This window comes from Periplaneta americana, chromosome 6, assembly GCF_040183065.1.
Source record: "Periplaneta americana isolate PAMFEO1 chromosome 6, P.americana_PAMFEO1_priV1, whole genome shotgun sequence".
NCBI lineage: Eukaryota > Metazoa > Arthropoda > Insecta > Blattodea > Blattidae > Periplaneta > Periplaneta americana.
The window spans coordinates 161,802,333-161,946,511 of record NC_091122.1 but is presented as its reverse complement, the minus strand read 5'-3'; the positions used below and the strand labels follow the sequence as shown (position 1 = coordinate 161,946,511).

General features: G+C 34.4%; 2 protein-coding genes and 1 non-coding gene across 4 annotated transcripts in view; all 3 read right to left on the bottom strand.

Moving 5' to 3' along the window:
* Positions 1–66,015: 66,015 nt before the first annotated feature.
* Positions 66,016–131,675, bottom strand: LOC138702003 (uncharacterized). The gene is made up of 13 exons (XM_069829470.1): positions 131,484–131,675; positions 129,115–131,310; positions 128,765–129,025; positions 97,165–97,351; positions 88,417–88,700; positions 85,243–85,497; positions 79,338–79,479; positions 73,892–74,060; positions 71,480–71,657; positions 71,008–71,253; positions 68,353–68,476; positions 68,165–68,269; positions 66,016–67,011 (listed from the first exon to the last, which is right to left on the bottom strand). Exons 2-13 carry the CDS (start codon positions 131,089–131,091, stop codon positions 66,977–66,979), a joined length of 3,963 nt encoding a protein of 1,320 aa, XP_069685571.1. The 5' UTR covers positions 131,092–131,310; positions 131,484–131,675; the 3' UTR covers positions 66,016–66,976.
* On the bottom strand, positions 123,575–123,646 carry TRNAY-GUA (transfer RNA tyrosine (anticodon GUA)). The gene has a single exon. It is a non-coding gene; the product is annotated as a tRNA-Tyr (tRNA).
* Positions 131,676–143,526: 11,851 nt separating the features above from the next.
* dsb (debris buster) overlaps positions 143,527–144,179 on the bottom strand; it is a 353,068-nt gene continuing 352,415 nt past the window's right edge. For both annotated transcript variants that reach the window (XM_069829468.1, XM_069829469.1), the window contains exon 10: positions 143,527–144,179. This exon is cut by the window's right edge and continues 1,220 nt beyond it. The gene's annotated coding sequence lies outside the window, so the exon portion shown is untranslated.

The following is a 144,179-nucleotide window of genomic DNA, read 5'->3' as shown; positions in this document are numbered from 1 at the left end:
TTGATTCGTCTGCCTGCTCAGTTTCGTTGTTCATATCTGCTTATTCGTATAGGGCAGTATAGGCACTGAACTATGAGAATGCTACTCACATATAAAATATACTGTCATGTGTATTCAATAACAAACAAAATATTTTTATGCTCGACCATGCTGAAATGTAGTAATTATACACCTGGTAGCAGACCTTTAATGCATGTCATTAAAGTACACCTACTCATTAAAGGTCAGGTCTTTCAGCCAATGAAGACTCAGGTTACAACTGTTCAGCCAATGACAGGTCAGCTTTCTACCATTATAAAACCGCAAGTATCGATTATTCTCGGATATGCAATCGAAAGAGAAATAGCGAAAAGTCACGGAGGCTGGAAATCCAATACTGTCGCAGAAGGTTATGTTCTGTTACTATAATAATTAGCGTTAATTGTAAATAATATTCAAATAAATTCAATTTGTCATCTCGTTTTTCAATGTCTAATTTAATTTCAATGTTATCTCTGTAGGTTCTTATGGCCTAGCAAGGTCAATGTGAACATCTGTTCCTCGGAAAAATCAATACTTTCGCGTCTGCCAACATCTCACAACATACGGGACATTGGTCAAGGTCAGATACAAAGAAAATTAATAATATCAAGTTAGAAATATGGTCGAGCATAAAAAGTCGTATGAAACTCGTCTATAATGGTAATTAAGAAGCTCGTATGAAAATTATGAAACTCGCTTGCGCTCGTTTCATAAATATCCATACTCGCTTCTTAATTACCTTCATTATAGGCTCGTTGCATAATGTACTAATTTAAAACCATCTTACGGACAGCAGAAGAAAATACTCGTTGTTAACACTTCGTAACATGTTGGTGAAATCGGCCCTAATCCACAATTAACTAATTGTAATTTAACTTAAATACGGAAGTTAAATCATATTTAATTCGTTAGCATTTCACCAACTAATATGTTTTTTTTTAAATAAGTAAATTAATTTAATCTCCAATTAAGTCATTAAGGCCTTCGGAATCATAGTAAAACAGTAATTCCGAAGGCCATGTTCCTTGTTAATGTAAGCAGTAATCTATATAGTGAGTTCATTTGTTATATTACGCTAATAAAATGACGTCATAAACAGAGGTAACCTCAAAACATATTATTAAAATCATCGAATACAAAAAAGACAGATGGACAGAATTTAGAAGAAAAGAAGAAAGGTTGGAAATAAGTACAAATAGATTTGAATGCAAAAAAGAAAAATCTCATTCCAATGTTTTCAGCAATGTTGAAGACAAAACGGGATCTATCACCTTCTGTACTATTGAAAATATGCAATGCTTATGTTTTGCTTAGCTTAAACCGCATTTGCAAATCCTTTTTTCTCCATTGTATTAAAATAATCATCTCTTTCGGAAATTATCCTCGCCCGTCTTGATTTTCAAATATCAAGTCCGTCATTGTCCTCACCATGATGAAAATTATTGTCGTATCGTTAATGCAGAATTATTTGTTTAAATGATCAAATATTGACCAATTAACTTAAATGTAGTTTAATGAGAGCTTAAAGTCAAATTTGTGTTGCTGAAATGCATTGTCGCTTTAAGTTTCAATTTAAAACAACAATTAAAGTTAAATAAGCTTGGTGAAATTGGCCTTTAATGTTTTTTATCCAATGCCACAGGGTTGTCATTTGACATTTCTGGTCTCTCCTGGCAATGGCTTCTTTGTAACCCACTTCTGAGGTTGGGGAGCCTGAAAGTCGGAGGTACGCTGCCCCGATGATGTTATGATAGGATGTTTATGAAGTGCCAAGAGAGGTCTTAAACCTAAGCCTAACCTAACCTGACCTAAGCTCTGACCACTAGCCGATGAGGCTGGTCTCGGCCTTTAATGTATTTTATGCTCGACCATGCCGAAATGTAGTAATTATACACCTGGTAGCAGCCCTTTAATGGACCTCATTAAAGTACACCTATTCATTAAAGTTCAGGTGTTCCACCAATCAGAAAATACCACTGTAGCAATATGAAAGCGCAAGTATCGATTATTCTCGGATATGCAATCGAAAGACAACAATAAATCAATAAATCACCTATATTTGAAATAAAGTCAGTTTTGGTACTATAATAATTAGCGTTAATTGTAAATAATATTCAAATAAATTCAATTTGTCATCTCGTTTTTCAATGTCAAGGTCAAGGTCAAGCATGTCTGATGCGCATGTTCCCGGTGGGGAGCAGAGTTGAACGCTCTGTACTAAGTCACGTTGAAAATATCTGCAGTCAGCAATATTTTTTATTGTAGAAATGATTTTTATATCGTCAGCAATCGGCTCGTTTCATAAACATACTCGCGTCTTAATTACTACCATTATAGGCTCGTTGCATAATGTACTATTATGTTATTCACAAACAAAAAGTGATTAAACAAAGATTGTGAGTCAATGAAGGATTCAAAATTTGAACACTGTATTTAATTTCTGCTTACAGCAGGCCTGGGCATCGGGAGCGGATCTAGACTCTAAACGGGGACGCTTAATATTCATCCGTCACTGAATCAACGCTGCGCGGTGTTCGGCGGGGAAGAAAGGGGATGAAGAGAAATCATATGGCTCCCCGTGAGAGAGTAGAATCCGCTCTTGCTGCCCAGCTCTGGCTTACAGTATCCACATGTGCAATGAGAATTAAACAAGATGTACAGTAGTGGCAAAAAAAACCGGACCGACCCTTGTAGCTGATTTCAGAGCCTTGTTCACTCCAGAGCGTCGATAGACTGGTAACTAAGACTTTTGTGGTTCGAATCCTGCCTGGGAAGGAAACTTTTTTTTGTTCCTTATTCAAATTTATTCCTAATACTTTTCGATTGCAGCGATATTTTACTACTTAATTAACTTATTATTCCCAGAACATGAATTTTACCAGCTTATTTTCTAATGGCTTTCGAAATGGGCTACGTCAGCAGTCGAAACTACAACAATTTGAATAGATTACTGTCTATCTTGTGAATGCGGGCGTGGCATGCACAGTGACTCATTTCGGGGACTTTGATTATTCCGTCGGTCCGGTTTTTTTTGCCACTACTGTTAAATAAAGAGTTGAATGATTTTTATTAAAAAAAACTTATGTCTCGCCCTAAACCGAACTGCTACAACGAATACATATGTCCAAACTTTTGTCCCTCTAATTTTTTGAGCAGTGTATATCCCCTTCCGGGAATCGAACCCTGTTACTCTGGATTTGTCAGTCAGAATCGCTGCCACGTGAGTCACACACAGCTAAGGACGCGCTTGGTGCTCGATTTGAATTTATAAAGCGGTATGAATAAATAATTAACAAACGTCTGCGGTTAGCTACATTAAAACCACAATTGAATCTAAACGTGGAGGTTGAAATGGTTGCCGCACCTTCAAGGCGCTCATGTATGTAATGACGTCACTACAGAGGGCCGAACTCCTGGGATAGCTCAAAAGTAACAGGATTGTATACGTTATGTTATGTCACATTTAATGGGTAGGTAGATATTGTATACGAACTTCAACAATAGAGATTTGCATACCATACAGCACATATTATTCAGTTACCATAATAATTTCAAAGCGCAGACACGTCTAGCCAAATGCAAGTACCAGTTGCAGTGTGTTGTTTGTTAGGTTCTGAAAAAGAAAAGATAAACTTCAATAAGATAATCGAACGTGTATGTAGACTACTGTCAGTTTCCATTCCCAACAACTTACCGTCCATGATGATCTAGGGTTACAACTCAAACCATTACTACTGAGTGATGGATTTTTCATAGGTAAATGTTCAAAAATACGTTCTCATAATCGGCCGATTGCTGACGATATAAAAATCATTTGTACAATAAAAAATATTGCTGACTGCAGATATTTTCAACGTGACTTAGTACAGAGCGTTCAACTCTGCTCCCCACCGGGAACATGCGCATCAGACATGCTTGCATGGTCGGCGAGAGTTGAGTCATTACCGATCCGTTTATTTTTATTCACATGACTTTAATTATACTGCAAATCTAGTCTTTCAGGTAAAGCTTCCTGTAAAGCAGATTTGAATAATTTCAAGGGCAAAATTGTTCCGGGGCCGGGTATCGATCCCGGGACCTCTGGTTGAACGTACCAGCGCTCTGCCAACTGAGCTACCCGGGAACTCCACCCGACACCGTCTCAACTTTTCCCTTTATATCCACATAACTCGCGTGGGCTGACGAAACGCCAGAGACCCACATCGAGTGCACACAAACTCTGTGTGACTTGGAATTGTGGTTTTCTGTTAACGTACACAGTGACGTATATATTATGCAAATCTAGTCTTTCAGGTAAAGCTTCCTGTAAAGCAGATTTGAATAATCAGCCCACGCGAGTTGTGTGGATATAAAGGGAAAAGTTGAGACGGTGTCGGGTGGAGTTCCCGGGTAGCTCAGTTGGGAGAGCGCTGGTACGTTCAACCAAAGGTCCCGGGATCGATACCCGGCCCCGGAACAATTTTTCCCTTGAAATTGTTTTAATTATGCTGTTTTTAATACTGAGGGAAGCTTCTCGCTGAAATTTCTGAACAGTCTGACCAACTCCACTTCGAGGTGGGACTACTGAATGACGTTCCAGAACTAAGTTGGCAAAAACAAATTCAACTAAAGGAATAATATATGAACGCAAAATACAAAACTACGTTAAAAATAATGTCATCTCAAAAATATTATAGCTCTTTGTAAATCCCTCATCTTCCTCATTGTTCTTAAAAATCGTCGTGACGGGCAAAAATGTAGTCACATTCCATTACACATTTCTTATTGTTCTCGTTTTTGCTGTACAGAATCCAATAACTTTTAGTATTTTCCGCAATGAGGAACGTATTTTGCGAGAATGAAGTTCATAATGTTGTATGATTTGTAACAATTATGGTGAAAAGTGCGTTTATGTAATTCTAAGTTAAAAATTGAAAAACAAAATCTGTACAAAGCAATCCACAACACAGCCCTTCCTCGATTAGAAATTGGTGGTATAAATTCACCTATTCCACCATTTTTAAGTCTTTAGCGGACATTTTTAAAAGCAAATTCTTGCGATACTATTCTTATCTGAATTAAGTGAACATTTCTGAGAATGTTTTGATAATAATTAATATAAGAATCAAAGTTTACTCTGGTTTTTTATATCCATCGAGTTTTATTATACATTTTGATAGCGGAATTACAATAACAATGCAAGTAATCCCAACATTTCTCCATCAGCGTCATTTATTACGAGTGCAATCTAGACCCATCGATCGTGGTGCATTTTGGACAATTTCTGACGAACTAAGCGGTTTACGCTTCTCGACACTAGCGACATCTTTGAGCCGTTTATAGTTTTGGGGCAAATAACGATAAGTTAAGGACCCCTTCGCTGGACAAAAGATCAAAATGAAAGTTCATAAATTTGTTAACAGTAAAATATACAAACGGTGCTAAAACCCAGAGTATTTTTTTACGTGGGATATATTTCTGCTAAATTTAAACTCAATGAGACGCAAGAACTTTCTATAACAATTGACAATTAAAAGGTTTATTACACTGGACAACAAATTTAAACTTTGTTTCTGTCCTTTAGATGAAACTATGTAATTTTAACTAAATGAAAGGTGCTGAGTTCGTTTCTGAAAACCAAAATTTTCTAACACATACCATTTTTATGGTAGGCTTACACGCACTTAACTTATTTACACAAATTTATTATACTAGCACATAAAGCAACCTTTGGCCAAAATTCGCAAATTGAAATGTCTTTTTTATCTTTCACGTTTGTAGACAGCTTCTGCAGTCTCTCTAATGAGCGACCAGCAATATTCATCCAGCATACTTGCATTCCATCTTCCACTGAAGCGCTTTTCGAAAGGTAGATATTTCTTGATGAAACCTCTCCCCGTGTTCATCGCTTACAGCACCAAGGCTTATTGGAAAGAAGTCCAGGTGGCTGTCAGGAAAGTGTACTTTCAGTGACATGTTGCATCCCATTAGGTGAAAGTAGTGCAACATTTACTAACATTAAATATTTTTTTATTTTGGAGAAACAGTACGTGTTGGACAAAAACTAACTGTAGATTCGTTTTTGCGACCACAAAATACATCGAATACACATATTTTTATAAAAAGACACATCAAGTTGTACAGTGTTATAATAATAATAATAATAATAATAATAATAATAATAATAATAATAATAATTATTATTATTATTATTATTATTACTATTACTATTATTATTATCATCATCATCATCATCATCACAACGATTATCTTGTGCTAACCTATTAATGGCAATTCCCTAGAATGTTAATAAATAAATAAATAAATAAATAAATAAATAAACGGGAAATTATTCTGGCAGAAAGAACACAGATCTCCTCACAGTATCATGACCTTAGAAAAGGCTATACATTACAATAGCTGTTATTGCTACCAAGGATGACATTTGATAAATGTGGAGGATTAGAGGAAGAGAAAGTTGAAGCCTTCTGGACATTATTTGGCAGGATTGACAGCATCGCTCCTTGCGTGATGTCATCGTACTGTTCCAGTAATTAACAACTCAAATGAATTATGGAGCGGCAAGGGAAAGTCATGTCCATGTATTGTGGTTAATACACGTTATTATGTTTAACCCTCGGAAACGTTTGATGTAAGACGACGGAAACAAAAGCGGAATATGTTAATTCATCGCTATAGTATTGTAATATACAGAAGGTTTCCTAACTGCAGGAGGCATTCCTCTGGCAATGAGGGCTTTTAGAGTGCATGTTTGAAGGAAATATTTTTAATCTCACACTAAATTTTGCATGCATTGTGATTTTTAACATCTCGACAAGGCTGTGAATTGTCCCCAGCCCTATTCACCATCTATAAAAACAGAATATTTAGAGAATGGAGACAGATTTTATATAGGCTAATGAAATTCAGTTAAATAGACACTAAACATCTAAACAATAAATCCTGACGATGAAATATTTTTTTTGTAAAACCTGAAAATGATCTACAAATTACAGTATAACACTCACAAAAAAAAAAGTGACAGGGGATTTGAGGAAGTCCTATGATTGTTTGTAACGTCTATAGAGGAATAAAGAAATGGAATTAGGGTAAGTAAATGCAATTTGCTTCAAGATTTTAAAATGTGTCTGATGAACGGAATAAAATAAGATATAAAATAACAGTCAATTCTTTAATAATAATAATTTATTTTTTATTTTATTGGGTTATTTTACGACGCTGTATCAACATCTAGGTTATTTAGCGTCTGAATGATATGAAGGTGATAATGCCGGTGAAATGAGTCCGGGGTCCAGCACCGAAAGTTACCCAGCATTTGCTCGTATTGGGTTGAGGGAAAACCCCGGGAAAAACCTCAACCAGGTAACTTGCCCCGACCGGGATTCGAACCCGGACCACCTGGTTTCGCAGCTAGACGCGCTGACCGTTACTCCACAGGTGTGGACTTAATAATAATAATAATAATAATAATAATAATAATAATAATAATAATAATAATAATAATAATAAAGCATTAAAACAGAAAGTACTATTAAGACGATGAGCTACTGAAATTTATAAAATCCACAATTCTTTAGCTAGAGAGTTGAAATTTTTACTGAATATGCATATAAATGTCATAATCACACATTGTAAATTTCAATATTTTCTAATAAACACTCTTTTAAAAAATGAAACATATTATAATGTTTTTAATTTTCTTAGTGAAAATCCTATTTCTGAAAAAAAAATATATATATATATATATATATATATATATATATATATATATAATTTTTAAGTCTAATTTGTTTCTTAAAGGTAACACTGCATATTGTGCAATGGAGCATTAGTAATGCCCTATTACAATTTGTTCATCTGCAAAAAAAATTATATATATATATATATATATATATAATTTGTTCAATATTCAAACATTAATAAAAAATAATACTTCTTTACGTATAATTCTCCAGCAATAAAACTATGTTGAATACAGCCAATCAAATGCTGCATTTCACAATAAAAATATTAATGAATAAGCAAGCCAAGTTTCATCACTGTACCTTTAATCACTGAGAAATAAAAGGAATACTTGTCGTTGAAAACGTGGAAAATTTATTTTTTCAGATAATTAAATTTAGAGTTTTGGTTACATATAACTCGAGCATTAATACAACTTCTACCAATTATACAAAAATATTTTTATAATCAAGATATTGAGAGAAAATTTTCATGAAACCGTACATTTTTAGCGCGATAATAAAAAAAAATATATGTAATATTTGTCAAAGTTCGACTATTTTCAGTAGAGCATCGCCTTAAGAGAAAAAGTAAAAAACTTTTTCCGAGCCATAGGCAACCGGTGCATTGTACTGTATATAAATCCATGAGAATAACCCGTAAATATTGATATTATATCCACGGTAATTTTTTTGCAAGATTGTCTTCTGATACTTTCAATCAGTTCAATATATATCTGTAAATTGATGTGTGCGTCGTTTGTGTATTTCTGGCTTCATGTTATTTTAAGAACAGTATTGATGGCAAACATAAAATTGTGCAAGAAGTATGTGATGTTCCTTTGACATGAGCTACGTGGTTCACGTGGAAGATTGGTACTTAATAGAAGAGTGAGATAACATCTATTGCTAAATCGTCTTCAAAAGTCATTACCAAGGCATGTTATTTTGCTAGTACTTTACCTCAAAATGGAATTATTCTTAGCACGGAAATAAAAAAAATAACTAGTACTCTTTCCATACATAACACACTATTTAGCATCCTCCTAACCTTGGCTTTTAAGAGTTTACTGGTGTTTACTCACGCCATTAATATTATGGCTACCATATAACGAGGGTATATAAGACAACTTTTTATAGTATTATTTCTTAACAAATAATGATTGTAGTTGGCATACACTCTGAGGTATTTATATTATAAAGGAAATGTTACCGGTAATTAAGGAAACAAACAAAATGCATTACACATTATTTATTAGTAGTATAATTGTTTCTTCTTTAAACTAAATAAATAATTATGCAATAATTTATTACACAGCAATTCTCGAAAGTTAATATTTTAACGTTAGGCAAGCCTGTTAAAACTTGACTATTATATAGTAGCGTGTGAAAAGTACTTTTAACGCTAGTGTCTTGGGGCCTCTTTTATTCCTGGCTTTTGTAAATGATCTACCAGTTAATATCTTGTCTAGGGATCGCTTATTCGCGGATGATTGTATGGTATACAGGGAAATAAAAAGTTATGAAGATACTACTCTTTTCAGAATGACCTCAATAGAATAAACGATTGGGCTATAGCCAACAAAATGAAAATAAATTCTCTAAAGAGCAAAGCCATCAGCTTTACAAGGAAAAGAAATAAAATAATCGCATCGTATACGTTAGGGGGTGAAACCATTCCGGAAGTTAACAAATGTAAATACCTCGGAATAACATTTAGCAGCGATCTCGGCTGGGAGGAACACGTTACAGACACAGCGGGAAAAGCATGGAGAGCGTTACACTTTGTGATGAGGGTACTAAGAAAAGGCTCTGATAAATCCAAAGAGATTGCATATAAATCACTAGTACGTCCAGTAATGGAATATGGTGCTGCATGTTGGGATCCTTACAGAGTAGAACATATTAAGACACTGGAAAAGATTCAAAAACGGGCTCTCAAGTGTTGTCGGAAAAATTCACCATTAAAATGGGACACACTCATGGACAGGAGAACGCGAATTCGATTATGCGCAATGTTCAAAACATACAGAGGTGAGCCTGCCTGGAGAGAAATAAAAAATAGGTTGCAGCCGCCAAATTACTCTTCAAGGAACGACCACTCTTATAAATTGAGGGAAAGAAGACAGAGGACGGACACTGGAAAGTTTTCTTTTCTCAATCGTACTATCAGGGACTGGAATGCTTTACCTGCAGACTTACTAAAGGCTTTACCAACAACCAAAAATGTATTTAAAAATAGGCTTAAGGACTTTACTAATAAACGATAATTATACACAGTATTTAAAGGGTGTAATTGATATTTTGTTATTGAAGTGTTCTATCAGTGAAGAATTATGTTGTGTCAGTGAAGTGTGTTGAGTAAGTGAAACGTGTTCCTGTCAGTGAAGCTTTATAGTTTATAGTGGCAGTTCAAAGTATTTGAACAGTGAAATGTCTTTGAAGTGTTAGTGAAATCAGGATAGAATCAGTGAAATGTGTCGTAGTTCCAGTGCAGTGAGTGAGTTGTCAGCGAAATGAGTGTAGTAGTGAAAGGTACTTGTGCAGATATGAACATATTATACTCGTGGGTTTTAGTTCGAACATATGTTTAAGGTACAAATTATATTTACTTTAAATGTTATTTTAACTGATCGTGCTTCATTTAATTTAGGATGTTCCCTGTTATTATTATTATTATTATTATAAATTATTGTTAGTATTAATTATTAGTATTATTATTAATTGTATTTTTTATTAATTGTGTTTATTATTGTCTTTATTGAGTGTAATTAGTTACCACTGCAACCGGTATATACCCATTGCAGTGTGAATAAATACATACATACATACATACATACATACATACATACATACATACATACATACATACATACATACATACATACATACATACATACATACATACAAAAGTATTTGTTTGCACGATCCTGTTTTTTGCTGTATTTATAGCTATTGATGTTAGACCTTGAAAGTTAGAATTCCCACACAGAAACTTGTTGCTAGAGAAACCATTCTTCATAACATAAACCTACACTGAAATATACCCATTACAGTGGACTTTTTGTTACTTAGTTACCATTACAGTGCAGTTTTGCGAAGGCTTTGGAATAATATTGTTCTAAATTTTCAGTGCAAAATATATTTCTTCGGAATATAATAATATTATATGTCTTTCTCGTGTTAAATTCTATTGTACCTGGTTAACATGTTTCGGTCTATTGTCGACCTTCTTCAGGTCGAAAATATATTGTATTTGAAATTTTAAAAATATGATTGTACAAAAAATGTTGTACAATACACGTTTCTGAAGTGCACTGCAAAATCTCGGAAATTGTAAATCTCAAACTTTCCCTCGGTTCAATTCCTAGTAGGTTTGTAATTACTATTAATTTCAGCGACCTGTTCTGTTGCATTTTTTGGTGTGTTCTTTGACATGTTTCTTGTAATTCTCCATTTTTCTCTATTGTCGTGCACATTTAATGGTTAGCACTGGTTTAAAAAGAACTATCTTTCCATTATTCTAACTGTGGGATTGCTTAGTCATGGAAAAGGTTGAAAGTGTTGTGAAGGATTGAATGAAATATTGCGCAGTGAATGGTGTATTGTAATACGATTTTCTGAAGAATAACAATCTTTTAGTGAGTCATCATTCTCAGCATGATATAATATGCCGGAGATTCATAAATAGCTTCCCATTCAAAATATCCTTGAAATAGTAAGTTCAAACATACCCAAATGCACACAGTGCCTTGACTGCATTATGGGACAAGGTCCCTATCAGAGTCAAGATTTTTTATTGCTTTAAAATAGAGAATTCTGTTAGGTTTTCTCAAATTATTGGGAGAGATTCTGAATCGCTGATTGGAAGAGGAAATAATTTCCATGTCCTCTGTTATAAGTAGGGAACGGAATTTGGAGTAGTAAAAGCTAGTATTGGCATCTACACAGTCATTTGTTTACAACCCTTTATACCAAGTCCTCCCCTCCATGACATACTCGCAGATCTCTGCACGTCAACAACAGGTGAACGGGACAGTTGTCGCATAAGAACTTCAACGTGCAGGTTTGCAGTTCAGCGTAGTGAAGTGCAGGTACAATGCCGAAAGTGAAACCAACTAACAATACAGTATTGAAAGACTATATTTGTAAAACCTCCAGATCAAGTATCAAAATTCAGGAAACAATTCCCTAAATTGTCGCTTCCCCCATGTCCAGTTCCTACGAGATGGGGGTCGTGGTTAGAAGCTTGCAATTATTACGCACGTCACCTCCAATCTGTGAAGAAAGTGGTCCAGTCTTTCGATACCGATGACGCGGCTGCGATTCAAATACTCCAGGAACTGCTAAATAATGAAACAATCGAGAAAGAAGTCACGGATATTAAGTCAAATTTTTTTATATTTACCGGATGCCATTATTCAATTAGGAAAGTCAGGAGTAGAACTAGTTGAGCAAATAAATACTATGAGGACTATTGTAAATAATCTGAGTGCAGTAGAAGGTGAAATAGGAAAACGTGTTGGTGAAAAAATGAACAAAGTTTTGGTTAAAAATGATGGATACGATATTCTTAGTCGGATTTCAGATGTACTAACAAAGACGTTTCCCAATGACGTCATTCAACATGTGAATTTACTTAACGTATCTTGTTTCATGTACTCTCTAATTGTCTCTGCAGATGGAGAGCGGAGTTTTTCCATGTTACAAAATTTCCTTCCTTGCAACAGAGCAAAGTTGTATTTTGAAAATTTGAAAATAGTATTTACAATTTATTACAACAAGGCATAGCATTAATTGAAAATGCCATTTCGTTTGGATCTACATATTCAGAGGCGAGTTCCATACAGAAGACAACAACATCAACATCAATATGTCCACTGACACGCGAAGATGCAGAGGTTCATATTTAATTATGTATATTTGTAATGTTGTTTATTGGTGTCTTGTGCGCTGCGAAGAAAAGCACATGTAGTTCAAAAAGAAATGCAGATTATGTATGTAGGTCACTATATGTCATTAAACTATTCCATTTGTTTATTCTGAAATATATTTACAGACGTTGCGTGTAAGTTTGTATGAAGTGGACTGTACTCTTCCATGCGCCGTGACGCAGCTCGCTTGACAGTCACTGAGCTACGAATATCTATACTACGTTTCACCATTCTTTATAATACTCCAAATCCCTTTCCCTGGTTATAAGATAAGATGGAAAAATCACTCTAACCAAGAACTGCTGCTCTTACAGTCTTGCATTGCATTGCAAAGTTTTAGAACTCTTCACTGCAAATAGTATAATTAGAGCCAGTCGGACTGAATTTGAAAGATGTTGGAAGAAAACGTGGGATGTCCATTTTAGCGATTTTATGGTATACACTGGAGCCTCAATTTTAGGCAGGGAAAATGTCTTGTTTATCTTTTCTTATAAGGGTAGTAGGGGTTGGGAGTGAGTGAACGAAGGTGAGGTATTCGTGTACAGTTGTCTATTGGTAGTAGTCGGGTGTTTCACATTGAGCGCAACCATGGTTAAAAGAGAAAGAAATTCGTACTCTATGAAAACTAAGTTCGCTGTGATAGACTAAAGAAAGGTGAAAGTATGGCAAGTTTAGCTATAGAACTGTCCATATCAGAGAGTGCATTAGCGAAGTGGAAGAGAAGAATTACTACCAACAGTGATTTTGATACTATTTCCAGTTCGATTCTTGAAAACAGAAAAACAGTAAAGAGACAAACTATAAACAATGGACAGATTATGCTCTTTCTTTGCTCTCTCAAAAGGATCAGTATATACTGTGATATATAAAGGAAGTATATTCTATGCGGAAAAATGGGAGTATAAGGGTACAGTGCATCAGTTATTCATAGATTTCAAAAAGGTTAAGAGAGAAGTTTTATATGATATTCTTATTGAATTTGGTATTCCCAAGAAACTAGTTCGATTAATTAAAATATGTCTCAGTGAAACGTACAGCAGAGTTCGTATAGGCCAGTTTCTGTCAGATGCATTTCCAATTCACTGTGGGCTAAAGCAAGGAGACGCACTATCACCTTTAATTTTTAACTTTGCTCTAGAGTATGCCATTAGGAAAGTCCAGGATAACAGAGAGGGTTTGGAATTGAACGGGTTACATCAGCTGCTTGTCTATTCGGATGACGTGAATATGTTAGGAGAATATCCACAAACGATTAGGGAAAACACGGGAATTTTACTGGAAGCAAGTAAAGAGACAGGTTTGGAAGTAAATCCCGAAAAGACAAAGTATATGATTATGTCTCGTGACGAGAATATTGTACGAAATGGAAATATAAAAAATGGAAATTTATCTTTCGAAGAGGTGGAGAAGTTCAAATATCTTGGAGCAACAGTAACAAATATAAATGACACTCGGGAGGAAATTAAACACAGAATAAACATGGGAAATACCTGTTATTATTCGGTTGAGAAGCTTTTATCATCCAGTCTGCTGTCAAAAAATCTGAAAGTTAGAATTTATAAAACAGTTATATTACTGGTTGTTCTTTATGGTTGTGAAACTTGGACTCTCACTTTGAGAGAGGAACATAGGTTAAGGGTTTTTGAGAATAAGGTTGTCAGGAAAATATTTGGGGCTAAGGGATGAAGTTACAGGAGAATGGAGAAAGTTACACAACACAGAACTGCACGCATTTTATTCTTCACCTGACATATTAGGAACATTAAATCCAGACGTTTGAGATGGGCAGGGCATGTAGCATGTATGGGCGAATCCAGAAATGCATATAGAGTGTTAGTTGAGAGGCTGGAGGGAAAAAGACCTTAGGAGAGGCCGAGACGTAGATGGGAAGATAATATTAAAATGGATTTGAGGGAGGTGGGATATGATGATAGAGAATGGATTAATCTTGCTGAGGATAGGGACCGATGGCGGGCTTATGTGAGGGCAATGAACCTCCGGGTTCCTTAAAAGCCAGTAAGTATAGTATAGAACATTCTATGCGGTGGCACAAGCAATAATTAACTTTATTTTATTTATGAGTATTTTTTAATTCTCTAGCGTGCAGAGTTTTCATGAAAAACATGTCACACAAGTTTAAAATTTTTCCTTGTTTTAATAATCGTCCATTTATTTATCAGCTGTTTAAATAATTCAACCGCAATAAATTCATATCTTTTAAAATATACATATTTGTTACATTCTTGCGATCTAATTTACGAAATTATCTCGATTCTCTGTTGGTAAAATTACGATATACAATGAGAACCTGAAATAGTGAACATTGTTCTTGAGGACCCTCTAAGGTGGCTGAACTCTGAGTCGATGAGGTCCATCCTAGAATCGAACTGCCTATAATTGAGGCTCCACTGTATAAAGCATTGTATAGGTGGCAATTGGGTCTACAGTATTGTTCAATCACAAAAAATTCAAAAGCGGAAATGCCTATGCAAAGTAACGTGAAACACTGGTTAAAAACCCGAAGTATTTAGGTATCAATACAAATACTTGCACTTCCACATGTGCAGTCATAGTTGGGAACAGAAGGCGGACAGCAGATGATTAAACTGCATGCGGGATACGAGGGCCAGTAAAGAAAACGACTTACGAAGCTATGTGGGGAGCTTCTGAAATAGGACAGTTCCAGTAAAAAAAAATTCCAACTACATAACTGCTTATAGGCCTACGTCATGTAAAAGTCAAGAGAATGCTTCTGCCCGAATTCAATCGTACACATTACAAAACTACTCGTACGACTAAAACAAATGTACAACCGTGAGTTAGTTTGTGTGTGGATGTACAGATACGGAAATACAATTTAGAGCTCCCTAGCGCGCACGGACGGTTTTTCGTCCGCTTATCCGTCGCGGTTAGAAAACCGCTTTGATAGAACACATTGCTTTAAATTGATGTGAACTCACGAGTGGATATTTTACAGCAGCGGTTTTAAAAACGCAACATGTTCTATTTTCCGAGCGGAGCGCCAACCGCGCAAAATTATGAAACACGTGTCAGAATATGTTAGTGTGCACGCGAGCTGCAAAACAACCGCTTAATGATGCAGTTGTGATATATTATCCGTACGCAATGGAAAGTCTTCGACAAGTAAGGAAATAAAGAGACAAAAGAAATTAATGTCCAGGAAGCCTAATTTCAAAGAATCCCACCTACAAATTATGAAGGATAGTAGAACTGAAGAAATTGATTAAGATAAATCTTTCTTCCTTTCATTATTGCCGACTTTTCGAGAACTTTCACCACAACAAATATTGACAGTAAAAGTGGAATTTTTTCAAGTATTACAGAAATTCATTTTTCAACGAAATAGCTAATCCAGGTCAGGCAGTCATGCAGGTAATCAAAACACATTTATGCATATCAATTCTCACTTCCCCTATCTTTCAAATGTGTTTACTTCATCTGCAATGTCACCACTCAACTTGGGCAGATGGTTCCACTTCAACAGATTCAGACTCCTCACACAGAACAGACTTCGTCTACAGCAATGAATTTATCAACATATGTACCCAATTCTGAACCAACGCCGTCCTACAGTAGGCTACACCCAGTGGTTTTTCATTGTCGCCTAGTGACAGTACAGCTCTCTCATCAAGTTAATCTGACTTAAGGTACGGTCACACGTCGCTACTTTTGCAGCGCTGCAGTACAAAAAACTGCGCAACTCTTGTACTGCGACGTGTGAACAACGGTGCAACCCTTAAAGTAGCGGCTGCCGAACCTGCTGCCCGCTACTTTTCCATGCTGCGCGCAGCTTAAAAGTAGCGACGTGTGAACAAGGTTCTCAGGGTTGCAGCCGCAGCATTTTTGATATCGGTTTTGTTGAAACTTTTGCTGCGGTTGCGACCAGTGTTGCCACCCAAATGTGCCAATGATACTTTTATTGTTTGGATATATTTTAATGTTAAATGTGATGAAAATAAATTATTTGTAACAGTTATTAAATACACAACACAGTCTGAGTATAATTGCTGACGATATAATTCATTTTTTAAATTTTCCGTAGCGTAGTTCCAAACAGGAGGGTTGCCAACATTGATTACGTGAATATATTGTTGGTTGTCATTTAAGTATATAGGCGTTTTTAAAAGCTTTATAGTAAAAATAACGTCAATTTCTGAAAACTAGATACTACAGAAAAGCAAATAATAGATAAGGAAGCTTACGCATGAGTTTCTTAATAATGCGAACATAACCACAAAATGTATATTGAGAAGTCAACACGGAGATGGAAACCTGCAGCATGACTGCGGCTGCAAAAGTAGTGCCTTGTGTGTGAACAGACTCGCAACCTCCAGTTGCGCAGCACGAAAAGTAGCGTGCAGAGCGCTACTTTTGGCTTACGTGCGAACACGACACGCAACTTTTGCAGCTGCAGTACAAAAGTTGCGCTGCAAAAGTAGCGATGTGTGACCGTACCTTTATTCGAACTGCATTAACATAAACACATTAAATAACTTGCTTTATATACTCGTATGTAATATCTTATGTAAATTGTAACGATTACAACCAAATATAAATATTGTTAACCTTACGATGACTGGTGGTCTTTCTTCTGGTGCTACTACCGTTCTCATAATTGTTTGTATCCTGATAAGCTATGTGTGGTTGTATGACGTTTAATAATAGGCCTACGTCTAAAATATCCAGAAAGTTTTTTTAGGGTATGATACGGAAATAAAATATGGAGCTCCCTTATTGTTTAAATGTCGCATGCTGTGCAGTAAACAAGAGTCCCTTTATACATGGTACTTGTGAACAGTCGTGCGAAATTGCTGCCTAGGCCTACATACAGGTGGACTCCCATCAAGACTCGCTCCAAATTTTAATTCCATATCTGTTTAATGAATCTGTCCCTTAAGTAGTCTTTGGCTTAAGAGGGGGATGGATGTGGAGTAACGGTCAGCGCGCCTAGCCGCGAAACCAGGTGGTCCGGGTTCGAATCCCGGTGGGGGCAAGTTATCTGGTTGAGGTTTTTTCCGGGGTTTTCCCTCAACCCAATACGAGCAAATGCTGGGTAACTTTAGGTGTTGGACCCGGGACTCATTTCACCGTCATTATCACCTTCATCTCATTCAGACGCTAAATAACCTGAGATGTTGATACAGCGTCGTAAAATAACCTACTAAAAAAAAAGAGGGGATGGACCCTCATTCTCTTTCTTCGCTGTTTTCGAAGACTTAATATAAATATTGCAGATTTTCCACAAGATTCATGTTTTCTTCTTGAGTGTTATCAGCTAGAGCTACAATAGACTGAGAGAACAACGGTTTTTTCACCGTTCGTGCGCCCACTCAAATCAAAAGAGCTGTTTTCTTACCTCTGCGGCTAAATATCCGCACGGTCGGTTTTTCGTCCGCTTATCCGCTGCGGTTAGAAAACTTTAAATTGATGTGAACTCACGAGCGGATATTTTACAGCGGCGGTTTTAAAAACGCAACATGTTCTATTTTCCGAGCGGAGCGCCAACCGCGCAAAATTATGAAACACGTGTCAGAATATGTTAGTGTGCACACGAGCTGCAAAACAACCGCTTAATGATGCAGTTGTGATATATTATCCCTACGCAATGGAAAGTCTTCGACAAGTAAGGAAATAAAGAGACAAAAGAAATTAATGTCTAGGAAGCCTAATTTCAAAGAATCCCACCTACAAATTCTGAAGGATAGTAGAACTGAAGAAATTGATTAAGATAAATCTTTCTTCCTCTCATTATTGCCGACTTTTCGAAAACTTTCACCACAACAAATATTGACAGTAAAAGTGGAAATTTTTCAAGTATTACAGAAATTCATTTTTCAACGAAATAGCTAATCCAGGTCAGGCAGTCATGCAGGATATCAAAACACATTACTGCCCGTGCCTCACGTCCTGAGCTGTTTCTTTGCGGGGCGAGATGCAGAGGGGGAACGTGGGCTGTCCTAGGTACCGCATGTGCCTACTACCCTATGTTCAACACATCGGCCTTCTCAGGATTGCTTTCGTCAGCTATGGAGCAAGATCAGCCATGGACAAGCGAATGTATAGGCTGTCCCCTCACAAAACAAATTATGTCCTTCTCATCAATTCCTGTAACTAAACACTAATACCAGTGGTAGACTACAGTCTCTGCTTGAGATTATCGACCTAATCGCGATTACGGTTATCACGTGTACACATCAGTAAACTCTTTCCTCTATGGCAGTGTTTCTCAAACTTTTCCCACCGCGAAACTCCTTTTAATCTAAAATGTAACTGCGGAATCCTTGTAATATTTTATTAGTAATTAATAATTAACAGACAAGTGAAAGCTAGTATCTCAATAATTGTTCAGTGGGACGAATGTATTTGCTTTTTAAGCCTACAATCTGGTTTTATGGCGGAAAGTTGTAGTCTCATTTCTACTGTACTTCTGCATTTTGTCTTTTCGGTATTTTGTTTTAGTCAAGAGGGCTTAGATCTAGTGAACACATATGCAGAGAATCCAGTGATGAAAGTGGTATTATGGGTATTTTCCGTTTTAGATGTTCATCAAACATATTGTCATTAGGCATATTATTGGAATATTATTATTATTATTATTATTATTATTATTATTATTATTATTATTATTATCATTATCGGTGGTTTTATGATATTATGGATTCATATTTTCGTAATATTTATATATTTTTATGGTAACCACTAACGGTAAGTATAAAATAGCCACCGGAGCAGCTCAGTTGGCTAAGGCGCTTGCTTATCGATCCAGGGTTGCGCTTGGGCACGGGTTCGATTCCCACTAGGCTGATTACCTGGTTGGATTTTTCCCGAGGTTTTCCCCAACCGTAAGGCGAATGTCAGGTAATCTTTGGCGAATCCCTGACTTCATCTCGCCAAATACCATTTCGCTATCGTCAATCCCATCGATGCAAAATAACGTAGTAGTTGATACAATGTTGTTAAATAACCAAGTAAAAAAACGTATGGAATAAAATTTAAAATCATATGGGGATCACGGAACCCCGGAACATACTTTGAGAAATGCTGCTCTATGGTAATTCAGCAGTTGTCCAGACTGAACGAAGAGTGGCCTATTGTGTACATACATTTTCGGAAATCGCCATCAGATATAATAGCAATAGTGGTAACCACGATTAGAGTATCCAGTATTATAAAGAGTAAAAACCCCTGCACTGGCATAGGATAATGTTTTCAGCACATGTAATATGCTGCCGTGCCGCACGCTGTAGCTGACGTGCCGGTCCGAGCAGACCTAAGAGGCGTGGTTATAAGCACTAGGGAGCTCTCGGTTCAGGACGTGAGACACGGGCAGTATGCATATCAATTCTCATTTCCCCTATCCTTCAAATGTGTTTAGTTCATCTGGAATGCCACCACATAATCAGTCTACACATTTGACTCAACCTGTGCAGATGGTTCCACTTCAACAGATTCACACTCCTCAGACAAAACAGACTTCGTCTAAATTCTACAGCAATATATTTTTCAACCTATATATGTACCCAATTCCGAACCAACGCCGTCCTGCAGTAGGCTACACCCAGTGGTCTTTCATTGTCGCCTAGTGACAGTACAGTGCTCTCATCAAGTTAATCTGACTTATTCGAACTGCATTAACATAAACATATTAAATAACTTGCTTTATATACTCGTATGTAATGTCTTATGTAAATTGTAAAGATTGAAACCAAATATAAATATTGTTAACCTTACGGTGACTGCTAGTCTTTCTTCTGATGCTACTGCCTTTCTCGTCATTGTTTGTATCCTGATAAGCTATGTGTGGCTGTATGAAGTTTAATAATACGAGTACGTTGCATGAATTTTTACTCATCTAAAATACCCAGAAAATTTTTCAGGATATGATATGGAAATAAAATTTGGAGCTCCCTTATTGTTTAACTTTCGCTTACAATACACTGCGCATACTGTACAGTAAACAAGAGTCCCTGTATACATGGTACTTGTGAATAGTCGTGCGAAATTGCTGCCTAGGCCTACATACAGGTGGACTCCCATCAAGACTCGCTCCAAATTTTAATTCCGTATCTATACAATGAATGTCCCTTAAGTAGTCTTTGGCTTAAGAGGGGATGGACCCACATTCTCTTTCTTCGCTGTTTTCGAAGACGTAATATAAATATTACAGAGTTTCCACAAAATTCATGTTTTCTTCTTGAGTGTTATCAGCTAGAGCTTCAGTAGAGTCCACACCTGTGGAGTAACGGTTAGCGAGTCTAGCAGCGAGACCAGGTGGCCCGGGTTCGATTCCCGGTCGGGGCAAGTTAATATGGTTGAGGTTTTTTCCGGGGTTTTCCCTCAACCCAATATGAGCAAATGCTGGGTAACTTTCGGTGTTGGACCCCAGATTCATTTCACCGGCATTATCACCTTCATCTCATTCAGACGCTAAATAGCCTAAGCTGTTGATAAAGTGTCGTAAAATAACCTACTCGAAAAAAAAAGCTACAGTAGACTGAGAGAACAGCTTACAACACACTGCGCATGTGCAGTAAACAAGAGTCCCTGTATATATGCTATACGTGTGTAGTTTTTCGAAATTGTTGCCTACATAAGATGGACTCTCATCAAAACTCGCCTCAAATTTTAATTTCGTATCTGTACCAGTAGCGGCCGGTGATCGAAATCCTCTGTGAGGCCAGATGCAACTAGTTTAAGTGCCTCCGACAGGAAATATTTGTTTATGATATTAATTATTATTGTTATTATATTATTAATATGATTATTACTGTATTATTATTATTATTATTATTATTATTATTATTATTATTATTAGTCTATTCTTATTACTATCAATGAAAAAATAATAATTTCACTCACCAAATAAGCTGTTATGCTGTGAGTTTCAGTGATTGTTTCAGTGTGATGAAGCAACCCACATTATGTGTTGAAAATCCCCTTTCTTTCTTTTCTTTTTATTTTTTTCCTTTGACAGCAACAAACAAGGCCAACAGAGAAGTTTATTTTGAATCACATTACCACTTAACCATTTACGTTGCCCATACCAGGATGCAATAGAAACTCGCGTTTTAAGATTATCTGTCAGAAAAATTATCAGCGATGTCGTAGGTATTTCGGTAGTCTCTCTCTTTATTTAAAACTTCCTTTCTTTCAGTATTATTTCTTCTCGAAAAAGGACACTCTAACAATGAATTAACTGCACCAGCATTATTTCTCTCACTTGTCTCTGTTTATATTTTCCCAAAATACATAACAACATTGGCCCAGATTCACTACTGTACTACGAAGTACAATAGTAGAACACCCTCGCTTATGTCATAAACTGAGACATAAGGGGAGAGAATCGAGTGGGTCTCTGCCTGCCAAAGAGCTGGAATTTTGTTATTTATGGCCTATTTAGAAAGACAAGTCACCATTGCTAATCCCACCTCACTCTACCCTTGAGGTCGGCCCATGGATGGGACGAGTGAAACCTGACCAGGCCAGCCGAATTGTGCCTCAGCTACAACGTTTTAAGCGTAAACTCAAAGCCAGCGAAAGGACATGAAATGCATTAAGCCAGACCCGGCACGAACGATTCTGGCCTCAGGAACAAATTTTACTGCAAAACAGGTCTATATACATCACAAGCCAGACCCGGCACGAGCGATCCCGGTCTCAGGAACAAATTTTACTGCAAAACAGATCTATATACATCAAAGTATTCAAATGCTTCTACAGCGATATATGCTTCATTAAAATAACTAATACATTATATAAAAACACAAAATTTGATTTAAGTTAAGCCAAGTGACTGACGCCCGGCCTCACTTGCCTCAGTCAATCAGCCGCCACTGATCTGTACAGTATGTATGTATGTATGTATGTATGTATGTATGTATGTATGTATGTAATGTGTACATATATATGTATATACCTATATATGTTAAATGTTATCTTTTATTTAACGACGCTCGCAACTGCAGAGGTTATATCAGCGTCGCCGGATGTGCCGGAATTTTGTCCCGCAGGAGTTCTTTTACATGCCAGTAAATCTACTGACATGAGCCTGTCGCATTTAAGCACACTTAAATGCCATCGACCTGGCCCGGGATCGAACCCGCAACCTTGGGCATAGAAGGCCAGCGCTATACCAACTCGCCAACCAGGTCGACTATACCTATATATATATATACGTACAGTACATATTATGTTACACTTCCAGACATATAAAATGACCGATCCTGATGCATTTAATATGTGTTGTTAAGTATTTACAAGCAAAGGTGTTTGTGAGAACATTTTTGAAACTTTTAAAGTAGATTACTGCCATGTCCCTCTAAATTCCAACGTGTTCCTGTCTCATAACTAGACAGTGGATGCGGGATGACTTATCGTTGAATGTAAGTGCACATTTACTATTATGTTACATTTTTTCATTCAGACCATTGTCTGAACAGGTTTTAAACGTAAACAGAGGACGTGAACATGCTACTGTATCTCCGTACAGTCAGAAGGAAAAGAAAAATAACGTACTGTAGTACATACCTTGCAAGTTCAGTCCTCGTCATCATTGATGCAATTACCAGCGTTGCAGTAAACGACGATATATTCTCGTAAGTTTTCGATGCTGAATCGTCTTCGCCTATCGCTTAAACAGTTTTTGTATCGAGAGAATTTCTGAAGAAAACCTCTAAAATGGGAATCACTCAATTTCTTTAGAGGAATATTTGTACTGAGCATCATGTTGCACGTGTCGTTAGACCCGCACAACTAAATGATGATGATGATGATGATGATGATGATGATGTAGACGGTTCCTCAGATTTCATTTCAACGCATTTCCTGTGCGATGTACTGTTGCAATGTTTCTCTATAGCCTGAGTTGTTCTGATTTTTATTTCAATTTTACATACATTACACACGATATTGTCTTCGTTCATACATAAAATGTTACTCTCATACTTCTTAATTGCATTCCATATCTCTGAGCGAATTTAACGTTTTGCCATTATGAATGGATCAGCACAACATATTCAACGCGTACTAAATACTTGAGCAGGATAACACAACTGCACACATTGCGTTGCAATGTTACTATGAACAGATCGGGGTTCATTCGTTTTGTACGCTGCTGTACTCGCCAGGTACACAAAAGACGGACGGCGCGGCACGTGCCATATACTCTGATACGAAATAACTTCACTTTTCCTTAAGTCATCACGCATCCACTGTCTACTCATAACATTATATAGTGAATAATTTGAAATTAAATCATGAAAGTAAGTTAAAATTTTTCATTTTAACTTCAATGAACTGTTAGTTGTCTCATCAAGTATTTTTCAACATTTCCAATGTCAGTGTTTTCATTTAGTACACATTTTCCCGAGTTTATTTTTTATTTGTGTACTTCGTCGTATCCACGGAATGCGGCAAAATGACAAAGTCTACGAAGCAGAGAAATAATTCCTTCAAAGATTTGTAACATGGAAATGTGGAAACTAGAAAGAATATATATATATATATATATATATATATATATATATATATATATAATATACAGTATATACATAGAAAAATTGGCGTATTTTGCTACTTCGTTCATAATGTAGGTAATGTCTTGTTATTACGACCAGCTGGGAAAGACTAAATTAGAGGAACATAGTTGGTACAATAATTTACCAAACGAGAAGCTAGAATGTTCCATCAATGATGAGCGTCCGCCCGAAGCGAAGACAATACATACAAAAGACAAGCATTGTTATTAGTTGCTGGGGAACAGACCCTCATTTACGATATTATATTTCGCATGTCTGCTTTGATACAAATTAAATGAGCGCATTCACGATGTGTTGAAGGCTTAGTTTCATACTGCGATTTGTCTTCGCGGTATTCAATTCAACAAACAAGATCACCTTCGGTAAGTAACATTAAAATTATCTGCTATAAACCAATGCGGATCACCTTTTTTGAATCATGGATCAATCTTCGTCATGTGATGGGAGCTTAGTGCTGACAAGCAAATTTACAAAATGAATCAACACTAGAATTTAGTAAACATACCGGTACCAAATACAGAACCTCGCATTAATATTCGGGTACGTTCAATTTCATCAAATTATTGCTATATTTATGTAACACATCAAAATATTTACTTACGAGAATTAGACTAAATTTTGTTAACTAATACCGTATAAAACTATTATGTATACAGGGTACTTTCAATTTCATAAAATTATTGCTATATTTATGTAACACATCAAAATATTTACTTACGAGAATTAGACTAAATTTTGTTAACTAATATAGTATAAAACTATTATACATATACAGGTTGTAAGGGGTTTTATTTTATTTTATTTTTATTTTATTGGGTTATTTTACGACGCTGTATCAACATCTAGGTTATTTAGCGTCTGAATGATATGAAGGTGATAATGCCGGTGAAATGAGTCCGGGATCCAACACCGAAAGTTACACAGCATTTGCTCGTATTGGGTTGAGGGAAAACCCCGAAAAATCCTCAACCAGGTAACTTGTCCCGACCGGGATTCGAACCCGGGCCACCTGTTTTCGCGGCCAAACGCGCTGACCGTTACTCCACAGGTGTGGACCTTGTAAGGGGTATAAGTGCCATTATTTTAACTGATGATTGTTCATGTCATAAGGAAGAAAAAAATATCCTCAATTTTTTTCTAATTGCTTGCAATATTTAACTAATTATTAAAAATGTTTACAATATTAGACGTTTGGCAACGTAGCCTGGATGGGGAGATGGGAGTTTACAAGCACACGGGACAGCTCAAGCAGATACAGACATACCGGTACAAAACAGATGCTCTGTTCCTGCTCCGAGATATCAATTACTTTCGGACAGTTTTAAAGCAGCGATTCCCTCACAATACGAGCCTTGTGTTGTGGATCATTTTCGTAATAGAACTTAAAGGCTCCCCTAATATTGATTTATTAATTATGTAGAAGTAGATTAACTACCTCGGTTTATATCGAGTAAAAATTGGTTATATGTACAGGGACATCATTTTATTTTTACTTAAATTTTTATTGTACCTGAGTTTTTGAATGTACTTCACTCCCACCCCTTCAACAGTCTTCCACACAGATCCAAGACCGCATATACAGTCATAGTAGCCACAGTACGTTCCAAAAATATGCTCGCATTTTCCAGTGACGAAAGAGCTTTCAATATTGAATCATTTTCGCACAGGTACTGTCGTCCATTTGCCTACGTCGTATCCCGGTTTCCCCAACCACCTTTTATTCGCCAACTAGTGGCTGGGCTGTCTTAGCTCTTTTCTGAGAACATTAATTTCTGTTAGGAATTGGACGTCTACGTAATATTACACAACTGTTTAAAATAACTTAAATAAAAGGGCCTTGTTAAGTAATTAACTATCACGTGATTTCCCTCCTTTCTACGACATAACCACTTGGACGGACAGTAGATAGTATGTCTGAGTAATTTGATCTTTTCGGGCAGAAGTGAAGATTGAATTTACAGTACGTAAGGTACTCTTTTATAGAGTAGGTACAGAATTATTTCAACTTGAGTTACTAGTACGAAGAACTGGTAATTGGAATTAAGTACAATAGTCTATAGTGCGATAATATGCACATTAGAACTGAAGCCTGTATCGAAATGTGTTTAATATCCATATTATGATTATTTTTCAATTTAACTTCATTCTCTATATTGTACGCTAATGTGCTGTAGACAGTATAATATACACTGCATAATGAATACGTCCACATGGACAGCTCAGTTCGTGAGTGTAAAAACACTAATTGTTAAATACTGTACTGTATTTTGATTAAACAAAAACCTAATGAAAATGATGAAACTCAAAAGCGCAATATTTCCTAGTTTACATAAATGGATGAACTACCTTTCTTCCCTCCTATACCTAGTAAAGTGATTTGTTTGTATATTACGTCAGTATCATCGAACTCCAGTCGTGGAAGGGGATAGCAAACGGCGTTGATCCAGAGGTATAGACAAGTTAATATTAAAAATGTTAGTAAAAATAAAATGTCCCTGTACTAATTTCTGTGTTGAACAGATTTGTTATGTCTTCGCATTTGTGTTAATATACTGTATATTTGAGTTATAAGGAAAGGTAATTTATTTAGGTGAATATTAGGCCTACTTATGTCCCAGCCACTATAGGAACGTGATGAAATGCCTTGGATTTATACTCGTAGTATCGATTAGTAGAGATTTATGTGATCATTGGGAGAGCTGTATGCCCACCCAACCCGCCCTAAATACATACTTTACTTAGGCCTATATACGAAAATCGTCGTGCGTGAACGAAGAATACGGCCATATTTCGTTAATGTAACAGTGGATTTCAGTATCGTCAATATAGTAATAATACTATACACCTAATCAAACCTAATCTAACCTCTTATAATACTACACCCTTAATCAAACCTAATCTAATCTTTCACATAATACTACACACCTGTAATAACATTCCTCACATTTAATATAATTTCGTTTTCATGTATTACCGGCCCTGCCACTCGTGTCGGTTACCATCTAGTGGAAGTGGATCGTACTAATTCCAGGAAGAAAATATGGCGACTTTCACAATAATTACATTTTACATGTTTTGTGATTTGTGTTAATGTACATAGTAATAATTATATATAGTACAATAGGAATTGAAGCGTGCTATGGTTGTGATAAAAGTATTGGAATTTGGTTTAGCCTATAGAGCCACAATGGCAGTGATAGTGTGCAATATTCGTTCAGTGGCTGGTGGATTCTCTATTTATTTAAATTAATGTCTTTTTTCCTAAGTTGTATTAAACTACATGGGTTTGAAAGAGCCGTTAGGGTAGGTTAGCATAGTTTTGCTTATTTTCTGTGTTTTTTTTTTTATTATTTTATGTAGAGTGGCATAATTTGGAATTTGTATACAGAAATTATAATTATTTCAACAAAGAATTGTGTCTGAATATTGTATACTTGAAATTGGGTCGAGAATAAAAATACACATTTGCGGGCAAAAAGTGTAAATTTGTTTTAAAATTCGGGCGAAAATTTGACTTTTATTTTTCGAATTTTTCAACCATAAATAGGGGAGGTAGTTAATGTAAATAATTACCTCAAATTTTGCATTGTTTGCATGACGAATCCCCGGGAAATGTTTACACTAGTACATCCTTCGTCATTCTTTCGTAAATAAACACTAAATTCCTCGATGCCTGATGTGCCGTACACACAGAAAGCATTACATTCCTTCCTCTATATTTGACAGTAGGCTGAAAGTTCAGATTTCAAGTTCTGTCTGTATATTTTCTCTTACACCAATACATTACTTTCTCATTTAACTCGTAGGCTATATAGGGAGCCTACAGTATTGAATTTAGATTCAACTATAAATAAGACGTCTTCTTGTATTTATTAATTATTTTTCTTTCCTAGCTATTACTGTATATTCTTTTCTCAGCATTCAACTACGTAATAGTTTCAGAATCTTACCTGTTTCTATTCGAAGTGGAGCAGCCTGTCTTGAAGTGCGTATTCTTGAATTTTTTCACTGAAAGTTTATCGCGTTCACTCATCTTTTCTGGTTTGCCTTTTTAAGGTACTGATTCGATACTATCTTCTCAAACTATGTACGATATTAAAAACCGTGTTTTTACTTTTATTTAGTAACTTAAAACAAATATCTGTAGGAAAGAGGGTCGTTATGGTGAAAAATCGCCAAATGTCTGAGTTCGTAGGTTATATCTGGCCGTTTACTCCCCGCTTCTTTACTACTGCTGTCAGCAGTCCTTTTCAAACCACAGCACTGCTACGTGTATCAACCCTCTATCGGCAGAGATGTGACTCAGGTGATCGTGGTCTCCCTCTGTCAATGAAAAAATAGTAGCTAAACGCTCTAAAATTCTGAATTTTAAAGTGACGAGAAAATCATGGGCAATCATATAAGCTACATAGCGAAGACGCTGTTCATTGATATTCTGTTTTCTTTCAAAGTATTGGAGCTTTCTTTTGTAATTGCATCTGTTAAGTAGGTAAAGACGAACATGTTCAAATTCGACAGGTTTATAGATTTATTATGGTACATACGAACTTTAGCCCTACGTTGAACTACGTGAGAGTGCAATCACCTGTCGACAAGTACATACAGTAGTTTTATAATGTTGTACGTCTTTACGTAGAATGATATGTGAATCGTGCCAGAAATGAAACAAGGTCAATACAAGGAGAATGAGGGGAATATGAGAACAAGAACACAAGAAGTATAAGGCAGACACAAGGGGAAGAGTCCACACCTGTGGAGTAACGGTTAGCGCGTTTCGCCGCGAAACCAGGTGGCCCGGGTTCGATTTCCGGTCGGGGCAAGTTATCTGGTTGAGGTTTTTTTCCGGGGTTTTTCCTCAAACCAATTTGAGCAAATGCTGGGTAACTTTCGGTGCTGGACCCCGGACTCATTTCACCGGCATTATCACCTTCATCTCATTCAGACGCTAAATAACGTAAGATGATAAAGCGTCGTAATATAACCTACTAGAAAATAAAAAAAGGGGAAGACAATGAGAACAAAGGGAACACGAGGAGAATAAGGGAAAGACAGAGAGAACAAGGGTAAGGCAAGATATGTTTTATTTAGTAGCCTTACAGGTACTAAAACAATGTTTTCGTAAATCTAATATATCGTAAATACGTATTACTGAAGATAGAGCACCGGTATTAAAATGTTTGAAAATATTCGCATGGAAAATGTTTGTAAGGAAATGAATTAACAAAGCAAATACTGTTACATCACAAACAAAAGATATATGCCTATATGTTGATACGTCAGCTCCATAGCTTCAGCAGATTTGGAAATAATGTAATATTCTGATAACAGAAAGTTGCGCACCAATATCACCTAAAAGCATAATGCGATAAGAGTTTTATTATGTAATATTAGTTACAGTTAAAACATATACCTAGATAACTTTGCTTTGTACTATAATATTGTTTTGATTACTTTTATAAAGCTAAAGATATCATCAATATCAATTTCAACTTATCATGTCATATTCAGTGTGTTTCTTTGGGATTACACTTTATGTTTAATTCACTTAGTACAGTATAGTTGTAGTTATTATGGAATTTGTGTAAATATTCCTTCTTTACTCTTTATTATGTTATTAACGTTTGAAACATAACTGCTATATTAGGCTAAGAAATAGGTGTTAGTACTTTTGTTTTACAGACAATATAGAAAATAACAAATAGAAAGAAGCCATATAAAAATAACGACATAAAATTTCACGTTCCGTTTGAAGTTTTTGCACCACTGTTTTCTTAATCCAACAGGCTCCTTATTCCTCCTAGCATACCTAGCGCTTAATGCCCGCGCACGACGTCAAGGTCAGAAAAATGCGCTTGCTTTGACATCACTGAGTTAATTAATGGGATTTAAAAAGGGCGCGTCAGCTACTATGGCTATTTGCGCCCTTACCTATTTTTTTTTTTTCAAAAACAAAAACACGAACAATAACATACACTGAATACTAACACGAACTAAAAAACGTTGTCACATTAAAAACGAGATAGAGAAGAATAAGGGGAAGACAAGGAGAATAAGGGGTAGACAAGGAGAATAAGGGGAGACAAGGAGAACAAGGGTAACGCAAGGAGAATAAGGTGAACAAAAGAAGAATAAGGGTAAGGCAAGGAGAATAAGGCGGAGACGACCAGAACAAGGGGAAGAGAAGGGGAATGATGGGAAGACAAGGAGAATAAATTGAACACAAGGAGAATAAGGGGAAGACAGACAGAACGAGGGTAAGACAAGGAGAATAAAGGGTGGCAAGGAGAATAAGGGGAAGACAAAGAGAACAAGGGTAAGACAAGGGAAAGACACGGATAACAAGAGGAATACAGCAATAACAAGGGGAATACAAAAGAAAACAAGAGGAAAGAGGAGAACAAGGGTAAGACAAGGAGAGCAAGGGAATCACACGGAGAACAAGCGGAAACAAGGTGAAGACAAAGAGAAACAAGGGAAAGACAAGAAAAACCAGGGGAAGGCAACGAGAACAAGGTGAAGACAGGAACAAAAGAAATACAAGGAAAAGTGGAAACAAGGGAAAGACAAGGAGAATAAGGGAAGAGGTTGCATATTTATGTGAGTCAATTCCCAAGTAACCCCGCCATAGGTACCTACTGAGGAATAAGACAGTTCTATATGAAAAATTTTCAGTTTCCAAATAGGCTACTGACGACAGCTTACACAAAGCTTCATCATAATTCCTTGTTCACAAAATATGTGAGTTCGAACCTGCTCAAATTTATTATAAAGTTATAATAACTATATAAAACAGGAAAGACAGGAGAATGCTGGGTTTGCAGTGAAAGACCTGTCCTTAGGCAGATAAATATGAATGAATGAATCACAATATACGTAATATTTCTACAATGTCAGAAAACAAATAGTACGACACTTTCACTACAGCGGTGGTCAACACTACTTTTGTTTTAAACAACTTCTTTAAGTCAATTTTCAATTATTATAGAAAGCGATATGCATGATTCCAAAGTCGACTTGTGAAAGTTTCTTCCCGACTTGGATTTGATTAATTTCAAAGCCGAAGAAATACTTCGACTCAAATACTGCAGTTGTATGTATGTATGTATGTATGTATAGTAGTAGTAGTTTAAGGTTGATTTAAACTGCAGAGTTCTTGCAGCGTCGAAACACAACTTGGACGAGAAATGAGTGGAAAATTTTGTCTGGAGCTCTCTACCAGGGACAGGGATTTTTTTTACGTGTTGTAAATCTATAAAACGGGACTCACAGTTTTACTTTCCTTCAGGAGGAAACCACGATAAGAATTTTTCGCCCTTTCGGCAGTAACAACAATTTTCATTGTTACTTTACAAAGATATATACTGTAAAATATACACTGCATGTTGAGTAATTATCCTTCTCAAATTTCTGCGTGCATCTTCTTTCGCAGTTATGCAACAGTTTTTAATTTGACTGTAACGAGGACATGTACAACACAAATTATTGCACAAAAACAAAAGACAAGCAATTAACTATTTGTGTTGGTTACGCAGAATACATTGTTCTACTGCAGATCTTCCATTAATGAACTTGTTCTCCTAGTTATGTTGGCTTTGGTAACAGCTACGTCGTTCATTTTCTGCGTGGCCATGACTCTTCAACCAAGAAATATATAATCACATTACAATAACTTTTATTCGTCTGGCTTCGTATCTGATAAGCGCTTCTTCTTCATTCTATTCTAACGTCTACATTTCCTTCATAGCTTCTCAACGGAGAAAGAGCAAGACAGCTCTTTGTTAATCTGTCTGTTCATCTATGTCTGTAAATAAACATTGCAGAACAATATACATGCCGGCTGCATTTTTGTTGACTGTTATTTAATACTAAGGAAAATGCTTCTTACATGATTCATTACTGACTTTACATCCCGGCAATATAAGTAGAAAAAGTGGTAGAAAATACAGTTTATGGTGTCTTCCGCTCTATTGTGATCACCTCATACATAGGCGGAGTTATTGGGGGGCATGGGGGGTGGGCACTGCTCCCTCCCAAACTTGGCCGAACTTTTTTTTTTTCTATTAACGTTATAAAATATTGAATTCAAAAGATTGTTCTTGCTTTTGTTTATGATTAAGTTTCTATGCTTAAATTGACGAATTGTCTCCAGATCATGTGTCTGGACTATAATATTTATTTTAAACTAGCCGTACCCGTGCGCTCCGCTGCACCCGTTAGAAATAAATATAAAGTAATCACATAATTAAAATAGGACGTTTGATCCTGGGAACATTCGTGTTCGATAGAAGAATAAATCGTTTATGTTACTTAATTTAAATTATATTTAAATAATTTAAATGGAATCATTTTGGTCCAGAGAGCACTCATTTGGTGCAATGACAATTCCTTTAACATGTTTCTTAATTTTTATTACATGCATCCATAGTTCAATGAACATTGACATCATTTACATTTAATGTGTATATTTTATTTTACTTGTTATATGTTTCCATTGAATTATGGTAATAACTTAATTTTAACTCTTGTTTTCTACGTATTCAGTAAATGGCGCTTGGCCCACTATGGTTCTGAACCCTTCAAATAACTTAAATTATATTATATTATATAAAAAGTGTGTTGATAACGGATGTACCCCGATAAGTAAGTTTTCAATTTGTTATGGGGGCTCTTGAATCTCAGGAGGAACAAATTTTATTTTACAACAGGGCAACATAATCTGCTTGGCTTATTACCCAAATTTTTTGCATTGCATTTAATGCATATGTATTTTATGTATTTTAACTCGATTCAATTGAGCATAGTTAAAATTTGGATTATAAAATAATGAAATGCTAAGCTAACATATTATTACTGCATACTAAATCAATACACTCTCGTTGTTCGTTAATTCTCTGAGATAAACATTATTTTAAGAAATACAGGAAACGAATACACAGAATAGCCTATCAAGTTTTCTGTGCATAAGAAGCTATTTTAATCTTACCTGTCCTCAATTCACTCAGAGGTTACTGTAATAACATTATAGCATTATGTCCATATAGAGAAACTACACTTTCCAATGGTGAAAGAATAATTAATTATACAAATCGGTTAATTTAGCTTCCGATATTACTTCATACAAACACAGAAACATTCTCTGTAGGCTATGATTCATAGCTTTCGATTGTTGTTGACCAAGGCCCCTTATAGACGAAGTCATTTGTTTATTTCATTACACGGCCTTAGATGGCAGTTATTTTAATTTTAAAACTCATTTATCTCATTAAATATCAGTCCTATCAAACTTTTTCAAAGAATAAAACTTATCGGAAATGATTTTTAAAGAAATTTTTGTTATGTAGCATTTTTCATAAAAATCAATAATAAGCGAGATATTTCGATTTATTTAATTCAGGCCCCCTTATAAATAATATATTTTGAATGCCATATAGCCTATAATCTAAGTTACAACGAACTTAATTTATATTCCAATTTTCATCGAAATCCGTTCAGCCATTATCGCGTGAAAAGGTAACAAACATACAGACAGACAGACATACAAACAAAAATAAAAAAAAAAGATTTTCGGTTTCAGGGTGGTTAATTATATAATAATAATAATAATAATAATAATAATAATAATAATAATAATAATAATAATATTTATTAATACTATACACTTGAGCTACATTAGGCATTGCAGCCCAATTATATTTGGAAAATCGAAAATTACCAGAAAAATTTCGGCTACAGATTTATTATCAGTATGGATTTCTGAATGTATAAGAATTTCTGTACTTCATTTAAGGAATGGAAGCACTGTAATGTTTTTTTTTTTTGTGCTGATGTGTTAGAACTCTGCAGATGTTCAAGCAGCCACTTGGAGAAATATTAATAACATACTGCACAACAATACAGAAAAAAGAAAAGTGATCCCGGTATAATGTGTAAACTTAAAGACGAGATTAAATAAAATAATTGGAATTTACATTTGAAATGACATCTTGCTTTTTTGAATAGACAGATAGAGTAAATGTAAAATTGGTCCACATGCTGTGGAGTGATGGTTAGCATGTCTGGCCATGAAACGAGCAGGCTCAGGTTCAAATCCTGGTTGGGGCAAGTTACTTGGTTGGGGATTTTCCGAGGTTTTTATTCAACCAATTTAAGCAGAATTGCTGGGTAATTTTCAATTTGGACCTCGGACTCATTTCGCCATCAATAATTCACATATAATCATCCATTCAATAGCCCGGGTTAAGTTCACGGTGCGGCGTGCTGTACTTGTACAAGAGCGCGGCCGTTGGGCTACCCAATCATTCACAGAATAGGAGTGGTAAGCACAATAAGCCTCAGGCTGCAGTGCAAGCCTTCGGGTCCCTCCTCTGTACAAGAGGGGGAAAAAGTAAAATTGTCTGTATATTTTGTTACAGTTTTGCTTTATTTTACAATACCTTTATTAAATGATCATATTCCGACATACTGTACCAACGTCAAGCTATAACGGGGAGGAGATAAATGATGTCCCCCATAATCTCGTTATATCGGGGTTCTATGGTTTTGATTTGCCATCCCAAGGAAACGGTTCTCTCTCCACCTATGACCTCGTAGTTTCTTTACAACTTAAGATCACTTTATGACCAGTGCGGATAGATTATTCGAAAGTTATAAATATTATAATAATTGGGGTAGAACACAGTAGCAACCGGTGATCGAAATTCTCGGTGAGGCCAGAAGCAACTACATAAGTGCCCCCGATAGGAAATGTTCATTCATGACATTAATTATTATTGTTATATTATCAATAGCATTATTGCTTTATTATTATTATTATTATTATTATTATTATTATTATTATTATTAATGAAAAATAATAATGTCACTCACCAAATAAGTTATGCTGTGAGTTTGTTTCAGTGATTGTTTGAGTGTGATGAAGCAACAAATATTATGCTCAGCTGAAGAAGTATGTGTTGAAATTCCCTTTCTTCTTTTTTTATTATTATTTTTTTTCCTTTGACAGCAACAAACAAGGCCAACAGAAAAGTTTATTTTGCACCACATTGCCACTTAACCATTTATGTTGCAATAGAAACTCGCGTTTAAGATTATCTGTCAGAAAAATTGTCAGTCATGTTGTAGGTATCTCAGTAGGCTCTCTCTTTATTTAAAACTTCCTTTCTTTCAATATTATTTCTTCTCGAAAGAGGACCTCTAACAATGAATTAACTGCACCAGCATTATTTCTCGCATCTATTTCTGTTTATATTTTCCCGAAACACATAACAACATTGAACCACACTCACTACTGTACTACGAAGTACAATAGTACAACACCCTCGCTTATGTCATAAACTAAGACATAAGGAGAGAGAACAGTGTGGATCTCTGCCTGCCAAAGAGTGGGAATTTTTGTTATTTATGGCCTATTTAGGAAGACAAGTCACAACCGCTATTCCCACCCTTTTACCCAAGACCGGTTCATGGATGGGAGGAGTGAAAGCTGACCAGGCCACGAGGCCAGACGAATTGTGCCTCAGCTACAGCTTTTCAAGCCCAACCTCAAAACCCGTGAAAGCATACGAAATTCAGAAGCCAGACCCGGCACGAGCGATCTTGGCCTCAGGAACAAATTTTACTGCAAAACAGATCTATATACACTACAAAGTTTTCAAATACTTTTACAGCGATATGTGCTTCATTCAAATAACTAATGTATTGCATAAAAACACAAAATTTGATTTCAGTTAAGCCAAGTGACTGAGGCTCGGCCTCACTTGCCTCAATCAGCCGCCACTGGTAGAACAAACAAAAACATCACTGTGTTGGAAAAGCAGTGGTGTTGGTTTTTACAAAACACTGGAAATACGTTCGCAGTGTTCTTGTTCAAGAAACATCATTCTTTCTGTCCACACCTGTGGAGTAACGGTCAGCGCGTCTGGCTGCGAAACCAGGTGGCCCGGGCTCAATTCCCGGTTGGGGCAAGTTACCTGGTTGAGGTTTTTCCGGGGTTTTCCCTCAACCCAACATGAGCAAATGCTGGTTAACTTTCGGTGCTGGACCCCGGACTCATTTCACCGGCATTATCATCTTCATCTCATTCAGACGCTAAATAACCTAAGATGTTGAGAAAGCGTCGTAAAATAACCTACTAAAATAAAAATAAATCATTCTTTCTACAACATTTTGCAATGTCTCGGAATATTTCCGATTTCTTGCGAAATACATCTTTGAGTTGCTATCGGGTTGTTGGGTGTACAAAATAATGAATGAATCAATAAACAAATAACTAAATAAAATAGATAAATAAACAAACAAAAAAGTAAATAAATCAAAATTGTTGCCATAACTTATGTCCCAACTCTCGTGTGAAGTAATCAACGAGAAGGTCCTTCCTTGTTAAATTAAAATGAGGGGAGTATAAAGACAGAAATCCGAGACATCCTTACATTCCCGATCATGCTCACAATAACAATCACGAACAGCATAAACGATTCACCTTTTACTTATTTATTTTTGTAATTCTGTAAATCCTTCGTCCGGATATTTAGCCGTACAAGAAAAACACGAATAAAGTAGAGTGATGTTATTTTGCGATCGTCATTTTGTGTAATTTGTTTTTGCTAAAATTATTATATTTCGTGTGCACCATTTCGGGATAAAATTATTAGTAAATACTGAAACATTAATATAATCTGCCCAACAGTGCTATTAGATCTATGCAAAAGATAGTAAATATCAATACCTTAAAAACAATATACTTTGCATACTTACACTCAGCAATGAGTTTTGGAATAATATTCTGGGGAAATTCCACAGATAGTAACAATATATTTCTATTACAAAAAAGAGTAATTAGAATAATAGTAGGTGCCAAATCTAGGGAATCGTGTAGGACTATTTTCAAAAAACTACAAATAATGTCCACGGCTTGTCAGTATATCTTTTCATTAATAATCTTCCTCGTATGTAATCGTGAAAACTTTGTAACTAATTCAACAGTTCATAGCATAAATACAGTAAAAAAAAAATGACTTTCATACTCCATCGGCAAGTCTATCGTGCTATCATAAAGGAGTGCGTTATATGGCAGTAAAAAATTTTAATAGCCTCTCTATCGATATAAAAAATGAAACTCAAAACATAAAATTATTTAGGGCCAAATTAAAGAAGTACCTAATTTCTCACGCCTTCTATTCTGTAGGTGAATACATGGCATTCAATAACACTTCATGAAATTGATACTAAAACTATGTGTTGTACTAGTAGACAATATTGTAAATCTCGTCTGTATATATTTCATCTAGACTATGACTATAAATTAAGATTTTATAATAGTATTAAGTTTTTTGACTTGTTCCATATTCTAGCTGTAAGCATGTATGAATACCATGGAATGTTAATAAATACAATACAATACAAAACAAATCGCTGTACACAGACAGATGATGACTAAAATCACTTTTTCTGTATCGAGGATGTTAAAAAGATGTATTTCGGCGAAAATTCTGAAAACTGATTCCTTTGCAGCATTATAAAACTTCTCTCCATACTTTTTATAGTCAGAAATTAATAACACAGGATTTAGATTAGGTAATTTAGAGAATCAATCATCAGTCCCCTTCAAGAAACTGTCGTCCCTGCAAACAATAAAGAGATTATGTATACTGAAGCGACACTGATACAACAGGTAAAAGATAAAGTAAAACAACGTGACACCATAAATGATTTTATGTCCACAAAACGTGACAAAAATAATAAAAATGTCGTGTTTTTGAAAGTAAGGTAATTCCTGCAATCATGAAATTATCCGGCGATTTTACTGGTAATTATTGTACTGCAGTGATCAATGTATATGATTTATGACAGTGGCCTTAACCCTGGAAGACTGTGTCAATGTCAGACATGATTTCTTTGAAAAGAGGAGATTAACAAATAGAAAGCATGGGTCTTTCCACACAAATGAAAGGAGTGTTTCAACACAAACAAAAACTTAATTTTCACGTGTGTTTCCTTGGTTACTATTCGTCCACTCTTCAACACAGAATAATCTTTGTGCGAGATCGTGCGTATTTGCTTGGTTTCCGCACAAAACCAATCCGCGGAAAGTCTAAAATTCCACATTCAGTATTCCCAACCTAACACACATAACAATTTCCCTATTCTTACCGCTTACGTGACATATTGATTTTACTGCTTTAGGCTTTTAACATATTATTTTTAGAGACGTTCAACATAGTAATAATTATAAATTGGAAACTTACCACTGCAATTTCGCCTAAATTACACTGTTAATTATTGTTTTTAAAATTTGCAAAAATTAAGTAAACTCTACAACTCCACTAAAGTTACTGCATTCGTGATGCAAGTAACATTAAGGAAGCCGTGAAAAAATCAACAAACTTGCCGATGTTATTACTGCAATATGTTATATAAATAATATTGTTAAAATATTAAAATGAAAAATAAATCATTACATAACCTTACCGTTTGTATCAAGTTCGCATTTGTAGACTGGGGGGAAAAAAAAGACAGACGTATATTACGGCCTGCTGGAGTATAGTAAACACAGAAAACATTTTAAAGTAACAATGTTGAAGATAGATATTTTTGTTTTGCAAATTTGCCGTCATTGAACAGAAACCAAGATGGAGATTTCATTGCAACTAATTAGAAATTCCTCTTTCAGGTATGTAATAAACGATCTTCGCACTACTACGTTTCGCTTTTTCAAACTTTTCCTCGAACATGAAAACTTCAACATACCACTCTTGTAACGCATATTACTATTTCAGTAATGTTGTCAACGAATGTGTTTTGTTTGACGATTTTGTTGTTTAGTCAGCAGTCCGAAGACAGGTCTGAACCTCACAAGTGACACCAACAAGGCACACTCATAAGGCAACTAAGTCAGGAGTTAATGGGGTAAGGTGGCCAGTTCCTTTCTCCCTCCATTGCATATATCGCTTACTAGTAACATAACATATTCCACTAATCAGACTTCAGATGTATACAAACAAAGTAGCGAAGCTCTTAAGAGGCTTTCGAGGCTTAGCCTACCCAAAAAATTTGCGTTATTATACCTAGTAACAGCAGGCGTATAAGTTTATAATAACACAGCCATTCCAGGATGCAGAGTTCAGTGTGAGGCTTGTGGCAGAAGCCTCTAAAGACATGGCTACGACCTTGACTCACAAGCTTGAGGGAGGACCGGGGAAAGAGTATCTATTCACTACATCTCCGTATGAAACAAGGCTAGCCTTCCATCACAATAATACGTCACGCTATATAGGTTCTCTGAAAGCCCTGTGTTGTTGAATGTTAGTTTAATCAAAAGTACATTACCAGCACTGAAATAGTCCAATCCACACATATTCCGAACATGTTTTGTTCACATAATTATCACAAAAAAAAAAAAAAAAAAAAAAAAAAAAGCAAATTAAAGCTGGCCAGTTATCAGAACTTCATGGGATGAAGTCTGTGTCAGACATCCATTATATTTCACATAGAATATTATGTATTTGTGTCTGGGGTGAAATAAAAAGACAACAATAATATTCAAAATATTTTATATATAAATAAACAGAATACATGTTATATATACAATAAAATGATTATATCACTATTTATGTGTTTTATCACTGCAAATCTGCCCTTCAACCTTGATAACACTTGTGAAACAAACACCTGATTATTCCCTATAACCTTCTCAAACACACTTTCAGTGCTTCAACTAGACAGTTCTTTGTGTTGGAACCTTCAGCTTCTTCTGACTAGAGATGTCAATTTTTTATTCATCTCTCAAATTAAAATATGATTTAATGAAGCTATGACTAAAAACTTCATACTTATCCATCAGTATCTGATGCACACAGTTTTATTTTGTCAAAATGCTTTACAAAACAATCACTCTTCAGTAATTACTTGTTAAAGATTTAAAAATGACTAAATCTGTACACTACTTAAAGCTTTTTATATAAACTACTGGTGATATATAAGTAAATATATGATTAAACAAATGATAGTTGAAGATTTTCCAACAAAATAGAGCTATAATGAAATAAAGAATAGGGAAACAGAAAATGACAAGTCACACTTGAGATATTACTCATGAATATGGTAAGGAAAGAGAAAACAAAAGAAAATCTATGTGTGGTTGTACTAACAAAACATAAAAGGAAAACATAAGAAACAATATGCAGTTGAAATTTTATAATGTGATAAAGCATGGGGCAGTAAAAAGGGTGTTCAGAGAGAAAATACAGGGTGTCAACATGAAACCTTTACAACTTCAGATGTAAATAAACTAATGAGATAAGATATCTGGATACGGTTTTCTGCATGTTAACCAGAAACTGTCAAAGTTTTTAAGACAAAATCAATAGACCTCTACATGTACACCGTTAGTTGCATGTAGCACTTCAAGCCGATACTCGATTTCCTGCCATGTTCGCTAGAGAATCTGGACATCAACGGTTGCCTCGCTCCTGAAGACAACACGCTGAAGGAATCCTTCCTCGTCGCCAATTCTAGCCAGCACGTCGACAGCAAATGCTGAGCAGCATGGATGATCATCTGGCTGAAAAGCTTGCACTAGCTGTATTTGTATGCGTGCAGCCTCAGATGCGTGTGAAGAACTTTGTGAACACTCGACCGTGGCAAGTTCAATTCCCTGGCGGCAATGCGAATGTGCTTACAAGAGCTTCGGAAAAATGCACCTTGCACACGTTCAATGTCCTCCATACTTGTACTTTGCCACCCACTGTTCTTTTGCTGGAGCACACTCCCAATCTCCATAAATTTTCGATGCCACTCCTGGATTGTTGGTTATGATGGCGGTTCTCTTCAATATTGGGTCTGTACATGACGTTACATCTGTGTATCTGATCATGTATCGATAAACTAGGTGCATATTGTGCCATTTCCTGAGGTGTTCATATCTTCTTCAATGTCAAATTTCACCAAAATTCACTTGCGGCCAAAAAACAACAATCCAAGATAATTCCCATAAAAACTTTGACAGTTTTTGATTAACATACAGAAAACTGCATCCAGATATCTTGTCTGAATAATTCGTTATTTACGTCTGAAGTTGTAAAGGTTTTGTGTGGACACCCTGTATAAACAAGATCCAATTAGTCAAAAAGAGTTTATGAAGCCAGTTAAAGGCCGCAAAGGACAAGATCGAATTAAGAACGAAATATCAGAAGAGAACTGGAAATAAATTAAAATATATCGAAAGATAAAATTTAAAAATAGAAAGAAAACTGAGGAAAGAAGTCCCATACAAGATGGCTGGAATCCTAAAGCATCAAACAGGCTTTTACTAGCCTAACCCGAAGTAATGGTAGTAGAAGAAGAATGTGGAGGAGAAAGGAAGCAGCAGAATTAGGACGGGTAGGAAGAGAAGACGATGTTGAGAATGAGAAGAGGAGCAGAAGAAGAAGAAGAAGAAGAAGAAGAAGAAGAAATAGTATTTTATCAAAGATTTAAATATTAAACTCTTTGGTAGCAGAGCTATAAACGCTAATTTCTAAGCTTAGATTATTATTTAATAGCAAGTTCAAAATATTATGTATCTAAGTATGATAAATAATTGAATCGCACTTTTTAGAAAGGAACTAAGTCAAAATTTGTCATTTTTATTTCTACTGATGAAATGATTAATACTTCCATGACGCAAAAATAAACAAAGAAAGGAACTTGATCAAACCTTTCCCTGTATCTCTAACATCGAGTTGATGTTTATATTATCTCACTGATACACTGGTATTTATTCATGAAAGTAAGTTCTTTTGCTCTCCTGAAAAATAGAACATTTTGACTTAGTTCCTTTCTAAAAAGTGCGATTCAATTTTATTCAGTTTCGCTTCTATAATATGAAGGAAAGAATAAAAACCTAACTCTCAAATTATAGAAATTATGTAGGATCTGTTTGATGTGAGGAAGTCAGTACTATAACGTTCCAAAGTCACACGACATCCTATTGCAAATGCTCAACACACCTGCCCTTGCAATAAATGTCAAGGTTTGATTTCTCATCCACAGAAAGCATATGCATTTACACAGTTCTAAAGCTTTCTCTGTGACATCATTGCTTCCAAGTGTGTAGGCCTAGCTATCCTTTTCTACACAATGAGTCAGTCATCAGCCAGCAATAAATTATCATACTTCCAGTAGTAAATTGAATTTAAAGTCATAAACGGTTTTTCTTTAGGTAGATGATAGTAGATGTATTAGAATCAGGTACATAGTTAAAAGTTAAAAATAATAGTAAAATCACGTTACCTAACATTTCATACAAATACTGACAGAAAGCAATTATTTTGTGTGCATTTATTTCAATTTTATGTTTTTCAAAATAGCTAAATGTGATCTGAAAATGAATGTTTCGAAATTAACATCAAGGATTTTTGTGATAAATAATTGACATCCCTTGTCTCACATTCGAAGAAGTTGATCCCTTCAATAAACACTTTACAGAGTGTGCTTAATTTAACACCAAAATTAGTAGCAACAAAATCAAATTATATGCCTACTGCCTCAATTTGAGTATTAAAATTTTTGTTTTACATTAATTTTACACTTTTTATAAAATATTTTGGTGAGAAGGATTAAATAATCCTCATCTGCTTGAATTTCAATCTCTCTTATAATTGCATTTGCATATATTTTGAGTTATAATCTCACGGGAACTGGCTAAGTAATGTATTGCTAACAGAACATCGAAATGAAATGATACAGTGTCACCAACAAATTTTACAACCTTATTAGACTGCTGGTATGCCTTTATTGTATTCCATATCAATTAAAGAAAGCCAATCAATAAATTGTCAATGTAGCAGAATATGAGGAAGATAATAATTTTTAAGACTTCTTATAAGTGCAGGATAATCATAAATACGAAATTCTACAGTATATTGTACAAAACGAGCCAAGGGGGAGGGGGGGAGAAAAGAAAAAAAAGCTGTATTGTTAGAATCGTAATCACAATTTTTTTTCCCCTTTAACGATGTGCTATAGTTGGATTATAATTACTTTATGATTGACACCAGAAGTACGTTCACAAGAAGTTACCACCGTTGCTATGGCAACAATAAATCACAGCTCATTCTGAATTGTGACACAGGAGCCTCATTGTCCATCCATCTTATAAAAACCCATGCTTGTTTGCGCATTTGTATTCTTTCTGTTGTGTGGCTTGGGCATACCAGTTCTTAGCTAGCGTAAACGAATATGTTCCATTTTGTTACTCGTACATAATAGTTATTGTAGGTACTGCTGTTTAATTCACTGTTAAATCTATTCGTTTCGATGTTGTTATTGTTTTATTATTTTACTAACCGTACCCGTGCACTTCGCTACACTTGTTAGAAATAAATATAAAGTAATTACATAATTAAAATAGGACGTTTGATCCAGGGAACATTCGTGTTTGATAGAAGGATAAATCGTTTAGTATGTTACTTAATTTAAATTGTATTTAAAAAAATTAAAATGCGATCATTTTGATCCAGAGATCATTCATTTGGTGCAATGACAATTCCTTTAACATGTTTTTTAATTGTTATTACATGCAACCATAGTTTAATGAAGATTGACATATCATTTAGTTTTAATGTGTATACTTTATATTACTTGCTATATGTTTCCATTGAATTATGGTAATAACTTAATTTTAACCATTGTTTTCTACGTCTTCAGTAAATGGCGCTTGGCCCACTATGGTTCTGAACCCATAGCATATATTATAGTGATATATAATTATATTTCTTTCTTTCGAAAATGTAAGAATTCATGATCTCCTATGTACCATTGCCATGGAATGAATAAATATGTTTTTTCTTCCTACTCAAAAATTTTATATTTTGCACATAGGAGTTATTGCAGGAACAACAATGCTATAATCTGAGGTGGCGGTGAAAATGTAGTGTATTGTTATTTTAAAAGTCTTGTATATAATTAGCTTTCGATATTACTTCATACAAACACAGAAACATTCTCTGTAGGCTATGTTTAATAGCTTTCGATTGTTGTTGTCCAAGGCCCCTTATAGATGAAGTCATTTGTTTCCATTTCATTACAGGCCAAATAGGTGGCATCGTTATTTTAATTTTAGAACTCATTTATCTCATTAAATATCAGTCCTATCAAAATTTTTCAAAGAATAAAACTTATCGCAAATTATTTTTAAAGAAACTTTTGTTATGTAACATTTTTCACAAAAATCAATAATAAGCGAGATATTTCGATTTATTTAATTCAGACCCCCTTATAACCCCCCTTTTAAATAATGTATTTTGAGTGCCATATAGCCTAAAATCTAAGTTACAACGAACTTAATTTATATTCCAATTTTAATCGAAATCCGTTCAGCCATTATCCCGTGAAAAGGTAACAGACAGACAGACAGACAGACAGACATGCAAACAAAAATTTCAAAAAAGCGATTTTCGGTTTCAGGGTGGTTAATTATATATGTTAGGACCAATTATTTTTGGAAAATCGAAAATTACCAGAAAAATTTCGGCTACAGATTTATTATTAGTATAGATAGGAGGGAAGCATTTAAAAAATTTCTATCAACTGGTACACTTGTTGATGAAATGACAAATCTAAAGTGATGGCTTTTTTTAGGAAAGGAACCAGTCCGTAGCAAAATATGCATCAATAATAAGATCATCGAACAAGTCAAAAATTTTAGTTATCTCGGTTACCAAATTTCATATGAAGAAGAAAAGGATTTGAATGAGAAAATTATTAAATTCAACAGAGCAATGGGGATAATTAATCAGATATTCAAACCAACCTTAGTACAAAAACACACGCACACCAGAATTTATAAAACATTGGCCAGACCTATACTCTGTTTTGGTAGTGAAACTTGGACGATTCGTAATATTGATTCACAAAGATTAACGGCGGCAGAAATGAGATTTATGCACCGTACAACGGGATACACGAGAATGGATCTTTTGACATTATGAAAGAACTGCAGATTGAACCGATTACGAAATACCTACAGAAATACAGACAAAACTGGAGATCACATGTCATCAGAATGCCTCGTTCTAGAATTCCACGCCAAATTTTAAATTACCATCCTGTGGGCAACAGATCCTTGGGCAGACCGTTCAAGCGTTGGCAAGAGACCGTAACGGGCCACTAGGCCCAATACATGCAAGGATGATGATGATGATGAAATCTATTCGTTTTGTTGTTATTGTTTTATTATTTTATTACACCATATTCTTTTTTCGTAGCATGAAGTTTCTGTAGTTTCGAGACACACTGACAGATCGCGCACGTATCAAGCACTGGTACCGCAAGAGTAGCAACATTGTTTTCTGGACACATCAGATGGTAACCAGCGAATAGGGATTATAAAGAATGGACACTTCACGTCGGTACCTTTGATGTAGCCGGACTGATTTCAATGACCTTCAAGCCAGCTAAAGCGTGAGATTCTGCTTTCTCCCTAGAGTTGGCACTGACATCACACCAGCTAGCAGTCGACACAGCGGAAATATAACACATATAATTAATACATCTAGGTACATTATGTACTCAAATAAAATAAATTGGATCCATAAAATAATAAATCCGTCATTAACTGTAATGTCTAGACTCTAGAGTTCCTTTATAATGAGAGTTGAGACGTTGACCCCAACAACAATTAAAATATGTAATGATGTGATAGCGCTGAAAATGGAAAAACAAAACTCTTACGAGAAGTAAAACCATATAGCTATATTATATTATATACAAATATTAAACGAATTCGATACTTAATTTTATAATATAATTTATTATATCTGAAATATAACAATTATAATTACAACTAGTTTGTCACTGAGAAATAAGGAAAAGCTGTTAACTTGAATTTATTTGAAGCAAAGCGTTACTGGATTATGCAATAAGGTAGGCGATGTTTGGATCCTGTGTCTTAATCTATTCTAAATTATTATCTTAGCGTATGCTCGATTACACTAACCTCTAGCGCTTGAAAGTGGAACTATACGCTGGCGCACAGAGAAACAAAACACAGGAAATTTCGCTCAGTGTCCATTCTTTATAATCCCTATTCGCTGTGGTAACCATGAAGTATTTTTAATCCAATTATAAATGACATTCCCCTTCTAAGATATAGAAGTGGTGTACTAGAACTAAGATAAACTGTACAACACAGCTAAACACTTTAGCAACATAATAATAATAAAAGTATAGGGAACTTAGTAATTTAAAATGAACTAATAACTCTAATTTTGAATTTGGTGTATAAGAAATATTATGCATGGTCATACTTAGTTTAAAGCTAGCATATTCAAAATAACAGTTCCTCAAAACAGAACTGCATTTAGATACGGTACATATTTAATAAACTTGTACAAAATTAGCATTTAATATAAGAGATATTGAAGTTTGCCTACAAACTCTTAAAATGTTGATACGAGTACGAGGGGGATCCAGGAAATAACGACAGTTCGCGCATACCCGCCGTGCAGCTGACTCCCCTTCCTTGTTTGAAGGTCAACTGGCTTCCTTAACATGTATTCTCATAATGTTGTGAGTACTGGTTGCAACAAGTCGCAATTGTGCATTTTGTGTTACTTCAAAATGAACGACGTGATTGATAATCCCGCCGACTGTGAGGTGAGGAGTGTGATTCGATTTTTGAATGCCCGACATTTGAAACCTGCAGAAATTTACCGGCAATTGAAAGAAGAGGAGAGGAGTTGCTTTTGAGAGGAGTTGTGCTTCTTCACGACAACACCCGCCCGCACACTGCTCTTCAACTCGAGAATTGCTGGATCAATTCGGTTGGGAAATCTTTGATCATCCGCCCTATAGTCCAGACCTTGCTCCTAGCGATTTTCACCTTTTCACTAAGCTGAAAGACTTTCTGGGTGGTACGCGTTTTGGAAGTGATGAAGAGTTGAAGAAGACAGTGAACACCTGGCTTAATGAACTGGCGGCAGAGGAGTATAACACGGGAATTCTAAAGCTAGTGAACAGATACGACAAATGTTTAAATGTAGGTGGTGATTATGTAGAGAAGTAAAGGAAGCTTCAGTTATGTAACAGATTTTGTTTTTTCAAATAAATATATATTTTTTAATTATTACAACAAAACGGTCGTTATTTCCTGGATCCCCCTCGTATTTAAATTTTAATCTCAATTTTCGTTATAAAATTAGTTTAATTATATTCGCCAATGTATAACTCTTAGGTAGCTGTATAAAGAGTATAATAGACTGTCTAAAAGAGAAAGAGTATGCAGTCTATATCCTACCAAACGTAGGTTCTATGTAAATAAAAACAAGTTATTATAAAGAGTCAATTTAAGGCACTAAATCTTTAGATATAAAAGAGCTGCCCTGAATGTTTGCCAGGTTACTATTAAAGAAAGCAATGCGAATTAATTATCTGAAAACAATTTTTGCACTTATCACTAATCAGAATTATTCAGCAGAGAGGATTATATCAGTTTAGAATTCGGAATTAACAAGAGAGAATCACTTCTAAGCATCACTAAAACTAAACATCTACATAAACACAGGTACAATATATATGAAAACTCAGTCATCAACGAAGTAACACAAACATTTCCCACACCATTTTATTGAAACGGATAAAACATATGATGCAACGGTAGTGGGTACCCCACTGATCTGTTTCTGATTAATAGGGATAAGCGTATATTGCTGTGAAATATGAACTCAACTGTATATTATCTATGGACATAACAGAATGTTGTAAGTAGTGAAAGAGATCTTGGATGGTATACTTCCAAATTTAAATTCTCACACTAATATAAAAATATACAACGTGATGCTTTAGAACACAGTACAATTTCAATAGTCGAAGTAGCAATCTGCCTGTTTCATCCCAGTACCCTTGGCTAATCATGGGAAGAAAAATGTGTCACAATAGAACTCTACCTGCTTCAAAGGCGCTAAACCAAGGCGAGAAGGTTGTCTGTTTTGGTCTCAATGCAACTATCCAAAAGCCTTGAGAGGTCTTTCTAGTCTTGCTTTTGGTAGATAATTTTGGATTTGGTTTGTGTTCTTTCATTAACAGAATTAAGGATTACTTTTAAGTGTTTTTACACTCAGTGTTAAATTTTGAATAGGAGTTTTCAGCACTTGTTTCTATATATTCATGAGCGAGTTGAGACAAATGATGTAGGCCATGACTGTTGTTGATATTGAATACTATTCTTTTGTCAACAAATGAATGCAGCAGTGTACTAAAAACAAGAAATAAATGTCATCTATGTTATTATTAAAACCAAACTTAAATAATTAAGGGCAAAATAAAAATAATCATAATTTATTAATTATTCTTGAAATTTACTTCTGCACAGGAGTTTTAGTTGGAAAGCAGCAGTAGCGGCTGGTAGTCAAAATAATGAGTGTGCTACAATCTCTATATCGGCCTACTGTATACACTTATATGTATTTATCTTGATTTGAGACTCACCTAGTGATGAAATATGAAGTCCATACGACGTTCCTTCCTACTGCAGAACTTGTCAATTACCCTGGAGTTAAACCCCTCCATCTTGGACATCATACTCTTTTCTAGTGACAGTATTGCAAGAGCAGTGAGGCGATCCTGGGACATAGTGTTCATTAAAAACGTTTTTATGCGTTTAAAGAAAGAAAAACATCTTTCTGGCTCAGCAGTGGTCATTGGTGTTGTAACCAAAATATTTAACAACTTCTTTAACAACTTCGTTACTTCACAGAATGGATCCTGTGAATTCTTGGAGGCTATTTTATGTATTGTAACAATTGAAGTCGAGTCTTCCGTATATAACTCCAAGTTGTGTCTTTAACACTCTTTTGTTCAGTACAGTATAGCTGTTGACAGCAACTTCAAGTTCGTGTTCAGGAAAATTATGCGAAAAATTGTAAAAAAATTTGCTGTTTAACAATTTTGTTGCGTCTAGGTAGGTTAAAGACTGAAACGATAAGTAGTTTCCTGAATTATATACTGTCACATAATTCCTTGGCTTCAATTTTCTGGACTGACTGATTCAGGAGGAACCTCAAAAACCAGGTAGATGGCAGCAGCGGTTGGACACTTGAATTACCAAACACATTGTACATAGTTCCGAGTTCTTCCACAAACAAGCATTCTTTCGTTACGCTTTACTTTTGTAAATCGTTATGCTTTACTTTTGTAATCTCCCAGCTGTGTTGTGCTGAAGCTGACTACAGCACTTCCCCGCGTAAAAATAGCCAATCAGAGCAGTGATTTCAGCTTCGCACATGCACATTAGTTGTCTACATTCTCATGTACAGTTTTGAGTAGCACAACGAACCCCCTGAGGCACCAAAGAGCGAAGAGCGAATACTAAACACTCTATAACGCGTCATGAACATAACCACGGGAAATTGTCAAATGGCAGATCAAATACTTTGGTACTGCAAATACATTATTTGAGCAAAAATTATCATTGTGCTGTAGCACTGTAGCACTGTAGCACATAAGGACAGGCCGCCCCTGGAAAGCAGTATCGTTATGATGTTGATCATTGCATGAATGAATTCCTGACTAATTGGCCACAATTCTAGAACTTCCTTGACGAAATCTTCCTTATGGTTAGGCTTGGCAAACAAAGCTATGACAATATGAACATAAGAACATGTGCCGGAAGCTCCCGTTCAAAATAGAACACGAGATGGAAAGGGTATGAGCAGAGTATTTTGTACTTTTACTAATGTGAAAATAAGCAATTTGGAAAGCTACACCACAATTTCAATCACTACTTAACAATCACACTGCAGTAACATGTTAAGATATACCTGGCACTAGAGTGAACGTCAATGGCAACTGCACTACATTTATGAATTTAACCGTCTCTAACAGTGAAAGTTACTTTTATGAAATCGAATATCTTAAGCTGTCGACTGTTTTTAATTATGGCGACTTATATATAATTTTCACTATTTCAAATATGTACAACCTTAACCTCAGAGATGAATTCCATTACACGGTAAAAACAGAGGGAAATTACCTTTAAAGCTACACGTGATTGTTTTGGTTTATAGGAAAGTAAATTTCTTTATAATATACATTTTATATCTGGTAAACTTATGTTACATTTGAATAACCAAATGCATATTACAAATACGTAAGTATATGTTTGACGTTATCACTTTTATGTATGTGTGACAAATGCACTTTGCTCAAAAATATATACGAAGCAAATTTTTTAGAACTTACTTCATATCTACACATATCAGGTCTTTCTGAGAACATATCCCAAAGTCAATGTTGTACAATGTAATCTATGTTGTTACTGGATAATTGATTATGTTTTTTAACTATTTAGGAATAAATAAATTATACTGAAAAGTAATAAGAACAGAGAAATATGAAAGACTTACGTCTGCTCTTCACATCTTGCAACTAAGGCAAAGATGCATTTAAGTCAGAAACCATGAGAAATAATTCTGAAATATCTTCTCCGCAGTTTCTGCAATGGAATTTTATAGCATCATAATCATTCTCGAAAGTGTCACATGATTACCATTGTCCTGAAAGATACAAACTGGTGAGGTGGTTTAGTTTCAGAAATTTTTTTTGAAAAAAAAAAAAAAAAAAAAAAAAAAAAAAAATTTCCAACGAGAGATGCACAGACAGATAAACTGCAAGCAATTAAATTAGGTGAATTGTGACTGAACTTCAAATTTTGTACAGATCTATTCGCAGCTGATGAATAATGTGACTGAACTTCAAATTTTGTACATATCTATTCACAGCTGATGAAATCTTACCATTTCACAACATGCCTGTCCTTTTTATCGTACCAGAAATTTAAAAAATGGTCTGTTGAAAAGTCACAAATAACATTAAAACATTAATAAAAGTAATGGCACAGACATTGTACTTGTTTTGTGCCCAAAACATTGCAATTGCATATACTAAACCATATAAATCCACCAGGATTTTTCACTTTATCTTTCCTTACACTAAGAACTATTAATGTTTTGTATCTTCAACATTGTCTTTTATATCTCTGTACTTCACTTCATTTATCTAAAATACACAAGTCATAGATTACTTTCTGTTTTGTGAAATTTCCTGTTTGTTAGGTCACAACATACATAGTCTGATTATTTCTTGTCAATGAACCCTGTATAATATAACAAATCCAAAAACACATCATAGCAAGAAATAAGAGACCTTTCAGTCATTCTAACAATTTATGAGGCCAGTTTCATTTCATTAATATTTTTGTGTAATATCATATACAAATTACGTCCCATAATGCAAATACTTGTTGTATAAAATTGAATACCAGAGTATGCATAATAAAATTCGCTATGTCAACTTCTGAGTGTATACTATAGCTCCTTTAATTTCACCGGGGAAATATGGCATCAAAAGTACCATTCTTGAAACCTCTATAACAATATACCTGTTTTATTCTAACATATGACCATCTGGATTTGCTTTCTTATAAACAGTTTATAACATTCTTCCTTTTACATAAAGATTAATTCTTTTGGTTCTACAGAATTATCTGTTATGGTTGCCATTGGTTACTAATGGAGAAAAATTCATTCCGGCGATGGGGATCGAACCTGGGACCCCCAGCTCTAAAGGGAAATACCAAAGGAGAAAGATTCGATCCGGTGCTGTGGATTGAGCCTCAGCGTAGCTCAGTAGTTAGAATGCCCAATGCATAGAACTGGGGGTCCTGGATTCGAACCCCAGCGCTGGAGTGAAGTTTTCTCTATTAATAACCAATTTATTTTTTTTCTTTAGATATTGGTTTATTTCTTTGTATGTTTCTTCTCTTATTAACCACTTTTAATCACTTAATTTTCTGTCTTCTTCTTGGCTCATTTCCTTCTGTGTTTCAGCCTTACTGAGAGATACAAACATTTCCCTTTATAACTGAGTAAACCTTGTGAACAGAAATATTCAACAGAAGCAAACTAAATAATAAGAATTTTTTTTTCCAACAAGTTTTGGGATAAATGTACCATTTTAGGTATATAATTTCTGTAAATGTATTCTTCTTTGGTGATGGTTTAAGGGGAGAGGATGGTATTTTTTAAAACTTTTTTCCTATTTGGTGTAAAATATTATTTTTTTGTATGTAGAGAGCTCATAGCTGTGGGAACTCAACCAAATAAAAATATTTTGAAAAAAAAAAAAAATTATTTGGGGGCCCAATTTTGAAAAAAATATACCCAATGCAGGATTGTACTAAAACTGATATATCTAAAGTGTTTTTAAAGATAGATTCAAACAGATTTTTGCAATGTATTTGCAAAAGCATGTTCTACAAACTGGCTGTAACAGAATTTTGATATTAGTCCCTACGTTTGTAAAATAAACAATTAAAATTTAATAACAATTTTCTGATTTCCTTTCTTACAAACAAACAGACGTATTTTTTAAATGAAATCAATTAACAAAATTCTGTTACAGAGAAAAGTTTCTTAATAGTCTAAAGAATGTGTGTTCTAAATTTCATGCATGTATCTTTAATAGTTCAGAAATTATATCTATTTTTATCTGGCAATGTAGCAAAAAAAAATGAAGTTACTGGAAACCGATAAAAGCGGGTGTATTATTTAAAAATCCATAGCGCAGGAAGTTTAAAAATGACGTCTCAACATCCGATAAGGGCACAAATACCCACAAAATGTTATGCAATGCATTCCACACATATCAAAGGGTATTTTAAAGAAAAAAAAATTTGAAAATTTAATTTACCGGAAACAACAATAAAAGTGGGCGAGTGATTTAAAAATCCATAATGCAGGAAGTTTAAAAATGGCGACTCAACATCCGATAAGGGCACAAATACCCACAAAATGTTATGCTATGCATTCCACACATATCACAGAGTATTTTAGAGAATTTTTTTTTTTAATTTACTTATTTTTCACCAAAAAAATACCATCCTCTCCCCTTAAATTATTTACTAAAGATGTTTTTTTTACCCAATTACTTACGTTACAAATTTGATCTTACAGTAAGGAAACTTGTAATGCTGGAACAGATTACTTCACGAGATGGTTTACATACCTTTACAACTCAATAAGCATGAAGGAAATGTTCACAATGCCACAGGATTACTTAACTTATGAAAAATTTGTCGTGCATAAATTTGGTTTCTAGTGTGAAATCTAAATGTATGTAAAAATTAATTATGCATATCTCTTCGTGTAACTTACAGTATCCTACAATATACAATTTCAACACTTCTTTCTTACAAAACTCCCTAAAAAGTATAAGTAAATATTATGGTAATAATATCTATATGTACGAAATTCTACCTCTTTCAACACTGTTAATATCCTGCTCAGAGCCCAATACTTTCCATGTATTCCAATACTGTAAAACTTCAGTTATCATCACTGTCCTCGATTATCATATTTTCTAACAGACATTTGCTATTTACTATTATTAAATTTAGTCATCAGTGAAATTCTACTAACTGTTGTTTTTGTTGGATCAAACAGGTGCTGATACAATCCTGCTGGATGACTTAACAGTTGTATGAACTCAAGCATTGCGAGTCACATTTTCATATAGGGGAGTAGTGGGTACAGTGAGACACAAAATATTAAGACATATGTATGCAAGTGAAATTTCAAGTATTTTTAAAATCAAGTGCAACAGAAATATACATTAAAACATGGAGTACAATAATACATAAACAGAAATGTTAATAGATAAAGGACATAATATACAATGCATGTTTGTCAAAAAAATGCAAATGTCTCACTGTTCCCATTCAGGAGGGTACAGTGAGACACCAGTGTCTATTAACGGACATTGAAATGATTTACATTTATTTCAAAAGAAAAGAAAGCTTGCTGTCTCTTTATCTTGCCATGTTCTGTAGACTTATTTAGAATTATTTTTATGTCTGACTTCGAAACCATTGAAACATCTGGAACATTTGGAAAAGTGAATTTTCCATGACTTTTCAAACTTCTGCTAAAAAATACAATGAATTTTTGGTGACAACAGCTTATAATTATAAGAATTTAATTTAATTCTTTATTATTTTTTAATATTTTTTTTTAAATTTTGTGAATAATTTTTTATTTAAGAAACCATTAAAATATAATGTATCCATTATTTTAAGCTATAGTTCCTAAATTGGTTACTAGTATGTTCATTTTTAATGTTAGTTTATTTTTGCAAATCATTGGTAAATGGAAACAGTGAATCATCTCAGTATACCCTTCAATGGCATGTCTCACTGTTCCCTTTACGCATAGTTCGTTTAAAAATGGCACAATCACTTCAAAATCAAAACAAGAAAGACGAAACTTTGCCAAACTCAATCTCAAATACCATAGTATTAGGTAACAAAACATTCATATTTCTATTTAATTTGTATATCCAATATAACCTTCATTAAACACAAGCCAAAATTTTACTTCTAGAGTGAAAAATTACGAATTATTTTTTCATCACTCACCTTTATGATTAGGATCAAATTGAGTAAGAAAATACTGTTACTTTACTCATGCAACATACAACTCCATTGTTACAAACATTTCAACATCAAAATTTACCATCTAATAAAAAATGTCTCACTGTTCTCCCTGTCTCACTGTACCCACTTCTCCCCTACTATCTAATGTTCTGAATCACATGACTGAGGTTTGAATTGAGAAAAATCTCAATTGATATAATTAACAGTAACTGTTTTCAGTATTATAGTGTTTGTTCAATTCGATGACTTAAGAATTTTCAGACACGAATTGGTGATGATAATCGAAACTCTACTATAATACAGATTTTCGTTCCTCAATTCTGCATTTACAACACAAATTAAAAATTTACTACACTATTCTAAAAGTTTTACAAGACAGTTTTAGATTTATTCATGGTTATAAATGAAAATTTACTATTCTTTGATATGGTATATGAATAATCTAAAAAATCTCACTATGAGATATGAAGTATTTATCGTCCTACTTGGTAGTCAATCTTAAAGATCGTTCAAATAAAGCTACACAAACAAATACCAAAATGTTAGTATTTAGTTCTATTGCTACAGATAAAACCCTGGATGACAGTACATGTGGGTTTGAGTTGTGTGTCTTCTATTAGTCGTGAGATTGATAGCTAGTGGTGTTCAAGAAGATGGCTAGTTTTCATTTACAACAATCAGCCAACAGTCACAAAGAAAATACATCGCAATTATCAACTACTTTGAATTTTAAATGCAATGTGACTCTTAAATACTCCTAGTCATGGGCTCTTAGACATTTAGACAATTTTTCTTATTATAAAAATTCTTTCTAAATTTAATGGTATAAAAATTAGTCTTATGAACAGAAGTGATAGAATCACAAAGTCATAAAGTGTTATTAAATCTATCTCACTATGAATAAAATTTTTCTGAAATGCAACTATTGGTATTACTGTAAAAAAATGCACTGTAGCTCTTTCCTTTTTTGCTAACAAGCAGCATAACAGGTCTAACAGAGCAGGCAAACCTTCAAATCTTAAGCAGCATTTCCACTTATGCAACAACTAAGCATGCAAAAAAGACTTGCGTTGGTTGCTTGTATAGAGGCAATAGTATGCAAGGGAAGAGTCTTGCGTAAAATGGGTGTGCAAGGGACAGACACAAGGTTATGTAAGGCTCCTGTTCTCAGACCGGGAGACAAATGCGTCCATGTGCAACTCTTTGATTGGTGGTACATGTTTTCAAGTGTGATTGTGACTAGTAGCTGTGGACAAATGAGAAAACAATTGAATTTATTGAAGACGTATGTCTTTGGAGGTTATCTGACCAATATTATAAGCAGACCATGGAACTTCATGTAATTGTATCCATGTAATTGTATCTTTTTACTGATTTGTCATATTCAGAAAGTAAAAATGGGTCTTTGCTGATCATGGTTTTTACGTTTGAATGAAGCTAACTTTATTTTGCATAAAGACATATTTCGAGAGGTTTTCCCTTTAAGAATTTTCAGTGGAAGATGATGTGAGGAACAAATATTTTAATGTTTTATTTTAAATTAGTTGGTTTCAGAATGGAGGGGAGGAGGAATATATTTTATGAACATACAGTAAAACCCTGATAAGACATTGTTCAAGGGACCAGGTATAAACCGCGTATTAGGCGGGTATACTAATTTTGATTTATATACAGTATCTATTAGCATTTTTCTTTATTGAAATACATGATCCATGAAAGGTAATATAGTATTACTTCATTATGCAATTACTGTACTGTACGTCAAAGACATTTACAATATGTACTGTACTTAATTCTTTCGGAAAAAAAGTCATTTATACAGTAGTTGTTTGCCGTGTGCGTGTTCTCCAAGTCCTCATGTTTACCACACTTCAGTTTCCTGCGATTATATCTTCCCAACGACATCGCAACTGTAGTGATTGAGTCGCGACTTTTTATTATCGTTCTTAATGTTGATGATGGGATTCCTAATGAATCAGACAGTTGTTTCTGAGTAAGAGTACTGTTCTCATTGTACTTTCGTAAGATTTCCAATTTTTCCGACACAGAAAGAGCTTTTCGTTTAACACTCATTGTAATGACATTCACACGCACTTCAATACATTAAAGGACAACAAACTGCCCAGCAAAAATTTCCAGAATTTTATTACGGTCGAGTGAGGAATGCTGTTTGAGAGAAAGGGTTAGCAAGAGAGTGAGGTATTGTAACTGTATGTAGGCTTTAAGCGCACAGGTAAGGAGTCGAATAAGAGAGCGTAACAAGAGGGTGGGGTATACTAAGGTATGAAGTATGAACGTTAAATGTGCAGGTAAAGGGTCGAATATCAATACTTTTGAGGTTAATGGCACCAGTGAGTTCAGTGACCAAGATGTTTCATTGCTGTTACAGTACATTGCTGAAAATTACATCGAAAATATTCCACAAAAACTGAGTATTATGTGGGACTTTACCGCAACAAACGGGGTATTTTATAAAGGCGTTACATATGAAATGTGCAGGGACCGGACAAAAAAAAAGCATATTACACGGGATAGTGTAATAAGCGGGCGCGTCTTACCGAGGTTTTACTGTAGTTAAACTTTTCGCCACCTGGTGTGCTGCTGGATACATGGAGTAAATAGTTAATCTTTCTGCCACTTGATGTGCTGCTAGATGCATGAAGTAATTGATTGTCCTTAGAAAAACAGGTGGCAGCAAGATCAATTTCTACTTAGCATCTCTAGGTTTGAAATGACAAAGTCAATAAGTTTTTCATCCTATTATTCATCCATGCTGTGTAGTTACAAGTGGAAACACTGCTTCACTATACTGCCTGAAGATGGAACCTGCATGCAGTTCTGAAATGTTCCAGCACATGGTGGAATACCTAAAAGTATTCTAAACATTAATTTGTTAATATATGATTTTGAATATCACTTTAAGTTATATTAAAATTTTTATGCTCGACCATGCCGAAACTTAGTAATTATACACCTGGTAGCAGACCTTTAATGCATGTCATTAAAGTATACCTACTCATTAAAGGTCAGGTCTTTCAGCCAATGACGACTCAGGTTACAACTGTTCAGCCAATGACAGGTCAGCTTTCTACCATTATAAAACAGCAAGTATCGATTATTCTCGGATATGCAATCGAAAGAGAATGAGCGAAAAGTCACGGAGGCTGGAAATCCAATACTGTCGCAGAAGGTTATGTTCTGTTACTATAATAATTAGCGTTAATTGTAAATAATATTGAAATAAATTCAATTTGTCATCTCGTTTTTCAATGTCTAATTTAATTTCAATGTTATCTCTGTAGGTTCTTATGGCCTAGCAAGGTCAATGTGGACATCTGTTCCTCGGAAAAAATCAATACTTTCGCGTCTGCGCACATCTCACAACATACGGAACATTGCTGAAGGTCAGATACAATTAAAATTAATAATATCAAGTTAGAAATATGGTCGAGCATAAAAAGTCGTATGAAACTCGCCTATAATGGTAATTAAGAAGCTCGTATGAAAATTATGACACTCGCTTGCGCTCGTTTCATAAATATCCATACTCACTTCTTAATTATCTTCATTATAGGCTCGTTGCATAATGTACTAATAGCTTATCCTGTTTCTTAAATGAGCATTCACTTCAGAGAATAAAATTACTAGTACAATGCTGATGAAATTTATCACAAGACGTTCAGTACTAAGAATATTTCACTTCTGTATAATTAGTACCTCAGACAAATGAACGGGAATTGCAAATAAAATTTATCCAAGTCTATGATACTGTTCAGGAAATATAACAAGACAGTTGCCTTTACAGTGGCAGTAGCAATGTGCGTGACAATATTTAATGTGCATAGGCCTATATTATGAGTTGTTAGGGAACTATATCATCTGTACCATTATATAAAAAAAGAAGATATTGAAATACCACTCATAAACATACAAAAGTCATAAATAACATTATGATTACATAGGGCAGATTTAATGCATTAAAACAGTATTACATAGTAACCACAACGTAGCTCATTTATAACAAAAATGTAGTACTTACAGCATTCAATTTTGTACGCATTCAAAGCTTTATTTAGATTTTACAACATAAAGCAAATTTTTGTTATTAATAGATTGTTCATAATATAAAGGATACAAAAGGAAATACGTAAATGAATAACGTGGTTCTTTGAGTCCTTCAATTTAATTCATTCGAGCTCTACATATACAGGGTGGAAGTTAATGTCTGCACCAAAATTTAAGAAGTGATTCTACATGTTAAATGTAACAAAACTTTTATTACACTTTTCCTTCGATGAAGCACTGTTAAGCAGGAAAAAAAATGGTCTTTGCCCAATGTTTGCAGCACTCTATTGTGTTAATGGTTCGAGAGAAATGGCTGATTTCTATACAAGCAGACAGGTAAAAATAATCTGTACAGTTAGGGTAAGCGTTCACTACATCGTATTGCACTCATCGGACGAATCACACAGATCAGAAAAAGACTATCTTTGCTGTAATTGTTATGTAACCGCGTTCACTACATTGTATCACACTCATCGGACGAATCGCACGGATCAGAAAAACTCTATCTTTGCTGTAATTGTTATGTAACCGTGTTCACTACATCGTATCGCACTCATCGGACGAATCGGAAAAAAGACTATCTTTGCTATAATTGTTATGTAACCTCGTTCACTACATCGTATCGCACGCATCGCCTCTCAGCAAATCTGTCCACGTTTCTCGGATGAGCAACTTTTCCGATGCGTGCGATCATGCCCTCCTTTAATAAATCAATTTTAATTGGTCAACTGTTACTATTATGTTGTGCCATGTTCAGTGTCGCGCCAAAATAGCAGACGGAAAACTTATTCCGCTTGTAGAAAATTGCGAAGAATTATATAATTTGAGGCGTTCCCATTACAGTAATCAAGTCATTTCTTACATATATATTATGTAACCAATATTTCTTTCGTTTCTTCCTCTTCAATTAAGACGCATGAAGCAATTACAAATTCTTATTCGCTAACAATCATAAGTAATAGACCTAACCTCAAACTCCTCCGTTTTCAGCAATGTCAATATTGTATGACGTCATGTTTTAAACAGCTGATAGGGGAATCCGATGAGGCGATGAGGTGGAGCTGTTACAGTGAACGCACTGCACTTAAAATATCCGTTGCGTGCGATTCGTATGAGGAGTGCGATACAATGTAGTGAATGCTTACCTTTTATGTCTTGAATTTTTTTTTTTAATTAAACTGTTTAGCCATGAAATGAAATTGAATAATAGCGAAAATCGTTTAAATACATCTTGCAACGCAGAGCACATCAAGTGGTACCGACTGAGAACAGCAGAGGGGGAGGAGAAGGTAAGGAGTGCAGGCCACGCTTGTTTAGAGTTATTGCTGCAGCCGTGTTGGTGCAGAGGTTACCATCCACCTTGTATATTCACGCATTATCAAATGGTGCAGCCACATAATGCCAAGAGTTGTATTTCTGCATAAAACTGTATCAGAAAAATCGCCATCAATCAACAATTTCTGAATGGTGACATCCAAAGTATGTATTTCTGCAGCCGGTCGACAAAAAGAATATTAAATTTAGATGAAGACTGCTATATGCTAATGTCAATGTTTGACTAGAAGCACTCTGTATCTGTCATATTCAGCCTGTAATGGTTAAAGCTAATTAGGAAAAAAGGACAGAAAGAGATGAAATAGAAAAGGCAGAAAAGTTAAAAAAAAAAAAAAAAAAAAAAAAAAGAAAAACAAGCAGAACGAAAAGGAAAAGAAAGGACAGATGCGTATATTTTTCTGCTATATCAGAAGTTTAACTTGTATACTTGTAAGCAACTGTTTTATATATAGTCTACTCCCGATAATTCGCGGTAATTAATGCACGAACTTCCGCGAAATATCGAAAATCGCGAATTATTCGCAATATTTATTATTATTATTATTATTATTATTATTGTTATTATTATTTAAAGTCCAGTAAAAGTTACTCTGACAGGTTTAATTACTCAAATATACTTCAAAATCAAGTGCAAAATGTGAAACATTTAGAAACATAACATTTACAAAATATCATAATACACTAGTTTAACAAAAATAAACTGTCATCTTTTTTGTTTCTTTCTTAGAGGATGGTTTGTTCACTTTTTCTGATTTTAGATCCCAAATTTCTCAAGAGGGTAAAAAAAAAAAAAAAAAGGTAAAGGTATCCCCGTAACATGCCATGAAGGCACTTGGGGGACATGGAGGTAGAGCCCCATGCTTTCCATGACCTCAGCACTAGAATGAGGTGGTGTGGTCGGCACCATGCTCTGACCACCTTTTACCCCAGGGAAAGACCCGGTACTCAATTTTATAGGAGGCTGAGTGAACCTCGGGGCCGTTCTAAAAGTTTGGCAACGAGAAAAAATCCTGTCACCACCTGGGATCGAACCCCGGACCTTGCAGTCCATAGCCAGCTGCTCTACCAACTGAGCTACCCGGCCCCTCAAGAGAGAGGGAGAGAGTTTAAATTGAATAAAAACGGAAATGACATTACTTCTCTCTCCACCCGCCCCAAAAAGATCGCGAAATATCCGCAAAGTGAATTATCTGCACGTGAATTATCGGAGTCAGCTATATACAGGACGATTCACGAAGTTTTCCTGAGGTTATTTCGAACAAAAAATGTTGTTGTTGATGTTTTCTAATGCCAAGCGTTTGACAATAAAGTCATTTGACCTCTTGCACTCCAATATTTTTCAAAGATATGAACAAAAAATGTAAATAAATTAATGGAATCATTTATAATTAAGGAATTACCACATATTTTAGAAATGTGTCATAGTGAATGGAGTGCTACGCATGTTTGTTAGATGACTGCATCTGGGGGTGTATGAAAGACATTGTGTATTAAGTTAAGATACAAACATGCGAAGAGTTGCTTCAATGCATTCTGGATTCCGTGGCGACAATAAAGAACTAACGTGTGAAGCTGCAAAATGCTACATGTGCGGTTCACACCCATGCTGACTGTTGCCTTGAGATTCAGAGAAGCATTTTCAAAATGTGATTTAAATCCACTCCAAATGAAAGAGACTGATACATAAACAATTTTTTTTAGCATTTTTGTTAGTGAAATCCTGAAAAAAAAGTTTTTTCTGACATTTTCAAATTACTGTAACTTCGTAATTATAAATGTGATCCCATTAATTAATTTACATTTTTTGTTCCAAATAACCTCACGAATCACCTCCATAAACCGAGGGAGAATTTCGTGAATCACCCTGTATAGGGGGAAAACAACCTTGCGGAAGGTAAGACGGATGTAAAACAAATTGAACAAATTAATTCATCCCGAATGCTTAATATTATTATCACATGTTACTAACTCTGAAAGCATGTAGGGAACATTAGGTAGGTGGGCATGTACAAAATTTCTTCATGCCTAGCGTACCACATATCCTGCCATTTACGAGATAAATTAAACTCTGTCGGTATTTCAGCATTTCTCTTCCCAAATTAAAATAGAAGAGTATTTGAATTTTATTCAATACTATACTATTACAACACACTGAAGTGCTGTGCTCATATTTTCATAGTATTTATATTAACATGCATGATTATTAAATTTTAATTGAAATTATATTACAAGGTATTTGTAGTTGGCAATAATATAAATGATGATAAAGATGGGGAAAGAGTAGGAAGAAAAACCTGAATGATACTTCAAATCTCGCAACTTCGCAAGAGATTTGAGTGTTAAACGAATGACATTTCTGAAAGTAGAAGAGATTGTTTTACATGATCAACAGTCGTAAGCGAGGAGGGGGGGGGGAATAATAATGATAATAAACAGCCAGAAAAGAATAATTTCAGAAACGTAATTAATATCAGTCTTAACACTGTCATAGACAATCCACATTTTAACAACACAACAAAATTAACAAACAATATTACAGAATTTTATAAATAAGCTACATTGTGATTTTTTATAAATATTTTAAGACACTGAACACGTGTGTAACACAGGAACAAAAATACTACAAACCACAGAAGTGGATGTCAAATACAAAAAACTGGATCATCACAACTACAATGATCTACATTTGGTGATAATGTGTCATTTAAAAAATCTCGTTGGAATGCTTCAAAAACAATATTTCAATTAAGAAAATTAATATATATACACACACAAAAAACTAATACCCTGAATATCTCTATGCTTAACTTCAATTGACCTGAATTTCGTTGATAAAGTCTCTATAAAGATGAAAGATATTTATTTCTATTATGGAAGTTTGCTACTTTTTAATGGCATTGGGTTTGCACGGAAGAAATTAACACAATATTAAAATCAAGGCCGTCCATTCAATAGATTCGATATGTTTACATTTAATAGTTTGTGAAGTTTGGAGCAGTGACATTACAATAAACTATCTCAAAATACATGCCTATAAAAATGATATGTAACGATCTTAAAGTACACATTTTATGTTGCTCAAATGCATGCTATAGCAGTAACATTCTGAGAAAACATTTCACGAAGGAAAATAGTGATACGATGAGAGCTTCACAATTATTTTTCCTCTGTTTTTAGTACAGTGTTCAGAGAGCAAACTATACATTCTCTCCATGGATGCAGAATGCTTATTTTAGACTCTTAACAAAACTAACAATTTCAAATTCTTGGATAAGGAACAACTTAAGTAAAACTAAATTGTAAAGCTGATGATAGTGACAAAATATATGACATTCGGCAAAATTAAATGGTTAATATACATTCACTTTAAGTGCAAATATGTAATTTCAAAGAAAAATAAATATGTTGAAAGATTATTAACTGTATAGAAATAAAATAAAAAACTAAAAACTATTATTGTGTAATGGCCAGTTTCATCAAGCTTCTTTAAATCAACACAAACCGACTTGTCAACAAATGGGTCATTTAATTTTAACGAGATCTTTAAAATTTGGCCGTTTCACCAAGTCTCATTTCTTTAATATTAACATTCGTTTACTAACATGTGGATTTTGTACTTGTATCTTATACGTTATTTTTCTCATACAAAATTACTTTTAAAATTGCGAATTTGATTGGTTACATATAATCACAGCCAACTTTGTTTTGTTTGACATGAGGAAATGATGATAAACAAACGGGTAAGAGACAGTAATTTTAAAAACATTAAAATGTTCTCATTTCTTGATATTCTTCCTAACTATGTTGTCATACCGTAATTAAAAACAAAAAGACTGATGAAATAACGTTAAAAAAGAACAGACTTGGGTAACATCTGAAAACGAATTCAATAGTTTTCCAAATGTAAATAGAAAAAATGTGAAGCAGTTAAATGGTAACTTCAAAAGAAAATATAACAAGAATCTTGTGGATGATAAGGTGGACAGCTTCAGAACTGATGCCACAATTATACAGGGTGGAAGAGGACCAAAGCATCAAAATTTAAGAGGTAATTCTACATGTTAAATATAACAAAACTTTTACGACACTTTTCTTTTGATAAAGCACCGTTAAGTATGAAAAAAATAGTATTTGCAGCACTCTATTATGGTTATGGCTCAAGAGAAATAACTGATTGCTATACAAGAAGATAAGTAAAAATAATCTGAACAGTTAATGTCTTGAATCTTTGTTTAAAAATCAAATCGCTTAGCCATGAATTTAAATTCAATAACTGCAAAAATCGTTAAAATAAATCTTACAATGCAGCACATTGTCATGTGTTTTGCTCTGCTTTTGTAGTAGGATTCAAGAGAGATGTCATTAAATAGGATTTTAAGAGGTATCCATTGTCTCTTGAAAGTAAACCTCTTGGTGCCCTTCCCATTTCAAAAGATATCCTCCTCACATCTTTGGCATGTTGTGCTATCGTGTACTGATACTGGCCATCTATTTACAATTTCTTTTATGTGGAGCTTTGCATATGAAATTATTTGAACACTGAATGAAAAATAGGATATTCTATTGCAGAATCTTTTGGCCATATTACTACACAATCTATCGTGTCAATGACACCAGTAAATTTAGTTACATTATAAAATTACTGAATGAATGTATTTTGATCGTAATGTTGATAGTATGTTGTTTAGTTAACTCTCCAAAGACAGGTCTGAACCTCACAAGTGATACCAACATGGCAATACTTATAAGGCAACTAGACCAGGAGAAAATGGGATAGGCAGCAAGTTCCTTTCTCCTTCCATTGCATGCATCGCCGATTAGCTACATATTACACTAATCAGACTTCAGATGCATACAAACAATTATTTTTTCTCTGACACATATCGTCAAGTGAGATGTACTGCGTGATAATAGATATACATATCAACCTCAATCAGAGGTAGTTGATAGTATGTCTGATACTTTATTCACATATCTAGACAATATAGCTTTTGACACCCGTTCATATAAAAAAAATTACTATTTCAAAACTTACCATAATATAAAATCTTATAGTGAAAAGAATTTGTTGATAAGGCGTAAAGTGGGTGATTCCTATCTGTCATATTCTAATCTATCTTCAATTTCTTCTAGAGTCATTCTTACTACTTCTTTCTGTAATTGCAGCTTTTGTGAAATTTTTTTATCATTTAAATCTTGAAAATCATTATTCCGAGTGTTATTACCACAAACAAGTTCGCCATTATGTTGCAGTTATATATAAAGAATTTCAGCATCAAATACATCCGCCATATTTTTTACTTCTTAATGCATCGTCACTGTTTTAACACAACGAATAGGTCCTAATAAATTAACAATGTTTAAATATGCGTTAGGAATAACGATGCTTGGTGAAAAACAAAAACTGACTAACATATATTATTAAATTATTTAACGAGACATTACAATGATAACGAAGGTTGGTGAAACCAGCCATACATTACGTAAATGCAGAAAAAAAGAAATGTATGCTCATATATATTAAAAATAATGTCTAGAATAACAAGGAAAATCTTTACGATATAGTCCGAAACAATTTATAAACTAAACGAAATAGTCATATTACAGTTGATTAGACATATATGAATTATTTACTGTTGGTTTTCTCTCTAATGTGAAAGAATATTTTATCAGAAATGCTGCTAATAAATGCAAATCGTAGAAACGAAACAACACTCTACACAACTATGCTATCACTGTCAAATGATCAGTAGAACAATCTTGAAACTTCTACAACATTTGCATAATCAGAAGCGGGACTGAAAATTTCCAGTTGAAGATCAAATTTCTAGGATATTCTCAGAGTGGCAGTCAAAATGAAGGCAGTATTGTTTAGTGTTGATGAAGTGCATGTAAGTATGTCAAAGGGTGTTGTATGGTTATGCACTTATGTGACATTATGTGGTGATAGAAAAATTTGATACATAGTGTGACAGTAAACAAAATTTTTATATGTTGTGGCACAACTTCCAGCAGCACAAATGGGGAAAGGGGGGAATTCGAGAGTGTTTTCTTAAAAAATGTTCTGTTCTGAAATATTATTGCTTGTTCAGCAGTGGTGCCATAGTTGTCACATTACCTTTCTTATACATATTAGGGTAAAAAGTGAGTGATATACTTTTATTCTAACAACAATGAAGATAAAACTAAAGCTGAAAATATGTTCATTTCTAAATATGTAAGGAAACAAAACTGAGAAATAACGCAGATAAACAAAAGTTCTGCTTTAAATATAAAATGTGACTATAACATCTCTAAAAAAATCGAAATAACATAACTGCACTTGTAGGAACTAAAATTTTTTTATAATTTTAAAGTCTTCAAGTCATGGTGTTTCTCATAGAAAATTAAATTCTCCAGGAAAGAAAATAAGTCATTATCCTCTTTTGAATTACTAAGTCTGAATAAGCTGTGAATTATATGATGTTAGAAGACAGCAAATTACGTTACTAGCATAAATGCCAATGAAAATACGTACTTTCTTCCCATAGTGATATGTACAGCATAATGTTACTTAAAATTCTTTATCTAAAAATACTATACTTGCCTTTTAAAATAAAAAATTGAAAGTACTTTGTTTAAATTACAATTCTATGGAAGCTCAAATACATATATGGCTTAAGTCATTTCGTACAATTTCACGTATTTATATATACTTATAAAAACTTCTATATGAATGTCACTAATCCATACTTCAAAAAGTGTTGTTAAAACATGAGACTTACACATTGGTTTCTAAGTTTTCTACAGTTTCGTGAAAAATATTAATGGCACTTAGCTTATTAACTCCAATGGCATCTAAGATGAAAGTTAATGGCAGCAATGTGCTTCGTGAACAGCCTATGAGAATGGTGTCCAGTCTTTCAAACGGTCTCCTGAATTAAAAGAAAACATGATTGTTATGAATATTAGGCTTTTCCAAATTTAACAAAAATTATTATTACAGTTCCGAGTAATAATAATAATAATAATAATAATAATAATAATAATAATAATAATAATAATAATAATAATAATAATAACTTACTTACTTACAAATGGCTTTTAAGGAACCCGAAGGTTCATTGCCGCCCTTACATAAGCCCGCCATCGGTCCCTATCCTGTGCAAGATTAATCCAGTCTCTATCATCATACCCCACCTACCTCAAATCCATTTTAATATTATCCTCCCATCTACGTCTCGGCCTCCCTAAAGGTCTTTTTCCCTCCGGTCTTCCAACTAACACTCTATATGCATTTCTGGATTCGCCCATACGTGCTACATGCCCTGCCCATCTCAAACGTCTGGATTTTAAGTTCCTAATTATGCCATGCCGTGGTGATAGGGACCCACCATACATGGAATAATAATAATAATAATAATAATAATAATAATAATAATAATAATGATAATAATAATAATAATGATGATGATGATGATGATAACATGCTAAGTCACTTTTCTTAAATTTATTTTTTTTTAACCCAGGGTAAAATTTCTATATATTCATATGTAAAATTCGGAATGCAGTGGAACCCCGGTTATCCAAAATAAAGGGGGCAGAGCCATTTCGGATAATGTGATTTTTGGGATAATCGATGAGAAATATTTTCGGTAAAAGTGGAAAGGAAAAGAGATTGTTAAGCATGTAAATTATAAACAAAAATTCAATGACTTTAATATTATAATTGAGGACCGTTTTCGCAAAACTTGCTAACTACAAAATTGAGAGTTTGATGGATTCATTAAATAAGGCAGGCCTCTACATGATGTTCAAAGTGTCTTAGTAAAATTGGGTTATTTCTCTTCATTGTAGTGTGTCAAAGTGTGATCGTTTTTTCAAAACTTGCTTTCTGGTATAAGTGAGACATACAGCAAAACTTGCTTACTATAGTGTTTTGTCTCTCCTGTAAAATTTAGTTTTTTCAGTTAGCAAGTTTTGCAAAAACGGACCTCAAGTGCACATCAATTTTACATCCAATAATCATTGCACTAGACATCGCACTCGCATAACTAAAAAATAAGAAAAGAAAACGTAACTTCTTACCGAATGTTTTAACTTTTTTGTTCAGAACTTTGTAATTCCTTAAAAACAACTTCGTGTTGTTTTCCATTTCCTCTGAATGTTCCATGCAACGCTGATCAAACATACCTAAAAAAAATTAACAAAGTGTTAAAACACATATAAACTGTAATGCAGAAAAGTGTTTAAGAAGTAAAATTACTGGTTCATACCCCGAATATCAGATTCACTTTCCAAACGAGATTCAATAAAAGCAGAAAACATAGCTGTCTCAGTGAACCATTCTAAGAATAGCCTAGTGCTCTGTGATGACACGGCTTTAATGAATGACTCCCTCTGTAACACAAAACAAATGAAAATAAGTTTAACAATAAGAAACTAAACATGGCATTATGTATACAATAGACTCCACTCATAGTGAATACTTCTATATGCATCTTAATTGTCAATGTTAACTGAATGGCTGCAATATTTACATTAAGGGGAGTTGGTCATTATCGCGTGCAAAATAATGGTAAAAATAGCCTATCTTCAAACAGTCATAAATATAATACTATTTATCAGAGGTCTTTCATTTTGTTAACTATGTGTGTATACATATTAAGCTTTAAAGTGAAAAAGAATGCTTACTCTAGAGTAAATCTTTATCCTTAAATTAATTTTTTTAATTAAGCACAATTTTTTTTTATAAATTCACTACATGTCTGTGATTAGGTACACTCTATTCACTTATTATAGCACATATTGAATTGAAAATTTGACCACTTATTGCTAATAGATACTAAAACATACCCTACTAAAATTATTCATGTTTCTGTAATATTATGACTATAGGGCTTATAGCAATCATCACCGTCAATAAATTAAAAAAAAAATTGACAAAGATTAGTATAAGCCCTATGCCCATAGGCCTAATATTACAGATATTTTAATAATTTTAGTAGGGTATGTTTTAGTATCTGTTAGCAGTAAGTGGCCAAAATTTTAATTCAATGTGTGCTAGGATAAGTGAATAGAGTGTACCTAATCACAGGTATGTAGTGAATTTATATAAAAAATATGTTTAAATTAAAAAATTAATTTAAGGGTAAGATTTACACTAGATTAACCATTCTTCTTTTATTTTAAAGCTTAATGTATATACATATATCACTAAAAAATGAAAGAGCTGTGATATATAGTATTACATTTATGACTGCTTGAAGATAGGCTATTCTTACCATTACTTTGCATACGATAACGTCCAATTCCCCTTAACAGACAGAAAACATTAAAAATCAAGCAGTATAGAAAAGTTCAAGCGAACTTTCCAATGTTTTCTCTGAGAACCGTGAAATTATTACACATCAATATCATCAGTGAAATTTATACACAACTACAATAATGCGAAATGAGCTACTTTGATTTTTTTTTATTTTAGTAGGTTATTTTACGACGCTTTATCAAAACCTTAGGTTATTTAGTGTCTGAATGAGATGAAGGTGATAATGCCGGTGAAATGAGTCTGGGGTCCAGCACCGAAAGTTACCTAGCATTTGCTCATATTGGGTTGAGGGAAAACCCCGTAAAAAACCTCAACCAGGTAACTTTCCCCGACCGGGAATCGAACCCGGGCCACCTGGTTTTGCGGCTAGACGTGCTAACCGTTACTCCACAGGTGTGGACAGCTACTTTGATATAATCCATGATGAAAACCATTAACAACACAAACAGAAAATATGGTAGGTGGCAAAACAGATGACACTGAAATTATTGCTTATCTGTTGTTGACGTTTCCCCTCACTATGGCCCTGCCTGATCTTTAATTTCAAGAAGTGAAGTGTTTGTCAACATTATTTAATAAAAACTGCGTAATTTGAAAAATAGAGACATGTTTATTTTGAAAATAAATATAGTTCACAGACTCTCGAAACTGTCAAACTGCGCAACTCTCGTACTGCGACGTGTGAACAACGGTGCAACCCGAAAAGTAGCGGCTGCCGAACCTGCTGCCTGCTACTTTTTCATGCTGCGCGCAGCTTAAAAGTAGCGACGTGTGAACAGGGTTCTCAGGGTTGCAGCCGCAGCATTTTTGATATCGGTTTTGTTGAAACTTTGGCTGCGGTTGCGACCAGTGTTGCCACCCAAATATGCCAATGATATTTTTATTGTTTGGATATATTTCAATGTTTGATGTGATGAAAATAAATTATTTGTAACAGTTACTAAATGCATAACACAGTCTGAGCATATTTGCTGACGATATAATTAATTTTTTTTTTAATTTTTCGTAGAGTAGTTTCAAGCAGGAGGGTTGTCAACATTGATTACGTGAATATGCTGTTGGTTATCATTTAAGTATATAGGCGTTTTCAAAAGCTTTACAGTAAAAATAATGCCAATTTCTGGATACTAGTTAGGACAGAAAAGCAAATAATAGATAAGGAAGCTTTCGCATGAGTTTCTTAATAATGCGAACATAACCACAAAATGTATATTGAGAAGTCAACACGGAGATGGAAACCTGCAGCAAGACTGCGGCTGCAAAAGTAGCGCCTTGTGTGTGAACAGACTCGCAACCTCCAGTTGCAACTTTTGCAGCACTCAGGTTGCGCAGCACGAAATGTAGAATGCAGCAAATTACTTTCGGCTTACGTGTGAACACGACACGCAACTTTTGCAGCTGCAGTACAAAAGTTGCACTGCAAAAGTAGCGACATGTGACCATACCTTTAGTTAGCCAGGTTCAACTCTCTTCCTCTTTTGAAGGGGGAGGGGGTACTTAGCTCCATTAGGTTTTCCAACCTTCATTTCGCAATGTACAGAATATGGACGAATGTATACAAGTCACAGTCTGTTATTTCCAGAAAACTAAATATTTCACACACCTCAAACACCTTCAGACCATCCTGCTGAGTGACAATGTGATTACGGTAATGTCCGCACACCTCCACGAACATTCTAACAAAAGCCTCAGACACTAGAACATTGCGTGATGCATCCCAGGGCTGAGTAGTATTGGTAACAAGCTGAAGAGCCACTTTCAGGCAACGTCGCAGCCTAGATGGCAAAATGCTTGCTTCATCTCCAACTCCTTGTACTATTCGTGATTCATCCAGATCTACCATCATACTCTGCAACACAATACACGCGACAATTACAAGATTTGCAATGTAGAAGGTCTTGGTTTCTTTGTGGCTAGGTTTTGATATTTATTAATTTCAGAATTGCTTGTTTTCCAACATTATCATTTCCAAGGTTTCTATAGTAACCACTCATTGTATGGTATGATCAAATTACATGGCATGTCAACAATGGTAAGTACAAAACAATGCACCATCATGCAAAAAATTAGAATACCTCATCAATTGAGCCAGGTACTGTATTAGCATCTCTTCCCCTGAGAATACCAACAATATAGGGTGTTGGTGACAAGCAGATATCCAACAGAGAGGTTGGTAAGACTGGTATTAGTGTATGCTGCCATGAAAATGGATATAATATTGACTGTAGTGCCTCTACACAGGATGACAGCCGGCTACATAAAGAAAAAAAAAAAAAGAATTACATCACAGAAGAAAAGAAGAAATCTCAGCAAAAAGACACAATACCAAAGGAAAAATGATCTTATTTTATAATTACTATTATTAATATTATCTTATATTAATGTTGATAATACACTGCCTTCCAAAAAGGCGCAACATTTCAAATTTTCCATGTAACTTTGAAATTAATCTTACAGGAAAATAAAACTGCATTTTTTATTTACCAGTATTACATAAGAACATTAAAATAATGTTTTTTTAACACTAAACAAACAAACAATTAATCACTATTTGATGTTAAAAGAATTTACAATAATTTAATACCCAAAATTATGCACATTTTACAAGTTTTTTGAATAATGTTTCACTGTGTAGTTAGTGGAAAATATAGTGAATACATGAGTTAACAAATCATTTACAGTAAACAAATGTAAGAACAATTCAATCTGAGTATTACCACATCTAAACGACATTTCATACAAGTTGAGAAGATGCGAAGGCATTTCTTTCCCCTTCTGCTTTCCCTGAGTCCGTCAGTAACAGACCGGTGGTTGTTACTTTTTATACCTGCACCCCCCCAAGTTATACACACAAGAAAATAAAAATATTAAATAAAGTACATAAGTGGATATAAAATACAGTGACACAGATGTTTGACAATTACATGTTTGAGTATATTTTAGTGTCGTTCTTACAATATTTTCGACTGATAATGAATTAAATTAAGGAATGTCAGTTTGTATTATGAAGTCGGGGGGGGGGGGGGAGGGGGAGTGACACAGTGCAGATTGTCACGTTGTGTATGCTTAGAGTAGCAACTAGCGGTGGAGAAAACATTTATCTTCTGCTGTCAGTAGGCTTTTAATGTGCCAGTTGATATAAACAACAATAAAATGAAATACAAACGCTTAGTATAGATTTTCGAAATATAGATTAACAGTAAACATTTTCAATAATAAGAATTTTCACTATGTTCAAAGTCAATTAGTCGAACGTTAGTAAGATAGACAGTAGCATCTTCCCCTTCACGGATGGTAAAGAGTGTGAGTAGAGGGGAAAGCCTATCAACCAAACTGAAATGGGGATTAGCAGTAATCACTGCTTGCATTCTTTCCAGCATGCTGTCGATTTTGGTTCGTATCTGGTCTTGCATATGGTTGCTGTTCCTTTCATTAACTAATGCTACCCTCATGCCAGCCAAGTTGTCTAATTTTGTTGCCTACATGACAACCGAGTATACCCACACATGCTCCATTGGGTTAAGGTCTGGACTTCGAGCTAGCCAGTATAGGGTTGTTAACCTGACTAAGGACGACATTAGTGAAGTGCTTTATGTGGAGTGTGGCATTGTATGAAGCAGAAACATGGATATTACGACGAAGTGAAGAGACAGAATAAGAAATAAAGTTGTGTTGGAAAGAATGGGTGAAGAAAGAATGATGCCGAAACTGATCAGGAAGAGGAAAAGAAATTGGTTGGGTTACTAGCTGAAAAGAAATTGCTTACTGAAGGATACACTGGAAAGAGTGGTGAATGGGAGAAGAGTTGGGACAGAAGAAGATATTATATGACAGACATTAAGATATGAAGAGTTCACGGGAAAAACAATGAATGCCACATTTCTGTTAAGGATTAGATAATGATCTAATTGAGTCTATAACTGCAAGATGTAGTACTATTTCTATAGAAAATAAAGGAAAAGATTACTGTATTCGTGGTGATAATTCTCCTTTTTACCATTTTTCATAAGAACAACATTAAATTTCGTAGTGATCCATTGAATTAGATAATGACATCAACCTTAACAAAACTGTGACATTCATCGTTTTTCCCGTGAACTCTTCATATATATGAATCATATGCTGAGACAAAGAGGAAGGTACGGTTTGGTTTGCAGTGCAAGGTAAAACACTATGAATGAATAAATTTTTATTAATATGAATTACCTATCACATTAGGTACAACATAAAAAGGTGAAGAAAGAGGGAGAGGTGGAGAGAGGGGAGAAAAGGTAGAGAGAGAAAAGAGTGAGACAAAAATGAATAAAGTGCTTAACTGCTGAGAATAATCAGCTCTTATGGAAGTTGTCAACAGTCATCATTTAAAAATAAATCATGGTATATTGCACATATAAATACTGTATGTATTAACGAAAATGTGTTACACCAAATATTACAGACTAATATTCCTCTGAATTTCTTACATAACAATGTCTCTTTTACATTACCTGAGAGAGTTGCTGATAAGAATAACCTTTCTTTCTAAAAGTAAAGATCCAAAGAGCTGTAATAAAGCAGGAACAGGTAAGGCTGAGAACAGCTGTGTCAGATCACGTTCTTCGAGTCTGGAGTCTAGAGGCCTTCGAACAACTGTAGTGACCATATTGCAAATAGGTCCTGCAACAAAATCACAAGTAAAAAATATGAGGATAAAAACTAAATAAAGACCAACAGAAATGGAAATTCGGCAGATGAAATGGGGATGGCTGGGAATAAACTTCAATGACCTCCAAACGATATAGCCAGGAGAGCACTTGACTGGAACCCACAAGGAAGTCGAGAAATTGGTAGACTAAGATAACATGGAAACGTACAATAGCAACAGAAGTCAAAGAGGCAAAACATGAGGAGAGATTAAGGCACTCGCCAAAAATAGAGTCAGATGGAGGAGCTTTGTGAGAGCCCTATGTTCCACATAGAAATGATAGAAATTTAGATTGACTGATTGTTTACAATTGGTATTATGAATAATGACAGTAATTGTGAATAAAAATTTGTGTATCTAATGCCTACCCACTTCACTTGCGTGATTCGGGTTCCGCACATTGCAGACAAATGGCAGGACTGTGACCCATTTTCAAGTTGTACACCACTTCGGCAGGCCACGCTATGCATGATGAGTATCTGTGGAGACAATGTCGTGTACTAGGGTGAGTGCATGTATAAGTGTTCGTGTAAGAATAGTGTAGGGAGTGGGTAAGGATGATGATGATGAAGATGAGAAAGGGAGAAGGGGGAAATCTGATGCCAGAACTTAGCCACTCCTGTCGAATAGCGTCAAGGAGGGTGCCAGGGTTAATGTCCTTGTCCTACAGATGAATCACAACCAACAGTGAATATACCTTCTCTTCATATATCGTGAGGGTCACATAAGAACAGTTCCTAAACAGCAAATATTGCCGTCTTGTCAGAGTTGCCAACTGTTACCAGATATTAAACGATCCTTCGTACTAAATGACTTATTTACTTACCATACTTTATGCTGGAAGGTTATTCTAAATAATTCAATAATTTGTAACATATTTTCGTAGGCAAACTATACGAGAAAGGGATCAACATGTCAAGTATTTTGTCTGGCAATACGAAATTCATTGGTTTGACTAAACAATTGACTCACGAGACCTAACCTGAAAATGTATTTTGTTTGACCACACGAAATTATCAGTACTAACTCCGAAAACTTACTAGACTGAATTATAACCACAACACAACACATAAAATAACTATTATGTATGAATATTAATACTGATATTAATTAATTATTAATATGTTCAAATTTCACTAATTTTCAATAACAGGCTCAGATATCTAGTACAATTTCAATTTCATGGAACTCGAGCACCGAAAAATATTATCGATATTTGTCTCAGCTGCCAACATACTAGTTACAAAATCACTACCATTTGTAGTGTTTGTCAGTATCGAAATTCGAAACGAAGTTGGCAAAAGAAAATTCAACCTGCAAACTAGAAAATCACCACAATCCACTAGCATATGTAGTAATGGGGTATGAAGTAAGCTGATCCAGACTATACACTGCGGAGAGATTTGGGATTTAACCCAGGCATTTTGGTGCATAATCTAGTGATTAGAAGTTGTGCACCATCACCTCTCCTAGTTCTGAGGTAGAAATTTTACACAACAATTTTTGATTCCGTTGGGAATCAAACCCGGGCCGGCTAGTCTGGAGGCAGATGCGGTAACACAGAGCTAACTCAGCAGCAGTCTCTGAATAAAAATATAGATATTATAAGATTATTATGAAAATGTTGATACTTCAAAAATGAATATTATATTCCTATTAGCACCACTGAATTAATCAGGAAAGAAAAAAGTAGGTCCAATTTTGTACAGCAGCTAATTAATGTTTGGATGTAGATAAATTTTGAGACACATTTCAAATACAGAAAGTGGCAATCTGTGGACAAGATACTTTCAACAATAATATACTAAAATTGTTCAAATCTAGCATTTACTTACAAATGCTTTTAAGGAACCCGAAGGTTCATTTCCGCCCTCACATAAGCCCGCCATCGGTCCCTATCCTGTGCAAGATTAATCCAGTCCCTATCATCATATCCCACCTCCCTCAAATCCATTTCAATTATCCTCCCATCTACGTCTCGGCCTCCCTAAAGGTCTCCCAACTAACACTCTATATGCATTTCTGGATTCGCCCATACATGCTACATGCCCTGCCCATCTCAAACGTCTGGATTTAATGTTCCTAATTATGTCAGGTGAAGAATACAATGCGTGCAGTTCTGCGTTGTGTAACTTTCTCCATTCTCCTGTAACTTCATCCCTCTTAGCCCCAAATATTTTCCTAAGCACCTTATTCTCAAACACCCTTAATCTCTGTTCCTCTCTCAGAGTGAGAGTCCAAGTTTCACAACCATACAGAACAACCGGTAATATAACTGTTTTATAAATTCTAACTTTCAGATTTTTGGACAGCAGACTGGATGATAAGAGCTTCTCAACCGAATAATAACACGCATTTCCCATATTTATTCTGCGTTTAATTTCCTCCCGAGTGTCATTTATATTTGTTACTGTTGCTCCAAGATATTTGAATTTTTCCACCTCTTCGAAGGATAAATCTCCAATTTTTATATTTCCATTTCGTACAATATTCTGGTCACGAGACATAATCATATACTTTGTCTTTTCGGGATTTACTTCCAAACCGATCGCTTTACTTGCTTCAAGTAAAATTTCCGTGTTTTCCCTAATCGTTTGTGGATTTTCTACGTCATCCGCATAGACAAGAAGCTGATGTAACCCGTTCAATTCCAAACCCTGCCTGTTATCCTGAACTTTCCTAATGGCATATTCTAAAGCGAAGTTAAAAAGTAAAGGTGATAGTGCATCTCCCTGCTTTAGCCTGCAGTGAATTGGAAAAACATCAGATAGAAACTGACTTATACGGTCTCTGCTGTATGTTTCACTGAGACACATTTTAATTAATCGAACTAGTTTCTTGGGAATACCAAATTCAATAAGAATATCATATAATACTTCCCTCTTAACCGAGTCATATGCCTTTTTGAAATCTAGCAGTAGAAATAATACTTACTTACTTACTGGCTTTCAAGGAACCTGGGAGGTTCATTGCTGCCCTCACATAAGCCCGCCATTGGTCCCTATCCTGAGCAAGATTAATCCATTCTCTATCATCATATCCCACCTCCCTCAAATCCATTTTAATATTATCTTCCCATCTACGTCTCGGCCTCCCTAAAGGTCTTTTTCCCTCCGGCCTCCTAACTAACACTCTATATGCATTTCTGGATTCGCCCATACGTGCTACATACTGTACCCTGCCCATCTCAAACGTCTGGATTTAATGTTCGTAATTATGTCAGGTGAAGAATACAATGCGTGCAGTTCTGTGTTGTGTAACTTTCTCCATTCTCCTGTAACTTCATCCCTCTTAGCCCCAAATATTTTCCTAAGCACCTTATTCTCAAATGCCCTTAATCTCTGTTCCTCTCTCAAAGTGAGAGTCCAAGTTTCACAACCATACAGAACAACCGGTAATATAACTGTTTTATAAATTCTAACTTTCAGATTTTTCGACAGCAGACTAGATGATAAAAGTTTCTCAACCGAATAATAACAGGCAATTCCCATATTTATTCTGTGTTTAATTTCCTCCCGATTATCATTTATATTTGTTACTGTTGCTCCCAGATATTTGAACTTTTCCACCTCTTCAAAAGATAAATTTCCAATTTTTATATTTCCATTTCGTACAATATTCTGGTCACGAGACATAATCATATACTTTGTCTTTTCGGGATTTACTTCCAAACCTATCTCTTTACTTGCTTCCAGTAAAATTCCAGTGTTTTCCCTAATCGTTTGTGGATTTTCTCCTAATATACTCACGACATCCGCATAGACAAGCAGCTGATGTAACCCGTTCAATTCCAAACCCTCTCTGTTATCCCGGACATTCCTAATGTCATACTCTAGAGCAAAGTTAAAAAGTAAAGGTGATAGTGCATCTCCTTGCTTTAGCCCGCAGTGAATTGGAAACGCATCTGACAGAAACTGACCTATACTAACTCTGCTGTATGTTTCACTGAGACACATTTTAATTAATCGAACTAGTTTCTTGGGAATACCAAATTCAATAAGAATATCATATAAAACTTCTCTCTTAAGTGAATCATATGCCTTTTTGAAATCTATGAATAACTGATGTACTGTACCCTTATACTCCCATTTTTTCTCCATTATCTGTCGAATACAAAATATCTACTACCTAAACATATTGTGACAGCTGCACCGGGGTTCGAATGTGTGTCCGACAGGGCGCACGGCAGATGAAACGTTGGTACAGGGAGCATCTGCATGCTGAGGGCAGAGGGGGTGTATTACAGCAATGCGGTGAGGGGAGGTTGCGCGCATCTGCTACTTGCCAAGTGAGGAAGGAAGCAAACTGCTATGTGCGGAGTGAAAGGGGCGGACGGACCCTCCCGAATCGTCCAGAAGTCCGTCGAAGTGGAGATATCCAGATAATTCGAGAGAGCTATCTCTGGACACCCGTAGAAATTTCTCGTAACTATGGTTTAGTTATAAAAGAAGAAACGCGAGTGAACTTGAGCAGTTTTTATTCAGCCCGTCAGTAAGCCAGTGTTGTTACAGGCAGATTTGGACAGTAAGCGAGTTGTGTAGCAGTGAAGCCAGCTTCGAGACCAGAGCGCGACTTGAGTTGTGTCCGTAACTGTGGAGCCTGAAGCCCAGAGTTCGAGTGCAGTGGACCGCAGTTGGGGGACCTGAGTTCGAAGTTCAGCGGATCGTCTCTGAAGGTCTGGGTTCGAGATTCTGTGAACGCGAGTGACTGAGCTAGAAGAACTAGCCAAGACAAACGAGCTGTGAACTGAGAACTGACAGTTCTGTGTTGTAAATAGTGCTTTGTGAATATTAGTTAAGATTAACAGTTCATTGTTGTTCGTAATAGTCCAAGTAAATTGTCATTGTCGTTTGTGGAGTGCAATAACGAACGCTGTGTTGCTGTGCAGAGAGCAAATCCCATTGTTGACGGGAGTGAAATTAAATTGTAGAGAGTGATAATTATTGTTGAGATAATAAAATTACATTGTTGAGTTGGAATAAATTTACAATATTCAGAATTCGATAAGAACATGTAATTTGTAAGACTTGACTGTAGAACTTGAAGCAGCTTAAGTTCCCTTGCTTTGTGGACAGACATTCCCCTGGTTCACTGCTTCAATTTAGACTGCAGATACCGTACGTCTGCAGAACAATTTCTTGTGAAACTACAAAGTCCTCTGATATACAAAGCAAGACTAAAGAGTGGAAGAAAAAGGACACAGTCGTCATTATCATCTCAAAACACATAAAGCAATAATAATTCTTTACCTGCAACATTGTAATTGGTGTTAGCTGTACTAAGCCTGAGACCCTGACCAGGAGCTGGAAACTGACAGGAATACAACTCCTTGATGAAGGCTGTTTGCAGCCACTCGGGCTGCCCATGTCGAGACTCCAATTCTGCTAGAATCTGCATAAACAACCAATGTTTAAGAAGAGAGAATTCATGTACACAGTAATCATAGCCAACTCAGCGTATATTGCAATGAAAAAATCGACTTCATATGGGTTGTTCCATATGAAATCGATCAGTAAAAAACCTCGCATTTTTTATACTCTAATTTTTTCCCTACTTATACAAGGTGTTGAGGGGAGTGCATTTTCAAAAATATACTATCGAAAGTCAGGCGGATTTCGTATTATTGAGCGACAAATTTAGCGTATTTTATAAAAACAAACCTCTTTCAGCGCTCAGAACTCTGGAACCATTTACTGCAGAACACTGAACGAGAGCTTATTTTGAAGCTGACATTTGGTAGGTTATGTTAAGATGTAATCCTTATTTTTAATGTACACAGAGAGACAGATAATCTGATTTTACTTGCTTTTAGGTTTTTTGGCCATTTGTAAAAATGTAAAAAAATATTGAGAAAAAACCTTGCATTATTAAGAGGGATTCGACATTGTTTGCTTAGTGGTTCGGCAATAAGTTTCGAGGGTATTAAATAGATTATTTTCACACGCCTAGACTTGAATGGCGCAGTACCCCACGCACTGGCCGAGAGCTGAAGAAAAGCGAGCGTTAGGCGTCATTTTACTCCTGTGTTTATGAAAACCTGTGATAAAGCTAGCACAGCCTTGACTGCTAGACGACACATCACGTGTTTGTCTCCTGGCCTTGCTTGTCTCGGCTAAGCTCCCATCTCACAGTCAACTGGTTAGTTCACGCGCGTACTATTTATTTTCTATATTTGATATTTTCAATACTTTCTTATCAACATACCATCAGTAAAAAATATGTGTTTATTTGTACTTTCAATGCGGAACCTAACTATATGTTTTTAAAATATTTTTTCCTAGCCAAAGGCATCTTAATGAGGAAAAATCTAAATTTCTCCATTTCCATAAAAAGTAAGAAAATCTGTTTACATGTCAATATAAACTTTTATTTCTCAGCATCAAAATAAACCATGATTTTGATCATTGGGCGAAAGGGTTTCGGAGCCACAACAGTTTAAAGTTGCTAATTTTATGAAAATATGATAAATTTAAATATTTTTAATTTAAACACTATGAAGTTCTGTTGCCTCAAACTTTGCACAAAGCATTGTATCATAGTTCTCTACGTACAAAAAAGTTTAATTGTATTTAGAAATTGTAAGATCAATTTTCTCTATATTTCGGTCGATTTGAGATGGAATAGCTCATATGTTTCTGGCTCTATCTCAGAAACAGATCGAATGAATTAACTTTCTTCCTTTTTGTAGGTGAATAGGGTTTACCATCCCCTTTAAAATTGTGTATCTGAAGATAGGGGGTAAAATTTGAAATTGGTAGTGGATGAGGTGAAGGAGTGGAACAGAAAATTCAATTAGCAGCACTTTTGAACTTCCCCCTCAAAAACTAAATCGACGTACATTAGGTCTAGATTGGCTATGGAAAGAAATAGGGACTCTAAATGCCAAGATTATTGATAAAACTATAAAAGATAGAGAATACGTAATCTCAAGACAGAAGCATATTATGGATTTATTAATTTGTCCTACAGAATAATCTCTGTAATGTTGACAATTAATATTTGAGGAGAAAAATTCGCTCCGGCGCTGGGGATCGAACCCGGGTCCTTGGTTCTACGTACCAAGCGCTTTGACCACTGAGCTACACCGAATTTTTCTCATTAAATATTAATTGTCAACATTACAGAGATTATTCTGTAGGACAAATTAATAAATCCATAATATTCTCATAGCTAGCAGTGCATCATAACTGCGGAATCCCGGCCAAATAAGTCACTCAACTGAGTGTGCTCCTAGTATAATGGCAGTTGACACTAGCTATATACATCAACATATATGCCTAACTTGGAGTCAGGCCACAAAGGGAAACAATGAAGGAGGAAGGTTCGATCCGGTGCTGTGGATTGAATTCGGCGTAGCTCAGTGGTCAGAGCGCTTGGTACGTAGAACCAAGGACCCGGGTTCGATCCCCGGCGCCGGAACGAATTTTTCTCCTCAAATATTAATTGTCAAGATAGGAGGTTTTTAGTAATATAACGACCTTGGATTCATTAAGCTATTATAGAGAAATGAAAACTTTCTGGGAACAGGAAGAGTATGTCAGATTAAACACAAGGGAAGTGAGAGTAGAATTAGCCTGGTGGAGATTAGGTATTGGAGACTGAAAAATAGAAGAGGTAATGTGGGTAAGGGTATTTGTCCTCTATGCAGGTGTTTGGAAGATGCAATCCATTTACTCTTAAAATGTACAGCAGCAAATGACTTCAGAATTAGTGGAATATAAAATAAATTTTTGAAGATAGTTTTCATAAAACTAAGTGGGCCGTTCAACAGTAACACGCTTAATAATTTAGGTAAATTTCTGATCAGAATCAAAATTAGATGGGAAAAGAAGATGAAGGAACAATGTGAAGACAGATTATAATGTGAGAAAATTCTTCACCCCACAAAAGCTATTAGTTAAGGAGTAACCAAATTAGTAATCTGTTAAATAGCTAAGTAAATAAATGAAATGATGAATTAGAATAATAACAGTAAAACATTTAGGAATAGTAAATATGTAGTGAATAGAAAGATGATTATTATTATTATTATTATTATTATTATTATTATTATTATTGTATTCGTGTTGTATTGTATAGTATAGTAGTTATATAGTACTAGTATTAAATAGCACTACACTGTTATTAGCAGAATGATTAAATTAAGAAGTTGTTCATAGTACTTGTGAAATTACATATTTTGTATTTGATATGGGAGTGACGAATTTGAACTGGAATGCATCAAATCCGCCATGTCCAGACAAGATTGATGAGAAATAAATAAATAAGTAAATAAACAAACAAACAAATGAACAAACAAATAAATAAATCTATACTAATAATAAATCTGTAGCCAAAATTTTTTTGGTAATTTTCTATTTTCCAAAAATAATTGGTGTTAACATGTATAATTAACCATCCTGAAACCCAAAATCGATTTTTTGACATTTTTGTTCGTTTGTATGTCTGTCTGGATGTTTGTTACCTTTTCACGCGATAATGACTCAACCGATTTATATGAAAATTGGAATATAAATTAAGTTCGTTGTAACTTAGATTTTAGGCTATATGACATTAAAAATACTTTATTTAAGGAGGGTTATAAGGAGGACTGAATTAAATAAATCGAAATATCTCGCTTATTATTGATTTTCATGGAAAATATAACATAACAAAAGTTTCTTTAAAAATAATTTCCGATAAGTTTTATTCTATACAAAATTTTGATAGGACTGATATTTAATGAGATAAATGAGTTTTAAAATTACAATAACAATGCCATCTAAGGCGCTGTACTGAAATAAAAACAAATGACTTCGTCTATAAGTCTAAGAGAATGTTTCTGTGTTTGTAAGAAGTAATATCGGAAGCTAATTAATTGTTTAATTATTATTTCACCATTGGAAAGTGTAGTTTCTCTAGATGGACATAATTCTACAATGTTATTACAGTAACTTCTGAAACATAAGCAAGTAATATAAAGTATACACATTAAAACTAAATATGTCAATCTTCATTAAACTATGGTTGGAAGTAATAACAATTAAGAAACATGTTAAAGGAATTGTCATTGCACCAAATGATTGCTCTCTGGATCAAAATGACCGCATTTTAATTATTTAAATACAGTACAATTTAAATTAAGTAACATATTAAACGATTTATCCTTCTATCAAACACGAATATTCCTTGGATCAAACGTCCTATTTTAATTATGTAATTACTTTATATTTATTTCTAACAGGTGCAGCGGAGTGCACGGGTACGGCTAGTAAACAAATAAATAAATAGACACATACACAGACAAATAAATAAATAAATAAAAACGACGTGTTTTTCCTCAAAATGGTAACCTATGTCCTATGCACATGTAAAGTTATTCAAGGTGGAAGTTTTGAAATCAACACATGGTAAAATGGAAACACTGTATAATATACAGAGTGATTTACGAGGATTTACCGTCACTTACGGAGTTTATTTCCGAAGATATTCTGAGCAAGAAATGTCATATAAACATTTGTCCTAATCTCAATATTTTCAGAGTTACACTAATTTGAAGTTGTTAGTAAAATACCTTTTTTCCTTTAGTTTTAAGGGTAAAAAAATATTACAAATAGAGAATGAACTATTCAGAAGTATCATTTCTTTAATTAGCTAGTGTTCTGAAGCTAAAAAAAAAAATACTGTCATTTGCTTTGTACAGATTTTGTTTTCCAACTAAAAATTACATCATTCTTACGCACTTAACACAAAAATTGTTACAAATCATACGACTTTAGAAACTTGATTCTTTAGTTTAATTATGCATCCTAACGTACAGTCTTGAAGGATTTACAAGAGTGGCATGATTTGCAACAATTGTTATGACAAATGCCTTAGAAAATGTAATTTTGTAGTTAAAAATCAGAAAAAAATTCTGTACGAAGCAACTATGGAATTCACAACACATTTTTAGCTTCAGAATACTATTTTGCAATTCATTTTTGATTTTCACAGAAGTCTATATTGTATCTTAAAAGTATTTATTTCAGTCACTGACTTCACAACATATGTTTAAGGTGCTACACCTTTACATTACATATTTAAAAGACGTATGAACGTTTTCGTTGGTCTACGCCAACATCATCAGATACGAAGTACATTTCAGCAATATCAGTGCTCTCTACATAATATCTACAAATACAAAACATATTTAGTGGCATGCAAAGTGAGACATATTAAAAACCAACATTGCTGTGATACACATTGACATTCATATATGACTGTCTTGATTGTCACTTACTTAAAATACACGTATAGATTACAAACAAATATTGATTTACATATATATATATAAATGCAAGTCTTCACATATGAGATAATAAATTGACATGATTTTAAAAGTGATAAAAATAATAAAATATAAAACTAAGATAAAAATTATGAATGTGAAGAGTTGCAAAATTACAGTAATTACATTTATTATATTTTTATTATACTGTAATTTTGCAACTCTTCACATTCATAATTTTTATCTTAGTTTTATATTTTATTATTTTTATCACTTTTAAAATCATGTCATTTTATTATCTCATATGTGAAGACTTGCATTTATATATATATATATATATATATAAATCAATATTTTTTGTAATCTATACGTGTATTTTAAGTAAGTGACAATCAAGACAGTCATATAGAATGTCAATGTGTATCACAGCAATGTTGGTTTTTAATATGTCTCATTTTGCATGCCACTAAATATGTTTTGTATTTGTAGATATTATGTAGAGAGCACTGATATTGCTGAAATGTACTTCGTATCTGATGATGTTGGCGTAGACCCAACGAAAACGTTCATACGTCTTTTAAATATGTAATGTAAAGATGTAGCACCTTAAACATATGTTGTGAAGTCAGTGACTGAAATAAATACTTTTAAGATTCAGAATACTAGCTAATTAAAGAAATGATACTCCTGAATAGTTCATTCTTTATCTGTAATATTCTTTTACCCTTAAAACTCAAGAATAATGGTGTTTTACAAACAACTTCAAATTAATGTAACTCTGAAAATACTGAGATTAGGACAAATGTTTATATGACATTTTTTGCTCAGAATGTCTTCGAAAATCCTCGTGAATCACTGCGTGTAAGTTAACTATTAAAATAAAACTGATCCGATGATATACTTACCTTATAATAGAAGCCACTGGCTCTAAATGGACTGATGATGCAGTATGCCAGAGGTAGGCACAGATTCGAACCTTCAGGTTGTACACGTCTGCAGTAGCCAAACCTCCGCACTCCTGTCTCACTTGTGATGACTAGAGAATAGCTCTGATCATCGTTGCCTCCAGATCCCGGCTGGGTTGGCGTTGTGGGCACTGGAGGCGGCCAGTCTTTTGCATCAGGGAAGCACAAGTGCTCAATGTGGGGTGGAACATCAGCCTGGTTAAGTACATTATTATTATTATTATTATTATTATTGCTGCTGCTGCAATGAACCTAACATTCCTGGAAAAAGACCTCAAATTTCTTTAAAAATATACTCGGGATGACTTCCGGTCCCAGTTAGTCCAGATTAACGACGTTTCAGTGTACCAGGTTATTTTACGACGCTGTATCAACATCTAGGTTATTTAGCGTCTGAATGAAATGAAGGTGATAATGCCGGTGAAATGAGTCCGGGGTCCAGCACCGAAAGTTACCCAGCATTTGCTCGTATTGGGTTGAGGGAAAACCCCGGAAAAAACCTCAACCAGGTAACTTGCCCCGACCGGGGTTCGAACCCGGGCCACCTGGTTTCGCGGCCAGATGTGCTGACCGTTACTCCACAGGTGTGGACTTCAGTGTACCACCAGTATGGTACCGGTATGATAATTTTTTGTTACATACAACATGAGCTATTTGCTCTGAAAGTCTGCAGGCTTATTTCACTTCCACTTTGTAGACATCTGAGAAAAAACAACTGAAGGCTGACACATGGAACACATTGTTAATACCGAAGTTAATTTAAAATACAGTTCCTTGACTACAATTTCTGGAAGGAGAATAAGAAACGTCTTATGGAAATTAATAAGCCCAATGAGTAGGCTGTGTTCTGTAGTATGAGTAACTTAATTACGAGGCGTGTTCTTAAGGTAAGTTTCGTTTTCAATTATAACCGTTGCATTGCTGCAATCATTATTTTGCGTATGCGTGTTTTCTTCTTCAGCCCTCAGGCAAGCTGTGCATGCAGTTTCAGAGCTTCAGTCCGTGTGTGATTAGTTGTGATCAGTTGAAATGTTTAAAGTTATCGAGCACCCCGCCGACTGTGAGATGCGGTCTGTTATCCGTTTCTTGAATGCGAGAAACATCAAACCAGCTGACATTCATCGTCAACTTTGTGAGGTGTATGGTGATGATGCCATTAGTAATGGAATGGTCAGGAGATGGTCACACACAGCTCGTGACACCCAAAATCTCATCTCGAAATTTGGCTGGGAACAAATTGATCTTCCCCCCTACAGCTCGGATTTGACTCCAAGTGACTTTCATCTCTTCCTGCACCTCAAGAAGTTCCTCGGTGCTCAACGTTTTGATGGCGACGATGAAGTGAAAACAGCAGTGCGGGAGTGGTTCGAATCGCAGGCGGGCGAATTCTACAATGAGGGCATAGAAAGACTTGTGCCAAGACTCGATAAATGCCTCAATAATGGTGGAGATTATGTTGGGAAGTAATTGAAGTGTGGGGAATGCAATGCAACAGAAATGGTTTGTAAATATCTTCCCGTTTACTTACTACACCCTTTTGGAACTTACTTTAAGAACACACATCGTATGTTGTGTTTTTATATATCATATATATGATAAATCTTTGCAGAGAGAAGCAACGAGAAGGCAACAGAGAGTCGACGTTAGCTACATAAGTGGAGGGAAGGAGCAGGAATGGAGGAAGAAAATCATCCCAACTTCAAGGACGGAACAAGTGATTGTCGCAGATCAACACATGGTAACAGGAATTAATAGTAATGAGTTCAGGAACCCACATACTGATGTACGAGGAAGTGTAAAGATGATGGCGCAGCAAGGAGAAGAAAACAGTAACGTGATCATCATGCAGCGTAAGCAGATTCCTAGTCTACATACGATGGCGGTAAGGTTAGCACACTCCAGAAGGAATGCTGACAATAACGGAGCAAGAAACATGGATGCTAGAAAAAAGGCGAGTTGTGATAAAAAGAGAAACCAAGATTTAGGAAATGATAGGGAAGAAAGTAGTGAAAAGAATAAGGGTGCAAGTGTAAGTAGAAATCTAGTATGTGAAAGTGAAAGCGTGGGGGGAAAAAATAAAAGAGGAATAGAAGAAGAAATGAATAGAAGACAGACAAAAACAGAAATAAGGCAGAGACGAACAGTAAAGAAAGGTCAAAACCTGCGACAGTTGAGGATATAGCAGAGATATTTGATACGTTTAAAAAAATGTGGATGTGATCAAAAATGCAAATAAAGTGAAACTGGAAAAGATCGAGAAGTATAGGGGAGAGAGAAAGTGTATAAGCAGATGTGTTGAATAAAATATAAGTAGGCTATTTATAGGACGTGAGAATAGTGACAATGGATTAAGTGTAAGCAGAATAGTGAGAAAGTGAAAGTGAGCGCAAATAGGAATGAGAGAAAATAGTGAGAAAGGGTTAAGAGAAGTGAACAAGCGACAGCATAAAATTAGGACTAACATTTGAATGTTGGAACAGTAAATGAATATAAGAGAAAGATAGGAGAAAAGGTCAAAGAACAAATAGGACAAATAATTCAATATGATAATTTATAGAGAAATATTGAAATTGAGATTTTAGTGAATAGTAGTTAGAGGATAAAGGGTGTGTGAAAGTAATATAGATTATTAGATATATTAGGATTAATGAACAAATAGAGAATAGCAAATGAAATGTAGGAGAAATACTGAAGGGGAGTTTGACCAAATAACAAAAAAGGTACATAGTGTAACTGGGAGTATTGGTGTAGACGTGTACTGCAAATAATGTGTTATTGTAATAATATGTTAATGGTGGCACCGGATACAGAAATGTGAGGTACACCATTACATGTAAAGAAGTGCTGTGACGAAATATATCATATATCATATACGATAAATATAAAATAGTTAATGCCTACTGTGTTTTCACATTATTTTACATATAAAAAATTAAATTTCTACTTCTGGTACTGAATGTTGTACGACTAGGAGAAGGAGCTTTCTGCGAAGCTATAGTATTAGTAAGTGTCCCATTTTGAGCTTCAGAAATTTTGCCCACAGTACTTTAAATCACAGAATCATCAGCATTTAAAATAATTCTAGGACCTGTGCTATGTTCGTTACATACTCACATCAAGTGGGTATTTGGTTTTGATGTAAGGCACTTTGGTCTTCTTGTCTGAGGAGTCGAGATTCAAGCCAACAAGTAGTATGCATTGGAAGAGATGAGGAAACGTGCTGGGAGTAGAAGAAGTACTGCGCACTCGATGATACACTCTACTTGACACACGACGCACATACACTTTGCGTTCTTCTGATAATCGTGTTAATTGTTCTTGCTGGTCAGCAGAGTTAGTGGAACTGCTGTCTTCACCGTCCACAGGGGGGTCCACACATCTTGCAGCTGTTAAGCCAGCTGAAACAGATGAAGAACAATAGATAGAAGTATGAGTTTTTGGTATTAACAAAATACACGAAATATTTGGAAACTTAATTGTATTCGCAAAAAAAAAAAACACAGATCTCACGAAGGTAATATAGAACCTGAATTATATTTAACTGCGAAATGACGACTCACAAGAAAGTAATTATAGAAAATTAATTACACTTAACTGAGAAATGATTAATTACAAGAAAGTAATTATAGAAAATGAATTACACTTAACTAAGAAATGATGAATTACAAGAAGGTAATTATAGAAAATGAATTACACTTAACTGAGAAATGACGAATCACAAGAAAGTAATTATAGAAAATGAATTACACTTAACTAAGAAATGATGAATTACAAGAAGGTAATTATAGAAAATGAATTACACTTAACTGAGAAATGACGAATCACAAGAAAGTAATTATAGAAAATGAATTACACTTAACTGAGAAATGACGAATCACAAGAAAGTAATTACAGAAAATGAATTACACTTAACTAAGAAATGATGAATTACAAGAAGGTAATTATAGAAAATGAATAACATTTAACTGAGAAATGAATCACAAGAAGGTAAATATAGAAAATGAATTACATTTAATTGCGAAATGACCAATCACAAGAAGGTAATTATAGAAAATGAATGACATTTAACTGAGAAATGAATCACAAGAAGGTAATTATAGAAAATGAATTACATTTAATTGCGAAATGACCAATCACAAGAAGGTAATTATAGAAAATGAATGACATTTAACTGAGAAATGAATCACAAGAAGGTAAATATAGAAAATGAATTACATTTAATTGCGAAATGACCAATCACAAGAAGGTAATTATAGAAAATGAATGACATTTAACTGAGAAATGAATCACAAGAAGGTAATTATAGAAAATGAATTACATTTAATTGCGAAATGACCAATCACAAGAAGGTAATTATAGAAAATGAATGACATTTAACTGAGAAATGAATCACAAGAAGGTAAATATAGAAAATGAATTACATTTAATTGCGAAATGACCAATCACAAGAAGGTAATTATAGAAAATGAATGACATTTAACTGAGAAATGAATCACAAGAAGGTAAATATAGAAAATGAATTACATTTAATTGCGAAATGACCAATCACAAGAAGGTAATTATAGAAAATGAATGACATTTAACTGAGAAATGAATCACAAGAAGGTAATTATAGAAAATGAATTACATTTAATTGCGAAATGACGAATCACAAGAAGGTAATTATGGAAAATGAATTACATTTAATTGCGAAATGACGAATCACAAGAAGGTAATTAAGTATAGAAAATGAATAACATTTAACTGAGAAAAGAATCACAAGAAAGTAATTATAGAAAATGAATTACATTTAATTGCGAAATGACGAATCACAAGAAGGTAATTATAGAAAATGAATTACATTTAACTGAGAAATGACGAATCACAAGAAGGTAATTAGAGAAAATGAATGACATTTAACTGAGAAATGACGAATCACAAGAAGGTAATTATAGAAAATAAATGACATTTAACTGAGAAATGATGAATCACAAGAAGGTAATTATAGAAAATGAATTACATTTAATTGCGAAATGACGAATCACAAGAAGGTAATTATAGAAAATGAATTACATTTAATTGCGAAATGACGGATCACAAGAAGGTAATTATAGAAAATGAATTACATTTAATTGCGAAATGACGAATCACAAGAAGATAATTATAGAAAATGAATTACATTTAATTGCGGAATGACGAATCACAAGAAGGTAATTATAGAAAATGAATTACATTTAATTGCAGAATGACGAATCACAAGAAGGTAATTATAGAAAATGAATTACATTTAATTGCAGAATGACGAATCACAAGAAGGTAATTATAGAAAATGAATTACATTTAACTGAGAAATGAATCACAAGAAAATAATTATTGAAAATGAATTACATTTAATTGCGAAATGATGAATCATAAGAAGATAATAATTATAGAAAATGAATTACAGGTAACTGCGAAATTACGAATCACAAGAAGGTAATTGCATTGCTGAATGATTGTAATAAAATAAATTAAATTTAAAATTTCAAAATCCACTATATTCTAAAGTCTTGGGTTATCATTCTTCAAAGTTCTCTGGACTAATCAGGTTATTATTCTGTACAATTAAACCATACAAACTACACTAACTGAGATATCAAATTACACCAAAAACAGAAAATAGATCATTTTGGTTTTCTAACTCTTCAAATGCAGAATAAGCTTCAAAGTCTGTAACTTCCAGTGTATAGAGCTCAATAAAATATAGGTTACAAACGTGCATGGGAGATTCGAAGATTTGGAAAAGTATTCTTGTAATTTTCGTAACTTTCATGACAGTCCATTACAGTATAACAGATTGACTGTATCAAAAGAAGAAGGTAGGTATCAGAAATATTACAAAGTCATCTTCTATATTCATATTGTTACAAAACTCATGATTATGATAACACAAAACTGAGAAGATAAAGTGTAAATTATGTAACTATAGTGAAATTACCTGATACTAGTGTCCGTAACATAGTATACACTCTTCATAGAGCAATTCAGTTTTAATACACTATCTTCCAAAATATAATAGTACTGATGACAGTATCTTAAAGAAAGCAATGAAACCACGCTTCCAAATACTGATGCACGCCATTTCAAACATAGAACTCTAGTAACCAGAAGAAGTAAGTGTATCACTCCACATAAACCAACTGCCTGCTGGAATTCAACTATCACTCTTATTGGTCATAAAAGATAATTACACGCGATAAAATTACTTATTTCACAGTTATATAAACAAAACATCTCAATGACAAAATTGTGCAGGAAGTAATATTTAAAATGATAGACAATAACTTGGGGAAATAATTTGGTCAACGTACAGCATTTCAGAGTAATCAGAAATTATATGGAACAAATACATTAACATTTAAATGGTAAATGGAGCATGAACACTATTAAGGAAACAAATTTGAATGATTGTTTGTTGATAACGGAAGAATGCCACTACAATATTAGACTTCTTACTTGATATTATTATGAAAATTAAAACTCTAAAAATGATAACAGAAAAATAAAAAGAGTTTAATAAAGAGACACATTTGGTTTTTATCGATTTTAAAAAGGTATTTGACAAAGTTAATAGAAAAGAATTATTTGAAATCCTGAAAGATCACGTTCCAAACCAATTAATAAATGCAACCTATAATGTATATTGTGAAAATTATATTTCAATATGTACTGGAAACAATCAAACTGAGTGGAAATCAATTAATCAATGTGTTCGCCAAGGTTGTAGCTTATTCCCATTACTATATATATATAATTAGAAACTGGAAAGAACAAAACATGGTAATTTAAGCATCAGTAGAAATTTAAAGTTAGATATAATACTGTTTGCAGATGACGAAATATTATTAGCAGATTCTGAAGATGGCCTCCAACATCTGTTTTCCAGTTACAACTCAATTCTGAGGAATACGGGATGGAAATTTCAGTTAATAAAACTAAAGTAATGAGATTCATGGGGAAAAATCATCTCCACAGCAAAATTTGCCTTTATAATAAACCTGTAGAACAGGTCTCATGTTTTAAATATTTGGGTTATCATTTAAGCTATGAACAAGATAAAGATATTTCTACAAAACTGAATTACTTTAACTATGCAATGAATACCATTAATAACATTTTCGAATCTTTTCTTGATATACACGAATTAAAGCCTATAAAACATTGGCGAGACCTGTTCTCATGTATGGAAGTGTAGCTTGGACCATATGTAAATGTGATGAACATCAAATCACTGCCAATGAAATTAAGTTTATAACAAGAACCGCTGGCTGTACTACAGTAGATTAGACAAGAAAAAAAAATAGGATATTTTGAAAGAATTAAATACTGACTCAATTTTACAGAAAATTCAAAATTATAGACAGAAATGGAAATCTACATACTCAGGATGTCTAGAACAAGGATACCACGTGAAGCATTAAATTACCACTCTTTAGGAACAAGATCTTTGGGCCATCCACTGAAACAATGGAGTGAGACCGTAACAGGCCACCAGGCTTAATATGTAATAGGGAAAAGAGGAAAAACATCAAATTGAGTCTTTTCAATCAGTTTTGAAAAGACAACAGCACATCAACGATGGAAAAGGAGGAAGAAAAAAAAAAAGTAGACCTAACAGAAAAACATTGAAAAGCAAGAAGACGAATACTGTAACTCTAATAATAAACATATAACCATATTTATGTAAAGAAGGAGTGTAAATTGAACTTCCATTGATGTTAGTCGATAAGGAATTTACAATGAATAATTTCAAGGGAAAAATTGTTCCGGGGCTGGGTATCGATTCCGGGACCTCTGGTTGAATGTACCAGCGCCCTGCCAACTGAGCTACCCGGGAACTCCACCCGACATCGTCTCAACTTTTCCCTTTATATCCACACAACTCGCGTGGGCTAACGAAATGCCAGAGACCCACATCGAGTGCACACAATCTGTGTGACTTGAAATTGTGGTTTTCTGTTAATGTACACAGTGACGTATATATTACGCAAATCTAGTCTTTCAGGTAAGGCTCCCTGTAAAGCAGATTTGAATAATTTCAAGGGAAAAATTATTCCGGGGCCGGGTATCGATCCCGGGACCTCTGGTTGAATGTACCAGCGCTCTGCCAACTGAGCTACCCGGGAACTCCACCCAACACCGTCTCAACTTTTCCCTTTATATCCACACAACTTGCGTGGGCTGACGAAATGCCAGAGACCCCACATCGAGTGCACAAATCTCTGTGTGACTTGAAATTGTGGTTTTCTGTTAACGTACACTGTGACGTATATATTATGCAAATCTAGTCTTTCAGGTAAGGCTCCCTGTAAAGCAGATTTGAATAATTTCAAGGGAAAAATTGTTCCGAGGCCGGGTATCGATCCCGGGACCTCTGGTTGAACGTACCAGCACTCTGCCAACTGAGCTACCCGGGAACTCCACCCGACACCGTCTCAACTTTTCCCTTTATATCCACACAACTTGCTTGGGCTGACGAAACGCCAGAGACCCACAGGGAGCCTTACCTGAAAGACTAGAAATGCAGGAATTTACAATGTTTTAAAGATTGGCTCTATCTTTGTCATTAGAAGAAAAAAAGGGGTGTGAGAAGGGAACTTACTCATTGGGGTCGTTACACGATTTTATCACAGGAATCAAATTTATTTCAATATCGTGGAAGAGGAAGTTAAAGTAATGCCACCAAATAATAAGAAATGCCATGTGCTGGTTACTGACATTTTGTACACAGTCTTGCGCAACTGATCTAATACAGAAAATAAAAAATTGTCCCTGCATAGAATAACAAGTGTTGTTATACTGTGGCACATGTGTTTTAGTAACATCTATAAAGATCATTTCAGTGGTAAAGATCTATGTACAAAAAAATCATATGTAAGTCAAGAGCATGTTCAAAATAAGTAATAAAAGAACTCAGAGATAGTGAAATAAATGTGTTGGCCTACTTTAGTGCATGTTAGTTTATAATAACCAATAATATCTTTGATTCGGGATCCAATTATTTATTACTTGCCTATCAATTAAAATGAAATCCAGGTCAAATGTCATATCGTGTTGAATTACATAGGCTGGTAAGATACAGATGATATGAAACAATGTTAATTTATTAGAGGCAACTGCTTGTTTCATAAACACAATATGATGATTGACTTGAATTACATGTAGTCAATTAAACATATACCACGCATTAAAAAACACAACCAAATTCAAAAGCAAACTCAAGGTATTATTATCTACTCATTTCTAACTGAAAGAAAATGTTATGACAATCATATCTTGTTATAGGTGTTCCAGTCTTTATTAGTTGACTATTAATATTTGAGGAGAAAAATTCGCTCCGGCGCTGGGGATCGAAGGAGAGGAGTTCGGTCCAGTGCTGTGGATTAAATTCTGCGTAGCTCAGTGGTCTGAGCACTTGGTATGTAGAACCAAGGACCTGGGTTCGATCCCCGGCGCCGGATCGAATTTTTCTCCTCAAATATTAATTGTCAATAATACAGGTGTTATTCTGTAGGACAAATTAATTAATAAAATCTTAATATTTATTAGTTGAGTTGTTATTAAACTTGCCATCAAATCTGAGATTTGCTTCTTCAAACTCAGTGAAAAAAGAAGGATCTCTGAGCGTGACAAAATCCTTTGCATGGCTCTTTTTGGAAAGGAAGTAAAGTTGTAAAGTCTGTGTCAGAGGTTCGTAATTAGTGATGTGAGAAGGAACATTTTCTGCTATATTTTTTCCTGAAAATGTTCCACTTAATCCAATAATTGTTTTCTTCATTCTCTTGCTTATAGCATCGAGAATTGTATGTGTGATAAATAAATATGCATTGTGGTAACTAATTAACAATGTTCATGAATTTAAATTAAAATATAATGAATAATTAAAACAGTTTTATGAACACATTTTTTTTCATCAAGGCTTCTACAATTACTGATGAAACGGTAACCCCGAAACATGTCTAATTTTATTAAAGAATCCTTGATGAAATAATTGTGTTCATATAACTGTTTTAATTATTTATTGTATTTTAATTGTATTTTTAAGCTGCATACGTATTGATCGTCATTAGCCACCAGGTTATCAATCATAAGTCATGTCATCTAACCTTCAATGGCTGTCTCAAAAGACTCCAAAACAAACGCTACTGTTACATTTACTTTATCATAACATTAATAATACTGACTAAGAAACACATGCTGATGAGTATCATATTTTGAGAACTTCATTGATCTAATCTAGACAATCAAGAGCTGATGTATGGCTAACATTCACAAATAATTTGTTATTATTGGCTGAGGAAATCATTAACATGGTGTGTGGTTCGTGATTCCCCAGCTTCCAGTGATCCAAACTTTCAGGGAATTGATCAGAGGAACTAAAAACTTTAATGAAAACAGTTTAAACACTTCCGACAGTGGCGGTTCCTCTGGGGAGGGAAGGGAGGAACGTCCTCCTTACATTTTTCTTCTTTTGAAAGTAAATACCAAATAAAATATGTGCCTTGAAATTCAAGGAAGATTCGATAATTTTTAAGTTTACAGCTGTAAGAAAACCTCGGTTGATCGAGTTTTAAACGATGCGCGCTCATGTGCTGCTAGAAAACTGTGAGAAAAATGCGAGATTGTTTGTGTGGAGGAAAGTCAATCCATTCCTCCTTTACTGGAGAAAGCACACATAGACAACAGCGCACTAGCGGCCAGAGAAAGAAGCAGAGTTCTAAAGCGAGTAAATGAACGGAGAGGGAGGAGATCCTCCTCTGAATCAGCGCATGGGGAGGAGATAGAAACCGACTGGTCGTGCAGCAAGCTCGCTACCGCTGCCATCTAATGATCTGGCATTCAACCAGGCTATAACACATCTAGGAGGAGGCAGAATAAAAACAGTTTTAACGCAACGCTATGAAAGACACCATATAATTTTTTTTTTAAATTATAAATCAAAAATATTATTCATGGCACAGCCAAGTTGTCAGTTTTGTACAAATATATTTGAAATTGAAAGTACTCCAAACTACATTATTTTTAGCACAAAAAATTAATTGGCCACCGGCAACTTTGAACAATAATGGTAGTATGACTTTACAAGAACTGATATTCTTCAAAAGCATGTGATACTGAACTTTTAAAGTGTACATGTGGCAACACAGACCACGTGGGTTGGTGCAGTGTTCTCGCTTTCCTCAGATTATTTCCCATTCCCATTTCCGCAGTTCCGATTACATGTTAGTAGCTATAGTCTCTTCCAACATGTGTGATGCTGTAGTGTGCTCAAAAAATGCTGCGAGGTGAATTTCCTTGTAATTGTTAATTTGTGCAATTATTCAACAATGAATGGAAGTGAAAACATTATATATTTTGGAAAATTTAGGAAACTCAGTTTACAAGAAGAGATTATTGCTATACAGAAGGGAAGACCAACCCAAACACTACCTGGTCTTACATGTATGCATGTTGGCTAATTTGTAGCATGTTTCATTCAAGAAGGTGTCATTTCGTCCTGTTACCTTCTTTCCTCCTCTTAAGAAATACACAGGAGCAGCCACTGACTTCCGATATCTATATCAGAATGTGAAAGGTAGTTTAGTGCTATGGCTGTAATTATGGCGAAGAAAAGGAACTATCCTGTGATTTCAAGAGCAAGCAGTTTAATTTTCGTAAGTTGTGTTGGTCTCCCTCTTCAAGCAGTTTTCCTTTGAAAACAATTGAAACAAGCATAGTATCTATCACATAAATAACAAGTTTCGACATGCGGAAATTTCAACATAATTAAAACGACCTTCAGGGTGATTCACAGTTAGAGCAAGTTCTGATAACACAGTAAGTTGTCGTATGCTACTACTTTACCTTTGACGGAATCAGGCGACGAGTGGATTCCTACTGGTTCTGTTTCCTTGTTTGGGAATATTACGGTAAATCCTCCATCATCAGGAGTTGAAGCCATCGAATCTGAATCAGAACCAGCTAGTTCCAATGGATTGGTTGGCAGGCCTTGCAGGGGGGAACCAAATGCCTGATTCATAAGTAGCTGAATCTGTAACAAACACGTTAACCGATACATTTATTTTTCTTGCTTAAACTATTTTCAGCTCAAATGGCTGGTAACATATAACACAGAGCCTAACTTATAAGATGGAGGATGTATTTGTAGTTCTAGCTGATACGCAGCGATAATATTGTAATGGGAATTGGGTGATCATAATTGCATCAACCAAAAGTGGGACAACTGTCATTACCCTCTCCCCATAAAAAAGCAAAGTTTAGAGGTTTATTTTAGAACACACGAACAATAAGGAATTAACAAATAATTTTACTATGAAACAGTATTATGATAGAAAAAATGTACAATAAAACATTTCATAATAAAAAAAACTACTATATAATAATGCAATGAGCAAAGAATTGGGGCAAACACTGGCTATGTCAGTATGTCATGTAAAGGAAAAGTCATATTGCATTCATTAAGTCCGGTTCATTAATTAAATAACACACCTTCATCTCGAACAGCAGAAATAACTAAAATTCTCTCTCAATTAATATCACTCAATAAAAGAATTGTATTCCAATGGATACCATCCCATTGTGGAATCCTAAGAAACGAGAATGCGGATGCTTTAGCAAAGAAGGGCAGCACTGCTACTTACAGACCTGTTACTAAATCTACGTATTACTCTGTGAAAAGATTTATTAAATCTACATACTTAGACTTCAACAAACAAAATTTGATAACACAATCTCAAGGGAAAAAATGGAACTCTCTGCATCATAATCCACAGTTAATTCCCGATTTATCACGAAAATCGTCTGTAGCTGCATTTAGTTTGGCAACAGGCCATGATTGTTTGGCCAAACACCTGCAGAGAATTGGAATATATCAGTTTCCTAACTGCCCATTGTGCAACTCAAACCAAGAAATGGATTCGGAACACCTCAAAATCAGTGCTTCAGTGGCTGACATGATAATATCTTTGAAAAATATTGGAGTGCAAGAGGTCAAATGACTTTGTTGTCAAACGCCTGGCATTAGAAAACAACAACATTAATTAAATAACAATAAAAGGCACTGCATTTAAACTAACTTCCTCAGGCTGAAACAAGTGAACAAAACAGAATTTATTAATGCTCCGGGTATTGAACCTTTTCTCTCATCTGTCCACTGTGAAGACATAAAACTAAAAACTCTCTCCGTCTTGATATTGTGTACTAGGAGTGAGAAGAAATATTGTGCAATGTTTAGAGATTCACTGAATTTCTCATCAGTATAACAAGAATTTGATGGGTGGGGAGGTAGTAGTAACATCATTTTTTATTAACCATTAGCTCATCCCAGTCTTCCCTGTCAGTTTCAATTTTATTTTGTATAAATGACTTGATATGAAATTAACTTCACTAAAGAGATGTCATCTACAACAATATCTTTAACTTTCAATCATATAAAACAGTTTTCAGCTATTGACCAATTTGGTAGTTCTTTTATAAACATCTATGAAAATGTGAAAAAGTTAGTCTATCCTACCAAGAAGTTAAATATTCAGATGCAGCGTTATAAAAATAAAATGCAGGTATAACTATATGAAAACTTTTCGCTGAGTGGCTGTCACAACTACTTAACAGATGTACTTACTTACTGGCTTTTAAGGAACCCGGAGGTTCATTGCCGCCCTCATATAAGCCCGCCATTGGTCCCTATCCTGAGCAAGATTAATCCAGTCTCTATCATCATATCCCACCTCTCTCAAATCCATTTTAATATTATCTTCCCATCTACGTCTCGGCCTCCCCAAAGGTCTTTTTCCCTTCGGCCTCCCAACTAACACTCTATATGCATTTTTGGATTCGCCCATACGTGCTACAAACCCTGCCCATCTCAAACGTCTGGATTTAATGTTCCTAATTATGTCAGGTGAAGAATACAATGCGTGCAGTTCTGTGTTGTGTAAATTTCTCCATTCTCCTGTAACTTCAACCCTTTTAGCCCCAAATATTTTCCTAAGCACCTTATTCTCAAACACTCTTAACCTATGTTTCTCTCTCAAAGTGAGAGTCCAAGTTTCACAGCCATAAAGAGTAATCGGTAATATAACTGTTTTATAAATTCTAACTTTCAGATTTTTTGACAGCAGACTAGATGACAAAAGCTTCTCAACCGAATAATAACAGGCATTTTCCATATTTATTCTGCATTTAATTTCCTCCTGAGTGTCATTTATATTTGTTACTGTTGCTCCAAGATATTTGAATTTTTCCACCTCTTCAAAGGATAAATCTCCAACTTTTATAGTTCCATTTGGTACAATATTCTGATCAAGAGACATAATCATATACTTAGTCTTTTCGGGATTTACTTCCAACCCTATCCCTTTACTTGCTTCAAGTAGAATTTTCCCTAATCGTTTGTGGATTTTCTCCTAACATATTCACGTCATCCGCATAGACAAGAAGCTGACGTAACCCGTTCAATTCCAAACCCTATTCTAGAGCGAAGTTAAAAAGTAAAGGTGATAGTGCATCTCCCTGTTTTAGCCCACAGTGAATTGGAAAAGCATCAGATAGAAACTGGCCTATACGGACTCTGCTGTAAGTTTCACTAAGACACATTTTAATTAATCGAACTAGTTTCTTGGGAATACCAAATTCAGTAAGAATATTATATAAAACTTCTCTCTTAACTGAGTCATACGCCTTTTTGAAATCTATTATTATTATTATTATTATTATTATTATTATTATTAATTATTTTTTCTTCTATCCAGTTTTCATTATTGGTCACATCTAACCTCAAACATCTTGCTTTTTTGGGTGTGACCCAGTTACATTGTATTTATACAATAATTTGTAATATGTAGGCTATTTGACTATGAGATTAGTAATCAGTTTCGAATTTTGAAGAATATTCACATACGAGTATTACAATAGTATTGTAAAATCCTTGTTATTGTATGTAATTTTTGCTTGCAATAAAAAATCTTAAAAAAAATTAGCCCAACACAAGCAGATGGGGAGGTCTTGCTGGCAAAGTGATGCCCCCAAATCTTGAAATCATTCAACAAGGAAACATAGTTCTGAGAATAGTCAAGTTTTCTCTTGTGGTATAAGTCATTGCACTATCTTGTTGCAAGAGAGAATTTATTTATTCCAAGTCTGTGCAGTTCTTCTAAGAGTCGTTCTCAGAATATTCAGCACTAGAAATTGTTTCACTGCTGAGCGGGTCAAATTTCTTGCCACGGCAATTCATACTCGTTCAATGTTCTTCGACACACACGAAAAGATGAATTTAACGCCATGAATACGAAAATTGCTAACCCATTTTAAAACTGTAACCTGTATGGGTATTCTTCTGTGTTTTAGAACTCGAAACTCAGCTATGAAATTTCTTTATTTGCACAATGCTCACAGTTTAAAAAAAAAGTTTCCACAGAGGAAGTGTGTTGATTTATTGAAATATATGCCACAGTTCATCATGGCTTGTCAGTATATCTTTTCATTAATAATCTTCCTCATATGTAATCGTGAAAACTTTGTAACTAATTCAACATTTCATAGCATAAATACACGTCAAAAAAATGACTTTCATACTCCATCGGCAAGTCTATCGTGCTATCAAAAAGGAGTGCGTTATATGGCAGTAAAAATTTTTAATAGCCTCCCTATCGATATAAAAAATGAAACTCAAAACATAAAATTATTTAGGGCCAAATTAAAGAAGTACCTAATTTCTCACGCCTTCTGTTCTGTAGGTGAATTCATGACATTCAATAACACTTCATGAAATTGATACTAAAACTTTGTGTTGTACTAGTAGACAATATTGTAAATCTCGTCTGTATATATTTCATCTAGACTGTGACTATAAATTAAGATTTTATAATAGTATTAAGTTTTTTGACTTGTTCCATATTCTAGCTGTAAGCATGTATGAATACCATGTAATGTTAATAAATACAATACAATACAACTGCATGAAACAGAAAATGAATTCGTGACAATATATTAAATTTGTCAATTGTTGCATTCACATTCCACATTCTACGAAAATCCACACGTACCAGGGTTGCCAGATTTTAGATCTACCAAGGAGGGACATTCTTTTCCTATTATAATTTAGGATACCGTACTTACGTTTTGTCTTTTAGAAAGAATGATATTAATATGGGCAGAGTTGACATTTTCATGACTACAAAAAAAAAATCCCTCTATATACAGTAGAAGAAACTAATTATGAATCTCAAAATTGAAATTTTAATAACAGGAACATATTGTAGATACATGTTTCCAAGTATAAAACAATATTTATCTAACTAAGTTACATCACGTTTCTCTGGCATCTTTCTGAAGGGCTTGTGGCAATAATATGTTATGCCAAATTATTAACTTAATGACAGGCTACTTCTGTCTCAGAGATTTCCCCAGCTGTTTTTTTATCAATTGTAAAGCACAAATTTAAAAAAATATGGCACCAGATGTGACAAAATATTTAAATTTCAATATTTATTAATTGATAACAATGACATAAAATTTATTGACATCTGAAATTCGTATTCATTTTGTGCCTTAGCATATTACTGCTCCAAATCAATAATTTAACATACCATACAGTAGCCCTATACATTTTCAGACTTCCTACATATTTATTACTGGACTTTGCATTTCAACAAGCTTTTTTCCATTCTCTTTGCCATGCATTTGTGATGAACGTCTCTTTTTAAATGTTTAAAAATACCATATTCACCACCGAATTAGCTGTTACAAAACTTATACTTGCCAAAATATTCGTTTTTTTTTTTTCCAATATGAAAACCTACATTGTTAAGAAAATTAATTTAAATTTGTTGTAATTATTTAGTAACTTAGAGCATATTGTGATAATTCAGACTGTCAATCTTATAATATAATATAATACAATATAATATTGTTTTATTTATTCAGTCATATGACAAATCAAATTTACAAAAACTAATGACACTTATTCATATATGTAGTCATTATGTTTTATACAATGAAAATTACGAATGTTTTCGCCCTTCGGGCATCATCAGGCTCTTTGTATAATATCTCATATCTAGTCTCTGTAGTAAAATACAATGGTAATTTGATGAAATGAACTGTTTAAAAATTAACTTATGATATGTCTAAAATAGTGTACAGATATAATACATAAAATTGTGAAAATGTGAACATATTAGTAATGTTCATTTAAACTTCATAATACTGATGTATATGTGTCGATCTTGCTTTCAAAGGTTCGACTTGAACGGTGAACATTACTAATATGTTCACATTTTCACAATTTTATGTATCATGTAATGCAGTTACAGTTCTTAATTTTACGCATATTAAGTTTTTGTACATTTGATTTGTCATATGACTGAATAAACAAAACAATATTATATTGCATTATATTATATTGTAATTCGGCCTATTTAGACCTAGGTCAAAATAGTTACTAGGTAATGATAAAATTATACAAGTGACGTTAATTTTCTAAAGGAGTGACTTTTTGCATCCCGTCTCAAATTGAAGCACGACTCGGGACTTTTATATGAAAATCAGGACATGTCCCGCCTAATAGGGATGTCTGGCAACCCTGACCCGTACCCGTAGCCAACCCTGTATCTCTTATTACTGAAATACACATAATATAGACTAGTTTCAACAGTCATTTTAGACCACTCATTGTTGTGTGTCACAATGTTTCTGTATTTAGAATTCAATGGAAAGTAAGAAATTAAATTCATACATTCATTAGCATTTTGACTATCAATTTATTAAATTTGGAATATAATTTAAAACATACATCTATATATGTAAGAAGGAATAACATTGGACTTCATATTATTACGACTTATCCTTTTCAATTCTCTAACATTCCATGCTCCTATTAATAAACCAAATGAAACTTACTAGATTCAGCTCGTCTGCATCTTCACATGATGAGAAAGTTTTAAATCTTTTACAAGCAGTTTTTAAAGCACTGGCGACTAATGCACTAGAATCCTGCAACCACTATTCCATGCAGTAATGAGGACAGAAATAGCTAAAACTTTCAACAGCCCCACACAGGCTGGTAGCAAACTATAATCAATAAAGTTTGAACTGTTGCCAAGAACAGTCATGCTTGGTTACCAGAGAAGTCGTGTCCTTTCAGAGGAACAGGAAAAGTTGTGTAGGAAATTTAGTGACCTTTCATAACAGACTGACTTCTACAAAAATACAGTAAGGTTTACAAACAAGACAAAGGAAAACATAAAGATTGTAGTGTTATTTGTTTCAAGTTAAAGTTTACCATTGGTCATCATTCCTATTCGGATTTCATATCAAGTGAACATGATTTTCGTAACAGATAAAAGAGCTTGTTTTCCATGTCATTTATATGACTGTGTAATACTTGCACAAACAAATGACTATGGCAATATTGCACTGGGAAATAATATTATGAAAATGGAATATAAAAATGTTCATTGTCACAATTTTATTACGCAAAGATTAAAGCATTTAATATTACACTATTTCAAAAGTGCTTCTTTAACATAAAAAGAGACTTTGGGCTATGTACTAAATTTGCACCCTTTTGTGAAATAAGAAATTTAAATTTTATTTTATGATTTACAAACGTAGCTGATTTTGGATTTGTTTTTGTTTTAGTTGGTTACTCAACGACACTACAAACTACTAGGTCGATGGAATTGGTGATAGCGAGATGAGGCCGAGGATTCGACAAAGATTACCTGACATTCGCCTTACGGTTGGAGAAAACCTCGGAAAAAACTCAACCAGTTAAACAGCCCAAGCAAGAATCGAACCCGCACTTGAGCGCAACTCTGGATCGGCAGGCAAGCGCTTTAGCTGACCGAGCTATGTCGATGGCTGATTTGGTTTTAATACCAATTCTAAAACAAGTAGGTATTCATTGTTACAGAAATTGGCCTATACAGAAAAGAGAATGACATGAGAAGAAAACTCTCTTTTAAATTCCAATTCAGTTTAAAGAATTTAGATTCACAAGACAAAAGTATTAATTACGATATAAATACGGTAATAAATAATTAATACTCTACCATCTTGAAGCTTTCTTTAGAGCAAAAGCATACTCCAGTATGACTATAGAAAAACCTTAGGAAGACCAGTGTTAAGTTACGGTAATATAGCATGGGCAATAAGGAAAGAGAAGGAAGCAGTTTAACAGCTTGTGAAAGAAGGTTCCTGAGACGAACAGCAGGATATACAGAGATGGATCATAAAAAGAATGAGGATGTATTACAAGAAAGATCCTAAATATATTAAAACCCGGAAATACCAAACCAACTGGTACAATCACCTACGGAGAATATCCTCATACAGAGTTCTGAAGGTCAAGTTCCAATAACGTCCAGCTGGAAGATCATGAGGTCGTACAAGGAAAAAGTGGAAAGAAAATTCTGTGTTGCGATCGTAACAGACCAAAAGGTTTAATACCTGGAAGGATAATAATGATGATGTGTAATAGTACCAATTAAACGTTTTTACAGCTGAATAGTTGTTTGTGAATAATTCGTTAGATTTTTAAATTATTATTTGTTATTAATTCATCATCATCATCATCATCATCATCATCACGAACTAGACTTGAATAGATATGTGTCTATCTCATCTAGCAGTCCATTCATTGGTCATTTCAGAGTCTCCAGCAAGTAGGATTATAATTTTTCATTTGTAGAGGGATCCTTTTATTGTAGTTTTGAATTGAAGGGTTCAGAACCACAGTGGGCCAAACGCCATTTACTAAAACCGTAGAAAACAAGGGTTAAAATGAAATAATTCAATGGAAACATATAGCAAGTAATATAAAGTATACACATTCACATTAAATGATATGTCAATCTCCAGTAAACTATGGTATTCACTTAACTTTAACCCTTGCTTTCTCCGTTTTTAATAAATGGCGCTTGGTCCACTATGGCTCTGAACCCTTCAATTTATTCTTCAGACGATTCTTTTAAAAATCTTCATTTTTCTTATGATTAAAAATGAATATATTTTAAAAGAATTAAACGTTATTAATTAATTTGAAAATTATTTGTGATGAGAACTGAACACAGATTCTAGGAGTAAATTTGCAACTTCGTCTACAGAACGGTATCTTTTTTATTATAGAAAAATACAATTTTTTTTTTATTTTCCTCTATTTTCTGTAATGGCTAGGGCATTATGATTAATTTTCCGAAGTATTTAATATAAATATAATATCTAAATGCTAATGTTTTTGTCTGAAAAAGTTCTTAGATGCATAATTATAAAAAAATAATAACTCCTCTACTCTACTTCCATAACAGCTAGATTTGTGTTAATTTTATTAATTAGTAACTTATAATAGATCTATACAATATGGAACCAAAATTTCTCAAATGGAACAGTTGAAGAAAGATATAAAACAACGCAGAAACGTTTCGCCACTTCTATTTAGTATTTATATGACTAAATAAATTGAGCATGGCGATAAGGATTTCATGGAGGAATTCATTCGAAACTTAGATCACGTGATCTTTGCTTATGGCCATAACATAAATCTTTCGGTTGGGGAAAATTTATCGAAACACTTCTTTCTTTTAATTTCAAACAACACCCACTGTTTTTATTATTTTTTGTTGATACTATTATATTCATGTGGATCATTCGCAGTTGGATTAACGTAAGAGATATTGAATAAGAACAAAACTCTTGCAATAGTATAATTGCTATACACAGCATCATAAAAATTATTTTTCGTATATGAAAGACACTGCAATCCCGTATTTTCGTGAAAATCTTGAAATCGAATTTTTGTAGCACACCAATAATACTTTCTCTTTATACTTCATACAATAAGAAAGTACAGAAGTATGAAAGTAAGACGTCACTATGAAGCATTGGACTTACTTATGTGAAGTCATCCAGTTATCAAGATGATGATGAGTTTATTATCTGAAAGATCTCTACCTAACTTTTCACTGTCACTACGATTCCTTTACACACTACTACTTATGCATAAGTTACTCATTGCAAACGAGCACACTCTGAACTGGTCGAAATCTCTGCTCTTAAGTCGATACAGATGTGATATTGAACAGTGATGTCTTTCTAGAGGTGAAACACTTACATCTGCTTTTCTTGGAAAACTTCAAGATAAAGCTTTGATTTTATATAACTTCCTGGATGTCGAAATAGTTTCTATTATATAGGCAATGTATATTATATATGAAATATATGTATATATACGTATAAAATAATAATAATGATGATACTAATACTACTACTACTACTACTACTACTACTACTACTACTAATAATAATAATAATAATTTATTTATATTTAATATGCTGTTCAACAGCCAGTGGCCAATTACAGTTCAGCACAAATATAACAAAAACATAAAACAAAAATAATTATTAAACATAAATACAATTACAATTAATTACAATAATGACAATGAATGGATATGGATGACTTTAAAATACATAACTAAGAATACTATGATACAATGATAATTGAGTATAATGCCTAAAAGAATACATAAATGATAACTAAGAATACTATGATACAATGATAATTGAGTATAATGCCTAAAAGAATACATAAATGATAAATCGTTGCCAAGAGCAAACTAAGTCTATACATTGAAGGGATCGAATTCGCAGCCATGCATGTTGGCATTTTTAATGCATCTGGAGACTGGTGAAAGGAATTTCGAATTTCTAATATAGAGAAGTTTGTGGGCTCTCATATCTTTCGTTGGAATACGTAAGGTAATATTGTTTAAGAAAGAGTCACAGGATATATCACCTTTGAGGACTTTACAAAAGAACAGATAATCTAGCTCATGGCGTCTAGCATATAGATTTTGACAATTAAAATATTCACATTTTCTCTCATAACTGTACCCGGAATTAATGGGCAGAAATCTGAGTGAACATAAAAATATAAATTTTCTTTGTATATTTTCTAATTTAGCCGAGTCCGTAGTTGTAATCGAGTTCCAAACTACAGATGCATATTCGAGTTTCGATCGCACCAATATATAGTAAAGCATTAAAAGAGAATCTGGCGTGGAAAAAGAATAAGTTATTGACGGTATTATTCCTAACATTCTGATTGCGTGATTGTAAATGTAATCAACGTGGCTATGAAAATACAGTTTACTGTCCAAGAATATTCCCAAATCTTTTACGCAATCCGTTCTGTTAATTAGAACATTATTTAGATAATAATTAAATTTCAGTGAAAAAGTTTTTCTAGGAAAGGTTATTACATAATAATAATAATAATAATAATAATAATAATAATAATAATAATGTTGGGTTATTTAACAGCTATATGAACTACTAGGTTATTTAGTGTCTGTGAAACTGGTGATAAAGAGATGGTATTTGGCGGCTTGAGACCGAGGATCTGCCATAGATTATAAAAATTATTTGACATTCGTCTTACGGTTCGGGAAAACCTCGGAAAACTCCCAACCACGTGATCACTCAAGCGGAAATCGAGCACAGCTCTGAATAAGAAGACAAACACACCTACTGCCTGACTTACGCTTATGGCCTGTGTTATATAGAGTGTTAACTGATATGTTGGAAACCTTTGGTGAATGCATAAAGGACTTAAAAACAATCAAAAAAGACCAAGTAAATATACAATCAATTTCGTTTTTTTTTTTTTTTTTCAAATTACAGGTGTTACTTTTTATTTCATGTGGTTTACTTCTAATATCACCGGGTCAGATTTATTAAATCAGTAGGCCTTACAAAATAATCGAATCATTAATGACACTGGCAATTGAAAAAACAAAGGATAGTGAAAGTTCCGAGATTTGTATTTGTATTTTTTCTATTGCTGCTAGAACGATTTTAAGTCAGCAAGTAAGATAGTCAATGATGCGGTGCTTAGAAGCCTGTATTAGTACTCATGGTGGTCATTGGAAAACTAATTTTATCTGTAGATTACATTAGATGTAGATTTATGCATGGACTTTGTAAACAAAAATGTAAATAAAATTGTAATAAGCAAATATGTGTCAACTAAAAAGTACCTGTAATTAAAAACAAAATGAAATTGACTATATATTTACATGAACTTGTTTTGCTTTCTTTTATGTCTTCTATCCATTCTCCATAGACTTTCCACATATCAATTAACATTCTGAATAATATTTTGGCCTAATTTTTATAACTTAGTATAAATATACCTTTATAACTCTGAGAATAAAAATAATTATAAGACTTCAAATTTGAAATTAAGTTAGGCCTATAACATGTTCCAGACAACGCACAAATCTAACATTAAACCTAATAACAAGAAAGTATTAAAAGACAATAGGATAACAAGACTAACGAAAATTGGAATCGCAGTAATGGAAAATAAAAGTACGCCTATTCGAAGAAAACTTTCTCACGGTCACTTTATCTCAGAGCATCACTTGTATGTTTTATCATATTTACTTTTATATATTACATGAAATAAATTATTTTTATAAGTGTACAATAAAAAATAGTGCCAGTCTAAAGCCAAAGAAATCGATATGTGTATGTGTGCATTATTATGCAAAACATACACTCATGCGCGTGTTTATTTAACTTTCTCATAATTCCAAATATAAAGAGGGAGCAGTATATGATTATAAAACAAATCGATTTCGACATTACGTTAATAGAGGTTTTCAGAATACATGATATATTATAGAATATAGAAAAAAATTGTTTTAGCATGATATGTACATCCGTCTGTGTACCGGTACCTTACTTTTTTCTGAATTACTGAACAAATGTTGTTCTTATAGGGTACAATAATAATAATAATTTAGCCTATGTATTTATGCTGGCGGAGTTAAGGCCATAAAGCCTACCGGGTCACAAAGTATACAAGCAGTGAAATTTAACAAAAAGCTAAAGAATAGAATACTAACATATTACAAAAAAATAATAGCATAACAAAATCGACACTAAAAAATATGAAAATAATACCATAATAGAAAAAAGAAAGTAAAGTACAGATCTAAAGATTGAAATATAATAAAAGCAACTCAGTACAAATAGTTAACGTAAGGAAGAATAGGTACATCAATTTAGCCAAGAAATATGCAAAAGATGCACGATAAAGTATCACTTTTACTACAAAAAACATAAAAATAACACAAAACTGAGATTTTCACAATAGGTATCTGTTCCTGCTATTTTCTTTTTGAATGCTTTTCTTGCGTATCTTAAAGCTTTTCTTTTCATTAATAATCTTCCTCGTATGTAATCGTGAAAACTTTGTAACTAATTCAACAGTTCATAGCATAAATACACGTCAAAAAATGACTTTCATATTCCATCGGCAAGTCTATCGTGCTATCAAAAAGGAGTGCATTATATGGCAGTAAAAATTTTTAATAGCCTTCCTATCGATATAAAAAATGAAACTCAAAACATAAGATTATTTAGGGCCAAATTAAAGAAGTACCTAATTTCTCACGCCTTCTATTCTGTAGGTGAATTCATGACATTCAATAACACTTCATGAAATTGATACTAAAACTTTGTGTTGTACTAGTAGACTATATTGTAAATCTCATCTGTATATATATCATCTAGACTGTGACCATTCGTTATGCTGTGACTATAAATTAAGACTTTATAATAGTATTAAGTTTTTTGACTTGTTCCATATTCTAGCTGTAAAGCAATGTATGAATACCATGGAATGTTAATAAATACAATACAATACAATACAATACAATACAAAGTAACAAATGAAATACTCGTATACCGGAACGCCATAATTGTGTCTCCAAAAATTATCCACGGAATTATACCTTAACTTTTACGTCTTAAAAAGATAACACGAATTACTTTGGGGGGAAGGGAGGAAACGTTCTCTAATTCTTGGGCCATGTATGTAGAATATCCTGGGGATAGCAAAGATAATGAAGATATTCAAGGTGTCATCTTTGTAGAATACTTCCTTGTGTGCTATAATACTTGGTACAGCATGCAGTAGTGCGTTATAACAGAAAGAATACTCTTTTACGATTTCCTATTCCATGACAGGAAAAGGTAAACAGTAGTAAACATTTCCTTCCAGTGTTTGTTACTTGCCAAGTAATGCTCAGTATGTCATTATAAAAAAAAAAAACTATTGTCGTTCCCTGTTTCTACATTCCCACTGATTTAATAGCCAATTTCCATAAATAGCAAAGCAATCACCATAATATACGAATAACTAGTATAGGTCTATGTGAATTTGTATAAATTACCGGTACTCGTATTATATATATCTACGTGAAAAATGAAATTACCTATACAGCCAACGCTTCAGGATTACAAAAATTTCTTTTATATACAATGGGGAAAACTGAAGTCCATTATATTACTTGGATGCATAGCAGGCCTATTCATTTATTTAGACACGTCTTTTTAACGATGCATTGCAATAAATGTTTTATTACAAACAAATTTATCATCATCGAGAACGCAGCTGTACAGAAATGCTTATTATTATTATTATTATTATTATTATTATTATTATTATTATTATTACTATTATTATTATTATTACTATTACTATTATTATTATTACTATTATTATTATTATTATTATTATTATTATTATTTTAGTAGGTTATTTTACGACGCTTTATCAACATCTTTGGTTATTTAGCGTCTGTATGAGATGGTGATAATGCCGGTGAAATGAGTCCGGGGTCCAGCACCGAAAGTTACCCATCAATTATTATTATTATTATTATTATTATTATTATTATTAAAACACAAATTACATGTGTGACAAAGTTTCGTGTAATGTAAGTTAACTGAATCTAGAAAATGTCTTCTCTAAAGCAGTGTTTATTATTTAGAAATTTAACTATTATATCAATAGCGGAAGTGTGTGCGAAAAGGCCTAACAGAGATCGAGAGATTGATAGAATGCTAACGATAACTTTTCATTACAACAGAGTTTACTATTCTTCACTTTCATACCTTCTACTCAACTGATTAACTGTTTGTTGTTGTTTAGTCAACTAACCAAAGACAAGCGATATCAACAAGACACCACTTATGAGGCAACCAGGCCAGGAGATAATGGGGTAGAGTAGCCAGTTCCTTTCCCCTTCCATTGCATACATTGCCCACTAGTCAGACTTCAGATGCATACAAACAATTGTTCTTCGTCTGACACATATCGTCGAGTGAGATATACTACATACCTGATAACAAGATTAACTGTTTATGTTTCTGTATTATATAGGCTTATATTTATATAATTTTTTACCTTTTTCACACCTCAATGCTAAAATAAAAAGTACCGGTACACATTTTTTTCATTAGTTCCAATCACCTTTGATTTCTATAAACTTGTATGTTTATATGTACTGTATATCCTGAGGAAATGTGCATCATAAAGAAATAAACACAATAATGGTCGTTAAAATACATCAATACTGGAGACAGAGTTATACAGCTGGGCACATAGTTATAAATATAATAAATGATTGTTTCATATATGAGCTTAACTTTGGAAAAGCCAAAGTGATAACAGTCGATAAAAAATCATTACTACAATCTGATATAATTATACACCTACTCATTATGAAGTACACTACATTTATTTACATGCATAAATGAGTTCAATATCTCCCACGATGTATTATGAAAACATGCATAGATGTGCACACAAGGATACTCTAGCTCTAGCACATATGGTACTGGAAAAACAACCTCATGATAAAAAACCTGTCCAAGCCATTTGCTAAGTAAGGCAACACTTTTTACACACCTTTCTTTCCAGGGTGCAAAATAGAGAATGACATCAGCAGCCTACATATAGCCACAATACAGAGGCATCTGTTTAGGTGCTCACACAACAGTTTATGTATTAAAACCTCAGTACTTAATATATTAGCTGCAGTCTGATTTATGTCTGCAATTACGAAGCAGTGAAACGAAGTTCTCAAGGCCACATATCTCACGGTCAACACCATTTACAAAAACTTAAACGAGAAGATTATATCCAATGTTCTATTCTTTACGTAAGCCACAGATTGAAAGTTTAACCACGACTAAGAAAGAAGAATCGATGAGAAAAGAGAGCGTGTAAGAGAAATGAGTAAAACATAGTTTCTATAATTCTGCTGTTAAAACTGTCACAGTGACTGAACGTAACTTTCTCCACAAGACAAATGATGGAAACAGAAATAAGTTACGTGATGATGTAGGACTGTGGGAGCAATATCTGTAGTAGCATCGGTCGTAACAACAGAATTGTTCCATCAATGGTGGTAATAGTAGTAGTTTTTTAGTTGATTATTTCACGACGCTGTATCAACTACTGGTGATAGCGAGATGGTATTTGGCGAGCCGAGGTCAAGAATTCGTCATAGGTTACCTGACATTCGCTTTACGGATGGGGAAAATCTCGGAAAAATCTAACCAAGTAATCGGCCCAAGCGAACCCGCGCCCGAGCGCAACTTGAAACGGCAGGCAAGTACCTTAAGGTACGGTCACACGTCGCTACTTTTGCAGCGATGCACTACAAAAAACTGCGCAACTCTTGTACTGCGACGTGTGAACAATGGTGCAACCCGAAAAGTAGCGGCTGCCGAACCTGCTGCTCGCTACTTTTCCATGCTGCGCGCAACTTAAAAGTAGCAACGTGTGAACAGGGTTCTCAGGGTTGCAGCCGCAGAATTTTTGATATCGGTTTTGTTGAAACTTTTGCTGCGGTTGCAACCAGTGTTACCACCCAAATGTGTCAATGATACTTTTATTGTTTGGATATATTTTAATGTTAAATGTGATGAAAATAAATTATTTGTAACAGTTATTAAATACACAACACAGTCTGAGCATAATTGGAGACGATATAATTCATTTTTTAAATTTTCCGTAGCGTAGTTCCAAACAGGAGGGTTGCCAACATTGATTACGGGAATATACTGTTGGTTATCATTTAAGTATATAGACGTTTTTAAAAGCTTTATAGTAAAAATAATGTCAATTTCTGAATACTAGATACGACAGAAAAGCAAATAATAGATAAGGAAGCTTTCGCATGAGTTTCTTAATAATGCGAACATAACCACAAAATGTATATTGAGAAGTCAACACGGAGATGGAAACCTGGAGCATGACTGCGGCTGCAAAAGTAGCGCCTTGCGTGTGAACAGACTCGCAACCTCCAGTTGCAACTTTTGCTGCACTCGGGTTGCGCAGCACGAAAAGTAGCGTGCAGCGCGCTACTTTTGGCTTACGTGTGAACACGACACGCAACTTTTGCAGCTGCAGTATAAAAGTAGCGCTGCAAAAGTAGCGACGTGTGACCGTATCTTTAGCCAACTGAGCTACGCAGTAGTAGTAGTAAAAGGTAAAGTCAACCCCATGACAGGTCAAATCGGCCCAGAAGGTGGCGAGAGGTTAAGGCTGCCACCTTTACAGACAATCGGCATTTAATGGCAGTAGAAATGTCAGTATTACGTGCCCGTCGCCTTTATCCCCAAGGAGATGTCCCTGGTACTCATTTCTGTCAGAGGCTGAATAGACCCCAGGACCATAGTGCGGCTGGAAGAGGAAATGGAAAAATGCATGACCTCATCGGGAATAGAACCCGCAACCTTTCGGCTTGCAGCGTTACGCCCGAACCACGAAAGTGGTAGTTGTAGTAGAAGTATTTATTTTAATATATTAGTAGAAATAGCATTTGCTATGTTAATAGTATAATAATAGTGCCAAACTTATATCAGAAGAAGAAGAAGAAGAAGAAGAAGAATGATATTAGCACAGTCTAGTATATACAGTAGCGAGCTCAATACGTAGTAAATATGCAAACATTAGACAGTTGCTCACCACTAGGATCGCTAATATCGCCTCAATACAGGCAATGCAAAATAGTACCGTCACAGTCTATTGTTTCTAGCACCCTCAAAACTCAAGCTTCGTGACTGTATATAGTAGACTGTGATATCAGTAAGAAAAGTGGCAGCAGTGTTATTAAGCAGTAGCAGCTATATTACCTAATTAAAATTGCCACTTATAATGTTTGATGATGATGATGATGATGATGATAATAATAATAATAATAATAATAATAATAATAATAATAATAATAATAAACAGCAATGAGATCTAAACATGTCATGGTAGCCTATACATGAAAGCATATGATACTATTCCTCATTCTAAACGTAATAAATAAATCCTTTGTCAAATTTAATATAATTTATCATAATATTAACACAGTAAAGCAGTTATTACTTGTTCAGTGATGAAACGGAGAGCCATATGAAAAGGTATTAGTCTTTCATATGAGAAAATCTGCATTACTTTTGAAAAAAAAAAACAGTAAAACAATCATTCAAGAGAAAATAATTCATGGAGAAACCATCTCTAATACAAAGCAAATGTTCATTTTTTGTTGGTTATTTAATGACGCTGTATCAACTACTAGGTTACCCAGTTCCAATGAAATTGATGATAATGGGATGGTATTTGACAAGATGAGATCGAGGATTCGTCATGTAATTAGCTACATGACATTCGTCTTACAGTTTGAAGAACCTCAACCAGATATTGAACCCACACCCACGTGCACCTCCAGATCATTAGGCCTGAATTACCCTGGTGACCAGCAAATGTTTACAATTGGCAGTCAAGAGTATATAACCTTCCACTACAATGAGATTTTTTCATGACAGTTGAAATATTTGAGTGTTAAATAACCCAATGTGGTTGAAAAGGTTTGTTATTAAATATTTTTAAATATATACTGGGTTCTAATCCTTCCATTGTGGTAAGTTACTAGACGGAACAGACTTGCAATTTTTGATCCTATACTAAAAGTTATGCCTCAAAAAAACTTTCAATTGAAGATATAATTCTGTAGCTAATAAAAATTTAGTATGATTGTTTCTCTATTTCCGTAGTGTATAGGTTACGTGACTTTTAAAAAGTAATTCGGATCTTACGGGGAGGCAGAGGTGAAATTTTCGAACAAAACTGAAGAAAAAATGAAAATTTGTTTTTTTTTTTTTTTTTCATTTTTATTATCTTTATTTTAATGTCCCGATGTTAGTTTTTGATTTTGTGCCCTTAAAAGTAAGTATGAAATTAAAACCAAGATAACTGTATTACTATATTATTCCCATAATAAACTAATACTTATCATTATTTATATACCTTCTCTGAACATATAAATAAAAATAAATATTGAAAATTTCTTACAATATGGTGCATGGAGCATTTTATATCAAACGATATAAAGTTTTATAATATTATTAATATTTACAGAACTATTTTACTTGGAAAGTTGAAACTTGGTATGTCCATTACTAATAACATACTTAGTATCCATGATCAATTTCAAACAAATCGGACAAATTTTGTGGATTCTGAAATATTCACCTCTGCCTCCCCTTAAGCCCAAAATTTTTTTTAGACAAAAAATTTTTAGATCATCATTATGTAGCCTAAATAGCAAATAATTCCTCTAACATGGAACTTATGGGAATACACCGACTGCATAATGTTATTTATAACTTCATCAATGGAACAATCAAAATTGAAAAGAAAATTTTTTGAGCCGATTTTGACTAAATCATTGTGTATTTTTTGATTTCAAATAAAGAACCATTAATTTTGTTTTACCAAAATTCACATTTCATATGCTACATTCGTGGATAATGAATAAAATCCGTCTAATAGTGTAGGAGACATCACTGCACATGCGCATTTACGTTATCAGGGATGCTGAAAATTTGTATTTCCGTGAAAATATCGAAACTGATTTTTTTTTTTTTGCAATACCACAATACTTTCTCTAATGAGAATATAATAAATGTCTATTTTACATTAAAAATACTTAAAAATTACAATAAGTTCATATTAATTTCACTTTAATTTTTCGGCAGTATTAAAATTAAATTATCGAGCAAGTTGGTTCAGACGGTAGCATTTGAGACTCGCATTCGGGAGGTCTCAGGTTCAAATCCCGTGGCCGACCAATTTGATTGGGTTTTTCATGGTTTTCCTCAGTCACAAAAGGCAAATGTCGGATTGGAAATTTACATATCATGTTTCATCACCGCCTCAATCACCAATATCATAATAATAAAAAAATCTAAATCGTCACTGGAACTCTCTGCCGCCTGAAGTCAAGGGCTGCCGAACATTGAAATCTTTCAAATCCAAGTTAGAAAATTATCTTATGACGAGTTGCCAAACTAACTTACTATTATGACAAGTGTTGTATTGCATGTTTCCACGTATTCACTTTTTTTTATGTTCTAGTGATATTTAACTTATTTTATATTTTTGTTTTCATATTTTCCGATAATGGTATATCTCTAATGTGATAAGTTGAGCTATATATAAACATAATTTTCCTTACTGTGTATACTTAAAAATATTGTATTCATTGTATGCTTTGTACTGCACTATTGTATTACTATTAGTATTATTATTACTGTTAGGCCTGTTATTATTATTTTATTTATTATTATTATTATTATTATTATTATTATTATTATTATCAATAATTGTCTTATTTTTTATACTTTGTAGGCCTCATTTATTTTTGGCCTGCTGTTGACATTTTATTATGCTTTTTTCTTTCTTTCTGTATGTTATATATTATGTCTGATTTCTTCTTACTTGTTGTTTACATTTTATTATTATTATCTTATTCAGTTTTGTGTGTACTTTGTAAATTTGTAGTGTTTCTATAACGCAGTTTTTACTCCTGGTTGAGTGTTAGAGAAGGCCGTATGGCCTTAACTCTGCCAGGTTAAATAAATAATTATTATTATTATTATTATTATTATTATTATTATTATTATTATTAAAAAAACAAGTCATCTGCAACACACAATAGAAACAGTAACTCAGCAATAGTAAAAACGGTCTACTGGTATATCGAAAGATCCTAAACACGCAATATGACCACAGAATGTTAAAGCGTGTATAAATAAATTAAAAAAAATTAAATTACATAAATATAGTTCATAATATCCATTATTTTTGTTGAATGATATTTAGCAGGTAGATCCAGTTTTAATCCATATAAATTACACGGATATTATGCTTCCTATTATCGTATTTCTTATACCCGAAATTCTAATAATGCTGAATAGCATGGATTGCATCAAGCATAATTCTAGTTATCTTATACTAATGAGATACTCTACAGATAACAAAAGTAAATAATCTCAAAGAATTTGAACTTCAACTGGTTGTCTTAACAAGATCGTTATCTCAAAAATATTATGATAACGGAAGATGAGTAAAATAAACATTTCAGATTTATCAAAGCAGCATGAGTTGGCCACTGAAAAGGAATGTCAAGCTCTGATTGCTTATATATTCTGAAGTATTAATAATAGATTTCCACACACGAGCACGCACGCACACTCTCTCTCTCTCTCTTTTCGGTTCACTAAGTGAGGACTAGTATATTTCGTCCACAAAAATAAAAATTGTAACATCTTATATTGAAGAAATACATACATATACATTTACAAACATATCCGCTTATCTGGATTATCCGGAGGAGGATAAGTCCACAAGATAAAGATTAAACTCTGCCAGGTTAAATAAATCATCATCATTATTATTAAACAATATCTTTCAATATCTTAAAAAGGAATAAAACATATCAAATAAATATAACATAACTTCTACCCCGTCTTCTTTTTCATCAATAGATTTTTTTCCTAAATTCAAATTATGTCTAAACCTGTTAAAATTTATCTTAATACAATCTTTATTTCAACTTTTTTTAATCTTTATTTCTTTACAGTCGCTATAACTCCTACGTCATATATGACTGTCTATAGTTTACGGTTGGCAATGCGCGGTTGTACTGTCTATTACTGTACTCCGTGGTAATTGGAGTTCAATCTGACATTATTTAACTAAAAATAAGTTATATTCAGTCGAGGAACCACAGAAAAAATTTCGACCAGGCTGATCGGCACCGGCGATCGAACCTGAAACCTCCCGAATGCGAGTCTAGTGCGTTACCACTGAGATACCTCGTTGGGTTTCCTTATTTTGTGTCCACCAACGAGATAAAAAAAATTACAATATTCTTTACCTTTTATTAGTATTATATTATTTTTGCGAGGAATTCAATCTTTTTTAATTTATCGAACAAACTAAAAATTCTGAAAATTCTTGCCAGGTGGATCTTTGAACAATTTTTACACATACGTACACATTGCCTATTACTAGAAACATTAAGCTGTAGTTATTCTAGTGCGAGTGCAAACATAATCAATGACTTTCTGTATCTATTAAAATTTGTCGAATTTCAATTATTTTTAATTAAGACCACTAGCATCTCATACTATAGAATGGTCATCAGCCTAAACGAAATACATTTATTACTATTTTGTGAATCCAAGGTAGTTACGATTATGAAACTACCGTTTACTGCTAAAGAATTTCACTTTGGGCTGAATTTGATCTGAGACAATTTTCTGAACATTCCATTTACATTTCATGTCATGATAATAATCCAAGAGAAACTTCCAGTAGGAAGTCTACAGCAGATAATAGCTTCTTTACCAAACATGTATGTATGTTATGTATTTATTTATTTACACTGCAATGGGTAAATACCCGGTGGCAATGGACATGGTTAAATACAGTGACAACTTTTCTACCACGTAAAAATATATATTAGCTACAGATTTTAGATTATATTACGTATGTACCTTTTTTTCATAGTTTTAGTATTGTCAACTTACTTTTTTTTTTCACCGGCATAGTTCAGTCAGCTGAGACGTTTGTCTCCTGATCCGAAGTTGAGCTTGGGTGCGGGTTCGATTTCCGCTTGGTTTTTTTTCCTACGTTTTCCCCAATCGTAAGACGAATGTCAGGTAATCCATGACTAATCCTCGGCCTCATCTAATCAAATACCATCTCGCTATCACCAATCCCATCGACGCTAAATAAGCCAGCAGTTAAATAGGCAACTGAACTCATTGCTATCACTTATCTTTTTAACAAACTTGAAAGAAAAGCTAAATACACAAAAGAGCATACATATGCAAATAAAACAGCAGGATTGTAATTTGTAACTATTGTACTTACATCTTGTGCTAAGCATGACGACAGCACTTTATCATATGGCAGAGACGTAAGTGTCAATTCAGTACCGGTATTGGAATGTTCCATTTTAAATTTTCGTATTAAGCTGGATAAAGCATTTCAACGTTTTGAATAATATACTGGAATAATACTTCGTAACTTAAACACTATTTCAAGTAGTTTTATAACCACTAATCAATATTTTAGTCCTAGTGCACTACATTCAAAAGCATTATATGAACAGATAGTGGAAGTTCGAAATAAGTTACTTAATTTTTAACTAATACCAGATCGTTTTTAAGCTGAAATATATGCCAATCATGTCCATGTTGATAAAATTTTAGCAGTAACGTCTAATAACAATGGAATGTACCGGTATCATTGAGGTTAACTGCAATAACTAATGTCTAACGTCTTAACGATTACATTTTTTGTTGAAGTAATAACTCAGTACTGTATTCAAAGAATTATGTTTATTGAAGTTTAATGTCTTATTTCTGTAAGAACTACGCTAACACGATCTTAATCTTTACTTCAATTCCTGTCAATATAATATCTTAAGTATAAAACAGCACTGTCAATGAACTCTAAAATGTATGAGGTTCCACATGACGCAAGAATACCAATATGTTTATAGTTCTGTCAATTCCATAAACTACATAGAGGGATACAGAACTTGAGATTCATGTTGGTAAACTTGTTAGTGATAAGAAGTATCACATGCAGTTCCTGTCACCAATGCCATAACCATTTCCTTATGCAGTATTATGTTTAAGTAGATTGAGATTGGCAAACAACTTCCTGGTTTTTAAAATCTCATTCGTCGTGGCTATACATCACATACAGAAAAACCCAGCAGCGTGCTACTTCTATCATATTTCCCGCTAAAATTAATTATTTCAGCATACCGGTAAATGCAGCAAAATTCATTGCATACTTTCAATAAATGAACACTGAAGTACCGTATATTGTATATTTACTGGGACCTGCGTTTTTCGTTTTAAGTATTTTTTTAATCTGTGTTATCTTTAAAGGATTTCGGGTAATTCTACAGAAGTAGATTAAAGGAGGCACTATTTTTTTCTTTAACTGCATACTACGAATGATACAGAGTACTAAGTACGTGGTTTTACCACAATCTAGTACATAGTCGCGAAGCTCAATACGTACGGAATATGCATCCAATGACAGTTGAACTTTAGTCGCTAGCCATTAGGATCGCTACTATCGCATCACAGACAATGCGAAATAATACCGGCACAGTGTATTGTTCCTAGTACTCTCAGTTGCTAACCGCTTGGAGCGCTGTATTGCGAGAAATGCAAAAAAAAAAAAAATCACCTCAATCTTCGTGACTACGATATTAAACTGTGGTTTTACTTTCCGGCACCTAATATTTTCCACCTAGGACTCTATATCACCGCCTTATTGTCAACATCAGATGGCACAAGCGAATGGATCACCATTTAAATGTAAAACATGACTTACCGAAATACGACCTCCTTCAACAACAATCTACCTACACTGACATTAAAAATGCTTTCTTAATGGTGCGGCCCCTAAACACACACTGTCCAGAAATTTGCACCTACACTAGCACTAGAAATGCTTTCTTGCTGGTGCAGTTCAGGTCCCTAAATACCTTGACGAGAAATTTGCACGGACCTCTCGAGCAAACTGAACTACTTAAATTGCATGTCTCATCGGCACATGCCATTATGGCGCTGATATCCATTCATTACTTAATAGGTAAATAGTTCTAGGTTATTTTGTGGACAGCATTGGGTGCCAGAAAGTAAAATCATGTGCTTAGTACCGATACTCTATACTATTCATAGTACGAAATTGTTAAAAGAAAAAAATGGTGTTTTCTTTGGTCTTGTTTATAGAATTACAGAATTTCGCGATAGATTTATATTTTTTTTTAATGGGCATCTGTATAATTTTTACAGGTTTTCCATGATATCCTAGTACATTTAAAGGATTTTGAGATTTTTGTTTACGTAGGGAAAATTTTATTGCTTTACTGAACAACAATATTGCTGATTAATAGTTTTGTCTATATTCAATATATTAAAAAAAATTCATGTTGCTACAGCCCCCAGGACTGACCACCAGCACACTGCTAGCCTCACATGCACATGCTTCCATTGAGGTAAATGATCATCCAACCAGATTGGAGGTATTGTGTGGTTAGCACGATGATCCCCCCAGCCATTATAGCTGGTTGTCATAATCGGATTTTGCTATCATAGGTCTCCAAATGCATCATGATGTACTATACACTGGCAGAAATTTCTTCCCCTATGAGGGCTCGAACCAGCACGCATTCCGTAATGTGAGTCGTCCTAAACATGATGCCTTAAAATAAGATACCAAGGAGTGGGACATTTAATATACTACCAAATAAAATACAACAAATCTGTATAATTACAGTTTTTCAGCATCGTCAAACCTTTTACCTGAATGCAACAACTAGGTAGGCCTACTGGTAACTTAATTTTTTACACTGAAGAGACGAGAATATTGTACGAAATGGAAATATAAAAATTGGAGATTTATCTTTCGAAGAGGTGAAGAAGTTCAAATATCTTGGAGCAACAGTAAGAAATATAAATGATACTCGGGAGGAAATTAAACGCAGAATAAATATGGGAAATGCCTGTTATTATTCGGTTGTGAAGCTTTTATCATCCAGTCTGCTGTCAAAAAATCTGGAAGTTATAATTTATAAAACAGTTATATTACCGGTTGTTCTTTATGGTTGATAAACTTGGACTCTCACTTTGAGAGAGGAACATAGGTTAAGGGTGTTTGAGAATAAGGTACTTAGGAAAATATTTGCAGCTAAGAGGGATGAAGTTACAGGAGAATGGAGAAAGTTACACAACACAGAACTGCACGCATTGTATTCTTCACCTGACATAATTAGGAACATTAAATCCAGACGTTTGAGATGGCCAGGGCATGTAGCACGTATGGGCGAATCCAGAAATACATATAGTGTGTTAGATGGGAGGCCGGAGGGAAAAAGACCTTTGGGGAGGCCGAGACGTAGATGGGAAGATAATATTAAAATGGATGAGGGAGGTGGGATATGATGATAGAGACTGGATTAATCTTGCTCAGGTTAGGGACTAATGGCGGGCTTATGTGAGGGTGGCAATGAACCTCCGGGTTCCTTAAAAGCCAGTAAGTAAGTAAGTAAGTAAGAGAGAAAGATAACACTTATATTGGCTGAACTCAACACTGGTTACAATACAACAGAAGTAACTTTTCTATTTTTTCTCACAAATGATTACATCTGTTAGTTAATACTGTTTTGTACGATGTAAAAGATCACTCCACATCACATGATATAATGGAAGCATACTTGCATCGAACTTCAGTATAGGCTATTTGGCAGTTCAATATTTGCTGGTATTTCACTGCTCTTTCTTCAAGCAATGGCTCTAAAGGAGAAATTGGAGATTTCACTTGCTCTTGGGAATCCTGGAATGATGATGGAATGGGTGGCTTGGGTTTTTGACGTGTTTCCTGAATAACTCTCTAATGTCTCCTTATAATATCTGGAAAGCCTGGTTCAATGGTAGGCCTACATATAGAAATATTAACATACAGGAAAAATCGTGCAAAATAGGCTTGTCAAAAATATGAAAATTTTATCAAAACATTACAAATATAGAAATTTTGTTGCATTCCATAGATTGTGAAAATTCTTCTTCCCATACTACTGCTAGTAGGCATGGTTCAGAATATAAACATTCATAATTTACCTATCACTAGTTATAACCTGACAGGAAGACGTTTATATATAGGCCTAGCTAGGTTTTATTTTTGTAAATTGTAATCATAACTTTGGTTAAAAGAAATCATTATTGTTGTTTCGATAACCATCACAGTTTTGTAATAAGAAATGACAAAAATCGAATATCAGAAGTAAGCTTACCATATTTTTTGGGTCAGAAAGAGCCATATGACTACAGCATGACATTTTAACCACTGATTTAGCAACTGATTTTCTCATTTTCAGCCTTTTTATTTTATTTTTTTTTTTTTAGATGATAGTGGCATGACCTGTCTTTCTACTATATTATTTTAATGTACCGAAGTACATATGATATTTCCATGCAGATATTCTGCGTTATCATACAATGAAAGAGTAATGGAACGGAGAAAAATTCTCTCCGGCGCCGGGATTTGAACCCGGGTTTTCAGCTCTACATGCTGATGCTTTATCCACTAAGCCACACCGGATACCACCCCGGCATCGGACAGAATCGTCTCAGATCAAGTTCCAACTCTTGGGTTCCCTCTTCCGCTTATCCCGTCGGATCCCGGCCAACTAGTCACTCATAATGAGTGCACCTCAGCACATGTGTGGACTTTGGTCCTACGTTCATAGACATCTATGACGTAGTGCAGAGGGGGGCCACTAGAGGGAACCCAAGAGTTGGAACTTGATCTGAGACGATTCTGTCCGACGCCGGGGTGGTATCCAGTGTGGCTTAGTGGATAAAGCATCAGCATGTAGAGCTGAAAACCCAGGTTCATATCCCAGAGCCGGAGAGAATTTTTCTCCGTTCCATTACTTTTTCATCATTGTCTTTCTACTTCTATTACAATTTTTTTCCCTCCAATATCAGGGCTCTTTAAGTTGTTACTATTCGCCTCGGCTTCATGAGATGTTGCTAGTGCCAAGAAACATAGACCACTTAGTTCTTCAGAGACTATCCAGAGTGCACCACCAATACAAGTTAGGGCTTTAAATTCAGAGTGAATTAAATGGGGTTTGAACCCGGGCCCTCTGGTTTATATACCCAGTGTGCTAGCACTGAGTCATGGTGATTCTATTATAATGTCGTTTTGCACTTTTCACAAGCTTTTTTCTAATTGAAATGCTGCACTGCATAAGACCTTTTTTGTCTAGGTAACACCGTATATAGATTTACTACACTGTACTTATTACTATTATGCATAGAATATCTAAACAAATGGTGAAAACCTATGAAAGAATTTAACTGCTTTCAATGGTTGAAGCTGGACCACATAAAAAAACATAAAATATGACCTATTGACATTCATTGAATTCTTACACTCTAAAAACGTCACTATTCAGGATTCTAAGCTATTTTATCAATTTTATTCTGCAGTGTACAAAGATATGCCAATCAAGTTAATTTGGACAAAGATTTAAGTTTAGATAAACAATGGTGCAAATTCTTCAATTCCAATACCCCTGCAAGCACTGAAACTTTCTCAGAACTCTTAAAAATGTCAATTCTATTTATTTATCCCAAGTCACAATGGAAGTGCTGACAGACTATTTTCCCTAATATCTGCTCAATGGACAAAAGAACGAAATCGTATGGTAACGGAGACAGTCAAAGGTATCATCATGGTGAAATATAACTTCAAGGACATGTCCTGGAGAACTAAGGTGAGCTGTTGTTTTTATCTTTAATTTTGTTCATCTAATTTTTAAAAAGTCCTCCTTTTTCAGCAATGTCCTCTTATTTTAGATTCCATGTCCTCCTATAGACCCCACAGTCTAGTATATACAGTCACGAAGCTCAATACGTAGTAAATATGCATCCATAGATAGTTGCTAACCACTAGGATCGCTAATATCGCCTCATTACAGACAATGCGAAATAGTACCGGCACAGTCTATTGTTCCCAGCACTCTCACAACTCAAGCTTCGTGACTTTATATACTAGACTGTGGTAACCCTATGTATACTGTAGTTCAAAATATGTGGCAAGTGCTATACTACTAAGTCAAAAAACATAATATCACGAAGGTAGGATTGCAGAAGTAAAGTCAGGACCTACATGACTGAATTTATTCATTAATTAAATGCTGCTAAATTTAGGATCTAGGCCTACAACTGTCTGACACACCATTTATATCTAATCAAATAACTACAATCCAGAAACTGGGCATTATGCAAAGGCAAGAATTCTACAAAACCAAAAAATCAAGAAGTCAAACTAGTCTATACTAGGAAGCAAGAAGAATGATATGAAAGTCATGAACTTGGCATTGCAAACTAGTGACTAACTAACCATTAGATATTTAGCTATGGTTATACCTGAAATTCCATATACAGTAACAATTATGACATTACATAGTAACAGAGTACAGTACCAGTAACATACACGGTGTTTCAAAAGTAACACATAACTGTAATTAAAATTAAATGAGGTGATTTTGGATAAAAAGCACAAAATGTCAAACTTCATGTTTAGAAAGGAATATTTTTATGGAAACAAAATATTTTTTAACTATTGTTGTGCGAGTTATGACGTCATCGAGAACATTTTAAAATGACACTCTATGGTTTTTTATATTATCTGAAAGCATATTTTTGATGTAATATTAATTTAATTTGTCTTGTACTGTACAGAAGCACTATGATTATGGTTACCATAGTAATAATTTTATTGTTGATATATTTTGTTAGTCCCTATATTATGGAAACAGTTTTATTGATGAAATCAATATTAAATAAGGTATTCTTAACAAAAAATAAGAGAAATTAGATTTTGATGAAGACAGGATTTGGTGACACAAGATACACACAAACGGAAGTATACTGCAGTTTGTTTATGGCAATCATCGCTGGTGATTTGTTGCCTGGAGTTGCCAGCCGTTAAAATGAATGCGCACACTTTCTCTACAATGATGATCGCCAATGTAGACTGTTGGACACGACTAAGATTGCTGGAGGTTGCTTCTGAAGCAGATTCAGGATGCACATCGCCGCATACATGTTCAACAATAGATATTTAGAGAAGGCCATGTAGAAATATTGAATCGAGTTGTTGCAGCAAAACAAACAAGAATTTACAGCGATGTATGCTGATAAAGAAACCACTTCCTGACTATCATCGCCAGCATTTATAATTGCTGGTGATGTGCGTCCGATGATGATTGCCGTAAACAAACCATAGCTTTAGACACACTTTTTAATGATGGTCATCCAAATCGGCCACCTATTTCTCTGTCAACTGTGAGTAGGCCTGGAATAAATGCGAAATTCAGGGAACATGGACATGTCAGACATAAAATGATAATTTTTTATTAAGAATGTCTTGTTTTATGTTCATCTGATGAATAAAACTTCTTCCATAATACACGTAACATACAACGAAATATACCATTACTGATATGTAAATACATATAAGCCTACTATAGTTCGTTCTATAATGTTTTACAGGAGATGTAAACATTGCCACCAGAAGAGGAGAGAAGTATAATTGCTATTCAACCAATGGCAAAGGTCTCATTCCATGCCTGACTTAAATTTGGGAGGTATGAAGCGTTCTACCCCAGCCCAACTTAAAGATAAGCTGGAATGAGACCTTTTCCATTGGTTGAATAGCAATTATACTTATCTCCTTCTCTGTCGACAATGTTTACTTCTCCTGTCAGATATTGTCAAACGAAATAGAGTAAAGAAAATTATTTAACATTTCCTTTTGTAATTCATTTTATAAAAGGAATAAATCTCTATCGTAATTGTAACTTCTTAATATGATGAAAAATTCTTTATAATAATTATCGGTTTCATTTTTTTCTTTTGCTTGTAAGATTTCAAACTTAATTTTTTCATACACAGCCCAGGCATTCATAAAATCAGACTGAATGCCAACATGCAGGATTACATGACTACAGTTCTTTTATTATATCTCTGCCAGTGAGTGACCAGTAAATTTCAAATGATTTATCTTGTTCGTGAGCAACAGAACAATGCTTTTAGCATTGCAAACTTCTGTTCTCTCTCTTCCCTCTCATCGTAAACTGTGACACTGCTCAGTGGCATAGATATAATACGAGATCTGTACATACAGTACAAGAAACTAGAAAAGGAAGTTTTACCTCACTAAGATTCTAACCATAAACTTTATCAAAGTATATATATACATAAATAACGACTAGGATGGAGTACAACTACAGAGCCGACATTTTACTTGGACTCACTTCCTTGGCCAAGTAGTGTGTGCCCGCCTATGAATGGTTAGCAATAATTACAGTACGCAAGTCAGTCGGGTTGTAAGTGAATGAGTCATGGTGCAGAAATTTAGTACAGAACAAAGTGTTTCATTTGTTGTAACTTTATAAAAAATGAATCATCTGCTCAGTATTGTAGAGCATTTCGGGAATGCTTTCCTGGGGTTGATGTCTAACACACGTATATAGTTCATTAAATAATCAACACATTCAAAACTACAGGAACAGTATTAAATGCAATATTAAGGAAAAAATCGTAAACGTCTTTTAACAGAGGAAAAGATGATTTAGTACTCGATTATAAAGTTCGTTTTCAATAAACTGTTTTTTGTGACTTAATATGAAATAAAATTTCATTTAGGCCTATTTTCTTACTGTATGGTCAAAAGTTACCTTGAATTTGAAGGGAAATACAGAGAATTAAATTTAATAGGAAAACACATTATGTGATAGGTACAAAGTTATCCCAATTAGCCGTATAACTTTGTACCACCATTAAATGTCATATTTCACCTATTTAAAATATGTTTTTGATGTTTATTATGTCTTAACCCATAAAATAAGTACTGTAGTTTTCTGAAATAATTTACCCTACTTTTAAACATTAATTTCAATAGACAGCAGGCCTATTTCAGGTAAGTATAAAAATGTGATAGAAGTGGTACCTGCAAAGTTACCCCAAATGACAGTACAGGAATAAATAGACAACATTTCGCACAAAGAGTTGCAATGTTTGAATTAAAATTTGTTACGACACTGAAACATCTGTCTTGAAGCACAACGAAAACAATTTCAACAGCTTTTTTGAAAAGAATGTTAGAAGCATTCCTGATTATTTAGTTTTCAAAATAATGGTACTAAATTAGCCTCATCCGATTTATCTTTATGTGCATCACATCGGTCTGCTAACTACAGACAACATCGGGATTGGAGTGTCGGCAGGCAAGCGGTTTGTGCCTGCAGCCACGGCACCACTGAAAGTGAGCCCAGGTAAAATGACGGCGCTGTACTTACGGAAATTTTCTAACAACCTGAAACAACTGGCAAGATATTTCCACAATTGTCCTACAAGAATATAAACTACATTTTATTATAGTAACACAAAAATGTATACAAATTTGCATAAGACATGCACAGTAGGCCTAGTCAAACAACACAGTGCAACAAAACACTCAAACGTGCAATACATGCAAACAGCAAACCATTTCACAGATTCCTCTGGCAAATTCACTGCAGACCCAAGTAACAGCATCCAAGACGTAAAGAAATCTTGAAACCACAGTCGCCAATTCTCGTTTACTTGTATCCCTCATTGCACCAAAGCCACACAAGAAGACAATTCTTCTGAAGAAACTCACCTTCGTTCTGTCCACTTTACTCGGGATGTCAACTGCTGTGCCGGATTGTCCACCCCTCACCAAAGCAGCCAATCTTAAAAGTGGTGGTTTCTTTCGCTCATCACTGCCAGAGTCTACACTTACACTTTGGGTCTCATTACTGACTTGTGTTTCCGCAATTTTTTTCTGAAGTATGGCTTCGATCTTTTTAGATTCATTACTTCTAACCATCAGACCATTTTCAGCAACTCCTGCTGTTCCATCTGGATGTATTGGTGTGCACTGGGGTTAAGTAAAAACATCTATGTAATACAACAGTGAGGTCACATCCAAAACTGGAAATTTCACAGTATTTTATTTTTCGGACTTACCAAATAATGTAGCACAGTTGTTTTAGATGTAGGATTTTTTGAACTAAGCAGAGGGGATGTCTGTTTTTGAAGATCTTCAAGCAAAGTTCCTATTTTAGACAAATCACCAACACTTTCGCCACTCTTCATAGCTGTATTGGGACTCCTCTTATGAGCACTGGGTCTGTGATTCTGAGTTTTATTAAGGTAATCAAATGGTTCTGCATATATGTGTTCCTCACTACGTGACCTACAATGAAGTAATGTCCCATATGGTTTTGATATAACTTTCTTTGATAACTGATTTTTTGGTACATCGACAAAGAATTCTGACTGCTTTTCTGGAACCTTTTCATAGAAATGAATTTGGGAATACATGGGGTTACTGGAATCCGCAGAAACACAATTAAAATTTAGACAACCACCAAACTTATTAGAATTATTTTCAATGTTCGCGGCTATATGTTCGCTTTCAGGTGGTATGTTTGGCAAAGGACCTATTCTTCCGACAGATTTTCCATCACTTAAATCTGGATCGTTGTACGTAACTGTAGCTTTGTCTAATCTTTTCACCAAAGGGCTCCTCGGTCTCAGCACTACACCTCCTACACCTTGCTGATGATTTAGTAACACATTTTCTAATTTCTTCAACATTATCTGTGATTCTGTTTTCGACCTTACAGGTTTTCCTGTTTTTTCTACATTCACTTTTTCCAAAGCACTTTTAACATACTTCAACTGTTTACCTGATTCGGTATCAATGGCACTTGCTGTGATATTTGGCGGGGAAACATTATGGTGGCCTATATTTTGGGATGGTGAATTGTGAGCAAACGTTCTTGGTGGTTTCTTTGGTGGAGGGCCTGATGGTAGAGGTGCCTTCAACGCAGCTTTCAAAGTATCTGTCAATGTAACGTCACGCTTACAACTAGTTTCTTCTGGCAAAGTATCTGGTAACAGTTTTTCATGTTTAACATCATTAGTATCTTTCCAATTATTTGCTTTACTTCCGTCCACAATAGATATTGCTGTAGGATGAAATCTGGCTTCCCTCTGTTCCGGAATTCTTTTACTATTTGTAGGACTTCCTACAGAACTATTACTATTTATATTTTGCGTTTCTGCCGAAAGCTTCAATTTATTCTGCTCGTACTTATGAAGAAAAGATTTTGCAGCGACTTGGTTTGACACTTTCGAAACTGAAGCATATTCTGTACCCAGTTTATTAAACTCTACACTACCGGTACCGGTATACGGAGGCACTATTTCAGACTTTTTAAGGCGTGTTTCACTACTTGCAACAACTTTATTGCTCAAGAGATTTGACGCACTTTGATTATTTACAGAAGAAATATCTGATACAACACTGGCAGATGAAATTTTCCCTGAGTTCACAAGCGTCACTGGTTGAATGCCATCATCTTCAACAGCTAATTGCTTCTGTAATGGTGGCCTGGATAGCTTGGTAACAGATTCTGCAGTATCAGCAAACACAAGGGGAGTTGAAGTTAATTTTTTCACTACTGACTTTACACTCTCACCATCTTCAAATAGTTTCACTCTATTATCCACTACCGATCGAGTTCTTTCTCGGATACCGCCTGTTTGTCCAGTCACATTTCGACCTTTCACAATCTTATCACAACGAAAAGCTGGACTACGACGAATATGACTTTTTCCATATGGGTTGCTGTACTGCCTCTCAGCTTTAGCAGTAGCGGTCACAGGTGCTTTTACGGAGGATACAGAATTTGGGGACTTCTTTGGAATCTCAATGGGACTGGAGCTAGTGCACTGTACCTTCTTTCTTGGTGAAATATTACCCTTAACTCCATTACTGGACTGTGGTTTGGTCGCCACTGAACTTTTGTTAAGAGGGGTTTTGGTAAAATTCGTATTATCAGTGAGTGATGTGGATAAGTCATTATTACTAATTTCGAACTTTTTCTTAATGTTCTCAACTCTACTTCTTGATTCGGGTGGTGACACATATGACATCGTCACTATTTTACGGAACAAAAAAGATCCAACATATCGTACGTTGTATACATTGCTTATAACAATAACAAAGTTTTATAATGCGTCTTTCTGACATAACCGTAATGCCATATTCAAATCCCATTTCACTTCTTTAACGCAGGCTTGTAATGTCAATGTTCTGCTGAACTTTTTGCATACTTGTCATGTAGAACTTATCTCGACGAAGAGTAGGAACTCCTGTTGGAAGAAAATAGATTGCTAGGACGGTATTACATACCTAACAGTACATGTTATACTATCTAATGTCACAATTAAAGTGCAATTTTGTTCCAGTTTAAAAACTGGCCACGTCAGGAAATAGCGGTTCACGTGCGAAGTAGTCACACCCTTTATTAATAACATTTACTTACCAAGTTCTTCCAATGTCTATTCTATGATGAAACTATATTATCCATGACTCACAGGAATACGATATATATAAGCTTACATATTTCCGCACAATGGGGAAGAGATAAAACGAATTTCCTTGGAGTACGACGACACCACCACAATCGAAACAACCAAACCGACAGAACTTCTTCTGTTTACGTTCTAACACTACATACGTACGATCTTTGATGGTATAAATTCTTATTGCAAGTGCAGCCAACTGATGTTCGAACTCCTATGATTTCGTGGGCTAAAATAATGTGTTAAAGTTTCGATTTCCGTACATTGTCGATAATTTAACAGTGTATTTAGTACATAGGAACAATAATAGGGCACATTGCTAGTCAGTTTAGTGAAATTTCTAAAATAAGAAGAGACGTCCATAGCGCAGGGAAGTTTGATTATTATGTCAGTTTGTGAGATAAATTAACCACGAATGTTACGGCAGTGAGATTTTGAATTTCCTTCATTGGCGCGAGATTCAAGACCAACTACAATACATGTTGGCCTTGCTAGATTACACATTATATTTCTAAAACCTTATGTATTAGCGAAAGACTATATTTGAATGACAACGTCATTGGTGATGATGGCACTAATAATAATAATAATAATAATAATAATAATAATAATAATAATAATAATAGGCCTATAGTTACCAACAGAGTGCGAATTAAGATTTCTGATGAGGAGGGGGATAGAAACCTATAGAGAATACCATATATAAAAAATTATTATTATCCTCGTTCGATGCGGCTCAACGCTTGGTCACACTGAGTTGCTTGTCTTGCAATCTTGATAATAATAATAATAATAATAATAATAATAATAATAATAATAATAATAATAATAATAATAATAATATCCATGAGCAGGCTTAATATAAGATGTGTAATTCTTTAGTTATTGATTGTTGTCAGCTTGCCGGTGATGATAATACAGTACATCAATATTATTTTCTTTGCTTACTTTATACTTTATGAAGTATATTCGTATTAAAGTAATAAAATTATATTTTGTGAGGGGAGGGGATAGGAATTATTCCTGGCAGGGATTTTAATATGAATTTATGAGAGGGGGATAATTTTCCAACAGGGGGGAAGCTTGAGGTGATGGGAGTTCTAGGAACAATAGCCTGTGCCGGTACTATTTCGCATTGTCTGTGATGAGGCGATAGAAGCGATCCTAGTGGTTAGCAACTATCTATGGACGCATATTCCCTACGTATTGAGCTTCGTGATTGTATGTACTAGATTGTGATAATACGTTCTCTTGTGATTACAATGAGTTCCATGGTTAATGTTTAAATATTGTCCGAGAACGAAGCATTCATTTTTTTTTAATTACACCCTTCTGAAGAAGGCTGAAAATATTGCAATACTGTTAACTTTTCTATATTTCTAATATTTCTATAGGAAAGGCTAGATATAGGTCTATACTACAATAATGAAGATAATTACAATGTATACTCTACAAAATATATATATATATATATATATATATATATATATATATATATATATACACACAGTATATTCTTTTACAAAATTATTATCACAACATTAAAAATAATAATCCTACTAATTTCATGTTATCATTTTAACTGAAAGTACCTAGGATATAGTTTTACAAACACTATACCACTTTAAGTGATCTAATAATCTAACATAAAGAACATCTAGAATCTTGCCTCTCATATCTGTCACTACAGTATCACCTAGTTTCACTATATTTTGTGCAGTTAAACAATGACAAAATAAAGAACTTGCATAAAAATTCTTCTCAGTCATGATACTATATACCCAAGAACATTCTCGGTGCTGTGGTTTTACAGTTGTTTGACGTTGCTTAATTGTCCTTCTCTCCAAATATCCCATAAGAAATATATCCTGTTGGTTTTTTATTTCAATTTTCCAAAATCCTCAATGGAAAATGGCTTGTTCCTCTGTAGACATCTCATATTTCTTCTGGCAGCAACTAGCTTAAATGTTTTGCTGCTAACCTATCAGAAATATGGTCGTTCCTAAATGACTGACTGCTAGCCTGGATATAACATTTTATAATACTGCATACGCCTATATTATTAGTACCTTATATTCATTCTCCATTGACAAACATAAATAGTAATGCCGGTACTGTATTTCTTTCACCATTTTTCCTGAACTGGGCCTACTTGTTTAAGCTTTGCCGTAATTTCGTCGTCGCTTTCTAGATTCATTCATTCATAGTGTTCTGCCCATGGGCAGGTCTTTCACTGCAAACCCAGTATTCTCCAGTTCTTTCCTATTTTATGTCTTCCTCTTTGTCTCCTCATATGATCCATATATCTTAATGTCGTCTATCATCTGATATCTTCTTCTGCCCCGAACTTTTATCCTATCCATATTCCTTCCAGTGCATCTTTCAGAAGACAGTTTTTTCTCAACCAGTGACTCAGTCAATCCCTTTTCCTCTTGCTGATCAGTTTCAGCATCATTCTTTCTTCATTCACTCTTTCCAACACAGCTTCGTTTCTTGGCGACATTGAAGGAGTTTTAAAATGCACAGACGTCAGCATGGATAGTCTGCAAATGCTCTCCTTCAACATGCTCTCGAAATCATTAACGATTTTGATTCCAATGATAAACTTATTGCTCAAACCTACGATGAAGCAGCTGTGACGGCAGAAGAACATAATGGTTTACATGCAAAATTTCGCAGCCACTGTAAGTCAATGATTTTGTTTATGCTACACGTACAAAGTCAACGATTTTTGTTTATGCTACACGTATAAATTAAACCTTGTCTTAACTCAGTCTGCCAATTTTATGAAACAAGTAAAAGTGAAGTTAACTAATCTTACTGGATTTTCTAGTTTTTTCTCTAAATCATCAAAGTTGGAATGTTTATTTGAATCAATAATGGATAATGAAGATTGTGAATGGAACCACGAAATTTTCGTTTGTGTACGAGGACTATTAAGTTCACTGAAGAACTTCGATTTCATTTTCTAATAATAATATTCGCTGCAATATTCCCACACTCTGATATTCTGTTTCAAAAAGTAACAGATGTTGCTTTTTGTAAAACAAACATTCATAATTTCGAGAAGTACAAGCAAGAACTGAGAAATTACTTTGAGGAATTTTTGGAATGCATGGATGATTTTGCTGATGAAAATTATCCTCAATCTGAAATATCACGGCTGGATTCAATCCCTAGAGAGGATAAGAAAATTGTATAGGCCTATAGGCGATTATTCAATGAAATCTGCACGTTATCAGAATTAATATTAATCAAAAGTTTGCTGAAAATTTCAAATTCAAACTTTTGAGTCTGCTTGATCATACACAATTGATCACTTTTGCAAATTCGCTCCCTGAAGAAATATTGTTAAATCTAAAAGAAAACTAAGAAGCCTATTTTGATTTACTGTTTTATCAACAGTATATTCGGTCTCGTTCTATGTATGCACGTTCGCCTTTCGTGTTTTATGTGAACATGGCCAGGCTTCGGCACGGTAAATATCCTTATAACAAGAAAATTATAAAGAAAATTTGAAAATTCAACTCAAACATTCATCAATAAGCAGCTATTTCCAAGAATGCAACTCCCGCATATAACGAAAGCAGACTAGGCCTACTGTATTTTAACCATTTAAAAAATCGCATCCCTATGTCAAAATGTCATGCGATGCCACTGAGCACGACACATCTAATTAAATCAGAGCTGCAAACTGCATTCAACTTCAACTATTACACGAGACAAAACCTCTATCAGAGTACTCTTAATATAAACCTAGCTACCGAAGTGTAGAATAAAGTAAATGAACGGAATGATGGAATGATTTGCCAATTTTCTATGTGGAATTTCATCGATTCCTTAATCTCCCGTATTTTCTTAAAAAAAGTTGGCAACCCTAACTGGAAAAAATACAGAATATAGGTAATATTACTCCTAAATTAAACATGCGTGTTATTAATTAAGATCTCTATTTTCTATCGATGATGTAAACATACTTGAAATATCATACTTTGCGTACCGTACTTTCATTCCATAATTAAATATGGATTAATATTCTAGGGCAGAAAAGAAGCCATGGCAAACTTTCTGTTGAATACAGGACATGACTGCCTTGTAGCTTACCTTTATAAGGTAGAAATCTACAACACAAGAATGCACATTGTGCATTTCACCAGGATCATCTATGGGGAAAAAACATCTTCTCCAATGTAGGCCTACCAAACTCAACAAAGATGCAACAAACAAAAAATCTGAGCGCTTTCCACTGGGAAGCAAGAAACAAAATGGAAATAATCCAAAACGTGGCAACTCATCTGAAAATAAACATATTTTTGTTTTACAGTGAGATACCTATAATGATAATTTAATGACAGAGATGCATAAAAGAACATAATATAAAAAGATTTTATAAAATTTAGGAATACTGACCTTATCTTGTGAATATCTATATTTTTTTCTTGATGAGGTTTCATATTAAAAGTAGGTATTCATAATTTTAATATAAGATATAAATCAGATCTCCATATAAGCATACTGTCTTCGCGCTACAAGTTGGCGCGGGGAATAGATAGGCGGGACGGGGGAACTTTACGCTACACTCTGACCTGAAAACTTCAGTCCACTTACTTGGCTACAAGGGAACGATGTCAGACATAAAAGATTCCGCATCTTCGGTGTTGTCGCTATGACTATCATTATCACATTTTTTAAAAATTGTTGGAGTATTATCTGTCCATGATAATCGTCTGTTTATGTTCCAGCCGTGTATATTAACTCGAATCTCTCAACAAACCCATTAGCCCCACCGCTCACGCCCCCACCCTGATGGACAACAATGAGTCTTCTGGACACATTTATGGTAATCAAAACTTCCGTAACATTTTCATCCTCTCAGCACTTGGGAAAAGTTAAATTGGTAGGCCTATCTATCCGCATCTCTTCCAGGTACAAAATCGGTTTTTCCACTGACCTAAACTTTCATATTTTCTTTAGATATCTTCACATATTCTAATGTACAGTGTTTTCCTCTTAAATTTTTTTTTTTCGATGCACACTTCTTCCACCTGAAATCCTTTTCCTTCAGTATTCGTGTTAATATTGTCTTTCATCTCAAATCAGTTCTCTCTTGTAGCAGAGGTAAAAGTTTGTTACAGTTTGGTACTACTTTTTTTTTACTTGGTTATTTAACGACACTGTAATAACTATTAGCTTCTTCAATGTCGATTGAATTGATGATGGGGAGATGGTATTTTGTGAAATGAAACCAAGGATTCGCCATAGATTACTTGACATTCGCCTTCTGCTTGGGAAAACCTCGGAAAAAACCCAACCATGTAGTCAACTCAAGCAGGAATCGAACTCACGCCCGAGTGCAACTGCAGATCAGCAGGCAAACGCGCTATCTCCTGAGCTACGCCGATGGCCCTTTTTCTTTTTCAAATAAAAATTCTCAATTGTATCTTTTTTGTCAATCTCCGGTCAAAGTCATCTACATTTGCGTTTCGGTAGTCTGAACGTTTCCATTTTTTTTTCTCCCTCAGGTGTCGACAACGTACTTTCTTCTGTGTAGTCTTTCATTTCATTCCTTATATGCTGTATTCTTCTTGTGGATAGATTAGAGCACTTTTCTCCCTTTGCTGTAGGTTTCGTAAGAGGAAGGCAAAGACACTGTTGTTCTTTTTCTTCAACACAGAATTATCTTACACTTGCAATAATATTTCTCTCTTCACTAAGATTGTCAATTCTTGTTTCCTCTTTGTCGACATATTCACAATAAACGAAAAACTGCTATAAACCTAAACTAACAGTATACAATAACAAGTTCTATTAACTATATTATTATCAACACTATTAACACTAAAAGGAAAGGATAATTAAAGCAATACAAAGACTTGCGGTATATTGAAAACAATCGTCCTGTTGAAACTAATAAAACACTACAATAAAAACGCCATTATTATTTCAGAAAATCGCAAAGACTCTTGTAATGTAGTAGATGTTTGTGAAACAGGAATATTGCAATGATCAACACAGTGCGCATGCGCGATAAGTACTTCAGGCGACTTCTCCTGGCATGACAACAGTGCTCAATGTTAGTCTAAGCTGTTATATTAAAAAAAAAAAAAAAAGACTTTACTATTCATGTGTTATGGTCTTCAATTCACTGTGTAATTGTCTTAAAACTTTAAAGGATCAAGAGAAAGGTTCAGAATAGAATTAACTAAATTTCTATATTATTTATACCTTCTACTGAAATGATGAATTGTTTATGTGTGGTATGGTATTTATTAGCTGTCATTATAGCAAAAGCTATTGATAATGTCAAAATACAAAAGAATGCATTGCTCAGTAGGAATCAATGAATATGTTTTTGTTGATGTGATGATGTCAAATTTGTTTTACATTCTGTCTTTATAGAGAAATTTCCTCCAATTCCATGTTGTGATATTTCTCTGGATGGAATAAACTAATTTGTACGTAGTGAACACTTCACAGTCATTGATACTTACCGTAAAATGGGATGAAAAGGAACAATTTTCATAAATTTTTACATATCTTTATTCACTGATATTTATTTGAAGTCAACAGTTCTCACTAGACACGCTGATAATACCTGTGATCTCTCTTATAACATAGTTTTGCATTTTTTTTTGCATAGTAATTTTATACCTTCGAAAAGGGGGAAAAATTCACATATCTTCGAGCAACAGTAACAAATGAATTGGTTATTGTTGAAAGGAACTAAGTCCACTTTTTAAAGTTTTGAGATAATCGAAAAAAAAAAACTGTTTTGTGAATAATCTATCGAAGATTAAACCAAAATATATTGTACACATAAAATATATATCGTACACATAAAATATATGTGTACAATATATGTTCGTTTAATCTTCGATAGACTATCCACAAAACAGTTTTTTTCGATTATCTCAAAACTTTAAAAAGTGGACTTAGTTCCATTCAACAATAACCGATTCAAATATAAATGACACTCGGGAGGAAATTAAACACAGAGTAAATATGGGAAATGCCTGTTATTATTCAGTTGTGAAGCTTTTGTCATCTAGTCTGCTGTCAAAAAATCTGAAAGTTAGAATTTATAAAACAGTTATATTACCAGTTATTCTTTATGGTTGTGAAACTTGGACTCTCACTTTGAGAGAGAAACAGAGATTAAGAGTGTTTGAGAATAAGGTTCTTAGGAAAATATTTGGGGCTAAGAGGGATGAAGTTACAATAGAATAGAGAAAGTTACACAACACAGAACTGCACGCATTGTATTCTTCACCTGACATAATTAGGAACATTAAATCCAGACGTTTGAGGTGGGCAGGGCATGTAGCACGTATGGGCGAATCCAGAAATGCATATAGTGTGTTAGTTGGGAGGCCGGAGGGAAAAAACCTTTAGGGAGGCCGAGACGTAGATGGGAGGATAATATTGAAATGGATTTGAGGGAAGTGGGTTATGATGATAGAGAATGGATTAATCTTGCTCAGGATAGGGACCAATGGCGGGCTTATGTGAGGGAGGCAATGAACCTCCGGGTAAGTAAGTATTATTATTATCGCTATACTGGAGAATTAGCACGGTCGCTTTGAACCGTGCCGTTACGTTTATCACCAAATTTAAGTAAATACACAATGTCACCAACATAAGAACATGACATTGGTGTGTGGCGTAGTTGGCGGGAGAAATTTTTTTCTCTCTCTGTCTACCTCCTTCGTTCTGAACATTATTGAGAGATAGCGCCACTGTTAGCGACAATGTGTATTTGCGTAAATATTGCGAGTAAATTATGACGAGTGCCTTAGAGGAGAGGCTCGGGACGTGATCCTTACTTGAATTTATTTTTGCGTGTACATTGCAGATTAAATGATTGAGATCCCTTCTTGCTCCGGTTACAGGCCTTGCATTTACGAAGGTTATGTTAGGTTAGATTAGCTTAGGTTAGCTTCGGTTAGGTTAGCTTCGGTTAGGTTAGGTTAGGTTAGCTTAGCTTAGCTTAGCTTAGGTTAGCTTTGGTTAGGTTAGATTGGCTTTGGTTAGGTTAGGCTAGCTTTGGTTAGGTTAGGTTAGCTTTGGTTAGGTTAGGTTAGCTTGATTTCATTCGTCCATGTAGTAGTTAAAATTATATAATATGACAGTTTTTGATTCGTAATATTGATAAAAAAAATAATAGGTCTATAATGAAAGCGGTGAATAATTTCATGGTCCCTAAATTTTTTTTTCGTAAAAGGCTAGGTATTTTTCTTTAGGCCAGAAATAAAACAGCAACGCCGTCATAATTACGTATTTTACGCTTTGGCGAACATTAACCGGAAATTTACTTTCCGTCATTTTAATGGTATTCCGTGAAACACACCTTTTTTCCTGTTAATTTCCTTGTGATAACCTAGTTTATGATCTTATTACATCTTCATTTTCTTTTAATGCATTCAAAAAACCGCCGTTGTACTACATAAAACCTTGAACTTGACTAATGGAGTGAATTATTTAAGAATATAGTCGCGAATTTGACTACCACCATTTCGATTATATTTTGTTCGATACGGCTCGGTACGGCCCGGTGACTAGTGGCCAGCGAGTAGGGTCGACTATCGATATTGGTCTGCCGTGGGTATTATCCAGTTGTTCCATTATTATTATTATTATTATTATTATTATTATTATTATTATTATTAATTACAATTTCAAACAACATGCGTCATTAACTAACATACATTAGTGCTTCCTGGTTTAGCTAACAGATGGCGTTACTTGTCAAGAATGTGACTAATTTTTTTTAAGTTTATTGTTAACTCTTAAGAAACTGTTAGTGGTTTCTGGTTGGGTTCATAGATGGGGTTACTTTGTCAACAATGTAACGTTGAAACACTATGTTCAGGTTTCTGTCCAGTAACAGTCCTGACTTTCATTCATTCATAATTTTCTGTCTAAGGGCATTTCTTTCACTGCAAACCCAGCATTCTCTAATCTTTCCTATTTTATGCCTTCTTCTTTGTCAACTCATATGGTTCATAATTCCTTAAATAAATAAATTAAGCCTATTAGGCCTACTATATAATACTGTATATTGAATTTATTAACATAGTGTTTGGTGCGGATCTTCCTCAGGGGGGGGGGAAATATATATATATATATATATATATATATATATATATATATAGTGGGACTGCGTTGGTGTTAATGCAGCTTATGTGGGTACCTCTTTGTTACTTGTTAGCTTAAACAACAAGTTTAAGCCCCCTCACCACGACAAGGTGAGTACCTACGAGATGATATCCTATGTACTTTCTATAAAATAAAAAAAAAGAAGAAATACCAATCTATATCACAGATACACTCATTGCTAAAACTCCAATTGTGAACGAAATTCCTCCATAGAAATGGGTGATTCCAGAACATAGCATACAAATTCCAGGAAATCATTCTAAAAATGATCCTCCATACATTCTTAAGTTAGATGTCATGGAACTACTCTGCAGCACATGTAAGGACCACCTTCAAATTTATACAGATGGATCTCTAAATCCTAATAATGGGACATCAGGAGCAGGGTATTATATTCCAAAATATCAAGAAAGTTATTTCATACCATGTTCATCCTCCTCCAGTCTTGACATTGAATTGCTAGCTATTGATGCTGCTCTTCAGTGTGTTACTCAAATTTCTGAAAAATCTATTTGCATACTTACCGATTCCAAGGGGGCTATATTTAATATAATTAAATATGTAACAAACCTATATGCACATAGAATTATTCCAATTCAGAAACAACTAAGTAAACTAAAACAACTCCAAAGGGAAATAACATTTCAATGGATACCTAGTCATTGTGGTATACCTGGAAACGAGAAAGTCGATAATATTGCAAAACAGGCAACATATTTGCAACCAAGACCTCTTCAAGTGATATCTCTATCCAGTGTTTTTGCTTCAGTAAAGTCTCATTTTACAAACCTATGGATCAACAATTGGCTCTCTTCTGACAAAGGAAAAATTTTAGTCTGTACAAAAGAAACCAAATGACCTGGAAGTATACAAAAACTTGCCCAGACATGTTCAAACATTTTTAACAAGAGCCAGAACAGGTCACATTGTCACTCAATTGCACCTACACCGATTTCAGATTTCTGATAATCCTACTTGTCTGTGGTGTAATAATCATGATGAAGATCTGGAACACATTCTTCTATACTGTCCATCCATAAACCACAAAAGAAGTAAATTAAACTCATCAATACCAGTTGCAGAAGACACAGCCTTGCAGTATATATTGACTACACCCCAACTCTGGCTACTGGCAACAGGCATCTATAATGAACACCGATCAAAATACCCCTCATTTCTCGTGAAAACAACTGAATGATGAATTTAAATACTATTATAGTCACAATCATGCCATGGTATGAAAGAAAAATTTCACAATCTCGAGCGGGAATCGAACCTGTGACTTCCTGTTCTCCGGTCAGGCACTCTACCACTGAGCTATCGAGTTTGTCTTGCGCTAAAGGCTTGGAATTATCCTTTCATACTGGCGACTCTGTTATAGAGTACTGTCCATAGCGTCTGATCTAGTCAGCACTGCTTATGGGTTGAAAGAAACTTTTTACAAATGTAATCTTCATTTTACGATGTTTGTAAAAAGTTTCTTTCAACCCATAAGCAGTGCTGACTAGATCAGACCCTATGGACAGTACCTACTCTATAACAGAGTCGCCAGTATGAAAGTATAATTCCAAGCCTTTAGCATGAGACAAACTCGATAGCTCAGTGGTAGAGCGCCTGACCGGAGAACAGGAAGTCGCAGGTTCGATTCCCGCTCGAGGTTGTGAAATTTTTCTTTCATACCATGGCATGATTGTGACTATAATAGTATTTAAATTCATTAATATGTCACATCAACAGACGTGTATACGTCACCAAACATCGTGCCTACAGTGGACTATAGTGGACTTTATGTTGTCAGCAAACAGCTGGATACATTAAGAAGATTGATTGATTGATTCCTCAGGAAATTTCGAGGACGCCAAGCATGGTGAAAGATGAATTCAGTGTATCAGTTGTGATCAATGGCTTCATGATACGTATCAATAGGTACTGATACCTTTCAAAATGCATAAAGAACTTTAATTGTTAGAGTTGTAGTTATGAATCTGACCGAGGAATTTAAAATTTGACTGAATATGCCTAAATATTTTGAATTTAAGGACTATCACGAAATTACCCTTGTACTATCAAGAAATTATACCAACCCTTCTAGAGTAATATTTTGTTTATTGGTGTTGCTTGTTTGCAATTATTATATAAATTTATTTGAGGTAAGAATGCTGCCATATGACTTACTGAAATGTACGAACATTAAAAACACTCAATTCTTTTTAAATTTGAACTTTAGTTTTACACCAGAATCTTAGTATCACGAAATTATGCGAGTTTTCCCTACAAGTATCGAAGGAGTGACAATAATAACTCAAATATAATATGATGGTGCAGCAGTAATGTCTAGTACTTAACATAAGAGAACTGTAAACTAAAATTAGGGAAAGGTACCCTGCAACTTTATTGTCACTGCTCTGCAGATAAATTGGCGCATGAAGTAATAAATACTTGTAAAGGCTTAGAAACTTAAAAAATAGTTAGGTTATGTGCATTTTTTAAAATATTCGAATTGGAAATTCTGGATGATAGCATTATGATTCTCATTGCCAAACTTCAGAACTGCTCCATGGTCTGTGACTGAACCTCGTATCAAATTGAGCAGTGGGATCTTTCCCGGAAGTAAATGGCGATTGCAGCGTGGTACTAACTACACCATCTCATTCTAATGCTTTACCTCGACGTGCACCACCTTCATGTACTCTCATGGCTTCCAGAGGAGAACTTTATTTTCTTCAATTTCATGCCAGTTTAAAAAACTTAATTGAAAGAGTGTAAAAGGTTAGAGATATTAACATCAACAAAAAGAAAAGGAAATGAGTTTCATGGAATAAAAATGTGTGTACCGATATGTACATATTTCAATAAAACATTTTTTTATTATGAAGAAAACTATAAACATTCGTATAAACCGCAACAGTGGAGTTGCATAACAATGGAAATAAAGTATGTTTACTATAACATATATTTAAATTGAATGAATGTATCATCAAATTTTACTTTAATTTGTATTAAAATTGTAAACTCGTAAGAGTGACGAAAAAGAAAAAAATAATCTCTACTGCAAAAAGTAGCTATTCTGAATGGAAATTAAATTCTCTCGGCTATGCACTGGAAGTTTGGATTAAAATCACTCTTGAATAAAAGAAAGAGCCAGAAAGGCACGTGGCATGATGCTAAAATTAATTGAAACATGATTTTTATGTGGACGATTGATCAATTTTCTTTCAGTTTCATATTTCATTTGTAAAAATGTATAAAGTTAATCATAACAATATATTTTGATTATTACATTATAAATCATTTGTTTTTATTAAAATACCTATCACCAACAATTCGTTCACATTCATTCCATTCATAATGCAAGATTTTATTTCTCACCTAGAGAGAAAAATCCTCATTCTGTAACAAGACCGAAAAAAAAAAAAACCGTTTCTATCTCTAGCAGGCACTGCTTCAGAATTTAATGTTCATACTAACTACAGTACAATGTAGTCATTATACCAACTCTC

Excerpts from the sequence above, each read along its gene's own strand:
- LOC138702003 (XM_069829470.1), bottom strand. The coding sequence starts at position 131,091 with ATGTCATATGTGTCACCACCCGAATCAAGAAGTAGAGTTGAGAACATT. Across the intron at positions 85,498-88,416 it reads AAACCAAATACCCACTTGAT|GCTGATGTTCCACCCCACAT; the intron begins GTGAGTATGTAA and ends GTACTTAACCAG. Across the intron at positions 68,477-71,007 it reads ATGGTCTGAAGGTGTTTGAG|AGGGAGTCATTCATTAAAGC; the intron begins GTGTGTGAAATA and ends TTTGTGTTACAG.